Source organism: Scyliorhinus canicula, chromosome 6 (assembly GCF_902713615.1).
Source record: "Scyliorhinus canicula chromosome 6, sScyCan1.1, whole genome shotgun sequence".
Classification (NCBI taxonomy): domain Eukaryota; kingdom Metazoa; phylum Chordata; class Chondrichthyes; order Carcharhiniformes; family Scyliorhinidae; genus Scyliorhinus; species Scyliorhinus canicula.
This window is the reverse complement of record NC_052151.1, coordinates 224,361,866-224,506,044: the sequence shown is the minus strand read 5'-3', so window position 1 is coordinate 224,506,044 and position 144,179 is coordinate 224,361,866. Positions and strand designations below refer to the sequence as shown.

Below are 144,179 nucleotides of genomic sequence, written 5' to 3'. Positions count from 1 at the left end.
CCCGAGAGTGAGACGGTACCACCAAGACCAGCATCCTTGACTGAGGGAGGAAGCTTCCTGTTGAACAGCAGCCCAGCCTGCTCTCCTGGGACTTGGCGAGAGTGAGCAGTCAGAAATGCTTCTAAATTGGGCATGTTCATTTGTTTGTACCCTGGCTGTGAGAGCGTGCCAGCCGCTTTAACATTCAGCAGCAACCTAGTGACGTGGCTCCAGAATCTGTTCCTCTCTGTGCGATTAAGAATAAAGAGGGTTGGCGGCAGTTTATGAGGGTGATCAGCATCCCTCTGGCTTCTTACCCAAATGCACTGAACTGAGCTCTGCCCCTCCTACACCCAGTAAGGAGTAGCAGTGGGTCCATTCCTAATTTCCACCTCCAGTACTCCCCTTTCTCTGGCATCCACTACCTCGTTCACCTTGGACAGGGAACGGTGGAGATTTGGAAGCTGTGTTCCTCACCTTGCAAAGGAACCCATTCCCAACATTTGTGTTCTGTTCATTCTGCATTGCCGTTGTGAGGTCCCTTCCCCTCTACTGCCTCTGTCTCACCCTCTCTCTGCCTATTTCCCCCGCTTTTTCCTTATTTCTCTATCTCCGTTTGCCTTCTCTCACTCTCTGTCCATCTCTGACTTTACCTCCTGTCTCTCTCGCTTTGTGTGTTTCTCACTCTCTCTCTCCGTGTATCTCTCTGTCTGTCTCTCCCCTTTCCTCTTCTGTTCTCTCTTTGGCTCTCTCACTCACTCTCTCTCCGTCTCCTTGTTAATATTTGAATGGTGAATTCCAAGTGAGTTTTGGTGGCAGTCTGGCTCAGCGTCGATTTTCCCTAAAGCTCCCGGTGGGGCTGAGGGAAATGGGGATCATGGAGCTGGAACTCAGTCGAGCACAGCGACTCGGGGCCCCACTGCCTGTGTGGGAGTGGACAGTCATCTCCGTCAGAGCAGGCGGTGGGGGAACCCAGAACCAGGGGGCACTGAACCTTAACCACTGCCCCCAAACCCGTTCAGCACCCCGGCACTTGGCCACACAACCTTGTGGGGGCACAAACTGGCAAACGCTGAAAAGAATTTGAGCCTCCAAATGCGCAACCTCTGCAGGAATCATTTGAGTACATTCAACACACGATCAACCAGGCTTTTTAAAAATAAAATCTAGAAGTGGATTAAAACATGCTGGTTGCAGTTTGAATGGGTCCCAGAAGGTGCTTTGAGAGCGAGCTGTGTTTTCCATGGTCTGGTCTACTGAAAGACTCTGTAAATGAGACTCAATAAAGATGAGAGATCTTGTTCAATAGAATTGCCAGCTATTCAATTTCTGTGCAAGATTATAACACACCTAACTGTTCATTGTGCCTACAAATATCCTTCGAGTCCTGTGGATAACGGGGGCCAGGATATGGTGGCCTGCAAATACTGACACACTCCCCGGGGAACCCCTGTAAATACTGACACACTCCCCGGGGACCCCCTGTAAATACTGACACACTCCCCGGGGACCCACTGTAAATACTGACACACTCCCCGGGGACCCCTGTAAATACTGACACACTCCCCGGGGACCCCCTGTAAATACTGACACACTCCCCGGGGACCCCCTGTAAATACTGACACACTCCCCGGGGACCCCCTGTAAAAACTGACACACTCCCCGGGGACTCCCTGTAAATACTGACCCACTCCCCGGGACACCCTGTAAATACTGACACTCCCCGGGGACCCCCCTGTAAATACTGACCCACTCCCCGGGACACCCTGTAAATACTGACACACTCCCCGGGGACCCCCTGTAAATACTGACACACTCCGCGGGGACCCCCTGTAAATACTGACACTCCCCGGGGACCCCCCTGTAAATACTGACACACTCCCCGGGGACCCCCTGTAAATACTGACACACTCCCCGGGGACCCCCTGTAAATACTGACACACTCCCCGGGGACCCCGTGTAAATACTGACACACTCCCGGGGACCCCCTGTAAAAACTGACACACTCCCCGGGGACTCCCTGTAAATACTGACCCACTCCCCGGGACACCCTGTAAATACTGACACACTCCGCGGGGACCCCCTGTAAATACTGACCCACTCCCCTGGGACCCCCTGTAAATACTGACACACTCCCCGGGGACCCCCTGTAAATACTGACACACTCCCCGGGGACTCCCTGTAAATACTGACACACTCCCCGGGGATCTCCCCGTAAATACTGACACACTCCCCGGGGTCCCCCTGTAAATACTGACACACTCCCCGGGGACCCCCTGTAAATACTGACACACTCCCCGGGGACCCCCTGTAAATACTGACACACTCCCCGGGGACTCCCTGTAAATACTGACCCACTCCCCGCGACACCCTATAAATACTGACACACTCCCCGGGGATCCACTGACACACTCCCCGGGGACCCACTGTAAATACTGACACACTCCCCGGGGATCCGTGTAAATACTGACACACTCCCCGGGGATCCCTGTAAATACTGGCACACTTACCGGGACCCCCTGTAAATACTGACACACTCCCCAGGGACTGCCCGGTAAATACTGACACACTCCCCGGGGACACCCTGTATATACTGACACACTCCCCGGGACCCCCCTGTAAATACTGACACACTCCCCGGGGACACCCTGTAAATACTGACACACACCCCGGGGACCCCCTGTATATACTGACACACTCCCCGGGGACACCCTGTAAATACTGACACACTCCCCGGGGACCCCCTGTAAATACTGACACACTCCCCCGGGACCCCCTGTAAATACTGACACACTCTCCGGGGACTCTCTGTAAATACTGACACTCTCCCCCCCGGGGACACCCTGTAAATACTGACACACTCCCCGGGGACCCCCTGTAAATACTGACACACTCACCGGGGATCCCCTGTAAATACTGACACACTCCCCGGGGACCCCCCTGTAAATACTGACACACTCCCCGGGACACCCTGTAAATACTGACACACTCCCCGGGACCCCCTGTAAATACTGACACACTCCCCGGGACACCCTGTAAATACTGACACACTCCGCGGGGACCCCCTGTAAATACTGACCCACTCCCCCGGGACCCCCTGTAATCCACTGACACACTCCCCGGGGACCCCCTGTAAATACTGACACACTCCCCGGGACACCCTGTAAATACTGACACACTCCGCGGGGACCCCCTGTAAATACTGACACACTCCCCGGGGACCCCCTGTAAATACTGACACACTCCCCGGGGACCCCCTGTAAATACTGACACACTCCCCGGGGACCCCCCTGTAAATACTGACACACTCCCCGGGGACCCCCTGTGAATACTGACACACTCCCCGGGGACCCCCTGTAAATACTGACGCACTCCCCGGGGTCCCCCTGTAAATACTGACACACTCCCCGGGGTCCCCCTGTAAATACTGACACAGTCCCCGGGGACCCCCTGTAAATACTGACACACTCCCCGGGTACCCCCTGTAAATACTGACACACTCCCCGGGGACCCCCTGTAAATACTGACACACACCCCGGGGACCCCCTGTAAATACTGACACACTCCCCGGGGACCCCCTGTAAATACTGACACACTCCCCGGGGACCCCCCTGTAAATACTGACACACTCCCCGGGGACCCCCTGTAAATACTGACACACTCCCCGGGGATCCGTGTAAATACTGACACACTCCCCGGGGACCCACTGTAAATACTGACACACTCCCCGGGGATCCGTGTAAATACTGACACACTCCCCGGGGATCCCTGTAAATACTGGCACACTCCCCGGGACCCCCTGTAAATACTGACACACTCCCCAGGGACCCCCTGTATATACTGACACACTCCCCGGGACCCCCCTGTAAATACTGACACACTCCCCGTGGACACCCTGTAAATACTGACACACTCCCCGGTGACCCCCTGTAAATACTGACATACTCCAGGGGACCCCCTGTAAATACTGACACACTCCCCGGGGAATCCCTGTAAATACTCACACTCCCCGGGGACCCCCTGTAAATACTGACACACTCCCCGGGGACCCCCTGTAAATACTGACACACTCCCCGGGGACCCACTGTAAATACTGACACACTCACCGGGGACCCCCCTGTAAATACTGACACGCTCCCCGGGGATCCCCTGTAAATACTGACACACTCCCCGGGGACCCCCTGTAAATACTGACACACTCACCGGGGACCCCCCCTGTAAATACTGACACACTCCGCGGGGACCCCCTGTAAATACTGACCCACTCCCCGGGACACCCTGTAAATACTGACACACTCCCCGGGGACCCCCTGTAAATACTGACACACTCCCCGGGGACTCCCTGTAAATACTGACCCACTCCCCGCGACACCCTATAAATACTGACACACTCCCCGGGGATCCACTGACACACTCCCCGGGGACCCACTGTAAATACTGACACACTCCCCGGGGATCCGTGTAAATACTGACACACTCCCCGGGGATCCCTGTAAATACTGGCACACTTACCGGGACCCCCTGTAAATACTGACACACTCCCCAGGGACTGCCCGGTAAATACTGACACACTCCCCGGGGACCCCCTGTATATACTGACACACTCCCCGGGACCCCCCTGTAAATACTGACACACTCCCCGGGGACACCCTGTAAATACTGACACACACCCCGGGGACCCCCTGTATATACTGACACACTCCCCGGGGACACCCTGTAAATACTGACACACTCCCCGGGGACCCCCTGTAAATACTGACACACTCCCCCGGGACCCCCTGTAAATACTGACACACTCTCCGGGGACTCTCTGTAAATACTGACACTCTCCCCCCCGGGGACACCCTGTAAATACTGACACACTCCCCGGGGACCCCCTGTAAATACTGACACACTCACCGGGGATCCCCTGTAAATACTGACACACTCCCCGGGGACCCCCCTGTAAATACTGACACACTCCCCGGGACACCCTGTAAATACTGACACACTCCCCGGGACCCCCTGTAAATACTGACACACTCCCCGGGACACCCTGTAAATACTGACACACTCCGCGGGGACCCCCTGTAAATACTGACCCACTCCCCCGGGACCCCCTGTAATCCACTGACACACTCCCCGGGGACCCCCTGTAAATACTGACACACTCCCCGGGACACCCTGTAAATACTGACACACTCCGCGGGGACCCCCTGTAAATACTGACACACTCCCCGGGGACCCCCTGTAAATACTGACACACTCCCCGGGGACCCCCTGTAAATACTGACACACTCCCCGGGGACCCCCCTGTAAATACTGACACACTCCCCGGGGACCCCCTGTGAATACTGACACACTCCCCGGGGACCCCCTGTAAATACTGACGCACTCCCCGGGGTCCCCCTGTAAATACTGACACACTCCCCGGGGTCCCCCTGTAAATACTGACACAGTCCCCGGGGACCCCCTGTAAATACTGACACACTCCCCGGGTACCCCCTGTAAATACTGACACACTCCCCGGGGACCCCCTGTAAATACTGACACACACCCCGGGGACCCCCTGTAAATACTGACACACTCCCCGGGGACCCCCTGTAAATACTGACACACTCCCCGGGGACCCCCCTGTAAATACTGACACACTCCCCGGGGACCCCCTGTAAATACTGACACACTCCCCGGGGATCCGTGTAAATACTGACACACTCCCCGGGGACCCACTGTAAATACTGACACACTCCCCGGGGATCCGTGTAAATACTGACACACTCCCCGGGGATCCCTGTAAATACTGGCACACTCCCCGGGACCCCCTGTAAATACTGACACACTCCCCAGGGACCCCCTGTATATACTGACACACTCCCCGGGACCCCCCTGTAAATACTGACACACTCCCCGTGGACACCCTGTAAATACTGACACACTCCCCGGTGACCCCCTGTAAATACTGACATACTCCAGGGGACCCCCTGTAAATACTGACACACTCCCCGGGGAATCCCTGTAAATACTCACACTCCCCGGGGACCCCCTGTAAATACTGACACACTCCCCGGGGACCCCCTGTAAATACTGACACACTCCCCGGGGACCCACTGTAAATACTGACACACTCACCGGGGACCCCCCTGTAAATACTGACACGCTCCCCGGGGATCCCCTGTAAATACTGACACACTCCCCGGGGACCCCCTGTAAATACTGACACACTCACCGGGGACCCCCCTGTAAATACTGACACACTCCGCGGGGACCCCCTGTAAATACTGACCCACTCCCCGGGACACCCTGTGAATACTGACACACTCCCCGGGGATCCCCTGTAAATACTGACACACTGCCCGGGTACCCCATGTAAATACTGACACACTCCCCGGGGACCCCCTGTAAATACTGACACACTCACCGGGGACCCCCCTGTAAATACTGACACACTCTCCGGGGACTCTCTGTAAATACTGACACATCCCCTGGGGTCCCCCTGTAAATGCTGACACACTCCCACGAGACCCTCTGTAAATACTGACACACTCCCCGGGGACCCCCTGTAAATACTGACACACTCCCACGAGACCCTCTGTAAATACTGACACACTCCCCGGGGACCCCCTGTAAATACTGACACACTCCCACGAGACCCTCTGTAAATCCATTCCGTGGAGTCCCTCAGTTCCGTGGCGGATTATGGGAGGGAAAATGTCTGCATTTGGGATTCGGAAAGTGTAATGTACTTTGGTGATGTAGACGAGCCAGCGTCTCGGCTCATGGTCAGAGCCAATGGCCACAGCTAACGTCAGTGGTTCAGAGTAGTGAGGGTCAAGGGTTGAGGATCGGTGCAGGGATGCCTTTTTTTGGATCAGCAGCTAAAGTGTTTTATCAATTGCGAGTACCCAATTGTTTTTTTCCCAAAGAAGGGGCAATTTAGTGTGGCCAATCTACCTAACTGCACATCTTTGGGTTGTGGGGGTGAGACCCACCCAGACACTGGGAGAATGTGCAAACTCCACACGGACAGTGACCCAGAGCCGGGATCGAACCTGGGACATCGGCGCCGCGAGGCAGCAATGCTAACCACTGCGCCACCGGACAGCCCAAACAGGCAAAGTTATAGTCAGGAGGTTGACGCAGGTGGGCACGTATTGCAGCCGCACAGGGGGGGGTTAGGGGGTACAAACTTGACCGCATTGATGCCAACTGGCTTGGCAGTCAGAGTTGGTTCGTCAAGGCGGAGCGATGAGGGGTGAATGGGTAAGGCGACAGTGGTTGGCGTTTGGAGTCATTATCTGCGGCTCAGGCTGCTGGATTGGCCCATTATGCTGCCAAACCACATGTTGACCAAAGAAGAATGGCCTTCCTGGACGCCATCTTGATGAGTTCTGACCTTCCCTCTCCCCCCCCCCCCCCACCCCACGTCTTGCTCGTGCGCAAGGCCAAACTTCCCCTCCCCCGCCTTCTTAGTGCGCAGGCGCCAAACCTCCCCTCCCACTTCTTAGTGCGCATGCGCCAAACCTCCCTCTCGCCGCCTACTTACGGCGCAGGCGCCACCTTCCCGTTCTCCGCCTTCCTGGTACGCAGGCGCCATACTTCCCCACCCCGGGCCTTCCTCGTGCGCAGCCGCCACCCTCCGCCTTCCTAACGCGCAGCGCCGCCGCCCTCCCCCACCTTCCTTGTGCGCAGGCTCTTCCCTCCCCGGCCCGCGAGGATGGGCTTCGGCCGTTTGGAAGGCGAGCGCGAGGCAATCACGTGCTCCAACGGTCGGCCCAGGCAACATTGCGCAAGCGCACGGCGGCGCGTGTGGGGGAGGGGAGAAGGAGGAAGGTAATGGGAGCCCCACTCGACCTCTGACCTTTCCCCCCCACCCCCAAAGTTGGCCAATGCCAACATGGACATGGAGAGCTTTGGTCACAGCAACCCTCTAACCCCCCCCCCCCACCCAAACCTCCCCTTTCCTGGAGTCAAAGACCACGCCCAGGGGGCCGCTCTGCGGTCAATCACCTCGGGTGGCCATTTTGACTGCCCCAAGCAACCCCTTTGTGCCACCACGACCGACCGTGACCCCCCGCCAATTGGGAATCACCCACCCTCTCCGGCGGTCAACATCAGGTGGATTGCCCGGCATCCCCCCCCACCCCAACCACTGAGGCAAAGGTCCGGCCTTTGGGTCAAGGAGGATGTGGGTCAATCAACCCCCACTTCTTTGCAGCGATTTTGACATCCCTGAGTTCTCCCTTGATTGGAAGGAAGAATCACCCCTCCCTCCCCCAGAGGTCCACTGGTCAAAGATGTGACCGCTCCCCGTCCACTGACCTGCCCGTGGAGGTCAACGGTCAAGTGCGGTCAAGGACGACATCAAGGACCCTCTCCAGTCAACCCAAATCCAAGCTCTCTCGTTCTATCCACTGCAGCCAAGTGGGTGAACAGGTTGAAGTGGGCCAGTTCACACTTCATATTGGCCCACGCCAACGAATATGTCTTCCGTCATGAACAACATCAAGGATTTTTGGTCATCCCAATTTCTTGGAGGCGGTTTTGACAGCGCTGACGTAACCCTTCAACCATAGACTGCATTCCAAGCGGGGTTAGAGTTCAAAATGTGATTTCTCACACATCACCCCCAAATAAGAGCCCGATGGACACGTCTTGGGCGATGGATGATGTCAAGGGCCGTTGTTGGTCAACACCGATTCTGGGCAACTACTTTGGCTGCTCTCACCAACCCCAAATCCCACCTAGGAGCCTGAGGAAGGCGACAACTTCCACGTCAATTGGCAGGACCAAGTGTGTGGAATGAATTTGGAAAAACAAAGCAAGGATCAGAGCATCAGAAGGAGGGAAAGACGGTGGGAAGGTGTGAGAAAACAAATTAGAGGGAAGACAGTGCCAAATACAGAAAGTTCTGCAGAATGGGGGAAGAAACGAGCTGAGGGATGAAAGAACTGGGAAAAGGATGGAAGGATCAGAGGAAGGAGTAGGGAGGGTGAGAGAAGATCAGAGCCGACACGAAGATTGGTTGGCAGAACAGTCTGAGATCAGATAACGGCATCTAATTTATTAGCAGGAACCAGGGTCAATACTGAGGGAGTGCTGCACTGTCAGAGGGTCAGTACTGAGGAAGTGCCGCACTGTCAGAGGGTCAGTACTGAGGGAGTGCCGCACTGACAGAGGGTCAGTACTGAGGGAGTGCCGCACTGTCAGAGGGTCAGTACTGAGGGAGTGCCGCACTGTCAGAGGGTCAGTACTGAGGGAGTGCCGCACTGTCAGAGGGTCAGTACTGAGGGAGTGCCGCACTGTCAGAGGGTCAGTACTGAGGGAGTGCTGCACTGCCAGAGGGTCAGTACTGAGGGAGTGCTGCACTGTCAGAGGGTCAGTACTGAGGAAGTGCCGCACTGTCAGAGGGTCAGTACTGAGGGAGTGCTGCACTGTCAGAGGGTCACGACTGAGGGAGTGCTGCATTGTCAGAGGGTCAGTACTGAGGGAGTGCTGCACTGTCAGAGGGTCAGTACTGAGGGAGTGCTGCACTGTCAGAGGGTCAGTACTGAGGGAGTGCTGCACTGTCAGAGAGTCAGTACTGAGGGAGTGCCGCACTGTCAGAGGGTCAGTACTGAGGGAGTGCCGCACTGTCAGAGGGTCAGTACTGAGGGAGCGCTGCACTGTCAGAGGGTCAGTACTGAGGGAGCCCCACACTGTCAGAGGGTCAGTACTGAGGGAGTGCCGCACTGTCAGAGGGTCAGTACTGAGGGAGTGCCGCACTGTCAGAGGGTCAGTACTGAGGGGGTGCCGCACTGTCAGAGGGTCAGTACTGAGGGAGTGCTGCACTGTCAGAGGGTCAGTACTGAGGGACGGCTGCACTGTCAGAGGGTCAGTACTGAAGGAGTGCTGCACTGTCAGAGGGTCAGTACTGAGGGAGTGCTGCACTGTCAGAGGGTCAGTGCTGAGGGAGAGCTGCACTGTCAGAGGGTCAGTACTGAGGGAGTGCCGCACTGTCAGAGGGTCAGTACTGAGGGAGTGCTGCACTGTCAGAGGGTCAGTACTGAGGGAGTGCAGCACTGTCAGAGGGTCAGTACTGGGGGAGTGCTTCACTGTCAGAGGGTCAGTACTGAGTGAGTGCTGCACTGTCAGAGGGTCAGTACTGAGGGAGCGCCGCACTGTCAGAGGGTCAGTACTGAGGGAGTGCTGCACTGTCAGAGGGTCAGTACTGAGGGAGTGCTGCACTGTCAGAGGGTCGGTACTGAGGGAGTGCTGCACTGTCAGAGGGTCAGTGCTGAGGGAGTGCCGCACTGTCAGAGGGTCAGTACTGAGGGAGTGCTGCACTGTCAGAGGGTCAGTACTGAGGGAGTGCGGCACTGTCAGCGGGTCAGTACTGAGGGAGTGCGGCACTGTCAGCGGGTCAGTACTGAGGGAGTGCCGCACTGTTGTGCGTGATATAATTTGGATGAGGTACCACACCCTGACCCTTCCTGCAAAAGATCCAACGACAGAACTGGAAGACGACCGTGGGCAGTTCAGCTGGCCCCCCTGCCCAATATTTATTCCTTCACCAACATCACCGAAAAACAGATCATACTGATTATCCCGTTGATGTTTGTGGGGGTTTGCTCTGGCAGCTAGATTTTTTGAATTCCAACAGTGCCCACACTTGTTTCATTGACTGACAAGATTGCCAACGCTGATATTGAAACTATCCTCCTTTATTTTGTTCTTTGTTTCCCCATTCTTTTACTTTATCGTTGCTCTTACTCTTTCGCTCTGTTGCTCTCTGTCTTTCTTTGTCTCCCTCTGTCTCTCTCAGTCTCTGTCGCACTCTCTTGCTCCCTCTTTCTCTCCGTTACCGAGACAGATGCTTTCAGAATGTGATTTGCTTTGATTGTAATTTGACTGGAATTCATTTGATTGCTCTGGTTGCTTATTTGCAGTAACAGCAAATGGAGGAATCAGATCCCAAAGAGAAGCCGGCCTTGCAAGTTGAACATCAACCGCCGATCATTTTTGTGTTCGAGAATTCATTTGAGACCTTCATATTTAAAGAACTGAAATCTTTTGGCGTAAGAATTGATGTGCATATTTCTCGAGCGTTGTCTGTCACATTTCCCTTCTTGTTTGAAATTTTTATAAAGACATGTGTATTGAAAGAGAGACAGGGGGAGACATTGGCATCCTCCAGTTCTCCCTAGTCTCTCTAGTGAACATCATTGCCCACCTTTGGGCCAATTTAACATCCACAGATTGCTGGGGAATCACGAGTAATGGGAAAGGTCAGTTCAAACCCTTCAAGAGCCTGTAGCACAGGAAAAGGAGGAGGCCCCATTCAGCCCCTTCTCCAGCCTGTTACACAGGAACAGGAGGAGGCGCCATTCAGCCCCTTCTCCAGCCTGTTACACAGGAACAGGAGGAGGCCCCATTCAGCCCCTTCTCCAGCCTGTTACACAGGAACAGGAGGAGGCCCCATTCAGCCCCTTCTCCAGCCTGTTACACAGGAACAGGAGGAGGCCCCATTCGGCCCCTTCTCCAGCCTGTTACACAGGAACAGGAGGCCCATTCAGCCCCTTCTCCAGCCTGTTACACAGGAACAGGAGGCCCCATTCAGCCCCTTCTCCAGCCTGTTACACAGGGACAGGAGGAGGCCCCATTCAGCCCCTTCTCCAGCCTGTTACACAGGAACAGGAGGCCCCATTCAGCCATTTCTCCAGCCTGTTACATAGGAACAGGAGGCGACCCCATTCGGCCCCTTCTCCAGCCTGTTACACTGGAAGAGGAGGAGGCCCCATTCAGCCCCTTGTCCCGTCTGTTACACAGGAACAGGAGGCCCCATTCAGCCCCTTCTCCAGCCTGTTACACAGGAACAGGAGGAGGCCCCATTCAGCCCCTTCTCCAGCCTGTAACACAGGAACAGGAGGAGGCCCCATTCAGCCCCTTCTCCAGCCTGTAACACAGGAACAGAAGGGGGTCAGTACTGATGGAGTGCGCACTGTCAGAGGGTCAGTACTGAGGGAGTGCTGCACTGTCAGAGGGTCAGTACTGAGGGAGTGCCGCACTGTCAGAGGGTCAGTACTGATGGAGTGCGCACTGTCAGAGGGTCAGTACTGAGGGAGTGCTGCACTGTCAGAGGGTCAGTACTGAGGGAGTGCTGCACTGTCAGAGGGTCAGTACTGAGGGAGTGCTGCACTGTCAGGGTCAGTACTGAGGGAGTGCTGCACTGTCAGAGGGTCAGTACTGAGGGAGTGCTGCACTGTCAGAGGGTCAGTACTGAGGGAGTGCCGCACTGTCAGAGGGTCAGTACTGAGGGAGTGCAGCACTGTCAGAGGGTCAGTACTGAGGGAGTGCTGCACTGTCAGAGGGTCAGTACTGAGGACATGCCGCACTGTCAGAGGGTCAGTACTGAGGGAGTGCCGCACTGTCAGAGGGTCAGTACTGAGGGAGTGCTGCACTGTCAGAGGGTCAGGACTGAGGGAGTGCTGCACTGTCAGAGGGTCAGTACTGAGGGAGTGCTGCACTGTCAGAGGGTCAGTACTGAGGGAGTGCCGCACTGTCAGAGGGTCAGTACTGAGGGAGTGCCGCACAGTCAGCGGGTCAGTACTGAGGGAGTGCTGCACTGTCAGAGGGTCAGTACTGAGGGAGTGCTGCACTGTCAGAGGGTCAGTACTGAGGGAGTGCTGCACTGTCAGAGGGTCAGTACTGAGGGAGTGCTGCACTGTTAGAGGGTCAGTACTGAGGGAGTGCTGCACTGTCAGAGGGTTAGTACTGAGTGAGTGCTGCACTGTCAGAGGGTCAGTACTGAGGGAGTGCTGCACTGTCAGAGGGTCAGTACTGAGGGAGTGCTGCACTGTCAGAGGGTCAGTACTGAGGGAGTGCTGCACTGTTAGAGGGTCAGTACTGAGGGAGTGCCGCACTGTCAGAGGGTCAGTACTGATGGAGTGCGCACTGTCAGAGGGTCAGTACTGAGGGAGTGCTGCACTGTCAGAGGGTCAGTACTGAGGGAGTGCTGCACTGTCAGAGGGTCAGTACTGAGGGAGTGCTGCACTGTCAGGGTCAGTACTGAGGGAGTGCTGCACTGTCAGAGGGTCAGTACTGAGGGACTGCTGCACTGTCAGAGGGTCAGTACTGAGGGAGTGCTGCACTGTCAGAGGGTCAGTACTGAGGGAGTGCTGCACTGTCAGAGGGTCAGTACTGAGGGAGTGCCGCACTGTCAGAGGGTCAGTACTGAGGGAGTGCAGCACTGTCAGAGGGTCAGTACTGAGGGAGTGCTGCACTGTCAGAGGGTCAGTACTGAGGACATGCCGCACTGTCAGAGGGTCAGTACTGAGGGAGTGCCGCACTGTCAGAGGGTCAGTACTGAGGGAGTGCTGCACTGTCAGAGGGTCAGGACTGAGGGAGTGCTGCACTGTCAGAGGGTCAGTACTGAGGGAGTGCTGCACTGTCAGAGGGTCAGTACTGAGGGAGTGCCGCACTGTCAGAGGGTCAGTACTGAGGGAGTGCCGCACAGTCAGCGGGTCAGTACTGAGGGAGTGCTGCACTGTCAGAGGGTCAGTACTGAGGGAGTGCTGCACTGTCAGAGGGTCAGTACTGAGGGAGTGCTGCACTGTCAGAGGGTCAGTACTGAGGGAGTGCTGCACTGTTAGAGGGTCAGTACTGAGGGAGTGCTGCACTGTCAGAGGGTTAGTACTGAGTGAGTGCTGCACTGTCAGAGGGTCAGTACTGAGGGAGTGCCGCACTGTTGGACGGTCAGTACTGAGGGAGTGTCGCACTGTCAGAGGGTCAGTACTGAGGGAGTGCCGCACTGTCAGAGGGTCAGTACTGAGGGAGTGCCGCACTGTCAGATGGTCAGTACTGAGGGAGTGCCGCACTGTTGGACGGTCAGTACTGAGGGAGTGTCGCACTGTCAGAGGGTCAGTACTTAGGGAGTGCTGCACTGTCAGAGGGTCAGTACTGAGGGAGTGCTGCACTGTCAGAGGGTCAGTACTGAGGGAGTGCCGCACTGTCAGAGGGTCAGTACTGAGGACATGCCGCACTGTTGGACGGTCAGTACTGAGGGAGTGTCGCACTGTCAGAGGGTCAGTACTGAGGGAGTGCTGCACTGTCAGAGGGTCAGTACTGAGGACATGCTGCACTGTCAGAGGGTCAGTACTGAGGGAGTGCTGCACTGTCAGAGGGTCAGTACTGAGGGAGTGCCGCAGTGTCAGAGGGTCAGTACTGAGGACATGCTGCACTGTCAGAGGGTCAGTACTGAGGGAGTGCCGCTCTGTGGGAGGGTCAGTACTGAGGGAGTGCCGCACTGTCAGAGGGTCAGTACTGAGGGAGTGCCGCACTGTGGGAGGGTCAGTACTGAGGGAGTGCCGCACTGTCAGAGGGTCAGTACTGAGGGAGTGCTGCACTGTCAGAGTGTCAGTACTGAGGGAGTGCCGCTCTGTCAGAGGGTCAGTACTGAGGGAGTGCCGCTCTGTCAGAGGGTCAGTACTGAGGACATGCCGCACTGTTGGGACACAACATCTGCTGCTACTTGGGAGCCCCCTGCTGACACTAATAGCAGCCGCCTATGCCCCTAATATCCCGACACACTCCTCTCAGTGCCTCCCATCACTCTCACTGCTCATCCCCCATCATCCGAGACCCCCTGAAAAGCTGCGATTTTCCCAGAGATATTGGTTCACTGCCTTCGGACCTCCTGCGTGCCTGGGGGTGAAACCTTGCTGGATAATCTCTGCCGTGGAGCAGCTGGGGTGGTTTTGCAATGTTAAATGGTGCACAGTTGTTGCTGCCTCGCTAATCTCTGTCCGACTGTCCTTCCAGGTGACGCAGATCGTCTGCGGAGCGGTACAGGTGACGTTTGGGATCCCGATGATGTACCCCTCGATCTTCTCGTTTGCACAGTCCCTCGGAGTGATGTGGTGGACAGGAGCAATGGTCTGTTGTCATCCGCCCAGATGTGGGCCACCTGCAGTTCGTTTGTTGTTAGAGAGCTTTCCAGTATTTTTTTCCCCGCCATCAACTTCACATCCCGGGTGACTGCCTCCATCGCGCTCCTCCGACCCGCTCTCCAAAGCTGCAGCTTCATCCAAAGCTCAGGTTCCCCAAATCCCCGACGTTGACCGAATTTCACTGATTCTCAGTGGGGTAGCAGCTCAGTGAGAACACTCTCATCCCTGTGCTCAAACCCCTCCATGCCTCATCCTTGTTTCCTTCTTCACTACCTCAGTAATGTTCTCCAGTCCCTACAGCCCTCCCTATCTCTGTAACCTCCAACCCCCACAACCCTCCCTAACTCTGTAACCTCCTCCAGCCCCTACAACCCTCCCTATCTGTAACCTCCTATAGACCCCACAACCCTCCCTATCTCTGTAACCTCCTCCAGTCCCTACAATCCTCCCTATCTCTGTAACCTCCTCCAGCCCCTACAACCCTCCCTATCTCTGTAACCTCCTCCAGCCCCTACAACCCTCCCTATCTCTGTAACCTCCTCCAGTCCCTACAACCCTCCCTATCTCTGTAACACCCTCCAGCCCCTACAACCCTCCCTATCTCTATAACCTCCTCCAGCCCCTACACACCTCCCTATCTCTGTAACCTCCAACCCCCACAACCCTCCCTAACTCTGTAACCTCCTCCAGCCCCTACACCCCTCCCTATCTGTGTAACCTCCTCCAGCCCCTACAACCCTCCCGATCTCTGTAACCTCCTCCAGCCCCCACAACCCTCCCTATCTCTGTAACCTACTCCAGCCCCCACAACCCTCCCAATCTCTGTAACCTCCTCCAGTCCCTACACCCCTCCCTATCTCTGTAACCTCCTCCAGCCCCTACAACCCTCCCTATCTCTGTAACCTCCTCCAGCCCCTATAACACTTCCTCGTGTCGCGTCTTTTCGTCCGACATCACTTCGTCCACGTCTTTTGGTCCAATTATCCAATTACCAATAAACTCCGTAGAAAACCATTTAATTGATAAAATGTAAGTACAATACAGCAAGTAAATCTAAAAGTTTACTATGAGAATTTAATTGATAAAATGCAAGTACAATACAGCAAAAGTTGAAAAATGCAGTTAAAAAATCTAAAAGTTTACTAATTACTTAAAATTCCCGAGAGATATCACATCACTTAGAAAATACAGTTGGAAAATGTATTTAAAAATTCTTAAAATTACTTAAAATTGATGTAAATTGTATGCAACATTCCTCAAGAAATCAATTTTTGTTGTAGAATCATATTCAACGACCAATCTTTTGAGGCGTTCAGTTATTTTCTTATACCGCGTACATGAAGTCAACTGATCTCCCCGAAGAATTTGAGTCTTTTTGCCTATTATGAACCCTTCCTCTTCCTTCAGAGTTTTGATTAACCTCCAAATATTCAAATGAGCTCCACCCGCCGAACGCTTTATGGCAGATTGAAACCCCTCAGCAGCATTATTTGTTCTCGGTAGATCTTGTAGAACACGCTGATTAACATTCCATACAGCTGTCGGGAATGTAGGTGTTTCTCTCCTTCGTCTGGCACCACGTCCTCTCACAATGCCTATGTAAGTCAAGTCGAAGTAAACGATGAATTCAGCAGGTATTTCTTCATCGTCTATCAAATCTTCATAAGCCTCTTCGACATCTTCAACGGGGAGGAAAGCTAATGCTGAAAAACATCGAATTTTAAGACAGAATTCAGAGTCTGTATTGTATTTTTCTTTGAGGCCTAAATCGGTAATTTTTCGAAACACAGATTGGCTCAAATTAAACAAACATGCCACGACAGATGAATTAAGGAATGATTAATTAATTGCCTTGTGAACTGCAACTTCGAAATCTGCCATGATATCAATCGGATCTGCATTAGGTTGCATAATTTTCAATTGGTCAAAAAATAATTTGTATGTCTGCTTTCTTTTATTCGGCAGTAATGCAAAGACCCGTGGAAAACTGCTACCTTTAACTTGTACATGAATGCAGAACAGTTGAAACCACTCTTGTGGCACAATCTTGAATGTCCCATCGCATGCCCAATGACGATATGATGCTAAATCCTGAAGAGCACTTTCTGATGCGAATACTAGTAAGCGCTGTTGATCCTCGGCGCTCGAATCGTATCTCAGAAACTGTTCGCCATTGTCAAGTTTACAATATTGGTCAGGTATTTCAAAACCGTGTCTAGCCGCTGGATTAGCGGGAAATCCAGAATTTTTTTGTCGGCACCTTTGAATAGTCCTTGAGACGACGGGCAACCTTGGGAGTTGAGAGCAGGTATTTTCTGATAGCTGCGTAAACTTGGCCGCTAGTATGCTACGCGAACTTGCTGCTATGTTTTCCACTGCTTCATGCTTTATTTCTGCAACTGCTTTTCTAGCATTTAACGAATCAACATCAGCTGGATGAAGGTGCTCATTAGAAAAATAAATAATTTTCGGCTCATTGTTTCCCGTTACCGTGTGAATCCGCACTGAACACAGCCTTCTTTTCTCACATCTCCAGTATTCTTTTCCTAGGTTTGGACTGCTTGAATGAAAATCGTAGATATAGTTATTTCCATCAGCTACCTTCCTTTTGCTCTTCGGCGACACAATGAACTTTGCCATTTCGGGATGGGCGAATTAAGAAAGAGAACGATAATATCTATCCTTTAACGAGGCTCGTTAAAGGAAAGAGAACGATAATAACTATCCTTTAAACGAGGCTCGTTAAAGGAAAGAGAACGATAATAAAAATCCTTTATTACATATTATACCTTGCTATGTGCATTAGAGAAGATTTCTATTTACAAAAAGTCAAGTTACAAAAAGTCTTTGACAAAAAAAATCATCGGGAAAAAAACGTAACAGGTCACAAAAAGTCTTTGACAAAAAAAATCATCGGACAAAAAGACGTAGGACCAAAAGACGTGGACGAAGTGTCGTTGGACGAAAAGACATAGCACCACACTTCATATCTCTGTAACCTCCTCCAGCCCCCTACACCCCTCCCTATCTCTGTAACCTCCTTCAGCTCCTACAACCCTCCCTATCTCTGTAACCTCGTCCAGTTCCTAAAACCCTCCCTATCTCTGTAACCTCCAGCCCCTACCCTCCCTATCTCTGTAACCTCCTCCAGTCCCTACAACCCTCCCTATCTCTGTAACCTCCTCCAGCCCCTACAACCCTCCCTATCTCTGTAACCTCCTCCAGCCCCTACAACCCTCCCTATCTCTGTAACCTCCTCCGGCCCTACAACCCTCCCTATCTCTGTAACCTCCTCCAGCCCCTAAAGTCCTCCCTCTCTGTGTCTCACTCCAGCCAGCTCTGCTGCCTGCCCAGCAGTTTTAACTCTTTGCCCTTCCACATGAGTTCTCACTACTGCGGAAATCCCTCCAAAGTAATTGTTTCCATAAGAGCGTGATCTGTTTGGTCTATTTTCCTTTTTTAAAAAAAAAATAAATTTAGAGTACTCAATTCATTTTTTTCCAATTAAGGGGCAATTTAGCCTGGCCAATCCACCGCCCCGCACATCTTTGGTTTGTGGGGGTGAAACCCACGCAAACACGGGGAGAATACGCAAACTCCACACGGACGGTGACCCAGAGCCGGGATCGAACCTGGGACCTCGGCGTCGCGAGGCAGCAGTGCTAACCACTGCGCCATTGTGCTGCCCCTTTGGGTCTACTTTTAATGTTCTTATTCACCGATCAAAATTATTTTGTTTACTTCTTTTGAATTTTATATATTTCTGATCTTTTTTTTTCGTTGATTTCTAAACTTTTGTCTCAGCTTCTGCCACTCGTTCAAATGTACTTCATGTGATTTTCCTCACCTCATCACGATTGCTAGATACCTGCTCTGATAGTGACACAAACACTTTACTCGCTCTACCCAGCAACTTTGTCTGAACCACATGGTCTTTGGCCAATTCGATCGTTTCACCGCTTTCTCAAACGAGCTGAAAAAGCCTTCGACGTCTTTCTCATCAAATCGTGGCAGAAGTTTGAATATATTTAATAAGATCCCGACTCAGCTTTTGACTGGGAAATATTTCTTCTTCCTCTCGACCGTCCTCAGCTTCTGCCTTTAGCACCAACCTTCTAAGTTGATGTTCTCTTTGCAGTGCCAGTTTCTGAAGTTCAAATCTCTCCCTCCCTTTTCTCTTTCTTCCTCTGGTAATTTTTCTCTGTCTGTCTCGTTTCCTCCTTTCCATTTCCTTTTGAAAAGCCCTTCTCTTTCCTTTTGTTTGCCCTTCATTTCCCATTTCCGTCCTCTCTTTTCCTTTACTTCCACCATTGCCAATCTCTCCTTTTCCTTTGCTTCTATTTCCAATTCCTCCGCTTCTATTTGCAATTGGATATGAGCTAATTCAAATGATTCAGGCTGCGGCTCTGGTAAATTTCAAGATTGAGCGATGCCTTGCATTATTTCCCTCACCTCCGTTTATCAGGTTAACGGTAGTTTCTCCGCCAAACTCAATAGTTTTTCCTTCGTCTCCCCTTTGTAAACCATCCTGAATAATCGCTTCCACACCCCGGCATTGTTTTGTAACGGGAAGAGCCATCTCCAGTGACCCCCGTTTAAATTTCAAAACTTGGGGGAAAAAAGGCAATTGTTCCACACACACGCATTGTCTTTAAGTTCAATAACCCCAAGCGAAACCAGGAATTGTACTTAAGATCCCGTAGCAAAGGCCCCCAATTTTATTACGACCCCTGACCAGACCCCCAACTGTGGCTGGGATCTTGGGCCGAAACCTCAATATTTAGTTGATTTTGAGACTTTGGATTTTAAAACAAAACTTTATTACGAATGCAATATTCAACTTTGTAACTTCACATCTGAAAATGACAGCTTACCATTCCCACTTAAACACTACTACCCAATTTCCCATAAAGCAACAAGAAAATAAACATTCAGTTCTCAATCTATCTTGCGCCATAGAGTAATACTTGAGTTATAAAACAGACATGGCTCGTGTTAGAACCCCTTCAGACTCTGGCTGAATATCTTCAAAAAGCTAGTTCACCTAGCGTGCCCCTGCCTAAAATTTTATTGCTCTTTTCTAACTATTCTACTGTGAGAGAATTGTGTACTCACTGTCAGACTGTTCAGATTTTGCTTCTTCGCTCTTCAAAGCCTTCTCCAAAACTACCTCTCCGAAGCTTTCTCACAATGTCTTTCTGCATCCTTTGGCTCCAGCCAGCAATGGCTACATCTCCCAAAGCAGAAAAAAACAACCCTCCCTATCTCTGTAACCTCCTCCAGCCCCGACAACCCTCCCTATCTTTGTAACCTCCTCCAGCCCCTACAACCCTCTCTATGTAACCTCCTCCAGCCCCTAAAACTCTCCCTATCTATGTAACCTCCTCCAGCCCCTAAAACCCTCCCTATCTCTGTAACCTCCTCCAGCCCCTACAACCCTCCTTATCTCTGTAACCTCCTCCAGCCCCCTACAACCCTCCCTATCTCTGTAACCTCCTCCAGCCCCTACAACCCTCCTTATCTCTGTAACCTCCTCCAGCCCCCTACAACCCTCCCTATCTCTGTATCCTCCTCCAGTCCCTACAACCCTCTCTATCTCTGTAACCTCCTCCAGCCCCTACACCCCTCCCTATCTCTGTAACCTCCTCCAGTCGCTACAACCCTCCCTATCTCTGTAATCTCCTCCAGTCCCTACAACCCTCCCAGTCTCTGTAACCTCCTCGAGCCCCTACAACCCACCCTATCTCTGTAACCTCCTCCAGCCCCTACAACCCTCCCTATCTCTGTAACCTCCTCCAGCCCCTACAACCCTCCCTATCACTGTAACCTCCTGCAGTCCCTACACACCTCCCTACCTCTGTAACCTCCTCCAACCCCTACACCCCTCCCTATCTCTGTAACCTCCTCCAGCCCCTCGAACGCTCCCTATCTCTGCAACCTCCTCCGGCCCCTACACCCCTCCCTATCTCTGTAACCTCTCCCAGCCCCTACAACCCTCCCTATCTCTGTAACCTCCTCCAGCCCCTAGAACCCTCCCTATCTCTGTAACCTCCTCCAGTCCATACACCCCTCCCTATCTCTGTAACCTCCTCCAGCTCCTACACCCCTCCCTATCTCTGGAACCTCCTCCAGCCCCTCGAACGATCCCTATCTCTGCAACCTCCTCCAGCCCCCAATCACCATCCCTATCTCAGTAACCTCTTCCAGCCCGTACAAACCTCCCTATCTCTATAACCTCCTCGAGCCCCCTACAACCCTCCCTATCTCTGTAACCTCTTCCAGCCCGTACAACCCTCCCTATCTCTGTAACCTCCTCCAGTCCCGACAACCCTCCCTATCTCTGTACCCTCCTCCAGCCACTGCAACCCTCCCTCTCTGTAACCTCCTCCAGCCCCTACAACCCTCCCTATCTCTGTACCCTCCTCCAGCCCCTGCAAACCCTCCCTCTCTGTAACCTCCTACAGCCCCTACAACCCTCCCTCTCTGTAACCTCCTCCAGCCCCCTACAACCCTCCCTATCTCTGTACCCTCCTCCAGCCCCTGCAACCCTCCCTCTCTGTAACCTCCTCCAGCCCCTACAACCCTCCCTATCTCTGTAACCTCCTCCAGCCCCTACAACCCTCCCTCTCTGTAACCTCCTCCAGCCCCTGCAACCCTCCCTATCTCTGTAACCTCCTCCAGCCCCTACAACCCTCCCTCTCTGTAACCTCCTCCAGCCCCTGCAACCCGCCCTATCTCTGTAACCTCCTCCAGCCCCTACAACCCTCCCTATCTCTGTAACCTCCTCCAGCCCCTACAACCCTCCCTATCTCTGTAACCTCCTCCAGCCCCTACAACCCTCCCTATCTCTGTAACCTCCTCCAGCCCCTACAACCCTCCCTATCTCTGTAACCTCCTCCGGCCCCTACAACCCTCCCTATCTCTGTAACCTCCTCCAGCCCCTAAAGTCCTCCCTCTCTGTGTCTCACTCCAGCCAGCTCTGCTGCCTGCCCAGCAGTTTTAACTCTTTGCCCTTCCACATGAGTTCTCACTACTGCGGAAATCCCTCCAAAGTAATTGTTTCCATAAGAGCGTGATCTGTTTGGTCTATTTTCCTTTTTTAAAAAAAAAATAAATTTAGAGTACTCAATTCATTTTTTCCAATTAAGGGGCAATTTAGCCTGGCCAATCCACCGCCCCGCACATCTTTGGGTTGTGGGGGTGAGACCCACGCAGTCACGGGGAGAATGTGCAAACTCCACACGGACGATGACCCAGAGCCGGGATCGAACCTGGGACCTCGGCGTCGCGAGGCAGCAGTGCTAACCACTGCGCCATTGTGCTGCCCCTTTGGGTCTACTTTTAATGTTCTTATTCACCGATCAAAATTATTTTGTTTACTTCTTTTGAATTTTATATATTTCTGATCTTTTTTTTTCCGTTGATTTCTAAACTTTTGTCTCAGCTTCTGCCACTCGTTCAAATGTACTTCATGTGATTTTCCTCACCTCATCACGATTGCTAGATACCTGCTCTGATAGTGACACAAACACTTTACTCGCTCTACCCAGCAAATTTGTCTGAACCACATGGTCTTTGGCCAATTCGATCGTTTCACCGCTTTCTCAAACGAGCTGAAAAAGCCTTCCACGTCTTTCTCATCAAATCGTGGCAGAAGTTTGAATATATTTAATAAGATCCCGACTCAGCTTTTGACTGGGAAATATTTCTTCTTCCTCTCGACCGTCCTCAGCTTCTGCCTTTAGCACCAACCTTCTAAGTTGATGTTCTCTTTGCAGTGCCAGTTTCTGAAGTTCAAATCTCTCCCTCCCTTTTCTCTTTCTTCCTCTGGTAATTTTTCTCTTGTCTGTCTCGTTTCCTCCTTTCCATTTCCTTTTGAAAAGCCCTCTCTTTCCTATTGTTTGCCCTTCATTTCCCATTTCTGTCCTCTCTTTTCCTTTACTTCCGCCATTGCCAATCTCTCCTTTTCCTTTGCTTCTATTTCCAATTCCTCCACTTCTATTTGCAATTGGATACGAGCTAATTCAAATGATTCAGGCTGCGGCTCTGGTAAATTTCAAGATTGAGCGATGCCTTGCATTATTTCCCTCACCCCCGTTTATCAGGTTAAAGGCAGTTTCTCTGCCAAACTCAATAGTTTTGCCTTCGTCTCCCCTTTGTAAACCATCCCGAATAATCGCTTCCACACCCCGGCATTGTTTTGTAACGGGAAGAGCCATCTCCAGTCACCCCCTTTTAAATTTCAAAACTTGGGGGAAAAAAGGCAATTGTTCCACACACACGCATTGTCTTTAAGTTCAATAACCCCAAGCGAAACCAGGAATTGTACTTAAGTTCCCGTAGCAAAGGCCCCCAATTTTATTACGACCCCTGACCAGACCCCCAACTGTGGCTGGGATCTTGGGCCGAAACCTCAATATTTAGTTGATTTTGAGACTTTGGATTTTAAAACAAAACTTTATTACGAATGCAATATTCAACTTTTTAACTTCACATCTGAAAATGACAGCTTACCATTCCCACTTAAACACTACTACCCAATTTCCCATAAAGCAACAAGAAAATAAACATTCAGTTCTCAATCTATCTTGCGCCATAGAGTAATACTTGAGTTATAAAACAGACATGGCTCGTGTTAGAACCCCTTCAGACTCTGGCTGAATATCTTCAAAAAGCTAGTTCACCTAGCGTGCCCCTGCCTAAAATTTTATTGCTCTTTTCTAACTATTCTACTGTGAGAGAATTGTGTACTCACTGTCAGACTGTTCAGATTTTGCTTCTTCGCTCTTCAAAGCCTTCTCCAAAACTACCTCTCCGAAGCTTTCTCACAATGTCTTTCTGCATCCTTTGGCTCCAGCCAGCAATGGCTACATCTCCCAAAGCAGAAAAAAACAACCCTCCCTATCTCTGTAACCTCCTCCAGCCCCGACAACCCTCCCTATCTCTGTAACCTCCTCCAGCCCCGACAACCCTCCCTATCTTTGTAACCTCCTCCAGCCCCTACAACCCTCTCTATCTCTGTAACCTCCTCCAGCCCCTAAAACCCTCCCTATCTATGTAACCTCCTCCAGCCCCTAAAACCCTCCCTATCTCTGTAACCTCCTCCAGCCCCTACAACCCTCCTTATCTCTGTAACCTCCTCCAGCCCCCTACAACCCTCCCTATCTCTGTAACCTCCTCCAGACCCTACAACCCTCCCTATCTCTGTAACCTCCTCCAGCCCCTACAACCCTCCTTATCTCTGTAACCTCCTCCAGCCCCCTACAACCCTCCCTATCTCTGTATCCTCCTCCAGTCCCTACAACCCTCCCTATCTCTGTAACCTCCTCCAGCCCCTACACCCCTCCCTATCTCTGTAACCTCCTCCAGTCGCTACAACCCTCCCTATCTCTGTAATCTCCTCCAGCCCCTACAACCCTCCCAGTCTCTGTAACCTCCTCGAGCCCCTACAACCCACCCTATCTCTGTAACCTCCTCCAGCCCCTACAACCCTCCCTATCTCTGTAACCTCTCCCAGCCCCTACAACCCTCCCTATCACTGTAACCTCCTGCAGTCCCTACACACCTCCCTACCTCTGTAACCTCCTCCAACCCCTACACCCCTCCCTATCTCTGTAACCTCCTCCAGCCCCTCGAACGCTCCCTATCTCTGCAACCTCCTCCGGCCCCTACACCCCTCCCTATCTCTGTAACCTCTCCCAGCCCCTACAACCCTCCCTATCTCTGTAACCTCCTCCAGCCCCTACAACCCTCCCTATCTCTGTAACCTCCTCCAGTCCGTACACCCCTCCCTATCTCTGTAACCTCCTCCAGCTCCTACACCCCTCCCTATCTCTGGAACCTCCTCCAGCCCCTCGAACGATCCCTATCTCTGTAACCTCCTCCAGCCCCTACACCCCTCCCTATCTTTGTAACATCCTCTAGCCCCCACACCCCTCCCTATCTCTGTAACTTCCTCCAGCCCCAACAACCCTCCCTATCTCTGTAACCTCCTCCAACCCTTCCAACCCTCCCTATCTCTGTACCCTCCTCCAGGCCCTACACCCCTCCCTATCTCTGTACCCTCCTCCAGCCCCTACAACCCTCCCTATCTCTGTAACCTCTTCCAGCCCCTACAACCCTCCCTATCTCTGCAACCTCCTCCAGCCCCCTATCACCATCCCTATCTCAGTAACCTCTTCCAGCCCGTACAAACCTCCCTATCTCTATAACCTCCTCGAGCCCCCTACAACCCTCCCTATCTCTGTAACCTCTTCCAGCCCGTACAACCCTCCCTATCTCTGTAACCTCCTCCAGTCCCGAAAACCCTCCCTATCTCTGTACCCTCCTCCAGCCACTGCAACCCTCCCTCTCTGTAACCTCCTCCAGCCCCTACAACCCTCCCTATCTCTGTACCCTCCTCCAGCCCCTGCAACCCTCCCTCTCTGTAACCTCCTCCAGCCCCTACAACCCTCCCTCTCTGTAACCTCCTCCAGCCCCCTACAACCCTCCCTATCTCTGTACCCTCCTCCAGCCCCTGCAACCCTCCCTCTCTGTAACCTCCTCCAGCCCCTACAACCCTCCCTATCTCTGTAACCTCCTCCAGCCCCTACAACCCTCCCTCTCTGTAACCTCCTCCAGCCCCTGCAACCCTCCCTATCTCTGTAACCTCCTCCAGCCCCTACAACCCTCCCTCTCTGTAACCTCCTCCAGCCCCTGCAACCCGCCCTATCTCTGTAACCTCCTCCAGCCCCTACAACCCTCCCTATCTCTGTAACCTCCTCCAGCCCCTACAACCCTCCCTATCTCTGTAACCTCCTCCAGTCCCTACACCCCTCCCTATCTCTGTAACCTCCTCCAGCTCCTACACCCCTCCCTATCTCTGTAACCTCCTCCAGCCCCTCGAACGCTCCCTATCTCTGTAACCTCCTCCAGCCCCTACAACCCTCCCTATCTCTGTAACATCCTCCAGCCCCTACACCCCTCCCTATCTCTATACCCTCCTCCAGCCCCTGCAACCCTCCCTATCTCTGTAACCTCCTCCAGTCCCTACAACCCTCCCTATGTACCCTCTTCCAGCCCCTACAACCCTCCCTATCTCTGTACCCTCCTCCAGCCCCTGCAACCCTCCCTATCTCTGTAACCTCCTCCAGACCCTACAACCCTCCCTATGAACCCTCTTCCAGCCCCTACAACCCTTCCTGTCTCTGTAACTCCTCCAGCCCCTACAACCCTCCCTATCTCTGTAACCTCCTCCAGCCCCTACAACCCTCCCTATCTCTGTAACCTCCTCCAGCCCCTACAACCCTCCCTATCTCTGGAACCTCCTCCAGCCCCTCGAACGATCCCTATCTCTGTAACCTCCTCCAGCCCCTACACCCCTCCCTATCTTTGTAACATCCTCTAGCCCCTACACCCCTCCCTATCTCTGTAACTTCCTCCAGCCCCTACAACCCTCTCTATCTCTGTAACCTCCTCCAACCCTCCCTATCTATGTAACCTCCTCCAGGCCCTACACCACTCCCTATCTCTGTAACCTCCTCCAGCCCCTACAACCCTCCCTATCTCTGTACCCTCCTCCAGCCCCAACAACCCTCCCTATCTCTGTAACCTCTTCCAGCCCCTACAACCCTCCCTATCTCTGTAACCTCCAGCCCCCTATAACCCTCCCTATCTCAGTAACCTCTTCCAGCTCGTACAACCCTCCCTATCTCTATAACCTCCTCGAGCCCCCTACAACCCTCCCTATCTCTGTAACCTCCTCCAGTCCCGACAACCCTCCCTATCTCTGTAACCTCCTCCAGTCCCTGCAACCCTCCCTCTCTGTAACCTCCTCCAGCCCCTACAACCCTCCCTATCTCTGTAACCTCCTCCAGCCCCTACAACCCTCCCTATCTCTGTAACCTCCTCCAGCCCCTGCAACCCTCCCTCTCTGTAACCTCCTCCAGCCCCTACAACCCTCCCTCTCTGTAACCTCCTCCAGCCCCCCTACAACCCTCCCTATCTCTGTACCCTCCTCCAGCCCCTGCAACCTTCCCTCTCTGTAACCTCCTCCAGCCCCTACAACCCTCCCTCTCTGTAACCTCCTCCAGCCCCTGCAACCCGCCCTATCTCTGTAACCTCCTCTCGCCCCTACAACCCTCCCTATCTCTGTAACCTCCTCCAGTCCCCTACAACCCTCCCTATCTCTGTAACCTCCTATCAAACTCTGGCATCTCTGCATTCCTCTAATGCCTGTTTCGTCTGCCTGTGGCACCTCCCTCTCTCCTCTGTAATGTTTCTCCGCAAACCTCCATTTCGCCACCATCTGTAATGTCTCTTTATGTTGCTTGTGGTTAAGTTATGTCTGGAATGATTCCACTGAAACAGATTGGGATAGAAAGGGGCTATATTACACAGGATACGCGCAAATATTGTCCTTCCTACTTAGTGTCAGCCCCCTGTTGATGCGATCTTGGCTATTCCCTAACTGTATTTCTCTTTTGGTGATTTGACAGTGCTTTCTGACAGGAGTCATGAACATGCTCCTTCACAACACACCAAACAAAAACCTGGTAAGTATCTGACAGTGCGCAAACGCTGACACGGCACACCTTTCAAACTTCACTCCACAGACCCATTAAAACGAAGGCACTTGCCTCTCATTGCCATCCAGCTGTAGATATAGTACGGCCACATGTTCGGGATGGGTCTCTTTAGAGTAATACCGAGGGAGAGCCGCACTGTCAGAGGGTCAGTACTGAGACAGTGCTCCACTGTCAGAAGGTCAGCACTGAGGGAGTGCTGCACTGTCAGAGGGTCAGTACTGAGGGAGTGCTGCACTGTCAGAGGGTCAGTACTGAGGGAGCCCCGCACTGTCAGAGGGTCAGTACTGAGGGAGTGCCGCACTGTCTGAGAGTCAGTACTGAGGGAGTGCTGCACTGTCAGAGGGTCAGTACTGAGGGAGTGCTGCACTGTCAGAGGGTCAGTACTGAGGGAGTGCTGCACTGTCAGAGGCTCAGTACTGAAGGAGTGCTGCACGGTCAGAGGGTCAGTACAGAGGGACTGCTGCACTGTCAGAGGGTCAGTACTGAGGGAGTGCCGCGCTGTCAGAGGGTCAGTACTGAGGGAGGGCCGCACTGTCAGAGGGTCAGTACTGAGGGAGTGCTGCACTGTCAGAGGGTCAGTACTGAGGGAGTGCCGCACTGTCAGAGGGTCAGTACTGAGGGAGCTGCACTGTCAGAGGGTCAGTACTGAGGGAGTGCTGCCCGGTCAGAGGGTCAGTACTGAGGGAGTGCTGCCCAGTCAGAGGGTCAGTACTGAGGGAGTGCTGCACTGTCAGAGGGTCAGTACTGAGGGAGTGCCGCACTGTCAGAGGGTCAGTACTGAGGGAGTGCTGCACTGTCAGAGGGTCAGTACTGAGGGAGTGCCGCACTGTCAGAGGGTCAGTACTGAGGGAGCGCCGCACTGTCAGAGGGTCAGTACTGAGGGAGTGCTGCACTGTCAGAGGGTCAGTACTGAGGGAGTGCTGCACTGTCAGAAGGTGAGCACTGAGGGAGTGCTGCACTGTCAGAGGGTCAGTACTGAGGGAGTGCTGCACTGTCAGAGGGTCAGTACTGAGGGAGTGCCGCACTGTCAGAGGGTCAGTACTGAGGGAGTGCTGTACTGTCAGTGGGTCAGTACTGAGGGAGTGCTGCACTGTCAGAGGGTCAGTACTGAGGGAGTGCCGCACTGTCAGAGGGTCAGTACTGAGGGAGTGCTGCACTGTCAGTGGGTCAGTACTGAGGGAGTGCTGCACTGTCGGAGGGTCAGTACTGAGGGAGTGCTACACTGTCAGTGGGTCAGTACTGAGGGAGTGCTGCACTGTCAGTGGGTCAGTACTGAGGGAGTGCTGCACTGTCAGATGGTCAGTACTGAGAAGTGCCGCACTGTCAGATGGTCAGTACTGAGGGAGTCCTGCACTGTCAGAGGGTCAGTACTGAAGGAGTACCGCACTGTCAGATGGTCAGTACTGAGGGAGTGCCGCACTGTCAGAGGGTCAGTACTGAGGGAGTGCTGCACTGTCAGAGTGTCAGTACTGAGGGAGTGCCGCACTGTCAGAGGGTCAGTACTGAGGGAGTGCCGCACTGTCAGAGGGTCAGTACTGAGGGAGTGCTGCACTGTCAGAGAGTCAGTACTGAGGGTGTGCTGCACTGTCAGAGGGTCAGTACTGAGGGAGTGCTGCACTGTCAGAGGGTCAGTACTGAGGGAGTGCCGCACTGTCAGAGGGTCAGTACTGAGGGAGTGCTGCACTGTCAGAGAGTCAGTACTGAGGGAGTGCCGCACTGTCAGAGGGTCAGTACTGAGGGAGTGCTACACTGTCAGAGAGTCAGTACTGAGGGAGTGCTGCACTGTCAGTGGGTCAGTACTGAGGGAGTGCTGCACTTTCAGATGGTCAGTACTGAGAAGTGCCGCACTGTCAGATGGTCAGTACTGAGGGAGTCCTGCACTGTCAGAGGGTCAGTACTGAAGGAGTACCGCACTGTCAGATGGTCAGTACTGAGGGAGTGCCGCACTGTCAGAGGGTCAGTACTGAGGGAGTGCTGCACTGTCAGAGTGTCAGTACTGAGGGAGTGCCGCACTGTCAGAGGGTCAGTACTGAGGGAGTGCCGCACTGTCAGAGGGTCAGTACTGAGGGAGTGCTGTACTGTCAGAGAGTCAGTACTGAGGGTGTGCTGCACTGTCAGAGGGTCAGTACTGAGGGAGTGCCGCACTGTCAGAGGGTCAGTACTGAGGGAGTGCTGCACTGTCAGAGAGTCAGTACTGAGGGAGTCCTGCACTGTCAGAGGGTCAGTACTGAGGGAGTGCCGCACTGTCAGAGGGTCAGTACTGAGGGAGTGCTGCACTGTCAGAGGCTCAGTACTGAAGGAGTGCTGCACGGTCAGAGGGTCAGTACAGAGGGACTGCTGCACTGTCAGAGGGTCAGTACTGAGGGAGTGCCGCGCTGTCAGAGGGTCAGTACTGAGGGAGGGCCGCACTGTCAGAGGGTCAGTACTGAGGGAGTGCTGCACTGTCAGAGGGTCAGTACTGAGGGAGTGCCGCACTGTCAGAGGGTCAGTACTGAGGGAGCTGCACTGTCAGAGGGTCAGTACTGAGGGTGTGCTGCACTGTCAGAGGGTCAGTACTGAGGGAGTGCCGCACTGTCAGAGGGTCAGTACTGAGGGAGTGCTGCACTGTCAGAGAGTCAGTACTGAGGGAGTCCTGCACTGTCAGAGGGTCAGTACTGAGGGAGTGCTGCACTGTCAGAGGGTCAGTACTGAGGGAGTGCTGCACTGTCAGAGGCTCAGTACTGAAGGAGTGCTGCACGGTCAGAGGGTCAGTACATGAGGGACTGCTGCACTGTCAGAGGGTCAGTACTGAGGGAGTGCCGCACTGTCAGAGGGTCAGTACTGAGGGAGGGCCGCACTGTCAGAGGGTCAGTACTGAGGGAGTGCTGCACTGTCAGAGGGTCAGTACTGAGGGAGTGCCGCACTGTCAGAGGGTCAGTACTGAGGGAGCTGCACTGTCAGAGGGTCAGTACTGAGGGAGTGCTGCCCGGTCAGAGGGTCAGTACTGAGGGAGTGCTGCACTGTCAGAGGGTCAGTACTGAGGGAGTGCCGCACTGTCAGAGGGTCAGTACTGAGGGAGTGCCGCACTGTCAGAGGGTCAGTACTGAGGGAGTGCCTGCACTGTCAGAGGGTCAGTACTGAGGGAGTGCCGCACTGTCAGAGGGTCAGTACTGAGGGAGCGCCGCACTGTCAGAGGGTCAGTACTGAGGGAGTGCTGCACTGTCAGAGGGTCAGTACTGAGGGAGTGCTGCACTGTCAGAAGGTGAGCACTGAGGGAGTGCTGCACTGTCAGAGGGTCAGTACTGAGGGAGTGCTGCACTGTCAGAGGGTCAGTACTGAGGGAGTGCCGCACTGTCAGAGGGTCAGTCCTGAGGGAGTGCTGTACTGTCAGTGGGTCAGTACTGAGGGAGTGCTGCACTGTCAGAGGGTCAGTACTGAGGGAGTGCCGCACTGTCAGAGGGTCAGTACTGAGGGAGTGCTGCACTGTCAGTGGGTCAGTACTGAGGGAGTGCTGCACTGTCGGAGGGTCAGTACTGAGGGAGTGCTACACTGTCAGTGGGTCAGTACTGAGGGAGTGCTGCACTGTCAGTGGGTCAGTACTGAGGGAGTGCTGCACTGTCAGATGGTCAGTACTGAGAAGTGCCGCACTGTCAGATGGTCAGTACTGAGGGAGTGCCGCACTGTCAGAGGGTCAGTACTGAGGGAGTGCCGCACTGTCAGAGGGTCAGTACTGAGGGAGTGCTGCACTGTCAGAGAGTCAGTACTGAGGGTGTGCTGCACTGTCAGAGGGTCAGTACTGAGGGAGTGCTGCACTGTCAGAGGGTCAGTACTGAGGGAGTGCCGCACTGTCAGAGGGTCAGTACTGAGGGAGTGCTGCACTGTCAGAGAGTCAGTACTGAGGGAGTGCCTGCACTGTCAGAGGGTCAGTACTGAGGGAGTGCTACACTGTCAGAGAGTCAGTACTGAGGGAGTGCTGCACTGTCAGTGGGTCAGTACTGAGGGAGTGCTGCACTTTCAGATGGTCAGTACTGAGAAGTGCCGCACTGTCAGATGGTCAGTACTGAGGGAGTCCTGCACTGTCAGAGGGTCAGTACTGAAGGAGTACCGCACTGTCAGATGGTCAGTACTGAGGGAGTGCCGCACTGTCAGAGGGTCAGTACTGAGGGAGTGCTGCACTGTCAGAGTGTCAGTACTGAGGGAGTGCCGCACTGTCAGAGGGTCAGTACTGAGGGAGTGCCGCACTGTCAGAGGGTCAGTACTGAGGGAGTGCTGTACTGTCAGAGAGTCAGTACTGAGGGTGTGCTGCACTGTCAGAGGGTCAGTACTGAGGGAGTGCCGCACTGTCAGAGGGTCAGTACTGAGGGAGTGCTGCACTGTCAGAGAGTCAGTACTGAGGGAGTCCTGCACTGTCAGAGGGTCAGTACTGAGGGAGTGCCGCACTGTCAGAGGGTCAGTACTGAGGGAGTGCCGCACTGTCAGAGGGTCAGTACTGAGGAGTACCGCACTGTCAGATGGTCAGTACTGAGGGAGTGCCGCACTGTCAGAGGGTCAGTACTGAGGGAGTCCTGCACTGTCAGAGGGTCAGTACTGAAGGAGTACCGCACTGTCAGATGGTCAGTACTGAGGGAGTGCCGCACTGTCAGAGGGTCAGTACTGAGGGAGTGCCGCACTGTCAGAGGGTCAGTACTGAGGGAGTGCCGCACTGTCAGAGGGTCAGTACTGAGGGAGTGCTGCACTGTCAGAGGGTCAGTACTGAGGGAGTGCTGCACTGTCAGAGGGTCAGTACTGAGGGAGTGCTGCATTGTCAGATGGTCAGTACTGAGAAGTGCCGCACTGTCAGAGGGTCAGTACTGAAGGAGTACCGCACTGTCAGATGGTCAGTACTGATGGAGTGCCGCACTGTCAGAGGGTCAGTACTGAGGGAGTGCTGCACTGTCAGAGTGTCAGTACTGAGGGAGTGCCGCACTGTTAGAGGGTCAGTACTGAGGGAGTGCCGCACTGTCAGAGGGTCAGTACTGAGGGAGTGCTGCACTGTGAGTCAGTACTGAGGGAGTGCTGCGCTGTCAGAGGGTCAGTACTGAGGGAGTACTGCACTGTCAGAGGGTCAGTACTGAGGGAGTGCTGCACTGTCAGAGGGTCAGTACTGAGGGAGTGCTGCACTGTCAGAGGGTCAGTACTGAGGGAGTGCTGCACTGTCAGAGGGTCAGTACTGAGGGAGTGCTGCACTGTCAGAGAGTCAGTACTGAGGGAGTGCCGCACTGTCAGAGGGTCAGTACTGAGGGAGTGCTGCACTGTCAGGTCAGTACTGAGGGAGTGCTGCACTGTCAGAGGGTCAGTACTGAGGGAGTGCTGCACTGTCAGATGGTCAGTACTGAGAAGTGCCGCACTGTCAGATGGTCAGTACTGAGGGAGTCCTGCACTGTCAGAGGGTCAGTACTGAAGGAGTACCGCACTGTCAGATGGTCAGTACTGAGGGAATGCCGCACTGTCAGAGGGTCAGTACTGAGGGAGTGCTGCACTGTCAGAGTGTCAGTACTGAGGGAGTGCCGCACTGTCAGAGGGTCAGTACTGAGGGAGTGCCGCACTGTCAGAGGGTCAGTACTGAGGGAGTGCTGCACTGTCAGAGAGTCAGTACTGAGGGTGTGCTGCACTATCAGAGGGTCAGTACTGAGGGAGTGCTGCACTGTCAGAGGGTCAGTACTGAGGGAGTGCCGCACTGTCAGAGGGTCAGTACTGAGGGAGTGCTGCACTGTCAGAGGGTCAGTACTGAGGGAGTGCCGCACTGTCAGAGGGTCAGTACTGAGGGAGTGCTGCACTGTCAGAGGGTCAGTACTGAGGGAGTGCTGCACTGTCAGAGGGTCAGTACTGAGGGAGTGCCGCACTGTCAGAGGGTCAGTACTGAGGGAGTGCTGCACTGTCAGAGGGTCAGTACTGAGGGTGTGCTGCACTGTCAGAGGGTCAGTACTGAGGGAGTGCCGCACTGTCAGAGGGTCAGTACTGAGGGAGTGCCGCACTGTCAGAGGGTCAGTACTGAGGGAGTGCCTGCACTGTCAGAGGGTCAGTACTGAGGGAGTGCCGCACTGTCAGAGGGTCAGTACTGAGGGAGTGCTGCACTGTCAGAGGGTCAGTACTGAGGGAGTGCCGCACTGTCAGAGGGTCAGTACTGAGGGAGTGCTGCACTGTCAGAGGGTCAGTACTGAGGGAGTGCCGCACTGTCAGAGGGTCAGTACTGAGGGAGTGCCGCACTGTCAGAGGGTCAGTACTGAGGGAGTGCTGCACTGTCAGAGGGTCAGTACTGAGGGAGTGCCGCACTGTGGGAGGGTCAGTACTGAGGGAGTGCCGCACTGTCAGAGGGTCAGTACTGAGGGAGTGCTGCGCTGTCAGAGGGTCAATACTGAGGGAGTGCCGCACTGTCAGAGGGTCAGTACTGAGGGAGTGCTGCGCTGTCAGAGGGTCAATACTGAGGGAGTGCAGCACTGTCAGAGGGTCAGTGGTGTGGGGGTGCTGCACAGAGATAGGGAGAGTTGTTGGGGCTGGAGGAGGTTACAGATGAGTGTGGGCTGTGGAGGGATGTGAAGAAGATGTGGGTATTTTAAAAGGTAGATTTTGGTAAAGCAGGGCCCACTCTGGATTGGGAGCACTGGGCTCCGGTCTGGGTGATGAACAGGATTTGCTAAGAGCCACATGAATCGAAAGCTTGGATGACACGTTACCCATTTGTTAACTATCTTGTGCACTTTTCAACTGCTGGTTTGGTTGTTCTCGCTGGACATTGTGACCAATTCACCTTGTGTTCTCCCCTCTCAGGTGCGGCTGACTTTGTTGGTGAATGGCCTGAATATCTTCATCACCGGAGTCAGCCTTGCGCTTTACATCGTCTCGATGCTTTTCTTACCCCCGGAAGACACCATTTACCAGATGGTAAGGCATCTCGAGAGTGTGAGAAGTCGATGAACCCAGGTCCTCTTCCCCCATGCTTTTGTGCCCTCTCCTCTGCCCGTCACTTCCACGGAGCATTAGCCTGCTTAAAAAAAGGGGATTTGTGTGAGCATCAAAATGATACGGCAGAGGTTGTCACTTAACAAAACCTCAACTAATATTAGCGTTTCATAACTGCTGTTCAGTTGGGTGTGTCTGTTGGTGTGCAGACCATCTCCATTTACAGAACAAGCTGAAATCGGGATCACAGGGATTTATTCTTGGGTGTTGTCGGCCTTCCCATTCCTGGTTGCCCTTGGGAAGGTAGTGAGGAGCCAACCAGCTTCAATCCGTGAAGAGTTACCGGGTTTTAACCCAATGAAGGAGTACCTGCAGCAATTCTTTTCAAACTTTTTTGATCGGGACGCATGCGCAGCACGCCCGCGTTTTTAAAGCTGCTCGCAGCCGCCATTTTTAAAAACCTGCTGCTGCGGCGTTCCGCCTGAATTCACCCATTTTGAAAAATGCCTGGCCTCCACCATCTGTTGGACATGAAGTTAAGGTTTAATTCCCCACAGCCACGTCTCTGCTGTGTCTCTGTCCAGTACTGGAGAGTTCAATATTGGGAACACTAACCACTGCTTATACCCCTGTGGTGAATGAGAGTCACACGGTGTTAAAAGTTACCAATGTCACTCTGTTCCCATACGTATCGATATTGTAAGTGCAGTTGCACTACCTGACCACCAGGGGGAGTAGCTCTGGGAGTACTCGAGAGTTTGTACTGGGCTCCCCCTTGGCTCCGCCCAGAACTCCTCCCCCTGGAGCTGCTGTATAAAGATCCGTGTCACAGAGCCAGCCAGCCAGTTCATCGAAAGTTCAACGGCGAACAGGCTGGCTCTGTTGTAAGTATATTAAAACCGCTATTCTAATCCTACAAGCACGTGTCCGTAGAATTGATGGCATCAACCCCTCCCCATTCAATAGCCGAACCCTCATGCGTGCCCTTATTGCTCTCAGATCAGCATTTCCAACGCAATCTTGGCTAGCCTCCAACATTCTTGCCCTGTGTAAGCCTGAAGTCACACAAAACTCTGCTGCCCCCTGTCTCGACTTCCAGCAAATCCATTCATGGGAACAGGAGCAGGCCGTTCAGCCCGTCATTCAACTCCGCCATTCAACGCGGTCACGGCTGATCGGCCAGGTCAGTGGGAGGGAGTCAAGCAAAAAGCAAATAGGGAGGGAAACAAAGCCAACGTATCCCTGTAAACGGGAAGGGGTAGAACGAGAAAGTCCAGAGAACCATGGATTTCCAGGGATATACAAAATCGGAGAGTCTTATGCCAGATGCAAGGGGGCTCAAAACAGGGGTTGCCCGCGAGTCTCAAAAGTGCAGGGGGGTGTCATGTGAGAGTACGTTTAAGAAATGGGCTCTTAAAAAATGCACCTTTACGAAATGGGTGTTTATCAGTGATGTCCGTGTGTGGGTGGAGCTGGGCTGTCTGTCAGCTTTTTACTTTCATTTTAAGCTGTTTGCTACAGGGTATGTTTTAGTTTTGTTTTCAGTGTTGGAGCTGAAGCCAGACAAAGCAGGTGTACAGCTGATCTCTCTGCCATCAAAAGACTATCTCTTGACCATTTGGTGAACTCAGAACTATAAATGTTCTCAGTAGTGAATGTAAATCTGATGTGCTTCTGTTAAAAAGTGTTCCTTCTGTCTTCTGGGTGTTGTTTGGGAAGTTATTAAGGATTACTTAATAGATTAGTTCTGGTCGCCGCATTATAGGAAGGATGTGGAAGAATTGGAAAGGGTACAGAGGAGATTTACCAGGATGTTGTCTGGTATGGAGGGAAGATCATATGAGGAAAGGCTGAGGGACTTGAGGCTGTTTTCGTTAGAGAGAAGAAGGTTAAGAGGGGACTTAATTGAGGCATACAAGATGATCAGAGGATTAGATAGGGTGGACAGTGAGAGCCTTTTTCCTCGGATGGTGATGTCCAGCACGAGGGGGCATAGCTTTAAATTGAGGGGAGATAGATACAGGACAGATGTCAGAGGTAGGTTCTTTACTCAGAGAGTAGTAAGGGCGTGGAATGCCCTGCCTGCAACAGTAGTGGACTCGCCAACACCAAACGCTTTCAAATAGTCATTGGATAGGCATATGGAGGATAAGAGAATAGTGTAGATGGGCTTTAGAGGGGTTTCACAGGTCGGCGCAACATCGTGGGCCGAAGGGCCTGTACTGCGCTGTAATGGTCTATGTTCTATTACTTAGTGTTGTATTCTTTGGGGGTTGTATTTGAATTGATGGTCGCGAAGACATTCACTATATGTTTTTAAAAAGTTGACTTGAGTTCATAGAATAAACATTGTTTTGCTTTAAAAAAATACTTTTCCATTTCTGCTGTGCCACACCTGTAGAGTGGACCGTGTGCTCCCCATACCACAATCTAGTAAAAGTTGTGGGTCGGGTGAACTTCATGATACACTTTGTGGTTCTCTAAACGCTGGCCCATAACAGGGGGTACTTAAAAAGTAAATTGGGAGAGTGGAGAGGGAGCATGAAAAAACATTGGTGGGCAAAATCAAGGAGAATCCAAAGGTGTTTTATCAGTATATTAACGACAAGAGGGTATACAAGGAAAAGAATAGAGACCAAAGAGGCAACCAAAGAGACCAGAGGACAGAATCTCAGAGTGAGGGGAGATTCTGAGAGGATGTTTCCCCGTGTGGGAGAGTCTGGGACCAGAGGACAGAATCTCAGCGAGGGGAGATTCTGAGAGGATGTTTCCCCGTGTGGGAGAGTCTGGGAGCAGAGGGCAGAATCTCAGAGTGAGGGGAGATTCTGAGAGGATGTTTCCCCGTGTGGGAGAGTCTGGGAGCAGAGGGCAGAATCTCAGAGTGAGGGGAGATTCTGAGAGGATGTTTCCCCGTGTGGGAGAGTCTGGGAGCAGAGGGCAGAATCTCAGAGTGAGGGGAGATTCTGAGAGGATGTTTCCCCGTGTGGGAGAGTCTGGGAGCTGAGGACAGAATCTCAGAGTGAGGAGAGATTCTGAGAGGATGTTTCCCCGTGTGGGAGAGTCTGGGCCCAGAGGGCAGAATCTCAGAGTGAGGGGAGATTCTGAGAGGATGTTTCCCCGTGTGGGAGAGTCTGGGCCCAGAGGGCAGAATCTCAGAGTGAGGGGAGATTCTGAGAGGATGTTTCCCCGTGTGGGAGAGTCTGGGAGCAGAGGGCAGAATCTCAGAGTGAGGGGTCGCCCATTTCACACGGAGATGAGGAGGAATTTCTTCTCTCAGAGGGGAGTGAGTGTGGAATTCTTCACCGCAGAGAGCTGTAGAGGCCGGGCCGTTCAGTATATTCAAGGCCGATAGAGAGACAGATTGTCAGTGAGGGGGGTCGAGCGTCACGGGGGACCAAGAAGTTACGTGAAACCTGCATTAAACACAGGTTCGGCCTCAACTGGGGCATTGGGTTCAATCCTGGGCACCCAGGAGGGGGGCCCACGGTGCCTGGCCCGCGATCGGGACCCACCGATCTGCGGACGGGCCTGTGCCGTGGGGGCACTCTTTCCCTCCGCGCCGGCCTCTGTAAGGCTCCACCATGGCCGGCGCGGAGGTGAAACCCCCCCTGCTCATGTGCAGGAAACACGCCGGCCGTTCTGCACGTGTGCCAGAACACGCCGGCGGTTCTGCGCATGCGCCAACTCGTGCCGGCTGGCAGAGGCCCTTCGGCGCCGGTTGGCGCAGCGTCAAGCTTGCCAGCGCCGGCCGAGCCCCCGGATGTCCGGGTGAATCCCCGGCCCGAGAGATTGGAGAAGATGTGACAGCTATCCTCGCAGAAGTGAAGGTTGAGTGGAGGTTTGACACCGAGGTGTTCAACATCGTGAGGAGGCTGGACAGACAGATAGGGAGAAACGATTCCCATTGACGTCGGACTCAGACCCCAATTCAAGGCAATTGGCAAAAAAACCCGACAACGCGAGGAGAACCCTTTTTTCCGCAGCCAGCGTTTGTGATCCGGATTGCCCGGCCTGTGAGCCGGTGGAGGAAGATTCGACAGTGGCTTTCCGAAGGGAAGTGAATCATCGGCTGGAATTCTCCGGTTGTCTTGATTCGTGTTTCCTGTCGGCGTGTTCTGCGGCAGAGCGGAATCCTGCCTCCAGCGAACAGTGAGTCCTGCGGGAAACAGGAGAATTCAGCCTGTTATCGGCAAAGTGAAGCGTGGTACTAGCAGAGTGCAGGCCTCAATACGAGGGGCTGTAACCATTCTGCGATGCTGTACCCCGGTGCCCAGAATAGACAACCCCGCTCCTCCTGGGGCCGAACCAGTGTTGTGAACGAGGCGTTTGATTTTAACTCTCTGTTTTTCTTCTGCAGAAAGCGACAGTGGCGTTAACAGTCTTGCTGATGCTTTTTGCTCTGGTTTCAATGGTCACAGCGCTCGCAATTTTTGTTCTCTACTGCAAGCATATTCTTCGGACCTGACTCCCCCACAGCCGTCTGGTAAGAACACTGGCAGGGCAAAAGAAAGGACAGTTAAAACACACCAGCCCACCCTGTCAGTTGTGGGCATCACTGGCAAGGCCATTTATTGCCCATCCCAATGTGGTGGTATGATTAGCATAGCTGCCTGCCATTGGTGCAGAACACCGGCTTACCATTGGCCCTGGTCGGTCATGTGCCTCTCGACCGGTTGGTTGAGACCAGTCATGTGACGGCTCCCCGATTGGTCGAGAGGCTGCGTGGCGGGGTATAAATACCCAGTACTCCCGGCGGTCATCCTTCTACTGTAATCGACCGCAGGGCTTAACATCTAGTATATTAAAGCCATACTTTTGTTCAGCAACTCGTCTCGCGTTCAATTGATGGTACATCACCCTGATTGCCGTGGAGATGGTGAGGTAGCTGTTCATGCAGTCACCAAACAAACATTCAACATGAATGGACAAATCATTAATTCACACTCTCACACACACTCACCACATTCACACACACACACACACACACATATACCCCCACACACTCACAAACTCACACTCTCACACACACTCACCACATTCACACACACACACACACATATACCCCCACACACTCACAAACTCACACTCTCTCACACACACTCACCACATTCACACACACACACACACACATATACCCCCACACACTCACAAACTCACACTCTCACACACACTCACCACATTCACACACACACACACACATATACCCCCACACACTCACAAACTCACACTCTCTCACACACACTCACCACATTCACACACACACAGACATATACCCCCACACACTCGCAAACTCACACTCTCCCACACATACTCACCGGATTCACACACACACACATACCCCCACACACTCACAAACTCACACTCTCCCACACACAGTCACCGGATTCAAACACACACATATACCCCCACACACTCACAAACCCACACTCTCTCACACACACTCACCACATTCACACACACACACACATATACCCCCACACACTCACAAACTCACACTCTCTCACACACACTCACCACATTCACACACACACACACATATACCCCCACACACTCACAAACTCACACTCTCTCACACACACTCACCACATTCACACACACACACACACACATATACCCCCACACACTCACAAACTCACACTCTCTCACACACACTCACCACATTCACACACACACACATATACCCCCACACACTCGCAAACTCACACTCTCTCACACACACTCACCACATTCACACACACACATATACCCCCACACACTCGCAAACTCACACTCTCTCACACACACTCACCACATTCACACACACACACATATACCCCCACACACTCACAAACTCACACTCTCTCACACACACTCACCACATTCACACACACACACATATACCCCCACACACTCACAAACTCACACTCTCTCACACACACTCACCACATTCACACACACACACATATACCCCCACACACTCACAAACTCACACTCTCTCACACACACTCACCACATTCACACACACACACATATACCCCCACACACTCACAAACTCACACTCTCCCACACACACTCACCACATTCACACACACACACATATACCCCCACACACTCACAAACTCACACTCTCTCACACACACTCACCACATTCACACACACACACACATATACCCCCACACACTCACAAACTCACACTCTCCCACACACACTCACCACATTCACACACACACACACACACATATACCCCCACACACTCACAAACTCACACTCTCTCACACACACTCACCACATTCACACACACACACATATACCCCCACACACTCACAAACTCACACTCTCTCACACACACTCACCACATTCACACACACACACATATACCCCCACACACTCACAAACTCACACTCTCTCACACACACTCACCACATTCACACACACACACATATACCCCCACACACTCACAAACTCACACTCTCTCACACACACTCACCACATTCACACACACACACATACCCCCACACACTCACAAACTCACACTCCCACACACAGTCACCGGATTCACACACACACACTCTCACACCAACCCTCACACACACACTTGGGCACACTCACACATACACTGATACTCACACCAATACAAACACACACATCCACTCAAACCCATTCACCTACACACAGAAGCACTCCCACAAACTAATGCACACAATCATTCACTGACACACACAATGAACACATATCCACCTACTGATCTGCTACTTACATTCACAGGCACTCACCAATCACCCAGTCACACAGACATCCACTCTCACACACACACAAACTCCCACACACGTGGACACACACCCACACTCACCTATACAGACTAATACTGACACACACACTTCACACATGCATACACCGACTCACGCACACACTTGCACACCCACCTCCCCATACTGTCTCACACAAACGCACATATATCAACCCACCAACACACACACACTCATACACACTCACACACACACTCATACACACACACTCACACACACACTCATACACACACACTCAATCACACACAATCACTCACACACACACACTCACACACACTCATACACACACACACACACTCATACACACACACTCACACACACACATACACACACAATCACACACACACACACTCACACACACACACACACACTCACACACAATCACACACACACTCACACACTCATACACACTCACACACACACTCATACACACACACTCACACAATCACACACACACACTCACACACACACTCATACTCACACACAATCACACACACACACTCATACACACACACTCACTCACACACAGAAACACTCTCACACACAGATACACACACACACACTCTCGCACACACACACACTCTCACAGATACACACTCTCTCACAGACACACACATTCACACACATACACACACACACGGGGACACACACACTCTCACACACACACACACAGACACACACTCACACACACAGACACACACTCACACACACAGACACACATACACACACACACACTCGCTTTCTCTCACACACACACTCACACACACACACACTCAGACACACACACACACACACATATAGACACACACACTCACACTCTCACACACACACTCACACACAGACACACTCTCACACGGGGACACACAGGCGGACACACACACACACTCTCACACACACAGGCACACACACAGACATACACACACAAACTCTCATAGACACACACAGACACACACACATACTCTCTCAAACACACTCTCTCAAACACACTCACACACATTCACACACATTCACACACACATTCTCACACACGCGCACTCATACACACTCACGCTCTCACATACATACTCTCACACATATTCACATACACACTCACACACACACTCACAGACACACATACTCTCACACACACCCACTCATACACACACACACACACTCGCACACTCACACACACTCTCACACACACTCACTCTCACACACGCAGACACACACAGTCTCAAACACACACACACGCACGCTCTCACACACACACTTTCACGCTCACACACACACACGCTCACACTCACACAGACACACACTCTCTCACACACACTCTCTCACACACACTCTCTCACACACACACAGACACACACACAGACACACAAGTGCACACACAACCTCAACAATGTTGCAGTTAATAAACGGTGAGGACAGGATACTTTACCCCCAGCAGTGACTCCACTGACAAAGGGGTTTGTTTATATTAAAACAAACTTTATTCTTTACAAAGGACCAACTACATTAATATCACAGAAAATAGCGTCCAATTAACAGTTAAACAATTCTTTACAATAAGAGAATACTTCTCCAGCCTGTTACACAGGAACAGGAGGAGGCCCCATTCAGCCCCTTCTCCAGCCTGTTATACAGGAACAGGTGGAGGCCCCATTCAGCCCCTTCTCCAGCCTGTTACACAGGAACAGGAGGCCCCATTCAGCCCCTTCTCCAGCCTGTTACACAGGAACAGGAGGCCCCATTCAGCCCCTTCTCCAGCCTGTTACACAGGAACAGGAGGCCCCATTCAGCCCCTTCTCCAGCCTGTTACACAGGAACAGGAGGCCCCATTCAGCCCCTTCTCCAGCCTGTTACACAGGAACAGGAGGGGGCCCCATTCAGCCCCTTCTCCAGCCTGTTACACTGGAACAGGAGGAGGCCCCATTCAGCCCCTTCTCCAGCCTGTTACACAGGAACAGGGGGGGTGCCCCATTCAGCCCCTTCTCCAGCCTGTTACACAGGAACAGGAGGAGGCCCCATTCAGCCCCTTCTCCAGCCTGTTACACAGGAACAGGCCATTCAGCCCCTTGTCCAGCCTGTTACACAGGAACAGGAGGAGGCCCCATTCAGCCCCTTCTCCAGCCTGTTACACAGGAACAGGAGGAGGCCCCATTCAGCCCCTTCTCCAGCCTGTTACACAGGAACAGGAGGAGGCCCCATTCAGCCCCTTCTCCAGCCTGTTACACAGGAACAGGAGGAAGCCCCATTCAGCCCCTTCTCCAGCCTGTTACACAGGAACAGGAGGAGGCCCCATTCAGCCCCTTCTCCAGCCTGTTACCCAGGAACAGGAGGCCTCATTCAGCCCCTTCTCCAGCCTGTTACACAGGAACAGGAGGCCCCATTCAGCCCCTTCTCCAGCCTGTTACACAGGAACAGGAGGAGGCCCCATTCAGCCCCTTCTCCAGCCTGTTACACAGGAACAGGAGGAGGTCTATTCAGGTTAATTCCGTGTCTACCTGACCCAGACACTGCCTGAACTGTGGAATAGGTCCAGTCCTTTCTCTTATTCTTTCAGGTTTCATAGCTCACAGCATTTTCCTTTTCCAAGCAGCACAGAATGGCCAGTGCCTTGTGCAAGGCCATTCATGCCATTGTCTCCATGGCGACTCTCGACAACAGCAGCTCATCTAGTCCCACTGCACAAAGCCTCTCCACATTGCCCAGCAATGTTGGTTTTTTTCCCCCAGAATATGCCTTTGCTCTTGGAATCCCTGGAGCCTTGGTAACCTACAGGAAAAGGTCCTCCACGGGGCAGGAAAAATGTTCCACAATTCCCAGCACTGGTCACACAGCTCCAGATGTAGTTTAACCCGGGCTTTATCCAACTATAACTAGGCCTCATCCACTTACGTTCGAGCCCCCTGCTTTGAAATGTGAATATTCTATGTCTTTATGATTAGGTTTTGTATCTGACCACTTTATTGAGCACGACAGGCATTAATTCCTTTCATTTATTTACAGATTAATATTTCTGGTGAAGATATTGCTTCAAATACAAACATCGAAGACCGTGCTTTACCGAGATGTTGCGTCGCGGTGAACGTTTAAAATTTGTGTCCTTGTTTCCATTTCCCACCTTGAACCTCACTCTCTCTATCCCTATCTCTGTAACCTCCTCTAGCCCCTACAACCCTCCCTATCTCTGTAACCTCCTCTAGCCCCTACAACCCTCCCTATTTCTGTAACCTCCTCCAGCCCCTACAACCCTCCCTATCGCTGTAACCTCCTCCAGCCTACAACCCCTCCCTATTTCTGTAACCTCCTCTAGCCCCTACAACCCTCCCTATCTCTGTAACCTCCTCCAGCCCCTACAACCCTCCCTATCTCTGTAACCTCCTCCAGCTCCTACAACCCTCCCTATCTCTGTAACCTCCTCTAGCCCCTACAACCCTCCCTATCTCTGTAACCTCCTACAGCCCCAACATCCCTCCCTATCTCTGTAACCTCCTCCAGCCACTACAACCCTCCCTATCTCTGTAACCTCCTCCAGCCCCTACAACCCTCCCTATCTCTGTAACCTCCTCCAGCCCCTACACCCCTCCCTATCTCTGTAATCTCCTCCAGCCCCTACAACCCTCCCTATCTCTGTAACCTCCTCCAGCCCCTACAACCCTCCCTATCTCTGTAACCTCCTCCAGCTCCTACAACCCTCCCTATCTCTGTAACCTCCTCCAGCCCCTACAACCCTCCCTATCTCTGTAACCTCCTCCAGCCCCGACACCCCTCCCTATCTCTGTAACCTCCTCCAGCACCTACACCCCTCCCTATCTCTGTAACCTCCTCCAGCCCCTACAACCCTCCCTATCTCTGTAACCTCCTCCAGTCCCTACAACTCTCCCTATCTCTGTAATCTCCTCCAGCCCCTACAACACTCCGTATCTCTGTAACCTCCTCTAGCCCCTACATCCCTCCCTATCTCTGTAACCTCCTCTAGCCCCTACAACCCTCCCGATCTCTGTAACCTCCTCTAGCCCCTACAACTCTCCCTTTCTCTGTAACCTCCTCCAGCCCCTACACCCCTCCCTATCTCTGTAACCTCCTCCAGTCCCTACAACCCTCCCTATCTCTGTAACCTTCTCCAGCCCCTACAACTCTCCCTATCTCTGTAATCTCCTCCAGCCCCTACAACACTCTGTATCTCTGTAACCTCCTCTAGCCCCTACATCCCTCCCTATCTCTGTAACCTCCTCCAGCCCCTACAACACTCTGTGTCTCTGTAACCTCCTCTAGCCCCTACATCCCTCCCTATCTCTGTAACCTCCTCTAGCCCCTACAACCCTCCCTTTCTCTGTAACCTCCTCCAGCCCCTACACCCCTCCCTATCTCTGTAACGTCCTCCAGTCCCTGCAACCCTCCCTATCTCTGTAACCTCCTCCAGCCCCTACAACCCTCACTATCTCTGTAACCTCCTCCAGCCCCTACACAGCTCCCTATCTCTGTAACCTCCTCCAGCCCCTACAACCCTCCCTATCTCTGTAATCTCCTCCAGTCCCTACAACCCTCCCTATCTCTGTAACCTCCTCCAGTCCCTACAACCCTCCCTATGTCTGTAACCTCCTCCAGCCCCTATAACCCTCCCTATCTCTGTAACCGCCTCCAGCCCCTACAACCCTCCCTATCACTGTAACATCCTCCAGCCCCTACAACCCTCCCTATCTCTGTAACCTCTTCCAGCCCCTACAACCCTCCCTATCTCTGTAACCTCCTCCAGCCCCTACAACCCTCCCTATCTCTGTAACCTCCTCCAGCCCCTACAACCCTCCCTATCTCTGTAACCTCCTCTAGCCCCGACGACCTTCCCTATTTCTGTAACCTCCTCCAGTCCCTAAACCCCTCCCTATCTCTGTAACCTCCTCCAGTCCCTACAACCCTCCCTACCTATGTAACCTCCTCCAGCCCCTACAACCCTCTCTATCTCTGTAACCTCCTCCAGCCCCTACAACCCTCCCTAGCTCTGTAACCTTCTCCAGCCTCTATACACCCTATCTCTGTAACCTCCTCCAGTCCCTACAACCCTCCCTATCTCTGTAACCTCCTCCATCCCCCTACACCCCTCCCTATCTCTGTAACCTCCTCAAGCCCCTACAACCCTCCCTATCTCTGTAACTTCCTCCATCCCTACAACCCTCCCTATATCTGTAACCTCCTCCATCCCCCTACAACCCTCCCTATCTCTGTAACCTCCTCCAGCCCCTACAACCCTCCCTATCTCTGTAACCTCCTCCAGTCCCTACAACCCTCCCTATCTCTGTAACCTCCTCCAGTCCCTACACCCCTCCCTATCTCTGAAACCTCCTCCATCCCCTACAACCCTCCCTATCTCTGTAACCTCCTCCATCCCTACAACCCTCCCTATCTCTGTAACCTCCTCCAGCCCCGACAACCCTCCCTATCTCTGTAACCTCCTCCAGTCCCCACAACCCTCCCTATCTCTGTAACCTCCTCCAGCCCCTACAACCCTCCCTATCTCTGTAACCTGCTCCAGTCCCCACAACCCTCCCTATCTCTGTAACCTCCCCCAGCCCCTACAACCCTCCCTATCTCTGTAACCTCCTCCAGCCCCGACAACCCTCCCTATCTCTGTAACCTCCTCCAGCCCCTAGAGCCCTCCCTATCTCTGTAACCTCCTCCAGCCCCTACAACCCTCTCTATCTCTGTAACCACCGAAAACTCACTGAGATCTTTGAGCTTCTCTCATTCCGAAGTCTTGAACCTGCCCTGATTTTAAACGCTTCACTATTGGTGGATTTGCGAGCTGGGTTTCTAAGCTCCGGAATTCACTCCCTAAATCTCTCTGCCTCCTTCTCTTTCTCCCTCTCTCTTTCTCAGTGAAAAACTGTCTTTTTGTTCCTCAAGTTGTTCCTCACCCTGTCCAAGTTTGGCTCGCTGTCACATGTTGCCTGATTTACGCTATGTGACTCACATTGAGAAGATTTTAGCTGGGTTGACGTTGCCGTATTAATGCAACTATTGTTTTCAAACAGGTTTAAAATATCTCTGCATGTTAAGCGGGGTGATTATTTGTCCTGCGTCTGAGAGAGGATACTCTCTGTATTTAAATATTAAACTTGTATAAGTGGAGATTAAAAATCTGTGATCTTGCGTTTTCGAAGGCGGGAGGTTATGTCAGGAAATGGGTGAAGAATCCATCCCTAAATTTCAACCGTCCATCATTGGTGGCCATTTTAGCCTCCTCCATCATTGGCGGCCATTTTAGCCTCCTCCATCATTGGCGGCCATGTTAGCCTCCTCCATCATTGGCGGCCATGTTAGCCTCCTCCATCATTGGCGGCCATGTTAGCCTCCTCCATCATTGGCGGCCATGTTAGCCTCCTCCATCATTGGCGGCCATGTTAGCCTCCTCCATCATTGGCGGCCATGTTAGCCTCCTCCATCATTGAACGCAATCAAGGTTTACCTTGACTCCAAAACCCCTCATAATTCTGGCTCGCAAAAATCTAACACAGAAACTCCGATTCTAAATGTGCTATCTAGTCCTTTTTTGGCTGTGAAGCTGGAGCCACATGTAGGCCAGGCGAGGAAAGTCGGGGTTTGGGGGTGTGGAAACAGCGAGGGGGAAGTCAGTCGGGAGATTGAAAACAGCACAAGATGAGAGGCAGTCGGGAGATTGAAAACAGTTTATTCCTAAGGTTAAAAATAGTACAGAAACTGTACTTTTCTATGTTAAAAATATGCAAAATGCACCAAAAAATAAATAAAATAATTGAATTAAATGATTATTTAAAACATATTAATGAACAGAGAAAGACAACAAAGAAAAGTACAGCACAGGAACAGGCCCTTCGGCCCTCCAAGCCTGTGCCGACCATGCTGCCCGTCTAAACTAAAATCTTCTACACTTCCGGGGTCCGTATCCCTCTATTCCCATCCTATTCATGTATTTGTCAAGGTGCCCCTTAAATGTCACTATCGTCCCTGCTTCCACCACCTCCTCCGGCAGCCAGTTCCAGGCACCCTCTACCCTCTGCGTAAAATACTTACCTCGTACATCTCCTCTAAACCTTGCCCCTCGCACCTTAAACCTATGCCCCCTAGTAATTGACCCCTCTACCCTGGGGAAAAGCCTCTGACTATCCACTCTGTCTATGTCCCTCATAATTTTGTAGACCTCTATCAGGTCGCCCCTCAACCTCCGTCGTTCCAGTGAGAACAAACCGAGTTTACTCAACCGCTCCTCATAGCTAATGCCCTCTATACCAGGCACCATCCTGGTAAATCTCTTCTGCACCCTCTCTAAAGCCTCCACATCCTTCTGGTAGTGTGCCGACCAGAATTGAACACTATACTCCAAGTGTGGCCTAACTAAGGTTCTATACAGCTGCAACATGACTTGCCAATTTCTATACTCAGTGCCCCGGCCAGCGGGAAAAGAGAATCCCTATGGTCAGCGAATTCCAGCCTATAACCTTGGAGGTTCTGTCATTCAGTGCCAAGCTCCTCAAGCTCTCTAAGCAGAACCTCTTTCCTCGTTCTACCGCGGTAGTTGAGACCTACATGGACCACAACGATGGGATTGACCCCCTCGCTCTGAAAGAGCCTCTGCAGCCTGATCTTTCCGAACCCTAGCACCAGCCATGCAACATAGCCATCTGGACTCTCGCTCTTTTCTGTCGAGAACAGTATCAATCCCCCTCACCCTATTGTAATCAATAGAAGACAAATAAACAATTTTTATTTGCACCTGAGAAGTTTTAACTTAAATTTCTACTGAGTTCCAGTAATCGCAAAATGCTGCTGAAACCGCATGGTAGATCTATCAGCTACTGTGCTGCCCATTGTTGGAGGCAAGAAATAACATGGGGAAGAAGACACTGCTGGGAGTGGTCTACAGGTCTCCAAACAGTAGTTATACTGTAGGGTGGAGAATAAATGAGAAGATAATGTAAAAAAGGCAGTACATTAATCATGGGTAACTTTAATCTTCATCTTCATTGGGTAAATCAAAGTGGCACAAGGAAGGAATCATAATATTCGGAAGTTTCATGGAACGATAAGTGTGGGTCCAACCAGGGATCAGGATATATTTGGGTCTGGTAATGTGTAATGAGGCAGGGTGAATAAGCAAACTCAGAATAAAAGATCCCAGAGGAAACAGTGATCACAACGTGGAAGAATTTGACATTCAATTTGAGAGTGAGAAACATGAGTCAGAAACGACTGTGTTAAACTTAAATAAGGGTAATTCTAAAGCAGTGGCGTGGACGGCGAAAGGACTCTAGCAGAAAACACAGTTCATCAGCAATGACACATGTTTGTGAAAAATGAAAATAGTTTATGACTCACAATAAAGCTATATTCCAGTGAGGAAGAAGGATGCTAGAAAAGGGATGAATCAACCATGCTTGACCAAGGCAGTTAAGGATTGTATTAAACTGAAAGAAAAAACAGACAATGTGGCAAATGTTAATGGTAAGCTAGAGAATCCAGAAAGGTTAAAAAAACCAACAAAAGATGACCAGAAAATGAAGATAAATGAGGGTAAACCAGTAAGTCATGTAAAAATGGATAGTAAGAGTTTCTTTAAATATATAAGATGTAAACTTAGAGAATGAGACTGGGGAAACAGTAATGGGAAACCAGGAGTTAAATGACTTCATGGTGGAAGTAACAACATTCCAAAGATACAAAATAATTAAGGATATAAATAGAATAAATAGCCAGACAAAAAAGTACAAAGGGAACTAATGGGGCTAAAGGCCGATAAGCCACAGAATCAGAGAATCATAGAATTTACAGTGCAGAAGGCTATTCAGCCCATCGAGTCTGCACCAGCCATTGGAAAGAACAGCTCACTTCACCCCACACCCTATCCACATAACCCTGTAAGCCCACCTAATCTTTCTTGGACACTAAGGGACAATTTAGCAAGGCCAATCCACCTAACCTGCACATCTTTGGACTTGTGGGAGGAAATCGGAGCACCCGGAGGAAGCCCAGCAGACACGGGGAGGATGTGCAGACTCCGCACAGACAGTGATCCAAGCTGGGAATCGAACCTGGAGCTGTGAAGCAACAGTGCTAATCACTGTGCTACCGTGCCACCCCTGGACCTGATGATTTGCATCCAAAGTGGACATGGAAATGGTGGATTCCGTGGAAATAATCTTCCAATAATTCCTAAATTCGGATAAGTCCCAGAGGTTTGAAAAACTGTCTTTCAAAAAAGGGAAGGAGGCAAAAAGAGGCGACCATGGGCCACTTTGCTTATTGTCTGGCATTGCGAAAATGTTAGAGTTCATACTAAAGGATGGAGTAGCGGAACATTGAGAAATACATAATATAATCAAGCACAGTCAGTAGGACTTCATGGTTGTTCGTCAATACACGTTCCTCACAGTACTCTGGTCGATCATTTCTTATCAAACCGGGCCTTCAACTCAAGGTTCACATTCAGGCCTCTATCGTTCTGCAGAGACACTATCTTTCACATCAAATCTTGCTTTCCGCTCTTGGTTTGACCTCAGGCCTTTGCAATCTGACACGAATGGTACCCAGAGCCTGCTGCAGGCAGTGTCCGTCCTCGCAGCGGCCTTGCGTCAAGGCTGCGTTCGATCTTTCCTGGAAGGGAGCGGGTTAGGTTCCTCCAACCAGGCTGCAGAATGAAAATTGAAACCAAAATGGAACTCAGTAAAACATTCCAGTGGGATCAGATCCCATCGCCACCTGTTACCGGGCGTGGCACAGCCTTTTGGGCCAATTCATGGGCACCAGACAAGATCGATCAAACCGAGTCCCGACCAATCCCTGTTATTGGTGCCGGTCAGCCTGCAGCTCCAGTTTGAACCAGCACAGACCAGCACCGTGATCTCGCCTGCTGCTGAAATCTGTGCCTGAATTAAAGGCATAGGCCACGGATTGCTACTGTTGGAATTAAAGATACGGGTTGCCTTAAAGATGCAGGTCCATAAATCATCCTTGGATCAAAAATGTTGTGGCAAAAAACAAAAGGGAAAATAAGGGAAGAAACAGACCCTGACAAAACTTTAAAAAGAGTTTGGTTTTATGGACCAGTTGGTAATCTAGCAGCTCGAACACTTTGTTCCTCCACGAGCATTCGAACAATCACAGGGGTTGAATTTTTAAAAATTTTTTAATTCTTCTAAAACCACCAACTCTGACATTTTCAGGATCTTTAAAGCCTGCATCCAATAATCAAAATAGTTTTCTAATTAAAGATGTGTTTTCCCCAAGCCGTTTGCTTGTGTTTCGAAATTCCTGCCTGTCTGCCTCAGGAGCGAGCTAACTCGTGCACTATTCTGGGCGTGAACCAGGTGAGCTCATTTTAAAATGCGTGCTCATCTTAACACCGCAATCACCTGTCTCCCAGGAGCCACCGGCTGCACGGGGGCAAGGCCTAAACCAGTCGCTGATTAGTACTGGCCTCCACAAGCAGGGACCAGTCATGATGGCCACTCGGGGGCGGTCTCGGAGGACATTGGAATGCCCCATGTGGTCGGGGGCAGGCCAGGGCAATATCCGGACACCTGAACACCCTGGCAGTGCCAGCGTGGCATTGCCAGAGGTCCTGGTTGGCACTGCCTGGGTGTCAGGATGGCAGTGCTAGGGTACAAAAGCACGGCCAGGGATCAGGGCCTGAGAGGATATATAGATACGAAGCACTATTTATTTCTTTTAACAACCCACTTTTGGTACATTTGCACAAAATAAAATCGAAAAGCTTTTCTGTGTACTTTCGAATGTCCTCGAGACACTGGAGTGAAGCAAAAACTTGAAAACAATAGTGACTCCAGTATTTACAAGTTCAAAGTCATTTACAACAAAAGGCCTTTTTAAAAGTAATTTTCACAAATGCTTCAACGACTTCCGACGGCTAAAATTCTTCTCTCTAATCAGTCAAACGGATCACATTCTGAAGGGAATCCTTATCTGGGTTTAGCCCCTTACTTATTTTCATTGGTCCAAATTCTCAGCTGAGATCGCCTTGATTCGTTCAGGAAAGTGTCAGTCGATTGGTCAATTAAACATTAATCAATGACTCCAAATTAATTAACTTTCCCACGATTCTTGTTCCACGTTCAAACTCGCTACGTCACGTTGGGTCGCAGTTACGAGATTTCAAACTCGTTGAATGTACTCTTAAATCGCTTACTTGCAGCACATCATTCGTAACATTTGAGACAGTCATGGACAGTATTCAAAAGTTTAGCCAATTTTATAACTCACTCATATTTCTACAAATTTTCAAGAATTATTTATTTTCCAGTATATAGAACTTTCCTGAACGAATCAAGGCGATCTCAGCTGAGAATTTGGACCAATGAAAATAAGTAAGGGGCTAAACCCAGAACAGTACAGGCCCTTCGGCCCACGATGTTGTGCCGACCACTTATCCTAATCTGAGATATATTTAGCTAATATTTTAATTGAAATGAAAAAAATGAAAATGAAAATCGCTTATTGTCACGAGTAGGCTTCAATGAAGTTACTGTGAAAAGCCCCTAGTCGCCACATTCCGGCACCTGTCCGGGGAGGCTGGTATGGGAATCGAACCGTGCTGCTGGCCTGCTTTAAAAGCCAGCGATTTAGCCGAGTGAGCTAAACCAGCCCCTAGCTAAACCAGCCCTGGTCCCCCTTCTGTAATTGTTGAATCCAACAGGCATGATCGATTGACCCTTAGTGTCCAAAGATGTGCAGCTTAGGTACATTTGCCATGATACATTGTCCCTTAGTGTCTAAAGATACGGCAGGTTAGGTGGATTGGCCGTGTTAAATTGTCCCTTAGTGTCCAAAGATGTGCAGGTTAGGTGGATTGGCCGTGTTAAATTGTCCCTTAGTGTCCAAAGATGTACAGGTTAGGTGGATTGGCCGTGTTAAATTGTCCCTTAGTGTCCAAAGATGTGCAGGTTAGATGGATTGGCTGTGTTAAATTGTCCCTTAGCGTCCAAAGATGTACAGGTTGGGTGGATTGGCCGTGTTAAATTGTCCCTTAGTGTCCAAAGGTGTACAGGTTAGGTGGATTGGCCGTGTTAAATTGTCCCTTAGTGTCCAAAGATGTGCAGGTTAGGTGGATTGGCCGTGTTAAATTGTCCCTTAGTGTTCAAAGATGTACAGGTTGGGTGGATTGGCCGTGTTAAATTGTCCCTTAGTGTCCAAAGATGTACAGGTTAGGTGGATTGGCCGTGTTAAATTGTCCCTTAGTGTTCAAAGATGTACAGGTTGGGTGGATTGGCCGTGTTAAATTGTCCCTTAGTGTCCAAAGATGTACAGGTTAGGTGGATTGGCCGTGTTAAATTCTCCCTTACTGTCCAAAGATGTGCGGGTTAGGTGGATTGGCCGTGTTAAATTGTCCCTTAGTGTCTGAAGATGTGCAGGTTAGGTGGATTGGCCGTGTTAAATTGTCCCTTAGTGTCCGAAGATGTGCAGGTTAGGTGGATTGGCCATGTTAAATTGTCCCTTAGTGTCTGAAGATGTGCAGGTTAGGTGAATTGGCCGTGTTAAATTGTCCCTTAGTGTCCAAAGATGTGCAGGTTAGGTGGATTGGCCGTGTTAAATTGTCCCTTAGTGTCCAAAGATATGCAGGTTAGGGGGATTGGCCGTGTTAAATTGTCCCTTAGTGTCCAAAGATGTGCAGGTTAGGGGGATTGGCCGTGTTAAATTGTCCCTTAGTGTCCAAAGATGTGCAGGTTAGGTGGATTGGCCGTGTTAAATTGTCCCTTAGTGTACGAAGATGTGCAGGTTAGGTGGATTTGCCGTGTTAAATTGTCCCTGCGGGTCCAGTGATGTGCAGGTTAAGTGGATTAGCCGTGTTGTGTCCAGTGTTGTGCAGGTTAGATGGGGTTTATGGGGATAGGGCGGGGGAGTGTCCCTCGGTAGGTTGCTTATTCAGAGGGTCAGTGCAGACTCAATGGACAGAATGGCCTCCTCCTGCACTGCCTGATGCAAACATGGGGGGCACGGTAGCACAGTGGTTAGCACTGCTGCCTCACAGCTTCAGGGTCCCGGGTTCTATTCCCGGCTTGGGGTCACTGTCTGTGCGGAGTCTGCACGTTCTCCCCGTGTCTGCGTGGGTTCCCTCCGGGTGCTCCGGTTTCCTCCCGAAAGACGTGTTGTTGGGTGAATTGGACATTCTGAATTCCCCCTCTGTGACCCGAACAGGCGCCGGAATGTGGCGACTAGGGGCTTTTCACAGTAACTCCATTGCAGTGTTAATGTAAGGCTATGTGTGACAATAAGGATTATTATTATTGTCAACATGTGCCCTTTGGCCTCTCCTCCCCCCTTTGATTCCCGCCTTCTGCGCGCGCAGCCCGCATGCGTCTTCTCCCCACCCCCACCCGAGAACCAGGCTCTTCCTCCGTCACCTGGCCCTGCCGCCGCCCGCGTGCCCGGCTCTCCCGTCACCTGGCCCCGCCCCCCGTCACCTAACCCCGCCCCCCGACCGCGTGCCCGGCTTCCCGTCACCTGACCCCGCCCCCGCTCGCGTGCCCGTCTCCTCCTCCGTTAGCTGGCTCTTCCTCCGTCACCTGGCCCCGCCCCCGTATCCGGCCCGTCCTCCGTCTTCTGGCCCCGCTCGCGTGCCCGGCTCCTCCTCCGTCACCTGGCCCCGCCCCCGACCGCGTGTCCGGCTCCTCCGTCACCTGGCCCCGCCCCCGGATCCTCCTCCGTCATCTTATCCCGCGCCCGGCTCCTCCTCCGTCACCTGGTCCCGGCCCCCCGCCCGCATGCCCGGCTCCTCCGTCACCTGGCCACGCCCCCGTGCCCGGCTTCTCCGTCACCTGGCCCCGCCCCCGCCCGCGTGCCGACCGTTTCGACTGAGAGGCGCGAGGGAGGGCGGGGCAGCGGGGTTTCCCAGGGCAGCGGGCAGGGCGGAGGTGAGGGAGAAGGAATGAGGGAGAAGGGGGAAATGAGGGAAGGAGGGAGCAGGGGAAATGGGAATGAGGGATGAGGATGAAGGGGGAATGAGGAGGGAGAAAGAATGAGGAGGGGGAGGGTGGGGAGGGGGAGGGAGGGGAGGGGGAGGGAGGGGGAGGGAGGGGAGGGGGAGGGAGGGGAGGGGGAGGGAGGGGGAGGGAAGGAGGAGGGGGATGAGGGAGGGAAGGAGGAGGGGGATGAGGGAGGGAAGGAGGAGGGGGATGAGGGAGGGAAGGAGGAGGGGATGAGGGAGGGAAGGAGGAGGGGGATGAGGAAGGGAAGGAGGAGGGGGATGAGGGAGGGAAGGAGGAGGGGGATGGAGGGAGGGAAGGAGAAGGAGGGAGGGAAGGAGAAGGAGGGAGGGAAGGAGGAGGGGGATGAGGGAGGGAGGGAGGGGGAGGGAGGGGGAGGGAGGGGGAGGGAAGGAGGAGAGGGAGGGGGAGGGAAGGAGGAGGGGGATGAGGGAGGGAAGGAGGAGGGGGATGAGGGAGGGAAGGAGGAGGGGGATGAGGGAGGGAAGGAGGAGGGGGATGAGGGAGGGAAGGAGGAGGGGGATGGAGGGAGGGAAGGAGAAGGAGGGAGGGAAGGAGAAGGAGGGAGGGAAGGAGGAGGGGGATGAGGGAGGAGGGGAGGGAGGGAGGGAAGGAGGAGGGGGATGAGGGAGGGGAGGAGGAGGGGGATGAGGGAGGAGGAGGGGGATGAGGGAGGGAAGGAGGAGGGGGGATGAGGGAGGGAAGGAGGAGGGGGAATGAGGGAGGGAAGGAGGAGGGAGGGATGAGGGAAGGAAGGAGGAGGGGGGATGAGGGAGGGAAGGAGGAGGGTGAATGAGGGAGGGAAGGAGGAGGGGGATGAGGGAGGGGAGAGGGGATGAGGGAGGGGAGGGGGAATGAGGGAGGGAAGGAAGGAGGGGGAATGAGGGAGGGAAGGAAGGGGGGGATGAGGGAGGGAAGGAAGGGGGGGAATGAGGGAGGGAAGGAAGGAGGAGGGGGAATGAGGGAGGGAAGGAGGGGGATGAGGGAGGGAAAGAGGAGGGGGATGAGGGAGGGAGGGAAGGAGGGGGGATGAGGGAGGGAAGGAGGAGGGGGATGAGGGAGGGAAGGAGGAGGGGATGAGGGAGGGAAGGAGGAGGGGGATGAGGAAGGGAAGGAGGAGGGGGATGAGGGAGGGAAGGAGGAGGGGGATGGAGGGAGGGAAGGAGAAGGAGGGAGGGAAGGAGAAGGAGGGAGGGAAGGAGGAGGGGGATGAGGGAGGGAGGGAGGGGGAGGGAGGGGGAGGGAAGGAGGAGAGGGAGGGGGAGGGAAGGAGGAGGGGGATGAGGGAGGGAAGGAGGAGGGGGATGAGGGAGGGAAGGAGGAGGGGGATGAGGAAGGGAAGGAGGAGGGGGATGAGGGAGGGAAGGAGGAGGGGGATGGAGGGAGGGAAGGAGAAGGAGGGAGGGAAGGAGAAGGAGGGAGGGAAGGAGGAGGGGGATGAGGGAGGAGGGGAGGGAGGGAGGGAAGGAGGAGGGGGATGAGGGAGGGGAGGAGGAGGGGGATGAGGGAGGAGGAGGGGGATGAGGGAGGGAAGGAGGAGGGGGGATGAGGGAGGGAAGGAGGAGGGGGAATGAGGGAGGGAAGGAGGAGGGAGGGATGAGGGAAGGAAGGAGGAGGGGGGATGAGGGAGGGAAGGAGGAGGGTGAATGAGGGAGGGAAGGAGGAGGGGGATGAGGGAGGGGAGAGGGGATGAGGGAGGGGAGGGGGAATGAGGGAGGGAAGGAAGGAGGGGGAATGAGGGAGGGAAGGAAGGGGGGGGATGAGGGAGGGAAGGAAGGGGGGGGAATGAGGGAGGGAAGGAAGGAGGAGGGGGAATGAGGGAGGGAAGGAGGGGGATGAGGGAGGGAAAGAGGAGGGGGATGAGGGAGGGAGGGAAGGAGGGGGGATGAGGGAGGGAAGGAGGAGGGGGATGAGAGAGGGAAGGAGGAGGGGGATGAAGGAGGGGGATGAGGGAGGGAAGGAAGAGGGGTTGAGGGAGGGAAGGAAGAGGGGTTGAGGGAGGGAAGGAGGGGGAATGAGGGAAGAAAGGAGGAGGGGGAATGAGGGAGGGAAGGAGGAGGGGGAATGAGGGAAGGAAGGAGGAGGGGGAATGAGGGAGGGAAGGAGGAGGGGGGTGAGGGAGAGGAGGAGGGGGGGTGAGGGAGGGAAGGAGGAGGGGGGGTGAGGGAGGGAAGGAGGAGGGGGAATGAGGGAGGGAAGGAGGAGGGGGAATGAGGGAGGGAAGGAAGAAAGGGAATGAGGGAGGGAAGGAGGAGGGGGAATGAGGGAAGGAAGGAGGAGGGGGAATGAGGGAAGGAAGGAGGAGGGGGATTGAGGGAGGGAAGGAATGAGGAGGAGGACTGAACGAGGGAAGGAGGGGGGATTGAGGGAGGGAAGGAGGAGTGGGAATGGGAGGAGGGTGAATGAGGGAGGGAAGGAGGAGGGGGAATGGGGGAAGGGGGAGGTAGAGGGGAAAGGAGGAAATGAGGGAGAGGGAAGGGACAGAAGGAGCAGTGAGGGTGGAGAAGGTGAATGAGGGAGGGAAAGATGAGGGGAATGAGGGAGTTGAGAAAGGGAAAGAGCAGGGGAATGAGGAGGGAGAATGGGGAGGTGGGGGGAATGAGGTGAGACGGTGGAGGGGGAATGAGGTGGGATATGGAAGGAGGAGGAATGAAGGGGGAAGGAGGAGGGACAGGGAAGGGAAAATGAGGGAGGGGAAGTAGGAGGGGGCATGAGGAAGGAAGGAGGAGGAGGGGCAGCGGGAAGGAGGGGGGAATGTGGAGGGGAATGGGGATGTGGAATAGGGAGGAGATGGGGGATGGAGAATAGGGAGGAGGGGTATGGGACAGAGGGGGAAGGGATGGGGAATAGGGAGGAGGGCGGAATGGGGAGGAGGGGGAATGGGAAGGAGAGGAATGGGGAGGAGGGGGGAATGGGGAGGGGGGAACAGGGAGGAGGGGGAATGGGGAGGAGGGGGAACGGAGAGGGAGAAGGAATGAGGAGGGGAGGGAGAAGGAATGAGGAGGGGAGGGAGGAGGGGGAGAAGGACAAATGGGGAGGACAAATGAGGAGGTGAAGGTAGAAGAGGGAATGAGGAGGGAGGGAGAAGGGAATGAGGAGGGGGAGGAAAAAGGGAAATGAGAAGGGGGAAAGAGGCGGAAGTGGGGGGAGAAGGGAAGGGGAATGTGTTGCCCCGGGAAACCTCAACATCGACTGTGGACCCTATGAAGTCTCATGGCTTCAGGTCAAACATGGGCAAGGATACTTCCTGCTGATACCGGCCACCATGAGCTGACAAATCAGTACTCCTCCACGTTGAACACCACTGATGTTAGCAAGGGTGCAAAATATGCTCTGGGTGGGGGAACGTCAATGTCCATCACCGAGAGTGGCTTGGTAATACCACTGCAGACCGAGCTGGCCGGGTCCTAAAGGACATGACAACTGTTACTTAATGGGCTAAGAGACGTTCCAATTAGTTGTCTCATTTATGTTAAGTATCCAATAATTGACACTGATTATGCAAAGGGACTTCAGGTGGATTTTGTGTCAGGTGATGTGATGTTAGCGTTTTGTGCCGAGTCTGTTGAAGTAAATAAAAGGTGTTTGTGGAAAAGGAGCAGAAACTTTGACTTTGTATACAACAGCAGCTAAACGTCTGACAAATGGGAGCAGAGGATGGTTGCTGTGCAAATGTGAAGGGTTGAAAGATACAACTTTTCCAGACCAAACCAAGGAGTGAGAGAGAAGAAAAAACAACAAAGATATATGGCTGAACCTAGGATAAAGATGGCTGGATATGATTACCCCCCCCCCCCCCCTCCCCTCCCCTCCCCTATTTTCTGAAGGGATCATATGACCAATGGAGAAGTCAGTACTTATGTGGACTAAGGTAACTGCCTTGGGAAAGAGATATGGCATTGGCTCTTTCCCTACCTTATGACAGCAAAATCCAGAGCAAAGTGTTTTCTGAGCTGGAATTGGAAGAGTTAGACTCAGAAGAAGATCTGGAGACTCTATTACGTTATAAGGATAGGCATCGCAAGTTTGAAGCAGATGTTGAACAGAGGGGAAATATTAAAAATTAAATGGGTCGACAGGAGCTATCAATTGTCAGACTGTTTTACAAAAAGAGGCGCGAGTTCACAGAAACGTTTGGATATTGTTAATGAAGGGCACCTGTTTCTGTGACTTTTTCTTCCAAAAATGAAAAAAAATGGGGGAAATTGTGTGTGTGTTTTTGAGGTTCTTGTAATTTTGTTTTCACCTAATTATTTTTTTTCTCCAAGGAAGGGAGACTGTTAAGTAATGGGTTAAGAGACATTGCAATTAGTTGTCTCACGTATGTTAAGTATCCAATAATTGACACTGATTATGCAAAGGGCTTCAGGTGGCTTTTGTGTCAGGTGATGTGATGTTAGAGTTTTGTACCGAGTCTATTGGACTAAATTAAAGGTGTTTGTGGAAAAGGAGCAGAACCTTTGACTCTCTATACAACAGCAGCTAAACGTATAACAGCAACTAGACTGGGTCTGCGACAGGTGGTGAGGGAACCAACAAGTGGGAAAAACATACTTGACCTCATCCTCACCAACCTGCCTGCTGCAGATGCATCTGTCCGTGATAGTATCGGTAGGAGTGACCACCGCATGGTCCTCGTGGAGGCAAACTCCCGTCTTCACATTGAGGATACCCTCCATCGTGTTGTGTGGCACTACCACCGTGTGAAACGGGATAGGCATTGAACAGACCGAGCAACTCAAGACTGGGATTGCGTGAGGTGCTGTGGGCCATCAGCAGCAGCAGAATTGTATTCAACCACACTCTAACCTCATGGCCCGGCATACCCCCCACTCTACCATTACAACTAAGCCAGCTGGCTCTTTGAAGAGTGCAGGAGTGCATGCCAGGAACAACAGACGTACCTAAACAATGAGGTGCCAGCCTGGTGAAGCTAAACCTAAGGAGTACTTGTGTGCCGAGCAGCAAGTAATAAAGCAAAGCAATTCCACAACGAATGCATCAGATCTGAGCTCTGCCACTTCCAACTGTGAATGGTGGTGGACAGTTTAACAACTCACTGGAAGAGGAGGCTCCACAAATATCTCCGTCCTCAATGATGGAGGAGCCCAGCACATCAGTGCAAAAGACAAGGCTGAGGCAACAATCTGCAGCAAGAAATGCCGAGTGGATGATCCATCTTGGTCTCCTCCTGTGGTCCCCAACATCACAGATGTCAGTCTTTAGCCACTATGATTCACTCCACGTGATATCAAGAAACGGCTGAAGGCACTGGATAGTGCAAAGGCTATGGGACCTGACACTATCCTGGAAATGTTGTGGAGCTGCCGGCGTTGGACTGGGGTGAGCACAGTAAGAAGTCTTACAACACCAGGTTAAAGTCCAACAGGTTTGTTTCAAACACTAGCTTTCAGAACACTGCTCCTTCCTCAGAAGCCAACGGATAACCTCACGATGCTCCACTTCTCCAACTTCCACCCTAAACACATTAAAAAAACCATCCCCTATGGACAAGCCCTCCCTCTACACAGGATCTGCTCAGCCGAGGAAGAGCGTAACAGACACCTACAGACGCTGAAAGATGCTCTCGTACGAACGGGATATGGCGCTCGACTCATCGATCGACAGTTCCAACACGCCGCAGCAAAAAAACCGCACCAACCTCCTCAGAAGACAAACACGGGACACAACCGACAGAGTACCCTTCGTCGTCCAGTACTTCCCTGGAGCGGAGAAACTACAACATCTTCTTCGCAGCCTTCAACATGTCATCGATGAAGATGAACATCACACCCCCACTACTTGCCTTCAAACAACCGCGCAACTTCAAACAAACCATTGTTTGCAGCAAACTACCCAGCCTTCAGAACAGCGACCCCGACACCACACAACCCTGCCAGGACAATCTCTGCAAGACGTGCCAGATCATCGACATGGATACCACCGTTACACGTGAGAACACCACCCACCAGGTACGTGGTACATACTTGCGAAACTCTGCCAATGTTGTCTACCTCATATGCAGCAGGAAAGGATGTCCCGAAGCATGGTCCATTGGCGAGACCATGCAGACGCTGCGACAATGAATGAACGGGCATCGTGCGACAATCACCAGGCAGGAATATTCCCTTCCAGTCGGGGAACACTTCAGCAGTCAAGGGCATACAGCCTCTGATCTCCGGGTAAGCGTTCTCCAAGGCGGCCTTCAGGACGCGCGACAACGCAAATTGCCGAGCAGAAACCTATAGCCAAGTTCCGCACACATGAGTACTGCCTCAACCGGGACCTGGGATTCATGTCGCATTACATTCACCCCCCCCCCACCCCCCACCATCTGGCCTGGGCTTGTGAAATCCTACCAACTGTCCTGGCATGAGACAATTCACACCTCTTTAACCTGGGGTTACCCCTCTTTCTGGATCTGTAAAGACCTAATTACCTGCAAATGCTCGCATTCAAAGCATTGTCTGGCATCTTTGACTTTGTCTCTATAAATGTTTGTGGAACCCACCTCTTCATTCACCTGAGGAAGGAGCTGCGCTCCGAAAGCTAGTGTTTGAAACAAACCTGTTGGACTTTAACCTGGTGTTGTAAGTAAAATTTCTTACTATCCTGGCAATAGTACTGAATTGTGCTCCAGAACTTGTCGCACCCCGATCCAAGCTGTTCCAGTACAACATTACCATCTACCTGGCAATGTGGAACATTGCCCTGTATACAAGAATCAGGATAAATCCAACCCAGACAGTTACCGCCTTATCAGTCTACTCTCCATCATCAGTAAAGTGATGAAAGGGGTCTTCTACAGTGCGATCAAGCAGCACTTACTCAGCAATAACCTGCTCACCGTGTGGGTTCCGCCAGGGTCACTCAGCTCCTGACCTCATTACAACCATAGCAGTTGACTGAGTATGGCGACAAGGAGCCCTAGTAAAACTGCAGGCAGTGGGAATTGGGGAAAACGTTCCGCTGGTTGGAGTCATACCTGGCACAAAGGAAGATAGTTATGGTTGGAGGTCAATCTCCTCAGTTCCAGGATATCACTGCAGGAGTTCCTCAGGGCAGTGTCCATCTTCAGCCGATTCATCAATGACCTCCCCTCCATCATAACTGGGGATGCACAATGTTAGCACCATTCGCGACTCCTCAGACAATGAAGCAGTCCATGTCCAAATGCAGCAAGACCTGGACAATATCCAGGCTCGGGCTGGAAAGTGGCAAATAACATTTGTGCCACACAAGTGCCAAGCAATGAGCATCTACAAGAGAGGATCTAACTATCACCCCTTGACGTTCAATGGCATTCCCATCGCTGAATCCCCCACATCCTGGGGGTTACCATTGATCAGAAACTGAACTGGACCCAGCCACATTAATACTGTGGCTACCAGGGAAGGTCAGAGCCTGGGAATCCTGCGGAGAGTAACTCACCTCCTGACCCCCCCCCCCCCCCCCAAAGCCTGTCCACCATCTACAAGGCACAAGTCAGGAGTGAGATGGAATACTCTCCACTTGCCTGGATGACTGCAGCTCCAACAACACTCAAGAAGCTCAACACCATCCAGGACAAAGCAGCCCCGCTTGATTGCTCCCCTTCCACAAACATTCACTCCCTCCCCCACCGACGCACAGTGGCAGCCGTGTGTCCCATCTACAAGATGCACTGCAGCAACTCACCAAGGCTCCTTAGGCAGCACCTTCCAAACCCACGACCACCACCATCTAGAAGGACAAGGACAGCAGATACCTGGGAACCCCACCACCTGGAGGTTCCCCTCCAAGTCACTCACCACCCTGACTGGGAAATATATCGGCCGCTCCTTCACTGTCGCCGGGGCAACAGCCTGGAACTCCCTCTCTAACAGCACAGTGGGTGTACCTACACCTCAGGTACTGCAGCAGTTCAAGAAAGCAGCTCACCACCACCTCCTGAAGGGCAACTAGGGACGGGCAATAAATGCTAGCCTAGCCAGTGACACCAACATCCTGTATATTGAATTTACACGAAGGGGGAAGATGGGAAATGGAGGGGGAGAGAAGGGTGTACGAGAGGCTGAGGGTGAGATCGAGGATAAGGGCAATTTGGCAGGATGGAGGAGGGAAAAGCCTGGGTAATAATTTTAAGAGCTTTGGAGAAAATGCTGGAGTGTGTGGTCTCAGTTGAATAGCTCTAACCAAGTATCTTATCTCTCGTATCTAATACATTTCTCTGCCCAGTGACAGGAACACAGCTAATGCACTAATTTTCTGGCGATTTCTTTCTAGTCTGGCTTGAAGCCCAGAATCAAGATGTTGCAGGACAGTCAGGTGAGATGTAAGCTTTAATAGTGGTGCTATATAAAGATCAGTGCTCAGGGAGTGCTGCACTGTCAGAGGGTCAGTACTGAGGGAGTGCCGCACTGTCAGAGGGTCAGTACTGAGGGAGTGCCGCACTGTCAGAGGGTCAGTACTGAGGGAGTGCCGCACTGTCAGAGTGTCAGTACTGAGGGAGTGCTGCACTGTCAGAGGGTCAGTACTCAGGGAGTGCTGCACTGTCAGAGGGTCAGTACTGAGGGAGTGCCGCACTGTCAGAAGGTCAGTACTGAGGGAGTGCTGCACTGTCAGAGGGTCAGTACTGAGGGAGTGCCGCACTGTCAGAGGGTCAGTACTGAGGGAGTGCTGCACTGTCAGAGGGTCAGTACTCAGGGAGTGCTGCACTGTCAGTGGGTCAGTACTGAGGGAGTGCTGCACTGTCAGAGGGTCAGTACTGAGGGAGTGCTGCACTGTCAGAGGGTCAGTACTGAGGGAGTGCTGCACTGTCAGAGGGTCAGTACTGAGGGAGTGCTGCACTATCAGAGGGTCAGTACTAAGGGAGTGCTGCACTGTCAGAGGGTCAGTACTGAGGGTGTGCTGCACTGTCAGAGTGTCAGTACTGAGGGAGTGCTGCACTGTCAGAGGGTCAGTACTGAGGGAGTGCTGCACTGTCAGAGGGTCAGTACTGAGGGTGTGCTGCACTGTCAGAGGGTCAGTACTGAGGGAGTGCCGCACTGTCAGAGGGTCAGTACTGAGGGAGTACCACACTGTCAGAGGGTCAGTACTGAGGGAGTGCTGCACTGTCAGAGGGTCAGTACTGAGGGAGTGCCGCACTGTCAGAGTCAGTACTGAGGGAGTGCTGCACTGTCAGAGGGTCAGTACTGAGGGAGTGCTGCACTGTCAGAGTGTCAGTACTGAGGGAGATTGAGAAAGAGGACAGAAGACAAAAGGGGATGTAAATGGGTGATTTAAGGCTCGGACGAACTGATAGTGGCACACAAAGAGATTAGAATGTGTAAACGGCAGAACAAAGGTAAACTGTCAAAGAGCAATTGGGGACAGGTGGCCCAAGTGGGATGGAGTGGGGGTGGAGGGAAATTGTGAGGGAAAAACAGATCGATGGAAGAAATGAAAATGAATTGATAGAAATATGAGTGGGATGACTGTGGAGGAGAGAGTTCACTGTCTGAGCTTGTTGAACTCGATATCAAGTCCGGAAAGCTGTAACATACCTAATCGAATGATGAGGTGCTGTTCCTCCATTCTGTGCTGGGCTTCACATATGCTGAGCAGAATGGTGAGTTAAAATGGCAAGCCTTTCCTCTCCCCCCACTTGGGCCATCTGTTCCTAGTTGTCCTTTGACATAGTTTATCTTTGTTCTGTCATTCACACATTCTAATATCTTCATGTGTCTCTATCAGCTCCCTTCTTGGCCTTAATCACCCCATTCACTTTCATTTTGTCTTGTCTTTATAAAACCCTGGTTAGACCACAATTGGAATATTGTGTCCAGTTCTGGTCGCCTCATTATAGGAAGGATGTGGATGCTTTGGAGAGGGTACAGAGGAGATTTACCAGGATGCTGCCTGGACTGGAGGGCATGTCTTATGAAGAAAGGTTGATGGAATGAGAGAGCTAGGGCTTTTCTCACTGGAGCGAAGAAGGCAGAGAGGTGACTTGATAGAGGTGTACAAGGTGATGAGAGGATGGATAGAGTGGATAGCCAGAGACTTTTCCCCAGGGTGGAAATGGCTGTCACGAGGGGGCATCATTTTAAGGTGATTGGAGGAAGGTATAGGGGAGATGTCAGAGGTAGGTTCTTTACACAGAGAGTGGTGGGTGTGTGTAATCACTGCCAGCAGAGGTGGTGGAGTCAGAGTCATTGGGGACATTTAAGCGACTCATGGACAGGCACATGGTCAGCAGTAAATTGAAGGGGTGTAGGTTAGGTTGACCTTAGATTAGGATAAATGGTCGGCACAACATTGGGCCTGTACTGTGCTGTACTGTTTATGTTCTATGTTATGTTCTGCTGAGATTGTCCAGTATTTTCTGTTTTCGCTTCAGATTCCAGCATCCGCAGTAATGAACTTTTAACTGGTGAATCTAGTAATGGTCAATCGTAGGTGAAGAGGTAGATTGAGAATCTGAATTGTATCTGAATCACTGCTCATATCGATTGTACAGTAACATCTCTCATGCTCAAATGTTATTCTGCTTGCTTTCCAGGCGGATGCAAGGATCAGTGCTGCACCGAAGGTGAGGTGAAAACAGCTTCACTAAATCGAATCAAACTCTCTCTCGTAACTCCAGCTGTTCTGGAACTGGTGTGGTTATTTTGTAATACAACCAGACAATGCTGGAAGAGCTCGGGTCTGGCAGCATCTGTGGAGAGGGAAACAAAGACGTTTTCATTCCGTACGACTCTTGACAGTTCTGAAGAGAGAGGGTTAATGCTTTGCGTCCGTATGACTCTTTTCCAGAGCTGTCAAGAGCCCCAGGTTCGATGCCCCGCTGGGTCATTGTCTGTGCGGAGTCTGCACGTTCTCCCCGTATCTGCCTGGGTTTCCTCCGGGTGCTCTGGTTTCCTCCCACAAGTCCCGAAAGACGTGCTGTTAGGTGAATTGGACATTCTGAATTCTCCCTCTGTGACCCAAACAGGCGCCGGAGTGCGGCGATGAGGGGATTTTCACAGTAACTTCATTGCAGTGACTTGTGACAATAAAGATTATAGATCTCACCAGAGGTTTCTTGGTTCATATGTTGATGCAGCCAGTGCATCATGTCTGGTTTCATCATTTTGTTCCAGTTCCCAGTTTGTTTCGAAGTCTGGCAAAACTGGAAACATAGGAACCGCTTCCCAGTGAACGCTCAACGCAGCAATACTTTCTGCCCTGTTATCTGTAACGTAAGTCATAACGCAAACTAATATGGTCTTGGTGCCTGCGAACAACTCTTGTGTGTTACAGTCACAGTCCCACTTTGTTTCAGAATTATTCCTGGTAACAACCTCTGGCTACTTCCAAAATTCCGAATGTAAACCTGATGATCCGGTTTGAACTGCCTCACTTTGGCATAGTCATGTCCCTCATTTTGGTTCTCTCTCCTCTCCTGCTCACCTTTGCTCTGAGATCTGGGCCAAGCAAATCCAGATGAGATTTTGTGTAATCAGTTTTAAGGACAGGAACGATTGGAGCTGCCCAACTGAATAGGACTCCATAATTCCAAGCCTTTGTAGCCATTCCAACTCTCCCACTTTACTTCTCATGGCAGAAGGCATTGTCGACTTGGTAGATCCCTTCACTAATTATGGACGCCCTCTAAATTTTGCATTTCTAGGATATTTACGGTCAACAACTGTGTTCCATGTATTTCAGCTCTCCCCTATAATTCCTCGTTTCCCTCACCCAATCATTTTGTGTCCTTTGTTTTCTTCACCTCTGACCTGAGCCTGAAATTTTCTGTGAAGTAGCAACGAGAGATCTCCTTCTCAAAGAATATCTCTGTATTGCAAATATTCCTCTGTGTCAATGGGACTTAAGGTGGATTGAGAGCTGAGATGGTTGTTATATTGATGTATTAAGTCGGAATAAAATAGCAATTAAGTGTATTATATTCACTGTATTGAGTTGTATGGTTTAAGGGGAAACTGTAAGCTATTTTCTTGTGTGATGTTAAAGATTTTAATACTGTGTTAGTAATAAAGTCTGTTTTAATATACCATATTATCTCCCATTAGATCTCCTTGAGGTAGAATCACTAAAACCTCCTTTTTCTCTCCTTCCCTTTCAAAGTACCTTTTAGGCATATTCACGTGACACACTCGGTGAGTTTTCCTTCCATCTGGCGTTCTTACCAAATAATTCACCTCACTCAATTTCTTTTCAATCTTATAAGATCCACAAAACCTTGCTTTTAAAGGTTCACCTACCACTGGTAACAATAATAAAACTGTAACTTCACTGACAAAACTCCGAACTTTTGCTTTCTTGTCCATTATCTGTTTCATCACATGCTGTGCAACTTTTAAATGTTGTCCAGCCAATTCACCTACTCTACCTAATCTTTCACTAAAATTTGACACGTAATCCAATAATGTAAGTTTCGACTGCTCACTCACCAATTTCCCCTTAATCAATTTAAGTGGTCCTCTTACCTCGTGACCAAATATTAGTTCAAAAGGACTAAATTTGGTTGACTCATTAGGTGCATCCCTAATTGCAAACAATACGAATGGAATTCCTTTATCCCAATCCTCTGGATAATCTTGACAATAAACCCTCAACATTGTCTTTAATGTCTGATGTCACCGTTCTAACTCACCTAGCGATTCTGCATGGTACGCAGTTGATTTAAATTGTTTTACTCCTAAGAAATCTATAATCTTGAATAACCTCAAGGTAAAATTTGATCCTTGATCCGATTGTATTTCTGTGGGTAGTGCATATCAGGAAGAACTTTTAAGTAACTCCTGCACAATCATTTTAGCTGTAATATTGCATACTGGAATGGCCTCTGGAAACCTAGTGGACACATCCATTATAGTCAAAAGATATTGATTCCCACTTTTTGTTTTAGGAAGCGATCCTAAGCAATCGATCCGGACCCTTGTAAAAGGTTCCTCAAATGCTGGAATGGGTATTAAGGGCGCTGGTTTTATCACTGCGTGAGGTTTCCCTATCACTTGACATGTGTGACAAGATCGACAAAATTTAACTACATCTTTATGTAGTCCAGGCCAATAAAAGTAGTTCTGGATTTTAGCTTGAGTTTTCCTTATTCCCAAATGACCTCCCACTAGTACCTCATGTGCAACTCACAACACCTCCTTTCTATACCCTACTGGCAATACTACTTGATGAACTTCTGCCCACTTTTCACCCACCTGGTCAGTACTGAGGGAGTGCTGCACTGTCAGAGGGTCAGTACTGAGGGAGTGCCGCACTGTCAGAGGGTCAGTACTGAGGGAGTGCCGCACTGTCAGAGGGTCAGTACTGAGGGAGTGCCGCACTGTCAGAGGGTCAGTACTGAGGGAGTGCCGCACTGTCAGAGGGTCAGTACTGAGGGAGTGCCGCACTGTCAGAGGATCAGTACTGGGGGAGAGCCGCACTGTCAGAGGGTCAGTACTGAGGGAGTGCCGCACTGTCAGAGGGTCAGTACTGAGGGAGTGCCGCACTGTCAGAGGGTCAGTACTGAGGGAGTGCCGCACTGTCAGAGGGTCAGTACTGAGGGAGTGCTGCACTGTCAGAGGGTCAGTACTGAGAGAGTGCTGCACTGTCAGAGGGTCAGTACTGAGGGAGTGCTGCACTGTCAGAGAGTCAGTACTGAGGGAGTGCTGCACTGTCAGAGAGTCAGTACTGAGGGAGTGCTGCACTGTCAGAGGGTCAGTACTGAGGGAATGCCGCACTGTCAGAGGGTCAGTACTGAGGGAGTGCTGCTCTGTCAGAGGGTCAGTACTGAGGGAGTGCCGCACTGTCAGAGGGTCAGTACTGAGGGAGTGCCGCACTGTCAGAGGGTCAGTACGGAGGGAGTGCTGCACTGTCAGAGGGTCAGTACTGAGGGAGTGCCGCACTGTCAAAGGTCAGTACTGAGGGAGCACCGCACTGTCAGAGGGTCAGTACTGAGGGAGTGCCGTACTGTCAGAGGGTCAGTACTGAGGGAGCACCGCACTGTCAGAGGGTCAGTACTGAGGGACTGCTGCACTGTCAGAGGGTCAGTACTGAGGGAGATTGAGAAAGAGGACAGAAGACAAAAGGGGATGTAAATGGGGTGATTTAAGGCTCGGAAGGAACTAATAGTGGCACACAGTGATTAGAATGTGTGAATGGCAGAACAAAGGTAAACTGTGTCAAAGAGCAATTGGGGACAGGTGGCCCAAGTGGGATGGATTGGGGGTAGAGGGAAATTGTGAGGGAAAAACAGATCGATGGAAGAAATGAAAATGAATTGATAGAAATATGAGTGGGATGACGGTGGAGGAGAGAGTTCACTGTCTGAGCTTGTTGAACTCGATATTAAGTCCGGAAAGCTGTAACGTACCTAATCGAATGATGAGGTGCTGTTCCTCCATTTTGTGCTGGGCTTCACATATGCTGAGCAGAACGGTGAGTTAAAATGGCAAGCCTTTCCTCTCCCCCCACTTGGGCCATCTGTTCCTAGTTGTCCTTTGACATAGTTTACCTTTGTTCTGTCATTCACACATTCTAATATCTTCATGTGTCTCTATCAGCTCCCTTCTTGGCCTTAATCACCCCATTCACTTTCATTTTGTCTTTCTGTCCATGACGTCTCTGTCAATCTCCACCTATCTCTGGCCCCTAATCGAACCCCACTACTCTATGCCCCGACTCCCAAAATCTGGCACTATTACAAAGAGTTATCCACACTCAAATGAGCTCCCTTCTCTCTCCACAGATGCTGCCACACTTGGCAGGATTCTTGGAAGTGTGGAGGAACAGAGGGATCTTGGGTTCGACGTACATAGATCCCTCAACGTTTCCATCCAGGTTGATAGGGTTGTTAAGAAGGCGTATGGTGTGTTGGCTTTCATTAACAGGGGGATTGAGGTTAAGAGCCGCGAGGTTTTGCTGCAGCTTTATAAAACCCTCGTTAGACCACACTTGGAATATTGTGTCCAGTTCTGGTCGCCTCGTTATAGGAAGGATGTGGATGCTTTGGAGAGGGTACAGAGGAGATTTACCAGGATGCTGCCTGGACTGGAGGGCATGTCTTATGAAGAAAGGTTGAGGGAATGAGAGAGCTAGGGCTTTTCTCACTGGAGCGAAGAAGGCAGAGAGGTGACTTGATAGAGGTGCACAAGGTGATGAGAGGCATGGATAGAGTGGATAGCCAGAGACTTTTCCCCAGGGTGGAAATGGCTGACACGGGGGCATCATTTTAAGGTGATTGGAGGAAGGTATAGGGGAGATGTCGGAGGTAGGTTCTTTACACAGAGAGTGGTGGGTGTGTGGAATGCACTGCCAGCAGAGGTGGTGGAGTCAGAGTCATTGGGGACATTTAAGCGACTCATGGACAGGCACACGGTCAGCAGTAAATTGAAGGGGTGTAGGTTAGGTTGACCTTAGATTAGGATAAATGGTCGGCACAACATTGTGGGCCGAAGGGCCTGTACTGTGCTGTACTGTTTATGTTCTATGTTATGTTCTGCTGAGATTGTCCAGTATTTTCTGTTTTCGCTTCAGATTCCAGCATCCGCAGTAATGAACTTTTAACTGGTGAATCTAGTAATGGTCAATCGTAGGTGAAGAGGTAGATTGAGAATCTGAATTGTGTTTGAATCACTGCTCATATCGATTGTACAGTAACATCTCTCATGCTCAAATGTTATTCTGCTTGCTTTCCAGGCGGATGCAAGGATCAGTGCTGCACCGAAGGTGAGGTGAAAACAGCTTCACTAAATCGAATCAAACTCTCTCTCGTAACTCCAGCTGTTCTGGAACTGGTGTGGTTATTTTGTAATACAACCAGACAATGCTGGAAGAGCTCGGGTCTGGCAGCATCTGTGGAGAGGGAAACAAAGACGTTTTCATTCCGTACGACTCTTGACAGTTCTGAAGAAAGAGGGTTAATGCTTTGCGTCCGCATGACTCTTTTCCAGGGCTGTCAAGAGCCCCAGGTTCGATGCCCCGCCGGGTCACTGTCTGTGCGGAGTCTGCACGTTCTCCCCGTGTCTGCGTGCGTTTCCTCCGGGTGCTCCGGGTTCCTCCCACAAGTCCCGAAAGACGTGCTGTTAGGTGAATCGGACATTCTGAATTCTCCCTCTGTGACCCAAACAGGCGCCGGAGTGTGGCGATGAGGGGATTTTCACAGTAACTTCATTGCAGTGACTTGTGACACTAAAGATTATAGATCTCACCAGAGGTTTCTTGATTCAGATGTTGATGCAGCCAGTGCATCATGTCTGGTTTCCTCATTTTGTTCCAGTTCCCAGTTTGTTTCGAAGTCTGGCAAAACTGGAAACATAGGAACCACTTCCCAGTGAACGCTCAATGCAGCAATACTTTCTGCCCTGTTATCTGTAACGTAAGTCATAACGCAAACTAATATGGTCTTGGTGCCTGCGAACAACTCTTGTGTGTTACAGTCACAGTCCCACTTTGTTTCAGAATTATTCCTGGTAACAATCTCTGGCTACTTCCAAAATTCCGAATGTAAACCTGATAATCGGGTTTGAACTGCCTCACTTTGGCATAGTCATGTCCCTCGTTTTGGTTCTCTCTCCTCTCCTGCTCACCTTTACTCTGAGATCTGGGCCAAGCAAATCCAGATGAGATTTTGTGTCATCAGTTTTAAGGACAGGAACGATTGGAGCTGCCCAACTGAATAGGACTCCATAATTCCAAGCCTTTGTAGCCATTCCAACTCTCCCACTTTCCTTCTCATGGCAGAAGGCATTGTCGACTTGGAGATCCCTTCACTAATTATGGACGTGGAGGCTCCCGTGTCTACCTCCATTTTGCTTTTCTTTGTAAAATCAGTCTCTGCTCCTACCTCATTAAAGTGAAACATGTTGCAAGTACACTCCTCTGTCTGCTCCGAGCTTTCCACGTTGTGTGCAACTGTTTGAGGCCTCCTCAAATTTAAATTTTCTGACTCCGCCCTTGCCTGGGCTTTCACACGCCTGCATTTCTTCGCAGAATGCCCCTTCCTGTTGCATCAGTGATAAATAGCATTCAGAAACCTGATTTACACTGTGTAACCGTCCACATCAGAACCCTCCACTGCTTTCACCTTTCTTCTTGCTGTCCTTGGTGGATTGCGCCCACCTCGACACTACCATTAGTCTGCTGAATATGTCTTGCAATATTGTTAACTGAGCACTTTCTACTCTCCTCATCAGGTACAATGGGTATTCCCAATACTATTCCTCTAGCTCCATTGGTCGGTCCTGTACAATCCTGATTAAAATTCCCTAATTACTCATTGTTAATACATGATGGTACTATTCACTGTTTTACTTCCAAGTTTCTATCATCCAATTTCCTGTTTGATTTTGGTTTCTGTGCTCTACCTTCTGGATTTGATCTCTGATCTGATTTAATGATGTTGCATGATCTTAATAAGAACATAAGAACTAGGAGCAGGAGTAGGCCATCTGGCCCCTCGGGCCTGCTCCGCCATTCAATGAGATCATGGCTGATCTTTTGTGGACTCAGCTCCACTTTCCGGCCCGAACACCATAACCCTTAATCCCTTTATTCTTCAAAAAACTATCTATCTTTACCTTAAAAACATGTAATGAAGGAGCCTCAACTGCTTCACTGGGCAAGGAATTCCATAGATTCACAACCCTTTAGGTGATGAAGTACCTCCTAAACTCAGTCCTAAATCTACTTCCCCTTATTTTTAGGCTATGCCCCCTAGTTCTGCTTTCACCCGCCAGTGGAAACAACCTGCCCGCATCTATCCTATCTATTCCCTTCATAATTTTTAATGTTTCGATAAGATCCCACCTCATCCTTCTAAATTCCAACGAGTACAGTCCCAGTCTACTCAACCTCTCCTCGTAATCCAACCCCTTCAGCTCTGGGATTAACCTCGTGAATCTCCTCTGCACACCCTCCAGTGCCAGTACGTCCTTTCTCAAGAAAGGAGACCAAAACTGAACACAATACTCCAGGTGTGGCCTCACTAACACCTTATACAATTTCAGCATAACCTCCCTAGTCTTAAACTCCATCCCTCTAGCAATGAAGGACAAAATTCCATTTGCCTTTTTAATCGCCTGTTGTACCTGTAAACCAACTTTCTGTGACTCATGCACTAGCACACCCAGGTCTCTCTGCACAGCAGCATGCTTTAATATTTTATTGTTTAAATAATAATCCTGTTTGCTGTTATTCCTACCAAAATGGTTAACCTCACATTTGTCAACATTGTATTCCATTTGCCAGACCCTAGCCCATTCACTTAACCTATCCAAATCCCTCTGCAGACTTTCAGTATCCTCTGCACTTTTCGCTTTACCACTCATCTTAGTGTCATCTGCAAACTTGGACACATTGCCTTTGGTCCCCAACTCTAAATCATCAATGTAAATTGTGAACAATTGTGGGCCCAACACGGATCCCTGAGGGACACCACTAGCTACTGATTGCCAACCAGAGATACACCCATTAATCCCCACTCTTTGCTTTCTATTAATTAACCAATCCTCTATCCATGCTACTACTTTACCCTTAATGCCATGCATCTTTATCTTATGCAGCAGCCTTTTGTGTGGCACCTTGTCAAAAGCTTTCTGGAAATCCAGATATACCACATCCATCGGCTCCCCGTTATCTACTGCACTGGTAATGTCCTCAAAAATACTCATTTAACTGTAATATTGCATACTGGAATGGCCTCTGGAAACCTAGTGGACACATCCATTATAGTCAAAAGATATTGATTTCCACTTTTGGTTTTAGGAAGCGATCCTAAGCAATCAATCAGGACCCTTGTAAAAGGTTCCTCAAATGCTGGAATGGGTATTAAGGGCGCTGTTTTTATCACTGCGTAAGGTTTCCCTATCACTTGACATGTGTGACAAGATCGACAAAATTTAACTACATCTTTATGTAGTCCAGGCCAATAAAAATGGTTCTGGATTTTAGCTTGAGTTTTCCTTATTCCCAAATGACCTCCCACTGGTACCTCATGTGCTACTCGCAACACCTCCTTTCTATACCCTACCGGCAATACTACTTGGTCAAAAATCGTTTCTGATAATTGCACTTCAACTTCATCTTCACTCTTTGATTTCTCCTCTTGTCTTAACTTGTGACTTTGCGACCGGGTTACTACATAATCCGGAAAAATCCCAGGATATTCTCCCTTCAACAATTCAGTTGTTTGATTTTCCACTGGCTTATCAACCACAGTAGGCATCACTCCCACCTCCGATCCAGCTATATCATTACCCAAGATAAACTGTATTTCTGGACAAGATAGTTTATCTATTACTCCTACTACCACTTCACCACTCTTCACTGGACTTTCCAACCTTACCTTATATAATGGAACACTACTCCTCTCACCCTGAATTCCACATATTACCACTTTTTCTGACAATATTCCTCCCAAATTATATAACTCACCATATCTTACCATTAAAGATTGACTAGCTCCCGTATCTCTTAAAATTTTGACTTCTTTACCTACTCCCCCTTGTACACATGAGTTAACTTTACCCACACAAGTAAATTCTTTAAAGACATCTGGCACCTTCTTATCAATCACCGCTTGATCAGGCTGTAGAATCTTTTGCACCTCCTTCGCTTCACTTGGGCTTTCCTTTACCACTTTCACAAACCCCACTGCCTTATCCTGTTTTACCACATCAGCCTTCCCAGTGCTTTTCTTCAACCATCAACACTGTGACTTTACATGGCCTAGTTTATTACAGTGAAAACATTTGAAAATATTCATTTCTTTTCCACTCTCCTGAATTTCCTTTTTAACCTGCGGTCCACTATCCTCATTATCTCCCATCAGATCTCCTTTACCTTTACCACCGGAGTATTTCCCCTTTCCCCAGTTTCTAATCCTCACAGACTGAAACTGATATTGAATACCAAACTTTGATTTCTGAACTAATTCATAATCATCTGCCACTTCTGCTGCTAATCTTGCAGTTTTAACCGTCTGCTCTTCGACATGAGTTCTCACCACAAGAGGAATTGGATTTTTAAACTCCTCAAAATTATAATTTCTCTAAGAGCTTGATATGTTTGGTCTATTTCCAAAGCCCCTATCAGCCTATCATAATTACTCTGTTTGAGCCTTTCAAACTCCATGTATGTTTGACCAGGTTTCTTCCTTAAATTTCTAAACCTTTGTTGGCTTCAGGCACGAGTTCATATGCACCGAAGATGGATTTTTTCACCTCCTCATACGTCACAGATATCTCCTCCGGTAGTGATGCAAACACTTCACAAGCTCTACCTACAAACTTTGTTTGAATCAGTAATACCCACATGTCCTGTGGCCAATTCATTTGTTTAGCTACCTTCTCAAATGAAATGAAAAAGGCTTCTTCATCCTTCTCTTCAAACCTTGGCAATGCGTGGACATATTTAAATAGATTCCCACCAAACCTTCAACTATGCCGCTCTTTCTCACTATCCTCAGACTGTATGTTTCCCTTTACCTCTGCCTTTTCTAACTGACTTTCACATTTCATGGCCAGTTTCTGAAGTTCAAAATCTCTTTTTTTCTCTTCCCCTGATCTGAACCTCACTTTCTCTCGCATTTTGTTCTGCTGGGGTTATTCGTTATTCTTCCCTTTCCTCTCTCTCCCTTTCTTTTCCCTGATCCGTCCCTCCCTTTTTCTCACATTTTGTATTCAAGCTGCTTTAATTCTTTTTCATGTTCAAGCTGCTTAATCTGTAATTGAATTCTTGCCATTTCCAATGATTCTGACTGTGTCTCAGGCAATTTTAAATGCTCAACCACCACCGCAGTTACCTCTTTTTATGTATTTTGTCAGGTAATGTTAACTGCAATGTTTTTGCCAAATCTAAAAGCCTTTCTTTTAGTCTCTGTTTGTAAGGTAGTGCGCGTGAACGGCTGAGCCTCTTAAAAAGGCATTGTTCACAACACACTTCCTATTTAAACTTGAATACAACAACTGAAAAGCAACCACAATATGCTCCCCCCTCGTTGTCTTTAAATTCACAAGTCAACTCAATCACGAAAGATAGACTTTTATCCCGGACGAGCCCCCAATTTTGTTATGGGCCAGGTTTAGAAACTTCAAAGTGTATTATGGAGTCCACCTGACCTCCAACCTTTATGTTGAATTTAGCTAGGATAAGCACAAGAGATTGCCTTTCAGGTGTTATTCAACAGAGTTCCTCGGCGCTTTTAATCAAAAAAACATGCTTTATTCTAAGAATATAGTTAACATTTGTATAAACACACGCAGCAAAAATTTTTATCAATTAAAAACATAAAGACCCCACACAACTACAGTAATCTATGTATAACACCTAATGAATTCCCCCTTAACTGTTCCAATTCAGAAACAATATCCCATAAAACAAAAACCCCTTTGTACCAAAACAGCAGGTTGCTATAATCAATGGATTTCTTCCTTGGAGCAACTCTTTAAAATGAAAATAGACAGGCCAAAATACTTCTGTTCTCTGAGTCCCAGCTAACTTCAAATTCCGTTGAGTTTCGTTGAAAAGAAGGAACTTCATATAAATAAAGTGATGATTTTTGAATCCTCAATAGATACAGGGGAGGTACTGGCAAACTGGAGAAATGCAAACGTGGTCCCATTATTTAAAGAGGAATTGAAGGAAATGGCAGACAATTATTGGCCAGTTAGTTTTACATCGGTGGTGGTGGGCAAATAGTAGGATCAATACTGAGAGACAGGATTAACTCACATAGTAAGGCATGGACTATGCAGGGATGGTCAGCATGGATTTGTTCAAGGAAGGTCTTGCCTCGCAAATTTAATTGAATTATTTGAGGAAGTGACCAGAGGGTTGATGAAGGTAGTGCAGTGGATGTGGTGCACCTGGATTTTAGCAAGGCGTTCGACAAGATCCCCCATTGCAGATTGGTTTAAAAAAAGTAAAAGCCCGTGGGATACATGGCAGTGTTGCAAACTGGATAAAAAGTTGACTTTGTAACAGGAAACAAAGGGTAACGGTTCTTGGTGAATGGGAAGTTATTTCAAGTGGTGTTCCACAGGGCTCGGTATTGGGACCCTGACTGTTTGTGTTCTATATTAACGATTTGGACGTGTACATGGAGTGCACGATTGGGAAACTTGCAGATGGCACAAAGATTGGCGGAGTGATGGACGGTTTAGAGAACAGCAATAATCTCCAAACCGATATAGAGATGGGTTGGTGGAGTGGCGGGGCGGGGGTTGTAAAGTGGAAGATCGATTTTAACACAGGGAAGTGTAAGGCCATGCATTTTGGGAGGTGAAACCGTCATGAGATTGTCGCTTTAAGAAATGTTTGGCTGCTCATGTTACTGCAGTGATGTCAGAGTGTGGGTGGAGCTGAGCTCTGGGTCTGTTTTTTAGTTTCACTTTGAGAAAAGCTTGGGGATGTCTCTGTCTGTTTGGTTCCGTTTTGCAGTGTGTTTCAGCTGAAGCCAGACAGAGCAGGTGTACTGCTGTTCTCTCTGCCATCAAAAGACTATCTCTGAAACATTTGGTGAATTCAGAATTATAAATGTTTTCAGTAGTGAATGTAAACCTGATGTGCTTCTGTTTAAAGGTTTGTTAAGTCTTCTGGATGTTAAAAGGAAAGCTTAAAGGATTACTTAGTGTTGTATTCTTTGGGGGTTGTATTTGAATTAATGGTTGCTAAGATGTTCACTGTATGTTTTAAAAAGGTTAACTTGAGTTCATAGAATATACATTGTTTTGCTTTAAAAAATACTTTTCCATTTCTGTTGTACCACACCTGTAGAGTGGGCCGTGTGCTCCCCATACCACAATCTATTTAAAGTTGTGGGTCAGGTGAACTCCATGATACACTTTGGGGTTCTCTAAACCCTGGCCCAGAACAAAACAATTATAGGGAGTCTGCTTTAAATGGGACAAAAACGGAAAGCTGCAGATCTGAGAGCATCTGTGGAGAGAGAAGGTTTTGCCCGGATGATTCTTCATATTGTTTCAGATTCCAGCATCTGCAGTCATTTGCTTTTAACGCAGTTAATGTGGATATCCTAAGGGGGTGAGGGGTGGGGGGTCGAGGAAGTGGGAGATCTACACAGGTCCCTAAAGGCAGCAGTTCAAGTAGACAAGGTTGTAAATAAGGCACGTGGAATGTTCTCCTTCGTTGGCAGAGGTATAGAATATAAAAGTGAAGATATAATGTTAGAATTGTGTGAAACAACTGGAGTATTGTGTGCAGTCCTGGTCACCGCATTACAGGAAGGATGTTATTGCTCTGGAGAGAATGCAGAGGAGGTTTACAGGAATGTTGCCAGGGCTAGAAAAGTGTCGCTCCGAGGAGACATTGGATAGGTTGGAGTTATTTTCCTTGGCACTAAGACGGCTGACGGGTGATTTGATTGCGGTGTACAAAATTATGAGGGGAAGAGATAGGGTGGACAGGATAAAATTGTTTCCCTTGGTGAAGAATTCTAGAACCAGCGGGGGCCATAGAGTCAAGATAGAAAGGGTGGCATGGTGGCACAGTGGTTAGCACTGCTGCCTCACAGTGCCATGGAACCGGCCTCTGGTCACTGTCTGCGGAGTCTGCACGTTCTCCCCGTGTCTGCGTGGGTTTCCTCCGGGTGCTCCGGTTTCCTCCCACAGTCCAAACATGTGCAGGTTAGGTGGATTGGCCGTGTTAAATTGTCCTTTAGTGTCCTAAGATGTGCAGGCTCAGTGGATTGGCCGTGTTACATTGTCCCTTAGTGTCCAAAGATGTGCAGGCTCAGTGGATTGGCCATAATAAATTGCCCCTTATTGTCCAAAGATGTACAGGTTAGGTGAATTGGCCGTGGTAAATTGTCCCATAGTGTCCAAAGATGTGCAGGTTAGGTGGATTGGCCATGTTAAATTGTCCCTTAGTGTCCAAAGATGTACAGGTTAGGTGGATTGGCCCTGTTAAATTGTCCCTTAGTGTCCAAAGATGTGCAGGTTAGGTGGATTGGCCGTGTTAAATTGTCCCTTAGTGTCCAAAGATGTACAGGTTGGGTGGATTAGCCATGTTAAATTGTCCCTTAGTGTCCAAAGATGTACAGGTTAGGTGGATTGGCCGTGTTAAATTGTCCCTTAGTGTCCAAAGATGTGCAGGTTAGGTGGATTGGCCGTGTTAAATTGTCCCTTAGTGTCCAAAGATGTACAGGTTAGGTGGATTGGTCGTGTTAAATTGTCCCTTAGTCTCCAAAGATGTACAGGTTGGGTGGATTAGCCGTGTTAAATTGTCCCTTAGTGTCCAAAGATGTGCAGGTTAGGTGGATTGGCCGTGTTAAATTGTCCATTAGTGTCCAAAGATGTACAGGTTAGGTGGATTGGTCGTGTTGAATTGTCCCTTAGTGTCCAAAGATGTGCAGGTTGGGTGGATTGGCCGTGTTAAATTGCCCCTTAGAGTCCAAAGAATAGAGTGGCGTTACAGAATTACAGGGATAGGCTGGGGGAATGGGCCTAGCGGGAGTGCTCTTTCGGAGTGTTGGTGCACTCCATGGGGCAAATGGCCTCCTTCTGTACTGTAGGGATTGTATGATTCGAAGTGGCAGAGGGTGTAGAGGGAACATGAGGAAGAATCTTTTTACAGAGAGGATAGCGAGTGTCCGGAATTCACCAACCAGGTTGGTGGTGGAGGGAGAGACTCTAAACTTTTAATAAGTTACTGGATCAGCTCCTTATGTGCTGTAATATACAGGGCTATGGGTGGTGTCATGTGAGAGTGCCTTTAAGAAATGGGTGTTTATAAATGGGTGTGTATATAAGTATCTGTAGTGAGAGTACCTTTAAGAAATGGGTGTTTATTACTGCAGTGATGTCAGAGAGGGGGTGGAGCTGGGCTGTCTGTCAGCTTTTTACTTTCGTTTTAGGCTGTTTGCTGCAGGGTGTGTTTTAGTTCCCTTTCCAGAGCTGGAGAGCTGCAGTCACAGCCAGAAGGTGTATGAATCTCTCTCTGCAATCTAAAGACTGTAAATCGATCCTGGTGATTTAAAACTAAGAACAGTAGTGACTTTAACCTGATGTGCTTCTGTTTAAAGGTGTTTTAAGTCTTCTGGGTGTTAAAAGGAAAGCTTAAAAGAATTACTTAGTGTTGTATTCTATGGGGGTTGTATTTGAATTAATGGTTGTTAAGATGTTCACTGTATGTTTCATAAAGGTTAACTTGAGTTCATAGAATAAACATTGTTTTGCTTTAAAAAATACTTTTCCATTTCTGCTGCTGTACCACACCTGTAGGGTGGGCCGTGTGCTCCCCATACCACAATCTAGTAAAAGTAGTGGGTCAGGTGAACGCCATGATACACTTTGGTGTTGTCTAAACCCTGGCCCATAACAGTGGGGTGCAGGAAGGTGGGATTAGAAAGGGCACGTGGGTGTCCTCGGTCTGGCATGGACAAGATGGGCTGAATGGCCTGCCTCTGTGCTGGAACATTTCCATGGTTCTTTGGGCCCCTGGAATGAGAAAGTTGTCCCCTGATAAGGACATAGAAGATACGGAGTAGGCCATTGAATCGGCCATTCGGCCCCAAAATGTCTGCTCCGCCGTTTAACCAGAATGGGGACTGTACCTTTCAGGCGTCTGCACCTGAACCGTGCTGGGACTCGTGTTCTAGCGAAGCGCAGAAGTAGAGGAGGTATTAAACTAAAATAGTGGGGGCAAAGGGTCAAATGTCAAAATCGGTGAGACAGCAAAGGTGAGGAAAAAGATGAAAATAGTAATACGGGAATGAGGGTCAGAGATTGGCAGGAAGGGACAGAGAGAGAGGGGGGTTGTGTGGGGGTGAGTGGGTGGGAGGGGCGCGGGTGGGGGTGGCCTAACAGTAACTACATGTTGACTTGAATCTATTCATCACTGTGACAGATTAGATTGGCAGTACCAGCCTTTATGAGGAGTGAACGCAACTAACCTATTTATGTTCTGACAATTTTCCCCCCAGTCTGGTTCAGATTCCCATCGTTCGCATCATCAAGCGCAACAGGTAAGGTGGCGCCGTGCTTATTTAATCAGAATACTCTCTCCCTCACATCACTGCTTGTTATCACAAAGCTGTTTCAGATCATACCGTGTTTCCCTCCTTTACAACAGTCAGTGGACATTGAAGGAGATTCACAGCCCAGAAAAGCCTTGACTATGTCCTGAGCTGGTGATTGGTCCGATTGTCATGTTAGCCATGGTTGAGTGACCAGCCTTTCACTCATCTCTGAGTCTGGAGTGTGCGGGTTTGAGACTAAAATCCACAGACATCTGCTTCCTAAGACAAGACAGGCACTTCGGCAACTACTACTAAGGGGGCTGCACTGTCAGAGGGTCAGTACTGAGGGAGTGCTGCACTGTCAGAGGGTCAGTACTGAGGGAGTGCTGCACTGTCAGAGGGTCAGTACTGAGGGAGTGCCGCACTGTCAGAGGGTCAGTACTGAGGGAGTGCCGCACTGTCAGAGGGTCAGTACTGAGGGAGTGCCGCACTGTCAGAGGGTCAGTACTGAGGGAGTGCCGCACTGTCAGAGGGTCAGTACTGAGGGAGTGCCGCACTGTCAGAGGGTCAGTACTGAGGAAGTGCTGCACTGTCAGAGGGTCAGTACTGAGGGAGTGCCGCACTGTCAGAGGGTCAGTACTGAGGGGGTGCTGCACTGTCAGAGGGTCAGTACTGAGGGAGTGCCGCACTGACAGCGGGTCAGTACTGAGGGAGTGCTGCTCTGTCAGAGGGTCAGTACTGAGGGAGTGCCGCACTGTCAGAGGGTCAGTACTGAGGGAGTGCTGCTCTGTCAGAGGGTCAGTACTGAGGCAGTGCCGCACTGTCAGAGGGTCAGTACTGAGGGAGTGCTGCACTGTCAGAGGGTCAGTACTGAGGGAGTGCTGCACTGTCAGAGGATCAGTACTGAGGGAGTGCTGCACTGTCATAGGGTCAGTGTTGAGGGAGTGCTGCACTGTCAGATGGTCAGTACTGAGGGAGTGCCGCACTGTCAGAGGGTCAGCACTTAGGGGGTGCTGCACTGTCAGAGGGTCAGCACTGAGGGAGTGCTGCACTGTCAGAGGGTCAGTACTGAGGGAGTGCCGCACTGTCAGAGGGTCTGTACTGAGGGAGTGCTGCACTGTCATAGGGTCAGTGTTGAGGGAGTGCTGCACTGTCAGATGGTCAGTACTGAGGGAGTGCCGCACTGTCAGAGGGTCAGTCCTGAGGGAGTGCTGCACTGTCAGAGGGTCAGCACTGAGGGAGTGCTGCACTGTCAGAGGGTCAGTACTGAGGGAGTTCTGCACTGTCAGAGGGTCAGTACTGAGGGAGTGCTAACTGTCAGAGGGTCAGTACTGAGGGAGTGCCGCACTGTCAGAGGATCAGTACTGAGGGAGCTCCGCACTGTCAGAGGGTCAGTACTGAGGGAGTGCCGCACGGGCAGAGTGTCAGTACTGAGAGAGTGCTGCACTGTCAGATGGTCAGTACTGAGGGAGCGCCGCACTGTCGGAGGGTCAGTACTGAGGGAGTGCTGCACTGTCAGAGGGTCAGTACTGAGGGAGTGCTGCACTATAAGAGGGTCAGTACTGAGGGAGTGCTGCATTGTCAGAGAGTCAGTACTAAGGGAGTGCCGCACTGTCAAAGGGTCAGTACTGAGAGAGTGCTACAGTGTCAGAGGGTCAGTACTGAGGGAGTGCTGCACTGTCAGAGGGTCAGTACTGAAGGAGAGCAGCACTGTCAGAGAGTCAGTACTGAGGGAGTGCCGCACTGTCAGCGGGTCAGTACTGAGGGAGTGCTGCACTGTCAGAGGGTCAGTACTGAGGGAGTGCTGCACTGTCAGAGGGTCAGTACTGAGGGAGTGCTGCACTGTCAGAGGGTCAGTACTGAGTGAGTGCCGCACTGTCAGAGGGTCAGTACTGAGGGAGTGCTGCATTGTCAGAGGGTCAGTACTGAGGGAGTGCTGCACTGTCAGAGGGTCAGTACCGAGGGAGTGCCGCACTGTCAGAGGGTCAGTACTGAGGGAGTGCTGCACTGTCAGAGGGTCAGTACTGAGGGAAGGCTGCACTGTCAGAGAGTCAGTACTGAGGGAGTGCCGCACTGTCAGCGGGTCAGTACTGAGGGAGTGCCGCACTGTCAGAGGGTCAGTACTGAGGGAGTGCTGCACTGTCAGAGGGTCAGTACTGAGGGAGTGCTGCACTGTCAGAGGGTCAGTACTGAGGGAGTGCTGCACTGTCAGAGGGTCAGTACTGAGGGAGTGCCGCACTGTCAGAGGGTCAGTACTGAGGGAGTGCTGCACTGTCAGAGAGTCAGTACTGAGGGAGTGCCGCACTGTCAGAGGGTCAGTACTGAGGGAGTGCCGCACTGTCAGAGGGTCAGTTCTGAGGGAGTGCTGCACTGTCAGAGGGTCAGTGTTGAGGGAGTGCTGCACTGTCAGAGGGTCAGTACTGAGGGAGTGCCGCACTGTCAGAGGGTCAGTACTGAGGGAGTGCCGCACTGTCAGAGGGTCAGTACTGAGGGAGTGCTGCACTGTCAGAGGGTCAGTACTGAGGGAGTGCCGCACTGTCAGAGGGTCAGTACTGAGGGAGTGCTGCACTGTCAGAGGGTCAGCACTGAGGGAGTGCTGCACTGTCAGAGGGTCAGTACTGAGGGAGTTCTGCACTGTCAGAGGGTCAGTACTGAGGGAGTGCTAACTGTCAGAGGGTCAGTACTGAGGGAGTGCCGCACTGTCAGAGGATCAGTACTGAGGGAGCTCCGCACTGTCAGAGGGTCAGTACTGAGGGAGTGCCGCACGGGCAGAGGGTCAGTACTGAGAGAGTGCTGCATTGTCAGATGGTCAGTACTGAGGGAGCGCCGCACTGTCGGAGGGTCAGTACTGAGGGAGTGCTGCACTGTCAGAGGGTCAGTACTGAGGGAGTGCTGCACTATAAGAGGGTCAGTACTGAGGGAGTGCTGCATTGTCAGAGAGTCAGTACTAAGGGAGTGCCGCACTGTCAAAGGGTCAGTACTGAGAGAGTGCTACAGTGTCAGAGGGTCAGTACTGAGGGAGTGCTGCACTGTCAGAGGGTCAGTACTGAAGGAGAGCAGCACTGTCAGAGAGTCAGTACTGAGGGAGTGCCGCACTGTCAGCGGGTCAGTACTGAGGGAGTGCTGCACTGTCAGAGGGTCAGTACTGAGGGAGTGCTGCACTGTCAGAGGGTCAGTACTGAGGGAGTGCTGCACTGTCAGAGGGTCAGTACTGAGTGAGTGCTGCACTGTCAGAGGGTCAGGACTGAGGGAATGCCGCACTGTCAGAGGGTCAGTACTGAGGGAGTGCTGCATTGTCAGAGGGTCAGTACTGAGGGAGTGCTGCACTGTCAGAGGGTCAGTACCGAGGGAGTGCCGCACTGTCAGAGGGTCAGTACTGAGGGAGTGCTGCACTGTCAGAGGGTCAGTACTGAGGGAAGGCTGCACTGTCAGAGAGTCAGTACTGAGGGAGTGCCGCACTGTCAGCGGGTCAGTACTGAGGGAGTGCCGCACTGTCAGAGGGTCAGTACTGAGGGAGTGCTGCACTGTCAGAGGGTCAGTACTGAGGGAGTGCTGCACTGTCAGAGGGTCAGTACTGAGGGAGTGCTGCACTGTCAGAGGGTCAGTACTGAGGGAGTGCCGCACTGTCAGAGGGTCAGTACTGAGGGAGTGCTGCACTGTCAGAGAGTCAGTACTGAGGGAGTGCCGCACTGTCAGAGGGTCAGTACTGAGGGAGTGCCGCACTGTCAGAGGGTCAGTACTGAGGGAGTGTTGCACTGTCAGAGGGTCAGTACTGAGGGAGTGCCGCACTGTCAGAGGGTCAGTACTGAGGGAGTGCTGCACTGTCAGAGGGTCAGTACTGAGGGAGTGTTGCACTGTCAGAGGGTCAGTACTGAGGGAGTGCCGCACTGTCAGAGGGTCAGTACTGAGGGAGTGCTGCACTGTCAGAGGGTCAGTACTGAGGGAGTGCTGCACTGTCAGAGGGTCAGTACTGAGGGAGTGCCGCACTGTCAGAGGGTCAGTACTAAGGGAGTGCCGCACTGTCAAAGGGTCAGTACTGAGAGAGTGCTACAGTGTCAGAGGGTCAGTACTGAGGGAGTGCTGCACTGTCAGAGAGTCAGTACTGAGGGAGTGCCGCACTGTCAGCGGGTCAGTACTGAGGGAGTGCTGCACTGTCAGAGGGTCAGTCCTGAGGGAGTGCCGCACTGTCAGAGGGTCAGTACTGAGGGAGTGCCGCACTGTCAGAGGGTCAGTATTGAGGGAGTGCCGCACTGTCAGAGGGTCAGTACTGAGGGAGTGCTGCACTGTCAGAGGGTCAGTACTGAGGGAGTGCCGCACTGTCAGAGGGTCAGTACTGAGGGAGTGCTGCACTGTCAGAGGGTCAGCACTGAGGGAGTGCTGCACTGTCAGAGGGTCAGTACTGAGGGAGTTCTGCACTGTCAGAGGGTCAGTACTGAGGGAGTGCTAACTGTCAGAGGGTCAGTACTGAGGGAGTGCCGCACTGTCAGAGGATCAGTACTGAGGGAGCTCCGCACTGTCAGAGGGTCAGTACTGAGGGAGTGCCGCACGGGCAGAGGGTCAGTACTGAGAGAGTGCTGCATTGTCAGATGGTCAGTACTGAGGGAGCGCCGCACTGTCGGAGGGTCAGTACTGAGGGAGTGCTGCACTGTCAGAGGGTCAGTACTGAGGGAGTGCTGCACTATAAGAGGGTCAGTACTGAGGGAGTGCTGCATTGTCAGAGAGTCAGTACTAAGGGAGTGCCGCACTGTCAAAGGGTCAGTACTGAGAGAGTGCTACAGTGTCAGAGGGTCAGTACTGAGGGAGTGCTGCACTGTCAGAGGGTCAGTACTGAAGGAGAGCAGCACTGTCAGAGAGTCAGTACTGAGGGAGTGCCGCACTGTCAGCGGGTCAGTACTGAGGGAGTGCTGCACTGTCAGAGGGTCAGTACTGAGGGAGTGCTGCACTGTCAGAGGGTCAGTACTGAGGGAGTGCTGCACTGTCAGAGGGTCAGTACTGAGTGAGTGCTGCACTGTCAGAGGGTCAGGACTGAGGGAATGCCGCACTGTCAGAGGGTCAGTACTGAGGGAGTGCTGCATTGTCAGAGGGTCAGTACTGAGGGAGTGCTGCACTGTCAGAGGGTCAGTACCGAGGGAGTGCCGCACTGTCAGAGGGTCAGTACTGAGGGAGTGCTGCACTGTCAGAGGGTCAGTACTGAGGGAAGGCTGCACTGTCAGAGAGTCAGTACTGAGGGAGTGCCGCACTGTCAGCGGGTCAGTACTGAGGGAGTGCCGCACTGTCAGAGGGTCAGTACTGAGGGAGTGCTGCACTGTCAGAGGGTCAGTACTGAGGGAGTGCTGCACTGTCAGAGGGTCAGTACTGAGGGAGTGCTGCACTGTCAGAGGGTCAGTACTGAGGGAGTGCCGCACTGTCAGAGGGTCAGTACTGAGGGAGTGCTGCACTGTCAGAGAGTCAGTACTGAGGGAGTGCCGCACTGTCAGAGGGTCAGTACTGAGGGTGTGCCGCACTGTCAGAGGGTCAGTACTGAGGGAGTGTTGCACTGTCAGAGGGTCAGTACTGAGGGAGTGCCGCACTGTCAGAGGGTCAGTACTGAGGGAGTGCTGCACTGTCAGAGGGTCAGTACTGAGGGAGTGTTGCACTGTCAGAGGGTCAGTACTGAGGGAGTGCCGCACTGTCAGAGGGTCAGTACTGAGGGAGTGCTGCACTGTCAGAGGGTCAGTACTGAGGGAGTGCTGCACTGTCAGAGGGTCAGTACTGAGGGAGTGCCGCACTGTCAGAGGGTCAGTACTAAGGGAGTGCCGCACTGTCAAAGGGTCAGTACTGAGAGAGTGCTACAGTGTCAGAGGGTCAGTACTGAGGGAGTGCTGCACTGTCAGAGAGTCAGTACTGAGGGAGTGCCGCACTGTCAGCGGGTCAGTACTGAGGGAGTGCTGCACTGTCAGAGGGTCAGTCCTGAGGGAGTGCCGCACTGTCAGAGGGTCAGTACTGAGGGAGTGCCGCACTGTCAGAGGGTCAGTATTGAGGGAGTGCCGCACTGTCAGAGGGTCAGTACTGAGGGTGCTGCACTGTCAGAGGGTCAGTACTGAGGGAGTGCTGCACTGTCAGAGGGTCAGTACTGAGGGAGTGCTGCACTGTCAGAGGGTCAGTACTGAGGGAGTGCCGCACTGTCAGAGGATCAGTACTGAGGGAGTGCCGCACTGTCAGAGGGTCAGTACTGAGGGAGTGCTGCACTGTCAGAGGGTCAGTACTGAGGGAGTGCTGCACTGTCAGAGGGTCAGTACTGAGGGAGTGTTGCACTGTCAGAGTGTCAGAGTGTGTGTTTGGGGAACGATGCTGTGTGTGTGGCTCTGGAACGATGCTCTGTGTGTGTCTGTGGAACGATGCTGTGTGTGTGGCTGTGGAACGATGCTGTGTGTGTGGCTGTGGAACGATGCTGTGTGTGTGGCTGTGGAACGATGCTGTGTGTGGCTGTGGAACGATGCTGTGTGTGTGGCTGTGGAACGATGCTGTGTGTGTGGCTGTGGAACGATGCTGTGTGTGTGGCTGTGGAACGATGCTGTGTGTGGCTGTGGAACGATGCTGTGTGTGGCTGTGGAACGATGCTGTGTGTGTGGCTGTGGAACGATGCTGTGTGTGTGGCTGTGGAACGATGCTGTGTGTGGCTGTGGAACGATGCTGTGTGTGTCTGTGGAACGATGCTGTGTGTGTGGCTGTGGAACGATGCTGTGTGTGTGGCTGTGGAACGATGCTGTGTGTGGCTGTGGAACGATGCTGTGTGTGTCTGTGGAACGATGCTGTGTGTGTCTGTGGAACGATGCTGTGTGTGGCTGTGGAACGATGCTGTGTGTGTGGCTGTGGGACGATGCTGTGTGTGTGGCTGTGGAACGATGCTGTGTGTGTGGCTGTGGGACGATGCTGTGTGTGTGGCTGTGGGACGATGCTGTGTGTGTGGCTGGGGAACGATGCTGTGTGTGTGGCTGTGGGACGATGCTGTGTGTGTGGCTGGGGAACGATGCTGTGTGTGGCTGTGGGACGATGCTGTGTGTGTGGCTGTGGAACGATGCTGTGTGTGTGGCTGTGGGACGATGCTGTGTGTGTGGCTGGGGAACGATGCTGTGTGTGTGGCTGTGGAACGATGCTGTGTGTGGCTGTGGAACGATGCTGTGTGTGGCTGTGGAACGATGCTGTGTGTGTGGCTGTGGAACAATGCTGTGTGTGTGGCTGGGGAACGATGCTGTGTGTGGCTGTGGAACGATGCTGTGTGTGTGGCTGTGGAACGATGCTGTGTGTGTGGCTGGGGAACGATGCTGTGTGTGGCTGTGGAATGATGCTGTGTGTGGCTGTGGAACGATGCTGTGTGTGGCTGTGGGACGATGCTGTGTGTGGCTGGGGAACGATGCTGTGTGTGGCTGTGGAACGATGCTGTGTGTGTGGCTGTGGAACGATGCTGTGTGTGTGTCTGTGGGACGATGCTGTGTGTGTGGCTGGGGAACGATGCTGTGTGTGTGGCTGTGGGACGATGCTGTGTGTGGCTGTGGAACGATGCTGTGTGTGGCTGTGGAACGATGCTGTGTGTGTGGCTGTGGAACGATGCTGTGTGTGGCTGTGGAACGATGCTGTGTGTGTGGCTGTGGAACGATGCTGTGTGTGTGGCTGTGGAACGATGCTGTGTGTGGCTGTGGAATGATGCTGTGTGTGGCTGTGGAACGATGCTGTGTGTGTGTCTGGGGAACGATGCTGTTTGTGTGGCTGTGGAACGATGCTGTGTGTGTGGCTGGGGAACGATGCTGTGTGTGGCTGTGGAACGATGCTGTGTGTCCCTGTGGGACGATGCTGTGTGTGGCTGTGGAACGATGCTGTGTGTGTGGCTGTGGAACGATGCTGTGTGTGGCTGAGAAACGATGCTGTGTGTCCCTGTGGGACGATGCTGTGTGTGTGGCTGTGGAACGATGCTGTGTGTGTGGCTGTGGGATGATGCTGTGTGTGGCTGTGGAACGATGCTGTGTGTGTGGCTGTGGAACGATGCTGTGTGTGGCTGTGGAACGATGCTGTGTGTGTGGCTGGGGAACGATGCTGTGTGTGGCTGTGGAACGATGCTGTGTGCGTGGCTGTGGAACGATGCTGTGTGTGTGGCTGTGGAACGATGCTGTGTGCGTGTCTGGGGAACGATGCTGTGTGTGTGGCTGTGGAACGATGCTGTGTGTGTGGCTGTGGAACGATGCTGTGTGTGTGGCTGTGGAACGATGCTGTGTGTGTCTGTGGAACGATGCTGTGTGCGTGGCTGTGGAACGATGCTGTGTGTGTGGCTGTGGAACGATGCTGTGTGTGTGGCTGTGGAACGATGCTGTGTGTGTGGCTGTGGAACGATGCTGTGTGTGTCTGTGGAACGATGCTGTGTGCGTGGCTGTGGAACGATGCTGTGTGTGTGGCTGGGGAACGATGCTGTGTGTGTGGCTGTGGAACGATGCTGTGTGTGTGGCTGTGGAACGATGCTGTGTGTGTGGCTGGGGAACGATGCTGTGTGTGTGGCTGTGGAACGATGCTGTGTGTGTCTGTGGAACGATGCTGTGTGCGTGGCTGTGGAACGATGCTGTGTGTCTGGCTGTGGAACGATGCTGTGTGCGTGTCTGGGGAACGATGCTGTGTGTGTGGCTGTGGAACGATGCTGTGTGTGTGGCTGTGGAACGATGCTGTGTGTGGCTGTGGAACGATGCTGTGTGTGTGGCTGGGGAAGGATGCTGTGTGTGGCTGGGGAACGATGCTGTGTGTGGCTGTGGAACGATGCTGTGTGTGGCTGTGGAACGATGCTGTGTGTGGCTGTGGAACGATGCTGTGTGTGTGGCTGGGGAAGGATGCTGTGTGTGTGTCTGTGGAACGATGCTGTGTGTGTGGCTGTGGAACGATGCTGTGTGTGTGTCTGGGGAACGATGCTGTGTGTGTGGCTGTGGAACGATGCTGTGTGTGTGGGTGGAGAACGATGCTGTGTGTGGCTGTGGAACGATGCTGTGTGTCCCTGTGGGACGATGCTGTGTGTGGCTGTGGAACGATGCTGTGTGTGTGGCTGTGGAACGATGCTGTGTGTAGCTGTGGAACGATGCTGTGTGTGTGGCTGTGGAACGATGCTGTGTGTGTGTCTGTGGAACGATGCTGTGTGTGTGGCTGTGGAACGATGCTCTGTGTGTGGCTGTGGAACGATGCTGTGTGTGTGGCTGTGGAACGATGCTGTGTGTCCCTGTGGGACGATGCTGTGTGTGTGGCTGTGGAACGATGCTGTGTGTGTGGCTGTGGAACGATGCTGTGTGGGGCTGTGGAACGATGCTGTGTGGGGCTGTTGAACGATGCTGTGTGTGTGTCTGTGGAACGATGCTGTGTGTGTCTGTGGAACGATGCTGTGTGTGTCTGTGGAACGATGCTGTGTGTGGCTGTGGAACGATGCTGTGTGTGTGGCTGTGGAACGATGCTGTGTGTGTGGCTGTGGAACGATGCTGTGTGTGTGGCTGTGGAACGATGCTGTGTGTGTGGCTGTGGAACGATGCTGTGTGTGTGGCTGGGGAACGATGCTGTGTGTGGCTGTGGAACGATGCTGTGTGTGGCTGTGGAACGATGCTGTGTGTCCCTGTGGAACGATGCTGTGTGTGTGTCTGTGGAACGATGCTGTGTGTGTGTCTGGGGAACGATGCTGTGTGTGTGGCTGTGGAACGATGCTGTGTGTGGCTGTGGAACGATGCTGTGTGGCTGTGGAACGATGCTGTGTGTGTGGCTGTGGAACGATGCTGTGTGTGTGGCTGGGGAACGATGCTGTGTGTGGCTGTGGAACGATGCTGTGTGTGGCTGTGGAACGATGCTGTGTGTGGCTGTGGAACGATGCTGTGTGTGTGGCTAGGGAACGATGCTGTGTGTGGCTGGGGAACGATGCTGTGTGTGGCTGTGGAACGATGCTGTGTGTGTGGCTGTGGAACGATGCTGTGTGTGGCTGGGGAACGATGCTGTGTGTGTGTCTGGGGAACGATGCTGTGTGTGTGTCTGGGGAACGATGCTGTGTGTGTGGCTGTGGAACGATGCTGTGTGTGGCTGTGGAACGATGCTGTGTGGCTGTGGAACGATGCTGTGTGTGTGGCTGGGGAACGATGCTGTGTGTGGCTGGGGAACGATGCTGTGTGTGTGTCTGTGGAACGATGCTGTGTGCGTGGCTGTGGAACGATGCTGTGTGTGTGGCTGTGGAACGATGCTGTGTGTGTGGCTGTGGAACGATGCTGTGTGTGTGGCTGTGGAACGATGCTGTGTGTGTCTGTGGAACGATGCTGTGTGCGTGGCTGTGGAACGATGCTGTGTGTGTGGCTGGGGAACGATGCTGTGTGTGTGGCTGTGGAACGATGCTGTGTGTGTGGCTGTGGAACGATGCTGTGTGTGTGGCTGGGGAACGATGCTGTGTGTGTGGCTGTGGAACGATGCTGTGTGTGTCTGTGGAACGATGCTGTGTGCGTGGCTGTGGAACGATGCTGTGTGTCTGGCTGTGGAACGATGCTGTGTGCGTGTCTGGGGAACGATGCTGTGTGTGTGGCTGTGGAACGATGCTGTGTGTGTGGCTGTGGAACGATGCTGTGTGTGGCTGTGGAACGATGCTGTGTGTGTGGCTGGGGAAGGATGCTGTGTGTGGCTGGGGAACGATGCTGTGTGTGGCTGTGGAACGATGCTGTGTGTGGCTGTGGAACGATGCTGTGTGTGGCTGTGGAACGATGCTGTGTGTGTGGCTGGGGAAGGATGCTGTGTGTGTGTCTGTGGAACGATGCTGTGTGTGTGGCTGTGGAACGATGCTGTGTGTGTGTCTGGGGAACGATGCTGTGTGTGTGGCTGTGGAACGATGCTGTGTGTGTGGCTGGGGAACGATGCTGTGTGTGGCTGTGGAACGATGCTGTGTGTCCCTGTGGGACGATGCTGTGTGTGGCTGTGGAACGATGCTGTGTGTGTGGCTGTGGAACGATGCTGTGTGTGGCTGTGGAACGATGCTGTGTGTGTGGCTGTGGAACGATGCTGTGTGTGTGTCTGTGGAACGATGCTGTGTGTGTGGCTGTGGAACGATGCTCTGTGTGTGGCTGTGGAACGATGCTGTGTGTGTGGCTGTGGAACGATGCTGTGTGTCCCTGTGGGACGATGCTGTGTGTGTGGCTGTGGAACGATGCTGTGTGTGTGGCTGTGGAACGATGCTGTGTGGGGCTGTGGAACGATGCTGTGTGGGGCTGTGGAACGATGCTGTGTGTGTGTCTGTGGAACGATGCTGTGTGTGTCTGTGGAACGATGCTGTGTGTGTCTGTGGAACGATGCTGTGTGTGGCTGTGGAACGATGCTGTGTGTGTGGCTGTGGAACGATGCTGTGTGTGTGGCTGTGGAACGATGCTGTGTGTGTGGCTGTGGAACGATGCTGTGTGTGTGGCTGTGGAACGATGCTGTGTGTGTGGCTGGGGAACGATGCTGTGTGTGGCTGTGGAACGATGCTGTGTGTGGCTGTGGAACGATGCTGTGTGTCCCTGTGGAACGATGCTGTGTGTGTGTCTGTGGAACGATGCTGTGTGTGTGTCTGGGGAACGATGCTGTGTGTGTGGCTGTGGAACGATGCTGTGTGTGGCTGTGGAACGATGCTGTGTGTGGCTGTGGAACGATGCTGTGTGTGTGGCTGTGGAACGATGCTGTGTGTGTGGCTGTGGAACGATGCTGTGTGTTTGGGGAACGATGCTGTGTGTGGCTGTGGAACGATGCTGTGTGGCTGTGGAACGATGCTGTGTGTGTGGCTGTGGAACGATGCTGTGTGTGTGGCTGGGGAACGATGCTGTGTGTGGCTGTGGAACGATGCTGTGTGTGGCTGTGGAACGATGCTGTGTGTGGCTGTGGAACGATGCTGTGTGTGTGGCTGGGGAACGATGCTGTGTGTGGCTGGGGAACGATGCTGTGTGTGGCTGTGGAACGATGCTGTGTGTGTGGCTGTGGAACGATGCTGTGTGTGGCTGGGGAACGATGCTGTGTGTGTGTCTGGGGAACGATGCTGTGTGTGTGTCTGGGGAACGATGCTGTGTGTGTGGCTGTGGAACGATGCTGTGTGTGGCTGTGGAACGATGCTGTGTGGCTGTGGAACGATGCTGTGTGTGTGTCTGTGGAACGATGCTGTGTGTGTGGCTGTGGAACGATGCTGTGTGTGTGGCTGGGGAACGATGCTGTGTGTGGCTGTGGAACGATGCTGTGTGTGGCTGTGGAACGATGCTGTGTGTGGCTGTGGAACGATGCTGTGTGTGTGGCTGGGGAACGATGCTGTGTGTGGCTGTGGAACGATGCTGTGTGTGTGTCTGGGGAACGATGCTGTGTGTGTGGCTGTGGAACGATGCTGTGTGTGGCTGTGGAACGATGCTGTGTGTGGCTGTGGAACGATGCTGTGTGTGTGGCTGTGGAACGATGCTGTGTGTGGCTGTGGAACGATGCTGTGTGTGTCTGGGGAACGATGCTGTGTGTGTCTGGGGAACGATGCTGTGTGTGTCTGGGGAACGATGCTGTGTGTGTGGCTGTGGAACGATGCTGTGTGTGTGGCTGTGGAACGATGCTGTGTGTGGCTGTGGAACGATGCTGTGTGTGGCTGTGGGACGATGCTGTGTGTGTCTGGGGAACGATGCTGTGTGTGTGGCTGTGGAACGATGCTGTGTGTGGCTGTGGAACGATGCTGTGTGTGTGGCTGGGGAACGATGCTGTGTGTGGCTGGGGAACGATGCTGTGTGTGTGGCTGGGTAACGATGCTGTGTGTGTGGCTGGGGAACGATGCTGTGTGTGGCTGGGGAACGATGCTGTGTGTGGCTGGGGAACGATGCTGTGTGTGGCTGGGGAACGATGCTGTGTGTGTGGCTGGGGAACGATGCTGTGTGTGGCTAGGGAACGATCGTGTGTGTGGCTGTGGAACGATGCTGTGTGTGGCTGTGGAACGATGCTGTGTGTGTGTCTGGGGAACGATGCTGTGTGTGTCTGGGGAATGATGCTGTGCGTGTGTCTGGGGAACGATGCTGTGTGTGTCTGGGGAACGATGCTGTGTGTGTCTGGGGAACGATGCTGTGTGTGGCTGTGGAACGATGCTGTGTGTGGCTGGGGAACGATGCTGTGTGTGTGGCTGTGGAACGATGCTGTGTGTGTGGCTGTGGAATGATGCTGTGTGTGGCTGTGGAACGATGCTGTGTGTGGCTGTGGAACGATGCTGTGTGTGGCTGTGGAACGATGCTGTGTGTGTCTGTGGAACGATGCTGTGTGTGTGTCTGGGGAACGATGCTGTGTGTGGCTGTGGAACGATGCTGTGTGTGTGGCTGTGGAACGATGCTGTGTGTGTGGCTGTGGAACGATGCTGTGTGTGGCTGGGGAACGATGCTGTGTGTGTGGCTGTGGAACGATGCTGTGTGTGGCTGTGGAACGATGCTGTGTGTGGCTGTGGGACGATGCTGTGTGTGTGGCTGTGGAACGATGCTGTGTGTGTGTCTGTGGAACGATGCTGTGTGTGGCTGTGGAACGATGCTGTGTGTGTGGCTGTGGAACGATGCTGTGTGTGTGGCTGTGGAACGATGCTGTGTGTGTGGCTGTGGAACGATGCTGTGTGTGGCTGTGGAACGATGCTGTGTGTGTGGCTGTGGAACGATGCTGTGTGTGTGGCTGTGGAACGATGCTGTGTGTGTGTCTGTGGAACGATGCTGTGTGTGGCTGTGGAACGATGCTGTGTGTGGCTGGGGAACGATGCTGTGTGTGTGGCTGTGGAACGATGCTGTGTGTGTGGCTGGGGAACGATGCTGTGTGTGGCTGGGGAACGATGCTGTGTGTGTGGCTGGGTAACGATGCTGTGTGTGTGGCTGGGGAACGATGCTGTGTGTGGCTGGGGAACGATGCTGTGTGTGGCTGGGGAACGATGCTGTGTGTGGCTGGGGAACGATGCTGTGTGTGTGGCTGGGGAACGATGCTGTGTGTGGCTAGGGAACGATCGTGTGTGTGGCTGTGGAACGATGCTGTGTGTGGCTGTGGAACGATGCTGTGTGTGTGTCTGTTGAACGATGCTGTGTGTGTGTCTGTGGAACGATGCTGTGTGTGGCTGTGGAACGATGCTGTGTGTGTCTGGGGAACGATGCTGTGTGTGTCTGGGGAACGATGCTGTGTGTGGCTGTGGAACGATGCTGTGTGTGGCTGGGGAACGATGCTGTGTGTGTGGCTGTGGAACGATGCTGTGTGTGTGGCTGTGGAATGATGCTGTGTGTGGCTGTGGAACGATGCTGTGTGTGGCTGTGGAACGATGCTGTGTGTGGCTGTGGAACGATGCTGTGTGTGTCTGTGGAACGATGCTGTGTGTGTGTCTGGGGAACGATACTGTGTGTGGCTGTGGAACGATGCTGTGTGTGTCTGTGGAACGATGCTGTGTGTGTGGCTGTGGAACGATGCTGTGTGTGGCTGTGGAACGATGCTGTGTGTGGCTGTGGAACGATGCTGTGTGTGGCTGTGGAACGATGCTGTGTGTGGCTGTGGGACGATGCTGTGTGTGGCTGTGGAACAATGCTGTGTGTGTGGCTGTGGAACGATGCTGTGTGTGGCTGTGGAACGATGCTGTGTGTGTGGCTGTGGAACGATGCTGTGTGTGTGGCTGTGGAACGATGCTGTGTGTGTGGCTGTGGAACGATGCTGTGTGTGTGTCTGTGGAACGATGCTGTGTGTGGCTGTGGAACGATGCTGTGTGTGGCTGGGGAACGATGCTGTGTGTGTGGCTGTGGAACGATGCTGTGTGTGGCTGGGGAACGATGCTGTGTGTGTGGCTGTGGAACGATGCTGTGTGTGTGGCTGGGGAACGATGCTGTGTGTGGCTGGGGAACGATGCTGTGTGTGTGGCTGGGGAACGATGCTGTGTGTGGCTGTGGAACGATGCTGTGTGTGGCTGGGGAACGATGCTGTGTGTGTGGCTGGGGAACGATGCTGTGTGTGGCTGTGGAACGATGCTGTGTGTGGCTGTGGAACGATGCTGTGTGTGGCTGTGGGACGATGCTGTGTGTGGCTGTGGAACGATGCTGTGTGTGTCTGGGGAACGATGCTGTGTGTTTGGGGAACGATGCTGTGTGTGTGTCTGTGGAACGATGCTGTGTGTGGCTGTGGAACGATGCTGTGTGTGTCTGGGGAACGATGCTGTGTGTTTGGGGAACGATGCTGTGTGTGGCTGTGGAACGATGCTGTGTGTGTGGCTGGGGAACGATGCTGTGTGTGTGGCTGGGGAACGATGCTGTGTGTGTGACTGTGGAACGATGCTGTGTGTGTGGCTGGGGAAGGATGCTGTGTGTGTGGCTGTGGAATGATGCTGTGTGTGGCTGGGGAATGATGCTGTGTGTGGCTGTGGGACGATGCTGTGTGTGTGGCTGGGGAACGATGCTGTGTGTGTGGCTGTGGAACGATGCTGTGTGTGTGTCTGTGGAACGATGCTGTGTGTGTGGCTGTGGAACGATGCTGTGTGTGTGTCTGTGGAACGATGCTGTGTGTGTGGCTGTGGAACGATGCTGTGTGTGTCTGTGGAACGATGCTGTGTGTGGCTGTGGGACGTTGCTGTGTGTGTGGCTGGGGAACGATGCTGTGTGTGGCTGGGGAACGATGCTGTGTGTGTGGCTGGGGAACGATGCTGTGTGTGTGGCTGTGGAACGATGCTGTGTGTGTGGCTGGGGAACGATGCTGTGTGTGTCTGTGGAACGATGCTGTGTGTCCCTGTGGGACGATGCTGTGTGTGGCTGTGGAACGATGCTGTGTGTGTGGCTGTGGAACGATGCTGTGTGTGGCTGTGGAACGATGCTGTGTGTGTGGCTGTGGAACGATGCTGTGTGTGTGTCTGTGGAACGATGCTGTGTGTGTGGCTGTGGAACGATGCTCTGTGTGTGGCTGTGGAACGATGCTGTGTGTGTGGCTGTGGAACGATGCTGTGTGTCCCTGTGGGACGATGCTGTGTGTGTGGCTGTGGAACGATGCTGTGTGTGTGGCTGTGGAACGATGCTGTGTGGGGCTGTGGAACGATGCTGTGTGGGGCTGTGGAACGATGCTGTGTGTGTGTCTGTGGAACGATGCTGTGTGTGTCTGTGGAACGATGCTGTGTGTGTCTGTGGAACGATGCTGTGTGTGTGTCTGTGGGACGATGCTGTGTGTGTGGCTGTGGGACGATGCTGTGTGTGGCTGTGGAACGATGCTGTGTGTGGCTGTGGAACGATGCTGTGTGTGGCTGTGGAACGATGCTGTGTGTGTGGCTGTGGAACGATGCTGTGTGTGTGGCTGTGGAACGATGCTGTGTGTGTGGCTGTGGAACGATGCTGTGTGTGTGGCTGTGGAACGATGCTGTGTGTGTGGCTGGGGAACGATGCTGTGTGTGGCTGTGGAACGATGCTGTGTGTGGCTGTGGAACGATGCTGTGTGTCCCTGTGGAACGATGCTGTGTGTGTGTCTGTGGAACGATGCTGTGTGTGTGTCTGGGGAACGATGCTGTGTGTGTGGCTGTGGAACGATGCTGTGTGTGGCTGTGGAACGATGCTGTGTGGCTGTGGAACGATGCTGTGTGTGTGGCTGTGGAACGATGCTGTGTGTGTGGCTGGGGAACGATGCTGTGTGTGGCTGTGGAACGATGCTGTGTGTGGCTGTGGAACGATGCTGTGTGTGGCTGTGGAACGATGCTGTGTGTGTGGCTGGGGAACGATGCTGTGTGTGGCTGGGGAACGATGCTGTGTGTGGCTGTGGAACGATGCTGTGTGTGTGGCTGTGGAACGATGCTGTGTGTGGCTGGGGAACGATGCTGTGTGTGTGTCTGGGGAACGATGCTGTGTGTGTGTCTGGGGAACGATGCTGTGTGTGTGGCTGTGGAACGATGCTGTGTGTGGCTGTGGAACGATGCTGTGTGGCTGTGGAACGATGCTGTGTGTGTGTCTGTGGAACGATGCTGTGTGTGTGGCTGTGGAACGATGCTGTGTGTGTGTCTGGGGAACGATGCTGTGTGTGTGGCTGTGGAACGATGCTGTGTGTGGCTGTGGAACGATGCTGTGTGTGGCTGTGGAACGATGCTGTGTGTGTGGCTGTGGAACGATGCTGTGTGTGGCTTTGGAACGATTCTGTGTGTGTCTGGGGAACGATGCTGTGTGTGTCTGGGGAACGATGCTGTGTGTGTCTGGGGAACGATGCTGTGTGTGTGGCTGTGGAACGATGCTGTGTGTGTGGCTGTGGAACGATGCTGTGTGTGGCTGTGGAACGATGCTGTGTGTGGCTGTGGGACGATGCTGTGTGTGTCTGGGGAACGATGCTGTGTGTGTGGCTGTGGAACGATGCTGTGTGTGGCTGTGGAACGATGCTGTGTGTGTGGCTGGGGAACGATGCTGTGTGTGTGGCTGGGTAACGATGCTGTGTGTGTGGCTGGGGAACGATGCTGTGTGTGGCTGGGGAACGATGCTGTGTGTGGCTGGGGAACGATGCTGTGTGTGGCTGGGGAACGATGCTGTGTGTGTGGCTGGGGAACGATGCTGTGTGTGGCTAGGGAACGATCGTGTGTGTGGCTGTGGAACGATGCTGTGTGTGGCTGTGGAACGATGCTGTGTGTGTGTCTGGGGAACGATGCTGTGTGTGTCTGGGGAATGATGCTGTGTGTGTCTGGGGAACGATGCTGTGTGTGGCTGTGGAACGATGCTGTGTGTGGCTGGGGAACGATGCTGTGTGTGGCTGTGGAACGATGCTGTGTGTGTGGCTGTGGAACGATGCTGTGTGTGTTTGGGGAACGATGCTGTGTGTGGCTGTGGAACGATGCTGTGTGTGGCTGTGGGACGATGCTGTGTGTGGCTGTGGAACAATGCTGTGTGTGTGGCTGTGGAACGATGCTGTGTGTGGCTGTGGAACGATGCTGTGTGTGTGGCTGTGGAACGATGCTGTGTGTGTGGCTGTGGAACGATGCTGTGTGTGGCTGTGGAACGATGCTGTGTGTGTGGCTGTGGAACGATGCTGTGTGTGTGGCTGTGGAACGATGCTGTGTGTGTGTCTGTGGAACGATGCTGTGTGTGGCTGTGGAACGATGCTGTGTGTGGCTGGGGAACGATGCTGTGTGTGTGGCTGTGGAACGATGCTGTGTGTGGCTGGGGAACGATGCTGTGTGTGTGGCTGTGGAACGATGCTGTGTGTGTGGCTGGGGAACGATGCTGTGTGTGGCTGGGGAACGATGCTGTGTGTGTGGCTGGGGAACGATGCTGTGTGTGGCTGTGGAACGATGCTGTGTGTGGCTGGGGAACGATGCTGTGTGTGTGGCTGGGGAACGATGCTGTGTGTGGCTGTGGAACGATGCTGTGTGTGGCTGTGGAACGATGCTGTGTGTGGCTGTGGGACGATGCTGTGTGTGGCTGTGGAACGATGCTGTGTGTGTCTGGGGAACGATGCTGTGTGTTTGGGGAACGATGCTGTGTGTGTGTCTGTGGAACGATGCTGTGTGTGGCTGTGGAACGATGCTGTGTGTGTCTGGGGAACGATGCTGTGTGTTTGGGGAACGATGCTGTGTGTGGCTGTGGAACGATGCTGTGTGTGTGGCTGGGGAACGATGCTGTGTGTGTGGCTGGGGAACGATGCTGTGTGTGTGACTGTGGAACGATGCTGTGTGTGTGGCTGGGGAAGGATGCTGTGTGTGTGGCTGTGGAATGATGCTGTGTGTGGCTGGGGAATGATGCTGTGTGTGGCTGTGGGACGATGCTGTGTGTGTGGCTGGGGAACGATGCTGTGTGTGTGGCTGTGGAACGATGCTGTGTGTGTGTCTGTGGAACGATGCTGTGTGTGTGGCTGTGGAACGATGCTGTGTGTGTGTCTGTGGAACGATGCTGTGTGTGTGGCTGTGGAACGATGCTGTGTGTGTCTGTGGAACGATGCTGTGTGTGGCTGTGGGACGTTGCTGTGTGTGTGGCTGGGGAACGATGCTGTGTGTGGCTGGGGAACGATGCTGTGTGTGTGGCTGGGGAACGATGCTGTGTGTGTGGCTGTGGAACGATGCTGTGTGTGTGGCTGGGGAACGATGCTGTGTGTGTCTGTGGAACGATGCTGTGTGTCCCTGTGGGACGATGCTGTGTGTGGCTGTGGAACGATGCTGTGTGTGTGGCTGTGGAACGATGCTGTGTGTGGCTGTGGAACGATGCTGTGTGTGTGGCTGTGGAACGATGCTGTGTGTGTGTCTGTGGAACGATGCTGTGTGTGTGGCTGTGGAACGATGCTCTGTGTGTGGCTGTGGAACGATGCTGTGTGTGGCTGTGGAACGATGCTGTGTGTCCCTGTGGGACGATGCTGTGTGTGTGGCTGTGGAACGATGCTGTGTGTGTGGCTGTGGAACGATGCTGTGTGGGGCTGTGGAACGATGCTGTGTGGGGCTGTGGAACGATGCTGTGTGTGTGTCTGTGGAACGATGCTGTGTGTGTCTGTGGAACGATGCTGTGTGTGTCTGTGGAACGATGCTGTGTGTGTGTCTGTGGGACGATGCTGTGTGTGTGGCTGTGGGACGATGCTGTGTGTGGCTGTGGAACGATGCTGTGTGTGGCTGTGGAACGATGCTGTGTGTGGCTGTGGAACGATGCTGTGTGTGTGGCTGTGGAACGATGCTGTGTGTGTGGCTGTGGAACGATGCTGTGTGTGTGGCTGGGGAACGATGCTGTGTGTGGCTGTGGAACGATGCTGTGTGTGGCTGTGGAACGATGCTGTGTGTCCCTGTGGAACGATGCTGTGTGTGTGTCTGTGGAACGATGCTGTGTGTGTGTCTGGGGAACGATGCTGTGTGTGTGGCTGTGGAACGATGCTGTGTGTGGCTGTGGAACGATGCTGTGTGGCTGTGGAACGATGCTGTGTGTGTGGCTGTGGAACGATGCTGTGTGTGTGGCTGGGGAACGATGCTGTGTGTGGCTGTGGAACGATGCTGTGTGTGGCTGTGGAACGATGCTGTGTGTGGCTGTGGAACGATGCTGTGTGTGTGGCTGGGGAACGATGCTGTGTGTGGCTGGGGAACGATTCTGTGTGTGGCTGTGGAACGATGCTGTGTGTGTGGCTGTGGAACGATGCTGTGTGTGGCTGGGGAACGATGCTGTGTGTGTGTCTGGGGAACGATGCTGTGTGTGTGTCTGGGGAACGATGCTGTGTGTGTGGCTGTGGAACGATGCTGTGTGTGGCTGTGGAACGATGCTGTGTGGCTGTGGAACGATGCTGTGTGTGTGTCTGTGGAACGATGCTGTGTGTGTGGCTGTGGAACGATGCTGTGTGTGTGTCTGGGGAACGATGCTGTGTGTGTGGCTGTGGAACGATGCTGTGTGTGGCTGTGGAACGATGCTGTGTGTGGCTGTGGAACGATGCTGTGTGTGTGGCTGTGGAACGATGCTGTGTGTGGCTTTGGAACGATTCTGTGTGTGTCTGGGGAACGATGCTGTGTGTGTCTGGGGAACGATGCTGTGTGTGTCTGGGGAACGATGCTGTGTGTGTGGCTGTGGAACGATGCTGTGTGTGTGGCTGTGGAACGATGCTGTGTGTGGCTGTGGAACGATGCTGTGTGTGGCTGTGGGACGATGCTGTGTGTGTCTGGGGAACGATGCTGTGTGTGTGGCTGTGGAACGATGCTGTGTGTGGCTGTGGAACGATGCTGTGTGTGTGGCTGGGGAACGATGCTGTGTGTGTGGCTGGGTAACGATGCTGTGTGTGTGGCTGGGGAACGATGCTGTGTGTGGCTGGGGAACGATGCTGTGTGTGGCTGGGGAACGATGCTGTGTGTGGCTGGGGAACGATGCTGTGTGTGTGGCTGGGGAACGATGCTGTGTGTGGCTAGGGAACGATCGTGTGTGTGGCTGTGGAACGATGCTGTGTGTGGCTGTGGAACGATGCTGTGTGTGTGTCTGGGGAACGATGCTGTGTGTGTCTGGGGAATGATGCTGTGTGTGTCTGGGGAACGATGCTGTGTGTGGCTGTGGAACGATGCTGTGTGTGGCTGGGGAACGATGCTGTGTGTGGCTGTGGAACGATGCTGTGTGTGTGGCTGTGGAACGATGCTGTGTGTGTTTGGGGAACGATGCTGTGTGTGGCTGGGGAACGATGCTGTGTGTGGCTGTGGAACGATGCTGTGTGTGGCTGTGGAACGATGCTGTGTGTGGCTGTGGAACGATGCTGTGTGTGTGGCTGTGGAATGATGCTGTGTGTGGCTGTGGAACGATGCTGTGTGTGGCTGTGGAACGATGCTGTGTGTGGCTGTGGAACGATGCTGTGTGTGTCTGTGGAACGATGCTGTGTGTGTGTCTGGGGAACGATGCTGTGTGTGGCTGTGGAACGATGCTGTGTGTGTCTGTGGAACGATGCTGTGTGTGTGGCTGTGGAACGATGCTGTGTGCGTGTCTGGGGAACGATGCTGTGTGTGTGGCTGTGGAACGATGCTGTGTGTGTGGCTGGGGAACGATGCTGTGTGTGGCTGTGGGACGATGCTGTGTGTGGCTGGGGAACGATGCTGTGTGTGGCTGTGGAACGATGCTGTGTGTGTGGCTGTGGAACGATGCTGTGTGTGTGGCTGGGGAACGATGCTGTGTGTGTGGCTGTGGAACGATGCTGTGTGTGGCTGTGGAACGATGCTGTGTGTGTCTGTGGAACGATGCTGTGTGTGGCTGTGGGACGATGCTGTGTGTGGCTGTGGGACGATGCTGTGTGTGTGGCTGTGGAACGATGCTGTGTGTGTCTGTGGAACGATGCTGTGTGTGTGGCTGTGGAACGATGCTGTGTGTGGCTGTGGAACGATGCTGTGTGTGGCTGTGGAATGATGCTGTGTGTGTGGCTGTGGAACGATGCTGTGTGTGTGGCTGTGGAACGATGCTGTGTGTGTGGCTGTGGAACGATGCTGTGTGTGTGGCTGTGGAACGATGCTGTGTGTGTGGCTGTGGAACGCTGCTGTGTGTGTGGCTGGGGAACGATGCTGTGTGTGTGTCTGTGGAACGATGCTGTGTGTGGCTGTGGAACGATGCTGTGTGTGGCTGTGGAATGATGCTGTGTGTGGCTGTGGGACGATGCTGTGTGTGTGTCTGTGGAACGATGCTGTGTGTGGCTGGGGAACGATGCTGTGTGTGTGGCTGTGGAACGATGCTGTGTGTGGCTGTGGAACGATGCTGTGTGTGTGGCTGTGGAACGATGCTGTGTGTGGCTGTGGAACGATGCTGTGTGTGTGGCTGTGGAACGATGCTGTGTGTGTGGCTGTGGAACGATGCTGTGTGTGTGGCTGTGGAACGATGCTGTGTGGCTGTGGAACGATGCTGTGTGTGTGGCTGTGGAACGATGCTGTGTGTGTGGCTGTGGAACGATGCTGTGTGTGTGGCTGTGGAACGATGCTGTGTGTGTGGCTGTGGAACGATGCTGTGTGTGTGGCTGTGGAACGATGCTGTGTGTGGCTGTGGAACGATGCTGTGTGTGTGGCTGTGGAACGATGCTGTGTGTGGCTGTGGAACGATGCTGTGTGTGTGGCTGTGGAACGATGCTGTGTGTGTGGCTGTGGAACGATGCTGTGTGTGGCTGTGGAACGATGCTGTGTGTGTGGCTGTGGAACGATGCTGTGTGTGGCTGTGGGACGATGCTGTGTGTGTGGCTGTGGAACGATGCTGTGTGTGGCTGTGGAACGATGCTGTGTGTGTGGCTGGGGAACGATGCTGTGTGTGTGGCTGTGGAACGATGCTGTGTGTGTGGCTGTGGAACGATGCTGTGTGTGTGGCTGGGGAACGATGCTGTGTGTGGCTGTGGAACGATGCTGTGTGTGTCTGTGGAACGATGCTGTGTGTGTGGCTGTGGAACGATGCTGTGTGTGTGGCTGGGGAACGATGCTGTGTGTGTCTGTGGAACGATGCTGTGTGTGTGTCTGTGGAACGATGCTGTGTGTGTCTGGGGAACGATGCTGTGTGTGGCTGTGGAACGATGCTGTGTGTGGCTGTGGAACGATGCTGTGTGTGTGGCTGGGGAACGATGCTGTGTGTGGCTGTGGAATGATGCTGTGTGTGTGGCTGTGGAACGATGCTGTGTGTGTGTCTGTGGAACGATGCTGTGTGTGTGGCTGTGGAACGATGCTGTGTGTGGCTGTGGAACGATGCTGTGTGTGTGGCTGTGGAACGATGCTGTGTGTGTGGCTGTGGAACGATGCTGTGTGTGTGGCTGTGGAACGATGCTGTGTGTGTGCCTGTGGAACGATGCTGTGTGTGGCTGTGGAACGATGCTGTGTGTGGCTGTGGAACGATGCTGTGTGTGTGTCTGTGGAACGATGCTGTGTGTGTGGCTGTGGAACGATGCTGTGTGTGTGGCTGTGGAACGATGCTGTGTGTGTGGCTGGGGAACGATGCTGTGTGTTGCTGTGGAACGATGTTGTGTGTGTGTCTGGGGAACGATGCTGTGTGTGGCTGTGGAACGATGCTGTGTGTTGCTGTGGAACGATGCTGTGTGTGTGGCTGTGGAACGATGCTGTGTGTGGCTGTGGAACGATGCTGTGTGTGGCTGTGGAACGATGCTGTGTGTGGCTGTGGAACGATGCTGTGTGTGTGGCTGTGGAACGATGCTGTGTGTGTGGCTGTGGAACGATGCTGTGTGTGTGTCTGGGGAACGATGCTGTGTGTGTGTCTGTGGAACGATGCTGTGTGTGTGTCTGTGGAACGATGCTGTGTGTGTGGCTGGGGAACGATGCTGTGTGTGTGGCTGTGGGACGATGCTGTGTGTGTCTGTGGAACGATGCTGTGTGTGGCTGTGGAACGATGCTGTGTGTGTGTGGCTGTGGAACGATGCTGTGTGTGTGTCTGGGGAACAATGCTGTGTGTGGCTGTGGAACGATGCTGTGTGTGGCTGTGGAACGATGCTGTGTGTGTGTCTGTGGAACGATGCTGTGTGTGTGTCTGGGGAACGATGCTGTGTGTGTGGCTGTGGAACGATGCTGTGTGTGTGTCTGGGGAACGATGCTGTGTGTGTGGCTGTGGAACGATGCTGTGTGTGGCTGTGGAACGATGCTGTGTGTGTGTCTGTGGAACGATGCTGTGTGTGTGTCTGGGGAACGATGCTGTGTGTGTGGCTGTGGAACGATGCTGTGTGTGGCTGTGGAACGATGCTGTGTGTGTGTCTGGGGAACAATGCTGTGTGTGGCTGTGGAACGATGCTGTGTGTGTGGCTGTGGAACGATGCTGTGTGTGTGGCTGTGGAATGATGCTGTGTGTGTGCCTGTGGAACGATGCTGTGTGTGTGGCTGTGGAACGATGCTGTGTGTGGCTGTGGAATGATGCTGTGTGTGGCTGTGGAACGATGCTGTGTGTGGCTGTGGAACGATGCTGTGTGTGTGGCTGTGGAACGATGCTGTGTGTGTGGCTGTGGAACGATGCTGTGTGTGTGGCTGTGGAACGATGCTGTGTGTGTGGCTGTGGAACGATGCTGTGTGTGGCTGTGGAACGATGCTGTGTGTGGCTGTGGAACGATGCTGTGTGTGTGGCTGTGGAACGATGCTGTGTGTGTGGCTGTGGAACGATGCTGTGTGTGTGGCTGTGGAACGATGCTGTGTGTGTGGCTGTGGAACGATGCTGTGTGTGTGGCTGGGGAACGATGCTGTGTGTGGCTGTGGGACGATGCTGTGTGTGCCTGTGGGACGATGCTGTGTGTGGCTGTGGAACGATGCTGTGTGTGTGGCTGTGGAACGATGCTGTGTGTGTGGCTGGGGAACGATGCTGTGTGTGCCTGTGGGACGATGCTGTGTGTGTGCCTCTTGAAAGCTGCTGCTTGGCTCTGTGCAGTTGAAATGTGCGATATGACTATAAATACTTTCTTCTTGTTTCAGTCATCCAATTATGCAGATGTTATGTACGTTGACAAAATCGTGGAAGAGGGTTCCTGTCTCAAGACTGTCAGCTTGTTTGTCAGCAGGGAACTGAAAATATTTGGTGTAAGCCAATCCTTTACTCACCCCCCAGGTTCCAACGTTGTGAAGCACATGATGTACTTGCGTGTGTTTGTAATATCTCTTGCAACATCCAGGTCAGGATGAACATCTTACTGTTTGCAAGAACAATCAACTGGCATTCATAAAATTCCCGGCAGTGCCGAAGACGGCCTCTCGGCCCTGCGGGTCGCCACCGACCCTCCCCAGCCACATCTTTGGAAACTAAGGGGACACAATTGATCACGGCCAATCCACCTAACCTGCACTTCTTTAGACTGTGGGAGGAAACCGGAGCACCCGGAGAAAACCCACACAGGCACGGGGAGAACGTGCAGACTCCGCACAGTTACCCAAGGCTGGAATTGAACCCGGGTCCCTGGCGCTGCAAGTCAGCAGTGCAAACCACTTTGCCACCCTGCCGCCCCTGTTGTTCAAAATGCCCCAGTGCGCACTGTGCATCAGGCAACTATGACACACTGAGAGTTTAGGTGAGCTGACTCACAGGTAGGTATGAAGGTGCTCATTCAAGACAGATAGTGAAAAATGTTCCCCCTCGCTCCAAACTCCCCAAACAAGCAAGTTGCACAGAAGATGGCGCCTTCGAATTACCACGGCTGTGTGGCTCTGTACACTAAAGAGACTGCACAATGAAAAAAATCACAAGCACTGTTGAGACATGAATTAGAGATCTGTTCGTGTTGAGGTTAACGGAGGGTCTTGCAATGATGCGAGGCCTTCAAAGCTGAAGCCACGGTTACCTGTGGGGAAGGAATGACAATCAGGGATGCATCGGATCCAATTTGGAGGAGTGTAGAGATCGTGGACGGGTTTCTCAAGCTTCAGGAGGTTACAGAGATAGGGAGGGTTGTAGGGACTGGAGGAGGTTACAGCGATGGGGAGGGTTGTCGGGGCTGGAGGAGGTTACAGAGATAGGGAGGGGTGTCGGGGCTGGAGGAGGTTACAGAGATAGGGAGGGTTGTAGGGGCTGGAGGTTACAGAGATAGGGAGGGTTGTAGGGGCTGGAGCAGGTTACAGAGATAGGGAGGGTTGTAGGGGCTGGAGGTTACAGAGATAGGGAGGGTTGTAGGGGCTGGAGGAGGTTACAGAGATAGGGAGGGTTGTAGGGACTGGAGGAGGTTACAGCGATGGGGAGTGTTGTCGGGGCTGGAGGAGGTTACAGAGATAGGGAGGGGTGTCGGGGCTGGAGGAGGTTACAGAGATAGGGAGGGTTGTAGGGGCTGGAGCAGGTTACAGAGATAGGGAGGGTTGTAGGGGCTGGAGGTTACAGAGATAGGGAGGGTTGTAGGGGCTGGAGGAGGTTACAGAGATAGGGAGGGTAGTAGGGGCTGGAGTAGGTTACAGATAGGGAGGGTTGTCGGGGCTGGAGGAGGTTACAGAGATAGGGAGCGTTGTAAGGGCTGGAGTTGAGAGACATAGGGAGGGTTGTAGAGACTGGAGGAGTTTTGAGACATTGGGAGGATTTTAGGGGCTGGAGTTCAGAGACATAGGGAGGGTTGTAGGGATTGGAGGAGTTTTGAGAGATAGGGAGGGTTGCAGGGGATAGAGGAGGTTACAGATATAGGGAGGGTTGTAGGGGCTGGAGGAGGTTCCAGAGATAGGGAGAGTTGTAGGGGTTAGAGGAGGTTACAGAGATAGGGAGGGTTATAGGGGCTTGAGGAGGTTACAGATAGGGAGGATCGTCGGGGCTGGAGGAGGTTACAGAGATAGGGACGGTTGTAAGGGCTGGTGGAGTTCACAGAGATAGGGAGGGTTGTAGGGGCTGGAGGAGGTTACAGGGATAGGGTGGCTTGTCGGGACTGGAGGAGTTTTGAGAGATAGGGAGGGTTGTAGGGGCTGGAGTAGGTTGCAGAGATAGGGAGGGTTGTTGGGACTGGAGGAGTTTAGAAATAGGGAGGGTTGTAGGGACTGGAGCAGGTTACAGAGATAGGAAGGGTTGTAGGGACTGGAGGCGGTTACAGGGATAGGAAGGGTTGGAGGTGCTGGAGGAGGTTTCAGGGATAGGGAGGGGTGTAGGAGCTGGAGGAGGTTACAGAGATAGGGAGGGTTGTAGGTGCTGGAGGAGGTTACAGAGATAGGGAGGGGTGTAGGAGCTGGAGGAGGTTACAGCGATGAGGGGTGTAGGGGCTGGAGGAGGTTACAGAGATAGGGAGGGTTGTAGGGGCTGGAGGAGGTTACAGAGATAGGGAGGTTTGTAGGGGCTGGAGGAGGTTACAGAGATAGGGAGTGGTGTAAGGGCTGTAGGAGGTTACAGAGATAGGGAGGGTTGTAGGGACTGGAGGAGGTTACAGAGATAGGGAGAGTTGTAAGGACCGGAGGATGTTACAGAGATAGGGAGGGTTGCCGAGGCTGGGGGAGGTTATAGAGATAGGGTTGTAGGGGTTTGAGGAGGTTACAGAGATGGGGGTGGGTTGTCGGGGCTGGAGGAGGTTACAGGGATAGGGTGGCTTGTCGGGACTGGAGGAGTTTTGAGAGATAGGGAGGGTTGTAGGGGCTGGAGTAGGTTGCAGAGATAGGGAGGGTTGTTGGGACTGGAGGAGTTTAGAAATAGGGAGGGTTGTAGGGACTGGAGCAGGTTACAGAGATAGGAAGGGTTGTAGGGACTGGAGGCGGTTACAGGGATAGGGAGGGTTGGAGGTGCTGGAGGAGGTTTCAGGGATAGAGAGGTTTGTAGGGGCTGGAGGAGGTTACAGAGATAGGGAGTGGTGTAAGGGCTGTAGGAGGTTACAGAGATAGGGAGGGTTGTAGGGACTGGAGGAGGTTACAGAGATAGGGAGAGTTGTAAGGACCGGAGGATGTTACAGAGATAGGGAGGGTTGCCGAGGCTGGGGGAGGTTATAGAGATAGGGTTGTAGGGGTTTGAGGAGGTTACAGAGATGGGGGTGGGTTGTCGGGGGTGGAGGAGGTTACAGAGATAGGGAGGTTTGTAGGGACTGGAGGAGGTTACCGAGATAGGGAGGGGTGTAAGGGCTGTAGGTGGTTACAGAGATAGGGAGAGTTGTAGGGACTGGAGGCGGTTACAGAGATAGGGAGGGTTGCAGAGGCTGGGGGAGGATATAGAGATATGGTTGTAGGGGATTGAGGAGGTTACAGAGATGGGGGAGGGTTGTAGGAGCTGGAGGATGTTACAGAGATAGGGGGGGTTATCGGTGCTGGAGGAGGTTACAGAGATAGGGTTTGAGGGCCTGAAGGAGGTTACAGAGATAGAGAGGGTTGTAGGTGCTGGAGGAGGGTACAGAGATAAGGAGTGTTGTAGTGGCTGGAGGAGGTTACAGAGATAGGGAGGGTTGGAGGCACTGGAGGAGGTTACAGGGATAGAGAGGGTTGGAGGGGCTGTAGGTTACAGAGATAGGGAGTGTTGTAGGGACTTGTGGAGGTTACAGAGATAGGGAGGGTTGTAGGGAGTGGAGGAGGTGACAGAGATAGGGAGGGGTGTAGGCGCTGGAGGAGGTTACAGAGATAGGGGGGGTTGCCGGGACTGGAGGAGGTTACAGAGATAGGGAGAGTTGTAGGGGCTCGAGGAGGTTACAGAGATAGGGAGGGTCGTAGGGGCTGCAGGAGGTTACAGAGATAGGGAGGGTTGTAGGGGCTAGACGAGGTTACAGAGATAGGGAGGATTGTAGGGGCTGGAGGAGGTTAGAGAGAGACAGGGAGGGTTGTGGGGGCTGGTGTTCAGAGACAGGGAGGGTTGTGGGGACTGGAGGAGGTTACAGAGATAGGGAGTGGTGTAGGGGCTGGACGAGGTTACAGAGACAGGGAGGGTAGTGGGGGCTGGAGTTCAGAGATAGGGAAGGGTGTAGGGGCTGGAGTTCAGAGACAGGGAGGGTTGTAGGGGCTGGAGGAGGTTACAGAGATAGCGAGGGTTGTAGGGACTGGAGGAGGTTACAGAGATAGGGAGGGTTGGAGGGGCTGGAGGAGGGTACAGAGATAGGGAGGGTTGTTGGGGCTGGAGGAGGTTACAGAGATAGGGAGGGTTAGAAATTTTAGAACAGTACAGCACAGAACAGGCCCTTCGGCCCTCAATGTTGTGCCGAGCCATGATCACCTTACTCAAACCCACGTATCCACCCTATACCCGTAACCCAACAACCCCCCCCCCCCTTAACCTTACTTCTATTAGGACACTACGGGCAATTTAGCATGGCCAATCCACCTAACCCGCACATCTTTGGACTGTGGGAGGAAACCGGAGCACCCGGAGGAAACCCACGCACACAGGGGGAGGACGTGCAGACTCCACACAGACAGTGACCCAGCCGGGAATCGAACCTGGGACACTGGAGCTGTGAATCATTTATGCTAACCACCATGCTACCCTGCTGCCCCTATTGTAGGGGCTGGAGGAGGTTGCAGTGATAGGAAGGGTTGTAGGGACTGGAGGCGGTTACAGAGATAGTGAGGGTTGTAGGGGCTGGAGGAGGTTACAGAGATAGGGAGGGTTGTTGGGGATTGAGGTTACAGAGATAAGGAGAGTTGTAGGAGATGGAGGAGGTTACAGAGATAGGGAGGGTTGCAGGAGCTGAGGAGGGTTACAGAGATAGGGAGGCTGTAGGGACTGGAGGAGGGTACAGAGATAGGGAGGGTTGTAGGCACTGGAGGAGGTTACAGAGGTCGGGATTGCTGCAGGGGCTGGAGGAAGTTACAGAGATAGGGAGGGTTGTTGGAGCTGGAGGAGGTTACAGAGATATGGAGGTTTGTAGGGACTGGAGGAGGGTACATAGGGTGGGTTGTTGGACTGGAGGAGGTTACAGAGATAGGGATGGTTGTAGGTGCTGGAGGAGGTTACAGAGATAAGGAGCGTTGTAGTGGCTGGAGGAGTTTATAGAGGTAGGGAGGGGTGTAGGGGTGGAGAATGTTACAGAGATAGGAAGGGTTGTAGGGGTGGAGGAGGTTACAGAGATAGGGAGGGTTGTAGTGACTGGAGGAGGTTACAGAGATAGGGAGGGTTGTTGGGGCTGGAGGAGGTAACAGAGATAGGGCGGGTTGCCAGTTCTGGAGGAGGTTACAGGGATAGGGAGGGGTGTAGGGGCTGGAGAACGTTACAGAGATAGGGAGGGTTGTTGGGACTGGAGCAGGTTACAGAGATATTGTTGTGGGGCTGGAATACGTTACAGAGATAGGGAGGGATGTAGGGGCAGGGGTAGGTTACAGAGATAAGGGGTGTTTGGAGGAGTTGGAGGTTAAAGAGATAGGGAGGGATGTAGGGGATGGAGGAGGTTACAGAGATAGGGAGGGTTGTAGGAACTGAAGGACATTACAGAGATAGGGAGGGTTGTAGGTGCTGGAGGAGGTTACAGAGATAGGGAGGGGTGTAGGGGCTGGAGGAGGTTACAGAGATAGGTTGGGGTGAAGGAGGTTACAGAGATAGGGAGGGGTGTTGGGCTGGAGGATGTTACAGAGATAGGGAGGGTTGTAGGGGCTGGAGGAGGTTACAGAGATAGGGAGGTGTAGGGGCTGGAGGAGGTTACAGAGATAGGGAGGGTTGTAGGGGCTGGAGGAGGTTACAGAGATAGGGAGGGGTGTAGGGGCTGGAGGAGGTTACACAGATAGGGAGAGTTGTGGGGACTGGAGGAGGTTACAGAGATAGGGAGGGGTGTAGGGTCTTGAGGAGGTTACAGAGATAGGTAGGGGTGGAGGAGGTTACAGAGATAGGGAGGGGTGGAGGAGGTTACAGAGATAGGGAGGGGTGGAGGAGGTTACAGAGATAGGGAGGGGGAGTACAGGGATTTGAAAACAGGAATGAGATTTTTCATATTTTGATGTTTCTGGAGTTGGAACAAATGCAGGGCAGTGAGTGCACAGCTGGAATAGACAGCCTGGTGGGAAACCGGAGCCAGGCTGGACAGTTTAGTTTCAGCAGTATACCTGGGAATGGTGCAATTGTAACTCTCATTTTCTGTCCACAGACTTCACCACTTGTCAATATTTGCATTAAACACACACAATAATGCCAAAAATAGAACGTTAATTTAATTAAATTGAGTAGACACATCTTTCTGAGGGAGTGCCGCACTGTCAGAGGGTCAGTACTGAGGGAGTGCTGCACTGTCAGAGGGTCAGTACTGAGGGAATGCTGCACTGTCAGAGGGTCAGTACTGAGGGAGTGCCGCACTGTCAGAGGGTCAGTACTGAGGGAGTGTTGCACTGTCAGAGGGTCAGTACTGAGGGAGTGCTGCACTGTCAGAGGGTCAGTACTGAGGGAGTGCCGCACTGTCAGAGGGTCAGTACTGAGGGAGTGCCGCACTGTCAGAGGGTCAGTACTGAGGGAGTGCCGCACTGCCAGAGGGTCAGTACTGAGGGAGTGCCGCACTGTCAGAGGGTCAGTACTGAGGGAGTTCTGCACTGTCAGAGGGTCAGTACTGAGGGAGTGCCGCACTGTCAGAGGGACAGTACTGAGGGAGTGCTGCACTGTCAGAGGGGCAGTGCTGAGGGAGTGCTGCACTGTCAGAGGGTCAGTACTGAGGGAATGCTGCACTGTCAGAGGGCCAGTACTGAGGGAGTGCTGCACTGTCAGAGGGTCAGTACTGAGGGAGTGCTGCACTGTCAGAGGATCAGTACTGAGGGAGTGCTGCGCTGAAAGAGGGTCAGTTCTGAGGGAGTGCTGCACTGTCAGGGGGTCAGTACTGAGGGAGTGCCGCACTGTCAGAGAGTCAGTACTGAGGGAGTGCTGCATTCTCAGAGGGTCAGTCCTGAGGGAGTGCTGCACTGTCAGAGGGGCAGTACTGAGGGAGTGCTGCACTGTCAGAAGGTCAGTACTGAGGGAGTGCCGCACTGTCAGAGGGTCAGTACTGAGGGAGTGCTGCACTGTCTGAGTGTCAGTACTGAGGGAGTGCTGCACTGTCAGAGGGTCAGTACTGAGGGAGTGCTGCACTGTCTGAGTGTCAGTACTGAGGGAGTGCTGCACTGTCAGGGGGTCAGTACTGAGGGAGTGCCGCACTGTCAGAGAGTCAGTACTGAGGGAGTGCTGCATTCTCAGAGGGTCAGTCCTGAGGGAGTGCTGCACTGTCAGAGGGGCAGTACTGAGGGAGTGCTGCACTGTCAGAGGGTCAGTACTGAGGGAGTGCCGCACTGTCAGAGTCAGTACTGAGGGAGTGCCGCACTGTCAGAGGGTCAGTACTGAGGGAGTGATGCACTGTCAGAGGGTCAGTACTGAGGGAGTGCTGCACTGTCAGAGGGTCAGTACTGAGGGAGTGCCGCACTGTCAGAGGGTCAGTACTGAGGGAGTGCCGCACTGTCAGAGGGTCAGTACTGAGGGAGTGCTGCACTGTCAGAGGGTCAGTACTGAGGGAGTGCCGCACTGTCATTTGGTCAGTACTGAGGGAGTGCTGCACTGTCAGAGGGTCAGTACTGAGGGAGTGCCGCACTGTCAGAGGGTCAGTAGTGAGGGTGTGCCGCACTGTCAGAGGATCAGTACTGAGGGAGTGCTGCACTGTCAGAGGTTCAGTACTGAGGGAGTGCCGCACTGTCAGATGGTCAGTACTGAGGGAGTGCTGCACTGTCAGAGGGTCAGTACTGAGGGAGTGCCGCACTGTCAGAGGGTCAGTACTGAGGGAGTGCTGCACTGTCAGAGGGTCAGTACTGAGGGAGTGCCGCACTGTCAGAGGATCAGTACTGAGGGAGTGCCGCACTGTCAGAGGGTCAGTACTGAGGGAGTGCTGCACTGTCAGAGGGTCAGTACTGAGGGAGTGCTGCACTGTCAGAGGGTCAGTACTGAGGGAGTGCCGCACTGTCAGAGGGTCAGTACTGAGGGACTGCTGCACTGTCAGAAGGTCAGTACTGAGGGAGTGCCGCACTGTCAGAGGGTCAGTACTGAGGGAGTGCTGCACTGTCTGAGTGTCAGTACTGAGGGAGTGCTGCACTGTCAGAGGGTCAGTACTGAGGGAGTGCTGCACTGTCTGTGTCAGTACTGAGGGAGTGCTGCACTGTCAGGGGGTCAGTACTGAGGGAGTGCCGCACTGTCAGAGAGTCAGTACTGAGGGAGTGCTGCATTCTCAGAGGGTCAGTCCTGAGGGAGTGCTGCACTGTCAGAGGGGCAGTACTGAGGGAGTGCTGCACTGTCAGAGGGTCAGTACAAAGGGAGTGCTGCACTGTCAGAGGGTCAGTACTGAGGGAGTGCTGCACTGTCAGAGGGTCAGTACTGAGGGAGAGCTGCACTGTCAGAGGGTCAGTACTGAGGGAGTGCTGCACTGTCAGGGGGTCAGTACTGAGGGAGTGCCGCACTGTCAGAGAGTCAGTACTGAGGGAGTGCTGCATTATCAGAGGGGCAGTACTGAGGGAGTGCCGCACTGTCAGAGGGTCAGTACTGAGGGGGTTCCGCACTGTCAGAGGGTCAGTACTGAGGGAGCACTGCACTGTCAGTGGGTCAGTACTGAGGGAGTGCTGCACTGTCAGAGGGTCAGTACTGAGGGAGTGCCGCACTGTCAGAGTCAGTACTGAGGGAGTGCCGCACTGTCAGAGGGTCAGTACTGAGGGAGTGATGCACTGTCAGAGGGTCAGTACTGAGGGTGCTGCACTGTCAGAGGGTCAGTACTGAGGGAGTGCCGCACTGTCAGAGGGTCAGTACTGAGGGAGTGCCGCACTGTCAGAGGGTCAGTACTGAGGGAGTGCTGCACTGTCAGAGGGTCAGTACTGAGGGAGTGCCGCACTGTCAGTTGGTCAGTACTGAGGGAGTGCTGCACTGTCAGAGGGTTAGTACTGAGGGAGTGCCGCACTGTCAGAGGGTCAGTAGTGAGGGTGTGCCGCACTGTCAGAGGATCAGTACTGAGGGAGTGCTGCACTGTCAGAGGGTCAGTACTGAGGGAGTGCCGCACTGTCAGAGGGTCAGTACTGAGGGAGTGCTGCACTGTCAGAGGGTCAGTACTGAGGGAGTGCCGCACTGTCAGAGGGTCAGTACTGAGGGAGTGCCGCACTGTCAGAGGGTCAGTACTGAGGGAGTGCCGCACTGTCAGAGGGTCAGTACTGAGGGAGTGCTGCACTGTCAGAGGGTCAGTACTGAGGGAGTGCCGCACTGTCAGAGGGTCAGTACTGAGGGAGTGCTGCACTGTCAGAGGGTCAGTACTGAGGGAGTGCTGCACTTTCAGAGGGTCAGTACTGAGGGAGTGCCGCACTGTCAGAGGGTCAGTACTGAGGGAGTGCCGCACTGTCAGAGGGTCAGTACTGAGGGAGTGCCGCACTGTCAGAGGGTCAGTACTGAGGGAGTGCCGCTCTGTCAGAGGGTCAGTCCTGAGGGAGTGCCGCACTGTCAGAGGGTCAGTACTGAGGGAGTGCTGCACTGTCAGAGGGTCAGTACTGAGGGAGTGCTGCACTGTCAGAGGGTCAGTACTGAGGGAGTGCTGCACTGTCAGAGGGTCAGTACTGAGGGAGTGCCGCACTGTCAGAGGGTCAGTACTGAGGGAGTGCTGCACTGTCAGAGGGTCAGTACTGAGGGAGTGCTGCACTGTCAGAGGGTCAGTACTGAGGGAGTGCCGCACTGTCAGAGGGTCAGTACTGAGGGAGTGCCGCACTGTCAGAGGGTCAGTACTGAGGGAGTGCTGCACTGTCAGAGGGTCAGTACTGAGGGAGTGCTGCGCCCTTGAAATGTCTCTCTTGCAAACACTGTCTGATATTGCCATCTTTCTTACCTGTGCGATTGCCTCACTGCCAATTTAAGCAGTTTATTTCTATGGAACATAATTCTTGTGCTTCTCCTATTGCAGATCACCGAGATAATGATTGGAATAATTCATGTGTTGTTCGGTTCGTCCCTGATATTTGTTGAAAGCTACGTCTTTGCTGTTTTAATCGGGGTCCCCTGGTGGACAGGAATTTGGGTACGTTAAATTTGATAAAGGAAGCCAGTGGTAGGAATGAATATAGTTGTTTTACTTCGAATAATAAGCTGCACACAACAATAACTATCTCCAATCACATTCCCCTTTGGGACAACCAGGATGCCTGTTCTTCTCCGGCCAGATTTCCTGGTCGATTTAACCAGCCCCAGTGGGTGGACCTTCAACATTCAACTTGGTAAGCACGTACACGAGCCTCACCCGAAATACCGGTTTCCCTGTGGGTTTCGTGGGGGTTATGGCACCCCCCCCCTCAGTCTGAAAGTTCCTCCTCTGTCGTCATCTGATGAGGCTTTCAGCGTCGTATCGCCCGAGGCTGAGCTTCGCTGGTACGTGGTTAGCACTGCTGCCTCTCAGCCTCAGGATCCGGGTTCAATTCTGGCCTCAGGTGACTGTGCGGAGTCTGCACGTTCTCCCCGTGTCTGCGTGGGTTTCCTCCGGGTGCTCCGGTTTCCTCCCACAGTCCAAAGATGTGCAGGTTCAGTGGATTGGCCATGCTAAATTGTCCCTTCATGTCCATAGTATGTAGGTGGGATTGCGGGATAGTGGACCAAGGTAGGGTGCTCTTTTAGAGGGTCGGTGCAGACTCAATGGGCCAAATGGCCTCCTTCTGCACTGTAGGGATTCTATGATTCTGCCTGCAGTGGGTCTGGGTCAGACGGTGTGTTACTATTGGTTGATCTCCTTTTTCTGGCAGACCACCGGATGGCTATTTCCGGAACCTGGGCCCGGGACACGACATTGTCCGTCTGCACGGAAACCTCTGAGTCCATATCCGAGGCAGAGTCATCGTCCTCCTACTGCTCCAGTTGATGGGCTACAGTGTGAATGAGTTCCCTGGCTGCTGGGTGATTCCTGGCAAGGCCTCTCATTGAGCATCGTGTAGCACAGGCTCCTGCTTCTTCAGGTGGTCAACATGGTTGTTTTGGATTTTCCTCTTTATCCTGGAATTCATCGGGAACGGGTCCTGTCCTCACAATTCTGCGATATCTCTAAAGTTGTGGGCGTCGACCATGTCTCCTGTTTGGAACGTCTGCCCTGGCACCTGTTGTGGGCCGAGGGTTTTAGAGAACCCCAAAGTGTATCATGGAGTTCACCTGACCCACAACCTTTAATAGATTGTGGTTTGGGGAGCACACGGCCCACTCTACAGGTGTGGTACAGCAGAAATGGAAAAGTAGTTTTTAAAGCAAAACAATGTTTATTCTATGAACTCAAGTTAACCTTTATGAAACATACAGTGAACACCTTAGCAACCATCAATTCAAATACAACCCCCATAGAATACAACACTAAATAATCCTTTAAGCTTTCCTTTTAACATCCATAAGACTTAAAACACCTTTTACCAGAAGCACATCAGGTTTAAGTCACTACTGTTATTAGTTTTAAATCACCAGGATCGATTTACAGTCTTTAGATTAGAGAGAGAGAGTCATATACCTTCTGGCTGTGACTGCAGCTATCCAGCTCTGAAAACGAAACAAAAACACACCCTGCAGCAAACAGCCTAAAACAAAAGTAAAAAGCTGACAGACAGCCCAGCTCCACCCCCTCTCTGACATCACTGCAGTAGTAAACACCCATTTCTTAAAGGTACTCTCACTACAGATATTTATATACACACCCATTTATAAACACCCATTTCTTAAAGGGACTCTCACGTGACACACCTGACGGTAATGGTACCTTTTCTGAATTTAATTGCTGAACTTCCTCTCTCCCACCCAGGTTCAGGAAAGTCAGGCTCAACTGGGTCCCCCGCCTGTGGCCCATCAGCAGTTCTGCTGGTGCCACCCCCTTGTTGTCACGTGCGGCGACGTCCTGTAGTTAAAAAGGAATCTTGCCAGTCGCGTATCTATGGCGACCGCGGTCATCTTCTTTGTGCCTCTTTCAAATGTTTGAACTGGCCTTTCAGCCAGGCTGTTAGACGAGGGATGGTACGGGTGGTTCTGATGTACCAGATTCCGTTCAACTGAGTGAATGCGTTGTCAGCCATTAGGACTTCAGGGGCTTTGTGAGTGCTGAACGAGCACCGCGGGTTCTTGTAGTCAAGGTCTTTTTTATAAACGTCGAGCTATTTCGAATGGACCTCCACGATGATGAGCAACATGGACCCCATTAAAGGTCCGGTGAATTCAGCATGCAGTCTCACCCAGAATGTGGAATTCACTCCTGTGGCGAGGGGCTGATATAAAGTATGCCAGAGAAAAGGCGATGGAAAGACAACATTGAAGGGCTGATGTGAGACAGATAGATTGGAAGGGGAGGCTCAAAGGAAATTACTGCGGAGGCTGGAATCTGAAACTGAAACAGGAATAGCTGGACCATCTCAGCGGGTCTGACTGCATCTGTGGAGAGACGAGGGAGCTGACGTTTCCAGTCAGGGTGCATTTATGTCAAAGTTGGAGAACTGGAAATAGGGCCAAATTATACTGTAATGAGGGGGGGGGGGGGGGGGGGGGGGGGGGGGGGGTGGAGCGGTGAGGCTGGACGTGCGACAACGCAGAATCGCCGAGCAGAAACTGATAGCCAAGTTCCGCTCACATGAGTAAGGCCTCAACCGGGACCTGGAATTCATGTCGCATTACATTCATCCACCCCCCACCATCTGGCCTGGGCTTGCGAAATCCTACCTGTCCTGGCTTGAGACAATTCACACCTCTTTAACCTGGGGTTACCCCTCTGCTCCGTTTGGACCCGTAAAGACTCAATTACCTGCAAGGACTCGCATTCAAAGTATCGTCTTGCATCTTTGACTTTGTCTATATATGCTGTGGTTGTGTAACCTCCCTCTTCATTCACCTGAGGAAGGAGCAGCGCTCCGAAAGCTAGTGATTCCAAACAAACCTGTTGGATTTTAACCTGGTGATAGAATCGAACCTTTTTCATATAGGTAAAAAGGGTTCAAGTTGAATAAATGATTTAAAGAAACCATTACATTTCATATTATACAATGGCTGACTGCTTGAAAATCTGACAAATACTGCAAATGTTTGCAGTATCAATTTGAAAGAAAAGTTTTGTATTCAAGAATTTATAGTTGGCTCATGGCCATTGCATTTTCGAGCTGACATTGTGAATGCGTCTCTAATTCACTTGTCTCTCAGTCCGGAAGAAACGATCTCGAACATGTTCGTACTTCAGAATATTCTTTATTACGATCGGGGCCGCTCTGTAGGTATTCCGGGGAACCACCTCGGAGAGAGCCAAAGTATTGCTCAAAACATCCTTTTTTATATGTATTATTAGGGGCTGTCCCTTACATTCACTTGAGCTTGCCCCCATTATAAAGCATAAATCTGTTATTGCCGTAGTTCCAATACATGATTTTACAGACTTTGAGGTTGGCGCATGAGTATGTAGCAGTCTTAGCTTAAACAGCAGGTGGTAGCCATAGTTGCAAGCGGCTCCCACATTTCATATTCTGTCATCCGGCCATGCTCCTTGTTTCTCAAGGCTATTCTGCTTATAGTCATGAGTCCCTTATCTCAACAAGTTCATTCTCCTTCAATACAACCTTCTACACTTGGGATTTTCCACTAACATATCCCATTCATTCTGGCTCTTAAGCTTTGCTTCACATCCTCAACTTGGAACAGAATCAGATATGAAGGTGCTGTGGCTGGCTCGGTCAAATTGAACCATGAAAACGTACATCAAAAGTCCTTTGTCTTAAGGAAGGAACTAGATGACATCCAGGAGCGTGTTCAGGATAACCGCATACCATTACAAGATAACTATAGAAAATTGCCCAACAAAAGAATGTGCTGGAGCAGCTTCTTGAGATTACTAAAATGATGTTTCGACTAAATGACAGACAATTGTGTCATTAAATTAGAAGAATTATAGAAGATGGACCAATCAAAGCTTTGAAGGGGCCAGACTTCATAGATAATAACATAATAATTTCAATAAAAAGTTAGGTATCGAGATGATAAGTCAGTGCTTTTTGCTGGTGAAATGAAATGAATGAAAATCGCTTATTGTCACAAGTAGGCTTCAAATAAAGTTACTGTGAAAAGCCCCGAGTCGCCACATTCCGGTGCCTGTTCGGGAAGGCTGTTACGGGAATCGAACCGTGCTGCTGGCCTGCCTTGGTATGATTTCAAAGCCAGCTATTTAGCCCTGTGCTAAACCAGCCCCAATGCTATGCTATCTGCTCGTGCTAAATTGTTATTCTAATTTAAACTGCGCAGTTTCTATTTACTGTGCACATTTGATTTGAATTCTTAATGTATCTTGTATTCAACCTATCTGTAATTGCGAGCGACAATCAGTTCAATAAAGCTTCCTGCAGGGCTGAGTTGAAAACGTTTTAATAATCTGTAAGAAAGCCAATCGTCAATAGACACATCAAATTGAAAAGGCTAATTGATATTAAACCCCAATTTAAGTTCAGTCTCAAGGTCTGTTCAATTAGTATATGTGCGGCGACATAGAAATATACCAACGAAAAGAGCAGAATTTAACACCAGTTGTGTCAACGAGGGGCAGGGAACAGATGGGGGGGAGGGGGAGGTCGCGATGGTGAGGGGGAAACCAGTTCAATGGGAAATGGAAATAAATTGACAGAAAGGAAAATGGGGTGAAGGTGGAGGAAGTGACCTCACAGTCTGAAGATGTTGAACTCAATGTTAAGTCCGGAAGGCTGTAACGTGACCAATCGGAAGATGAGGTGATGTTCCTCCAGTTTTTTACATAGAATTTACAGTGCAGAAGGAGGCCATTCGGCCCATCGAGCCTGCACCGGCTCTTGGAAAGAGCACCCTACCCAAGGTCAACACCTCCACCCTATCCCCATAGCCCAGTAACCCCACCCAACACTAAGGGCAATTTTGGACACTAAGGGCAATTTAGCATGGCCAATCCACCTAACCTGCACATCTTTGGACTGTGGGAGGAAACCGGAGTACCCGGAGGAAACCCACGCACACACGGGGAGGATGTGCAGACTCCACACAGACAGTGACCCAGCCGGGAATCGAACCTTGGACCCTGGAGCTGTGAAGCGATTGTGCTATCCACAATGCTACCGTGCTGCCCCTAAGTTTGAGTTGGGTTTTCACTGGAACACTGCAGCAGGCCGAGGGCGGACATGTGGACGTGAGAGCAGGTGAAGTGTTTGCAGAATGCACAGAACTGTTGCACTAAATGACCTGATTCCCTGCTGTATGTTCAATGTAAACCGTAATCTTACATATCTGTGTGAAGGTCATCTTTTACAATGGAATATATTAATATCATCTTTAAATTTACTAATGTACCCTCACACATTACTCACACAATGTACTTCTTTCTTCCTAGTATATCATTTCAGGATCACTGGTGGTTGACATTATAAACACATCAAATAACCACCTTGTAAGTATTTTGAACCTTTATTTCCAGACACCTGGCCCTCACTGTTATTTGTTTTCCGAGTGCGATCGTGGAGAAGGTGGCATTTGTGAATTTTCTCAGTAATGGTTTACAAGATCAGGTATCTAGCTGGAAGCCTGCTGGGGAGGGGGGTTAGAGGAGTCAGCCGTGTTGTTGTGGGGTAGGTGTCACAGACTGTATACAACTCCGCCGCAGCTTAGCCAGGGTGGAGGGTGGCGTAGGATGGCGCAAGGCACCGTTGGTAGCTCCTTTTCTCAGGAAGGAAGACACCAGCCTCAGATGGGATTCGCGGATTTTGGGACCGCAGAGTAACGCCTGTTTAAATTCTTTACAGAAACAAGTGATATTACTGATGCACATCATCAGCAGCATCGCAGCATTGATTGGCACAGCAGCTTACTTTGTTTCCCTGTACCTGATGCCGCCCCTGGGCACCAATTTCTTTTACGTGAGTATCTCTTCCATTGTGGGCAAAGGAGCAGCAGAGACGGGAGCAAAGGACTTGCCTCAGGTTGGGACAGAGAAAGTGCACAGGATTGAAGGGGCAGGACATGGAGAGAGGATGCGGTACTCCGGATGAAGGGAGAGAGAAAGAGAGGGCCCAGGATTTGGGTGCAGTGCCCTAATCAGGTAGAGATTGCCTGGGAGAGGAGGAGAGAGGGAGAGAGAGGGAGGCAGTGCTCGGAGGAGAGAGAGAGGAAAATATTTTATTGAGGCATTTATTTTATAGCTTTTAACAGAATAAACAACCAAAAACATAACCCAGCCAACATTCGGGAGGGCATAGCAGAAATTCATCCCAAGGAGGAGGAAACACACTGAGGGGAGGACAAGGCATCCATGGTTGACGAGGGACGTCAAGGACAGCATAAAGGCTAAAGAGAAAGCATACAAAGTGGCGAGGATTAGTGGGAAGCCAGAGGATTGGGAAGCCTTTAAAAGTGAGCAGAGGACAACTAAAAAAGTAATAAGGGGGAGAAGATGAAGTGTGAGTGCAAGCTAGCTAGTAATATAAAGGAAGATAGGAAGAGTTTTTTTCAATATATAAAAGGTAAGAGAGGCAAAAATAGACATTGGACCACTGGAAAATGCGGCTGGAGAAGTAATAATAGGAAACAAAGAAATGGCAGAGGAACTGAATAGTTACTTTGCATCAGTCTTCACGGTGGAAGACACCAGTGGGATGCCAGAGCTCCAGGAGAATCAGGGGGCAGAGGTGAGTGCAGTGACCATCACTAAGGAGAAGGTTCTGAGGAAACGGAAAGGTCTGAAGGTGGATAAGTCACCTGGACCGGATGGACTACACCCTAGGGTTCTAAAAGAGATAGCTGAGGAGATTGTGGAGGCATCAGTGATGATCTTTCAGGAATCACTGGAGGCAGGAAGGGTCCCAGAGGACTGGAAAGTGGCTAATGTAACACCACTGGTTTTAGAAGGGAGGGAGGCAGAAGACGGGAAATTATAGGCTGGTTAGCCTGACTTCGGTCATTGGTAAGATTTTAGAATCCGTTATTAAAGATGAGATTGGGGCAGCACGTGGCACAGTGGTTAGCATTGCTGCCTACGGCGCTGAGGACCCGGGTTCGAATCCGGCCCTGGGTCACTGTCCGTGTGGAGTTTGCACATTCTCCCCGTGTCTGCGTGGGTTTCACCCCGACAACCCAAAGATGTGCAGGTTAGGCGACTTGGCCACGCTAAATTGCCCCTTAATTGGAAAAAATTATTGGGTACTCTAAATTTAAAAAAAAAGAAAAAAAAATTAAAGATGAGATTGCGGAGTACTTGGAAGTGCATGGTAAAATAGGACTGAGTCAGCACGGCTTTGTCAAAGGGAAGGTCATGTCTGACAAATCTGTTAGAGTTCTTTGAGGAAGTAACAAGTCAGACAAAGGAGAAGCAGTGGATGTGTTCTATTTAGATTTCCAGAAGGCCTTTGCCAAGGTGCCGCATCGGAGACTGTTAAATAAGTTAAGATCCCATGGTGTTCAGAGTAAGATCCTGGCATGGATAGAGGATTTGCTGACTGGCAGAAAGCTGAGAGTGGGGATAAAGGGGCCTTTTTCAGGATGGCAGCCGGTGACTAGTGGTGTGCCTCAGGGGTCTGTGCTGGGACCACAGCTTTTCACAATATACATTAATGATCTGGAAGAAGGAACTGACGGCACTGTTGCTAAGTTTGCAGGTAATACCTGTAGAGGGACAGGTAGTATTGAGGAAGCAGGGGGGCTGCAGAAGGACTTGGACAGGCTAGGAGAGTGGGCAATGAAATGGCAGATGGAATACAATGTGGAAAAGTGTGAGCCTATGCACTTTGGAAAGAGGAATTTATGGATAGACTATTTTCTAAATGGGGAAATGCTGAGGAAATCAGAAGCACAAAGGGACTTGGGAGTCCTTGTTCACGACTCTTAAGGTTAATGTGCAGGTTCAGTTGGCAGTTAGGAAGGCAAATGCAATGTTAGCATTCATGTCGAGAGGGCTAGAATACAAGAGCAGGGATGTACTTCTGAGGCTGTATAAGGCTCTGGTCAGACCCCATTTGGAGTATTATGAGCAGTTTTGGGCCCCTTATCTAAGGAAGGATGTACTGGGGCCTTGGAAAGGGTCCAGAGGAGGTTCACAAGAATGATCCCTGGAATGAAGAGCTTGTTGTATGAGGAATGGTTGAGGACTCTGGGTCTGTACTCGTTGGAGTTTAGAAGGATGAGGGGATATTATTGAAACATACAGGATACAGCGAGGCCTGGATAGAGTGGACGTGGAGAGGATGTTTCCACTTGTAGGAACTAGAACCAGAGGATTCACCATCTCAGACTAAAGGAACAATCCTTTAAAACAGAGATGAGGAGGGATTTCTTCAGCCAGAGGGTGGTGAATCTGTGGAACTCTATGCCGCAGAAGGTTGTGGAGGCCAAATCATTGTGTCTTTAAGACAGAGATAGATAGGTTCTTGATTAATACGGGATCAGGGGTTATATGGAGAAGGCAGGAGAATGGGGATGAGAAAAACATCAGCCGTGATTGAATGGCGGAGCAGACACGATGGGCCGAGTGGCCTAATTCTGCTCCTCTGTCTTATGGTCTAACATGGCTTGCATAAACAACATCCCAACGACAACTTCCACCAACCTCCGCCGACCTAACCAAACTCCCCTGCCTCCCCTTTTTTAAACCCCCCCCCCCCACTGCTGACAGCTTCGACCTTTCCAAAGAAGTCGATAATCAGCTGCTACCTGCAGGCAAACCCTAGCATCGGGCCCCTCAGGGCGAACTTAATCTTCTCGAGCTGGAGAAACCCAACCATGCCACTCACCTACACCCCCGACTCTGGGGGCTCCGAGACCCTCTATGATAGCAAGATCTATCTCTGGGCAGCACGGTAGCACAGTGGTTAGCACTGTGGCTTTGCAGCTCCAAGATCCCAGGTTTCATTCCCCGCTTGGACCAGTGTCTGTGCTGAGTCTGCACGTTCTCCCCGTGTCCGCGTGGGTTTCCTCCGGGTGCTCCGGTTTTCTCCCACAGTCCAAAGATGTGCAGGTTAGGTGGATTGGCCGTGTTAAATTGCCCTTAGTGTCCAAAAAGGTTAGGTTGGGTTACTGGGATATGGGGATAGGGTGGAGGTGTGGGCTTGGGTAGGGGGCTCTTTCCAAGGGTGGGTGCAGATTCAATGCGCCGAATGGCCTCCTTCTGCACTGTAAATTCTATGATGTCAGGGAGGCAAAGGGCAAGACATCGGCCTCTCTCGTCCGGATCTTCTAACACACCAAAAATCGCCACCTCTGGACTCGGGACCCCCCTCACTTGTCAGACCAGTGACATGACGTCAGCAAATCCCTGCCAGAATCCCCTCAGCCTCGGACATGACTAAAACATGTGGACATGATTGGCGGGCCCACCCACACAGCGCCCACATCGATCCTCCACCCCTTCAAAAACCCTGCTGATCCGAGCCACAGACATGGGCGCCCTGTGGACCCCCTTAAACTGGATCAGGCTGAGCCTGGCACACAATGAGGACGCATTACCCTACACCCTCAGGCTCTTTGCCTGTGAGCAATGATGGCTACTCGGCTCCCCGCCGGGGGGGGGGGGGGGGGGGGGGGGGGGGGGGGGGGAGGCAATGGTGAAGTGATATTGTCACTGAACTAGGAATCCAGAGACCCAGGAGAATTCTCTGGGTTCGAATCCCACCGGGGGGGATGGTGGAATTTAAAATCAATAAATAAAAGTCTAACGATGATCATGAAGCCATTGTCGATTGTTGTCAAAACCCATCTGGTTCACTCATGTGGGAAATCTGCCCTCCTTACCCGGCCTGGCCTACATGTGACTCCAGACCCACAGCGATGTGATTGACACCGAAATACCCTCAGGAATGGGCAATAAATGTGGGCCCAGCCAGCGACGCCCACATCCTGTCAACAAATAAAGAAAAAAACAATTGGCTCACTTGGTGAGGAGGCCACTGAATGACGGCCGTTAGATATGGGGCGACTCCCGTTAAGCCCAGTGAGTGGCGATAATTGGTTTCTCAGCACGCTACGGTGAGATCTCGATCTCGCCTACGGGAGCGGGCCGGTTACATCGCAAACTGCCGCCTGGCACGGTTCCCGTTTCCGGCCTCTCACTAATCACCGGCCTGGTATTGCTCGAACGAGAGCGCAGCGAGGAAAGAGAAGCGCGGCCAAAGTCTTTGCCCAATAACTACAGTCACCAGGTTTGTAAATTTAAATCTAATTAATTTTTATTAATGACAAACACCAGAATTAAATGAGTGGAAAATACAACTGGTTAACTATCTAATTGCTAACTCTCCCCCCTCCCCCCCTAACTTTAACTTGCCCACCCTCCACACACCCACATAGGATAGGCAACACAAGGGGAAAGAGCCGTGTCTTAAAAAAGAATAATCCGAAAAGTAAAAGGATAAAATATTCTGGGAGCGATGTACTGGCCGTGTTGCGCTCTCGCCCGAGCAGAACGTGGCCAGTCGGCCTCTCGCAGGCTCCTCGGCGGCCCCCACACTTCGCAGGATCTACCTGGCAAGCCGGTCAACCTCTCTGGAAAAACTCCTTGGGCAGGAACACCGGGAGGTGCTGGAATAGAAATCAAAATCCCGGCAAGATACTCACCTGAACCAATTGTACCCGGCCCGTCAGGGATTGTGGGACAGCGTTCCCATCTTGGCAGGTCTGATTGGCATATTTGAACCTCCTGAGTTTCCCCCTGTCCCTGGATCCCGAAATACCAAAAAGTACTTCCTGCTAACTGGAATGGTAACCCCCTAAACCCCGCTCCTTGCCCCAGTGCCCCAACCACAAAGCCTTCGCTCTTTCCTATATTTATCCTGTAGCCAGAAAAGACCCTGAAACGCTGTAAAATTCCCAGAATGTTTTCCATTGATGCCTCCACATCCCTAGCATATAATGGCAAATTGCTGGCGTGTAGTGAGGCATTTTGCTCCGCCCTCTAACTATTCCTTCAAAGTCCTCAATGCCATTGTTTACTGGTTCAATTGCCAACGCAAATAACAAAGGGGACATCGGACATCCCTGCCTCGTGCCCTGGTACAGACAAAAGGGTTCCAAGGTCACACTGGTTGTGCAAACACTGGCAAATGAGGCCGGATACAACAGTCATGCACACAGTACGAAGCCCGGTCAAATTTTTTCACTGCCGCTCGACCTAGTCAAATACCTTCTCTGTATCAAGTGAAACAATGTTCTCCGGAACCAGATCCTCCCCAGGCGTAGGAACCACGTTCAACAACTGTCTTATGTTTGCCGTCAACCCTCACCACTTCATAATAATCTTTATTATTGTCACAAGTCTGCTTACATTAACACTGCAATGACGTTACTGTGAAAAGCCCCTAGTCACCACATTCCGGCACCTGTTCGGGTACACAGAGGGAGAATTCAGAATGTCCAATTCATCTAACAGCACGTCTTTCAGGACAGGGATGAAACCGGAGGAAACCCACGCAGACACGGGGAGAACGTGCAGACTCCACACAGTGACCCAAAACGGGAATCGAACCTGGGACCCTGGCGCTGCGATGCAACAGTGCTAACCACTGTGCTACCGTGCCGCCATTTCAAATCCCATTTGGTCTTCTCCCAGGGCTCCAATCTTAATGCCAGCACCTCAACTAGAAGCTGCGTCTACGTTTAACAGGGAAATAGGAGCAGAAAAATGGATGCCTTCCCTAGCAACTGTGGCAAGGCAGCTCTCGCGAGGGAATCTGTGAACATCCTCAACAACAGAGATCCCAGCTGATCTACTGGGAACCCATCGAGCCCTACTGCCTTCCCCGACTGCATCAATTTCAGCACCTCCACTGGAGCTATTAATTCCTCCCGCAATCCTCCCCCACCTTGGGAAACTCCCAACTCCCCAAAGGCTGCATCATACCTCTCTCATCCCAAGGTGGTTCGAACACGTATAACTCCTAGAAGGCCCGAAATGCCCCATTCACCTTCTCCTGAGCTGAAACTAGCCTCCCACCCCAGCCCTACTCTGGACAATCTCCCTCTCTGCCTCCTGTTTCCACAGTTGAAATGCCAGGGCTGACTTGCCTTCTCTCGTTGAGAATGTTGAACAATTGCACCCTGACTGGCGTCAGTTGACCGTGTGTTCTCGCAGGTATAAACTCAGCTTGAATCTTGCACTTCGAATCTTCCAGTTCAGCTCTGATGTGAATATTTTCCTGTGAGGGATTTGGGGTAAGGGTTTTCGCCAGGGAGGGTGGTGATGGTCTAGAATACACTGCCCGAAGGATAGTAGAGGCAGGAAACCTCATAGCCTTTAAAAATAATATGGATAAGCACTTGAAACATCATAACATTCAAGTCTGTGGGCCAAGTGTTGGAAAATGAGATTAGTTTAGATTTCATATAGTTTTGTTGGTCTGTACTGTATGATTCTATGTGCTTCATTTACCTTTGGTGTGTGCCTTGTGGTTTACTTGAATATTGTCTCCCTCTCTCTGGGCTTTTTCCGTTTCCCTGCTCTCCGTTGGCGCATTTATTAGTTGCCAATCCAATCCAATTTAGACTTGCTTCAGCTAAGATGAATGGCCATTGCGTTCCCATCTATGATCTGAGACTCCACATCTTCCTTTGTGACATTGCATTTGGCTGTCCGACTAACTTGTCCTCTTGGTGTGAGTATCGTCCCATCATGTACTAGATTAATACCAGGAATGGGCGGGGGTGTCTTGTGAGGAGAGTTTGGACGGGCTGGGCTGGTAGCCGCTGGAGTTTATCCCAGTCACAGGCCACTGGATCCAAACCTTTCAGAGGCTGAGGGGTGTTGACAGGGTGGATGTGGAGAGGATGTTTCCTCGTGTGGGGGAATCTAGACCGAGGGGAGGGGGTCACTGTTTAACAATAAGGGTTCGCCCATTCCAAACGGAGATGGGGAGGAATGTTGCCTCTCAGAGGCTGGTGACTCTCCGGAACTCTCTTCCTCAAAAGGCAGCGGGAGCAGAATCTGGGAATAATTTTAAGGCAGAGATGGAGAGATTCCTGATTAACGAGGGGGGTGAAAGGTCATTGTGAGGTCGGCAGGAATGTGCGGTCACAATCAGATCAGGCACGACCTTATCGAATGGGGGAGCAGGCTCGATGGGCAGAGTGTCCTCCTATTCCGAATTGATATGTTCACGCACAGTCTCAATCTTACTCTTGAGGGTTTAATTTTTGGATCATGTTGAACTGCTTCGCCCAGGTCTGTGATGGTCGTTATGCTGCACGATGCACCCGTGTCTATCTGACACTTCTTAGGGGGGGGATGCTCCGCCCGCCACATTTCAGCCTCACCACGCCGGCAGAATTCTCCGTTACGCTAGTCGGTCAATGTGGTTCCCCAAGCCGTCAGGAAACTCCCGGGCTGCCGGCAAACCGGAGCATCCCAACGGCGGAGAATCCCGGCCCTAGTTTGCTCGATATTCTCCTTCAGGCATCATTGCAAGAGTCATTTGTCACCGATGGACTTGACTGAACCAACCTGTTGTATCAAGTACAGTTCTTCAGACTCGTCCGCCAATATCACTGCAGTAGCCATCTCTCTAGGTTTGATTCGCTTCTTTCTAGTCAAACACTGGCGTCGAAAATAATTCAGCTACTTGCAGTTAAAAGCCCGATTTCTCCAGGCTGGGCCGTTGTTTTTTCCTGTGCATGCGAGGAGTTACATCCTGCCCTTTATGTGCACTTGCTCTGGGATTTTGTCGTGAAGGTCACTTTTCAATTTGACTGGCGAGGGGATCAGCAAAGTTGCTGCAGCCATTTTACTTGCACAGTAATCTCCTTGCAGCCTGTCCTTTTCCTGCAGCTCATTACTTTTCCTTTGACCTATTTTCAGCTGCTTTTTTTTTTCAGATTTAAACCTTTGTGTTCCTTGGTTCTCAGTATCTTCTGTGCATCATTTCTCGGGATCAAAAATCTATTTTTTAGTCACTTTCTGACACCGTGGGTGGGGTACTCCCGTCGCACGAGCCCAGAATTCCCCAATTCTGATCCGAGATAATCAGAACTGTGCTGCCCTGGGTGGGAGCAGAAGATTTACCCCCCCTGATTCAGGTATAGTGTTTATCAGTGTCTGTCTCTGTGAGAGGTTTCATTCAATTGAAGAGAAATGGCAGCCATCAGTGAGTGCCTCATGGCGGAGTTACTGTAGCCACCGAAGTTGGCCATTCCCTCAATACAAAAGGGAGGAACGCAAAGCTTGCTGGGTAAAATGGACAATGTTTGCAGCACAAGCAGGCTGCACCAAGCCAATGTGGATTCTGTCTGCTAAGAGAGCAGACAGCACCGAAACGAACATTCCGCATACTAATGAGGCAATCTCCGGGATAGTTAACATGGTAATGGAACAATCCCAGGGACAATGGACACAAATAGGGAAGTGATTGCAACATTGTATGGGAAACCAGACACCCCGGCACCAGCGGGGTTCGAAGACAAAGCACCTGAAGGCCCGCCCAGTAGCCGAGGGACAGCCTCAGTATTGGGGGGATTCAAACAAATCGATTGGGAAGAGACCCAATCGATTCCCAGCAGATAGAGGGTCCGCCCAAAAGGGCGCAAAGCCCTGGGACCTATAAAAGACAGGTCCCAAACTTAGTTTGTTCTTCTTAACCAGCCCTCCTCTCTGGACCAGCATCTCGACCAGCTTTTACCGAAGAAGACCTTGACCGAGAGAGAAGAGAGGTTTGGGACAGCAGCCACCAGCAAGTAAGTGTCTCACAACGATCGCTACCAGAGATAGACACTCCTGACCCCTTTTTAACCCGTACCAACCTGAAGTCTGCGGACCAGAGCAGAGCAAGAGGCCTTGTCCCCTGATCCGGCAGTTCCCTTTAAGATAAGTATTGGTTTATTTAGCAGCAGGAATAGTTTAGTCATCTTAGCGTGTGCATGGGTAGTATTATAATTGTATTATAATAAACTCAGTTGTTTGAACTTACTAATTGGTGTATGGTTTTATTGCTTTGAACTTGACCTTGAAACTTGTGGCGGTATCTTAACGATACCTGGCGACTCCAGAGCTAAGTAACGAAACAGAGCCAAATTGAGTGTTAAGCACACTCACCCAGAACGAGCAACATTACATGACTATGGCAAGGTAGTTAGCACATTTTTCAAAACACCGACAGTCATAGACAGATGTTGCTCAGGTGGGTGAGAAAGAGAGCCAGCAACTTGTCAGGAGTGGGTTTTGATGGGGAGAGAGAGTACTTGTGAGGGAGGGAGTGTCGGACGTTTACAAATCTATTGTTGAGGTGGGATTGTTGGCCATTGAAGGGACAGGGTGACAAGCGAATGGTTGAGGTATCTCACTTTGTCTTTTACAGATAGGGGCCTTGGTCATGGTCTTCTTCCTCATGGTGCTGAGCTGTCTAGAATTTATCATCGCCTCCATGGTCCTGTTCCTTCACTGCACGCTCGTTGTACGTGAGATTTACGGTAAGACGGAGCCAGTAATATTGGAGGTTACTGAAATGGCGCACTATGTTACACCCAGGCTGTCTCCGCAGTTCAAATGCCTCAGCAGCCTGATGGACACAGAGCATGGATCAGGAATCATTTCTCCGCACATTGGGCTGTAAATCTTGGGAATTCTCTACCCCAGAGAATTATGGAAGTATATTCCTTACTGGTTGGGAAGCTTTTGGATATTGAGCTAATTCAAAGATAAGGGAATGGGATTGGAAGACACAGATTACGCATAATCTCATTATTTGGCAGAGCAGGCTCAAAGGGCGAAAGGCCTTCTCCTGCTTGTCCCAACTATTTCTGTAGCTCCAGCTCCTACACCCACTCCCTATCGCTGGAACCTTCTCCAGCCCCTACAACCCTTCCTATCTCTGTAGCCTCCTCCAGCCCCTACACCCCTCCCTATCTCTGTAACCACCTCCAACCCTCCCTATCTCTGTAACCTCCTCCAACCCCTACAACCCTCCCTATCTCTGTAACCTCCTCCAGTCCCTACAACCCTCCCTATCTCTGTAACCTCCTCCAGCCCTTACACCCCTCCCTATCTCTGTAACCTCCTCCAGCCCCTACACCCCTCCCTATCTCTGTAACCTCCTCCAGCCCTCCCTATCTCTGTAACCTCCTCCAGCCCTTACACCCCTCCCTATCTCTGTAACCTCCTCCAGCCCCTACACCCCTCCCTATCTCTGTAACCTCCTCCAGCCCTCCCTATCTCTGTAACCTCCTCCAGCCCCTACACCCTTCCCTATCTCTGTAACCTCCTCCAGCCCCTACACCCCTCCCTATCTCTGTAACCTCCTCCAGCCCCTACACCCCTCCCTATCTCTGTAACCTCCTCCAGTCCCTACAACGCTCCCTATCTCTGTAACCTCCTCCAGCCCCTACACCCCTCCCTATCTCTGTAACCTCCTCCAGCCCCGACAACCCTCCCTATCTCTGTAACCTCCTCCAGCCCCTACACCCCTCCCTATCTCTGTAACCTCCTCCAGCCCCTACAACCCTCCCTATCTCTGTAACCTGCTCCAGTCCCTACAACCCTCCCCATCTCTGTAACCTCCTCCAGCCCATACAACCCTCCCTATCTCTATAACCTCCTCCAGCCCCCTACAAACCTCCCTATCTCTGTAACCTCTTCCAGTCCCTACAACCATCCCTATCTCTGTAACCTCCAGCCCCTACAACCCTCCGTATCTCTGTAACCTCCTCCAGTCCCTACAACCCTCCCTATCTCTGTAATCTCCTCCAGTCCCGACAACCCTACCTATCTGTCCCTATCTCTGTAACCTCCTCCAGCCCCTACAACCCTCCCTATCTGTAACCTCCTCCAGCGCCTACAACCCTCCCTATCTGTAACCTCCTCCAGCCCCTACAACCCTCCCTATCTCTGTAACCTCCTCCAGCCCCTACAACCCTCCCTATCTGTAACCTCCTCCAGCCCCTACAACCCTCCCTATCTCTGTATCCTCCTCCAGCTCCTACAACCCTCCCTATCTCTGTAACCTCCTCCAGCCACTACACCCCTCCCTATCTCTGTAACCTCCTCCAGCCCCTACAACCCTCCCTATCTCTGTAACCTCCTCCAGCCCCTACAACCCTCCCTATCTCTGTAACCTCCTCCAGCCCCTCCAACCCTCCCTATCTCTGTAACCTCCTCCAGCCACTACACCCCTCCCTATCTCTGTAACCTCCTCCAGCCCCTACAACCCTCCCTATCTCTGTAACCTCCTCCAGCCCCTACAACCCTCCCTATCTCTGTAACCTCCTCCAGCCCCTACAACCCTCACTATCTCTGTAACCTCCTCCAGCCCCTACAACCCTCCCTATCTCTGTAACCTCCTCCAGCCCCTACAACTCTCCCTATCTCTGTAACCTCCTCCAGCCCCTACAACCCTCCCTATCCCTGTAACTCCTGCAGCCCCTACAACCCTCCCTGTCTCTGTAACCTCCTCCTGTCCCGACAACCCTCCCCATCTCTGTAACCTCCTCCAGCACCTACAACCCTCCCTATCTCCGTAATCTCCTCCAGCCCCGACATCCCTACCTATCTCTGTCCACATCTCTGTAACCTCCTCCAGCCCCTACAACTCTCCCTATTTCACTAAACTCCACCAGCTCCTACACCCCTCGCTATCTGTGTAACCTCCTCCAGGCCCCAGAACCCTCCCTATCTCTGTAACCTCTTCCAGCCCCTACAACACTCCCTATCTCTGTAACCTCCTCCAGCCCCAACCACTCTCCCTGTGTAAACTCCTCCAGCTCTTGCAATCCTCCCCCTCTGTAACCTCCTCCAGCCCCTACAACTCTCCCTATCTATGTAACCTCCTCCAGCCCGTACAACCCTCCCTATCTCTGTAACCTCCTCCAGCTCCTGTAACCCTCCATAACTCTGAAACCCCCTCCAGCCCCTACAACCCTCCCTATCTCTGTAACCTCCTCCAGTCCCTTCAAACCTGCCTATCTCTGTAAACACCTACAGCCTCTACAACCCTCCCTTTCTCTGTACTCTCCTCCAGCAACTACAACCTTCCCTTTCTCAGTAACCTCCTCTAGCCCCTACAACTCTCCCTATTTCACTAAACTCCACCAGCTCCTACACCCCTCCCTATCTGTGTAACCTCATCCAGTCACAATAACCCTCCCTATCTCTGTAACCTCCAGCTCCTACAACCCTCCCTATCTCTGTAACATCCTCCAGCCCCAACAACCCTCCCTATCTCTGTAACCTCCTCCAGCCCCTACAACTCTCCCTAGCTCTGTAACTCCTCCAGCCCCGACAACCCTTGATGTCTCTGTAACCTCCTCCAGCTCTTACAACCCTCCCCATCTCTGTAATCTCCTCCAGCGCCTACAACCCTCCCTATCTGTAACCTCCTACAGCCTCTACAACCCTCCCTTTCTCTGTAACCTCCTCCAGCCCAGCCAACCCTCCCTATCTCTGTCACCTCCTCCAGCCCCTTCAACCCTCCCTATCTCTGTAACCCCCTCCAGGCCCTACAACCCTCCCTATCTCTGCAACCTACTCCAGCTTCTACAACCCTCCCTATCTCTGTAACTCCTCCAGCCCCTACAACCCTCCCTATCTCTGCAACCTCTCCAACCCCTACAACCCTCCCGATCTCTATAACCTCCTCCAGCCCCCTACAACCCTCCCTATCTGTAACCTGCTCCAGTCCCTACAACCCTCCCTTTCTCTGTAACCTCCTCCAGCCCAGCCAACCCTCCTTATCTCTGTCACCTCCTCCAGCCCCTTCAACCCTCCCTATCTCTGTAACCCCCTCCAGGCCCTACAACCCTCCCTATCTCTGCAACCTACTCCAGCTTCTACAACCCTCCCTATCTCTGTAACTCCTCCAGCCCCTACAACCCTCCCTATCTCTGCAACCTCTCCAACCCCTACAACCCTCCCGATCTCTATAACCTCCTCCAGCCCCCTACAACCCTCCCTATCTCTGCAACCTCCTCCAGTCCCTACACCCCCTCCCTATCTCTGTAACCTCCTCCAGCCCCTACAACCCTCCCTATCTCTGTAACCTCCTCCAGCCCCTACAACCCTCCCTATCTCTATAACCTCCATCCCCTACACCCCCTCCGTATCTCTGTAACCTCCAGCCCCGACACCCCCTCCCTATCTCTGTAACCTCCTCCAGCCCCTACACCCCTCCCTATCTCTGTAACCTCCTCCAGTCCCTACAACGCTCCCTATCTCTGTAACCTCCTCCAGCCCCTACACCCCTCCCTATCTCTGTAACCTCCTCCAGCCCCGACAACCCTCCCTATCTCTGTAACCTCCTCCAGCCCCTACACCCCTCCCTATCTCTGTAACCTCCTCCAGCCCCTACAACCCTCCCTATCTCTGTAACCTGCTCCAGTCCCTACAACCCTCCCCATCTCTGTAACCTCCTCCAGCCCCTACAACCCTCCCTATCTCTGTAACCTCCTCCAGCCCCCTCCAAATCTCTGTAACCTCCTCCAGCCCCTACAAGCCTCTCTCTCTCTCTGTAACTCCTCCATCCTGCACAATCATCCAGAGCTCTGAGCTTGTCCCATTCTGGCCTCTTGCACAATCCCAATTGGAACAGCAGCTGTTTGAACCCCTGAGCTCTTGAATTCCCTCCTGAAGTCTCTCCACCTTTTTCTCTCTCTCTTTAGGACATTTTGTGAAATCCATCTGTTTGACCAAGCTTTGCTCACCCTTCTAATATGTCCTGAAGTGATTCAGGTTGCAGTGCGAAACATCTTGGTATAGTTTTACCAAGTTAAAGTTATTGATTGGCAAGCATTGTCCTGTGTTTCACAGGCTGAACTGCGAACTGTGGATATGGGAAGTTGCAAATCCGACAATGGTATCTGGTGAAGGGAGAGGAGGTTTGGGTGAAACTGTGCTGTGGCCTACTTGTTAAGTAAAACTGTAAGCAATGTCTGTATTGATTCTTTTAGCGGCAAGTATCCACCGGAATCTAGCAAGACCACATTTAAGAGAGACAGACTCCAGATAATTGGCACTCTCAGCAAGGCCTTAACTTTACTCTAACAGATCTGAATGGGAGTCAGTAATCTTCATCATCTCTCCACATGGCCTCTACGATTGAAGAGAACAAGAAGAGCCCTGTTGTCTCTGTGCAGGAGGAAATCTCTCACTAAGTTCCTTGCTTGTACTTGGTTTCCAGTTGCATCAAAGGGCCTGTCCTCTTTATTTTTTCTAACGCGGAAAGAAGACAGCAGTTGTAATAGTCGTTTTTGAGCTTTTATCAGGAGGGAGGCTTCTGTTCCTAATCTAAGCAAAAGAATGTTGACTTTTACATGTAAATCAATAAAATAAATGTTATCCACAGAAGGAGAAACACTGTCCAAACTTTTTCATAGCCTCAAATTGGGAGTAGCTTTCAGTAGGGACACAGACTTCCTTGTCACTTTACTATTGCCAGTATTCATCCTCAGGGGATTTGTCAGGGTTGATGCTGAGAGGATGCTTCCTCTTGTGGGAGAGTCTAGGACCAGAGAGCAGAATATCAGAGTAAGGGGTCGCCCATTTCACACACAGATGAGGAATTTAGTGGGCAGCACGGTAGCATAGTTGCTTCACAGCTCCAGGGTCCCAGGTTCGATTCCCGGCTTGGGTTACTGTCATGCGGGTCTGCACGTTCTCCCTGTGTTCGTCCGGGTGCTCTGGTTTCTTCCCACATTCCAAAGATGTGCAGGTTAGGTGGATTGGCTATGCTAAATTTCCCTTAGTGTCCAAAAAAAGTTAAGTGGGGCTACGGGGATAGGGTGGAGGTATGAGCTTAAGTAGGGTGCTCTTTTCCAAGGGCTGTGCAGACTCAATGGGCCGAATGGCCTTCTGCACTATAAAAAATTCTATAAATCTGTGGAATTCTTTACCGCAGAGAGCTGTAGAGGCTGGGTCATTAAGTTCAAGGCCGAGGCAGACAGAGTTTGAGGGGGTTGAGGGTTATGGGGATAAGGTGGGAATATGGAGTTGAGGATTATCACATCAGATCAGTCACAATCTCATTGAACGGCCGCCTTCTGCTGCTACATCTTGTATATGTGCTTGTTTCACTGGTGGGGTGGGAGATAGGATGGGGCAACCAGGAGAATGCCTCAGCTTAAATATTTATAGGTGGTGGTGTAATATGTACAGGATGAGCTATTTGGTAGAAACATACAGCACAGCTGGCCATTCGCTTTTCATTCACTCCCATTCTCTCTCCGCTTACAGCAGTCTATCATATGGAAGGGGATCATTTGATAGTCATGTATGTGCTAGTTTTTTCATGTGTCCAAACTCTTTCACCTGCCACTGGAAACAGTTTCTATATATTTATTCGAGAGAAAACCCTGCATGATTTTTGAACACCTCGATTAAATCTCCCTCCTTCACCTAAACCAATGTCATCTTCTCCACCTTAACTCAAGTCCCTGTCTCACTCCAGGAACTGTCCACTCCAGGGTTTCTGGAGTGGAAGAGCTTGGTATGAGGATAACAAGGTGAAAAAGGGTAATGCCTGCATGGGACAAGAGGAGTCACTGCCCAGCTTCTCATTCCAATAAACGACAGCTTGGGATTTGTAATCCAGCCGAGAATCTTCAACACGAGGATCCACAGGAATGTCAATTTTTAAATGCCACTGAATAAATGATTCCCCCGATACAGAAAATGATCAGCATTGATGTGGCAGGAATGTTCTATGTGGAGATTCGGAGGGTAGGTAGTTGTACTGCAAACACACCGGATGTTAAATAACGGATTGTGGTGGTTTTGGAACGTGTTCCCTGTGTCCCCCCTCCGGCTCACATGGCTGGACAGACCAGAACATGGCGAGTCAGTCTCAGAATAAAGGGTCACTCAATTGTGAATCTTTGGAATTATCGATCCCGGTACACTGTATTCAAGACAGAGTTTGGAAGGCAGCATTTCATGTCAATGAGCTGCTTGGCAAACTCTGAATTTTATATTTCTCTCAGATGCTCGGCAGTATTTTCTTATGGAGGTGAAGATAGTGCTCTGGAGGAGGTGTGGAAAAAGTAGAATCATCTTCAGTTGCAATGGGTTTCTGCATGCGTTAAATATTTATTATGTCAACATTATGTAATTAGCATTGATAATTATTACAAACCATACACAAGAGGGCTGGAGATCAGCTGGACACTCGAGTGGAAGAAACAGATCAATTGTTGTATGTGTTTTGTGGGTAGCCGTACCTTCCCGGACCACCAGGATAAATGCATGGTGTAACGATCGCACCAATATCTCCACAAACTGATGTTTCCCACCCTCCAATACACCAACCACTCCTGATGGGGGAAATGAACTGTCAGCTCCGACTGCCTCACTACAAATTCTGATGATCCACTGTAAAATCACAAAGTGTCAGCACACCAGTGATTTTCTCTCTCTCAAACCTCATTTGTAGGAACAATGCCGACAGAGCCCTAAGTTATAAATGAACTATTTCTGCTCGGGCACACAGCAGTGGACAACAAAGGCGCCAACACCAGTGTCTCTGCAGTGGAGGAGAAGGAAGGGGGCGCGATACCTACACATCCTCATCAGGATCAGATATCTGCAGCAATTGGGTTAGACTTTGCAATGCACTGCAATTTTCCCCAGTGTCTTTGGTTCTGAGGGAAGCTGAGAATGACCTACTGTCACATTGAGGCCAGGAGAGAGGAGCAGGTACTGGAGGTGGTATGCAGTAGCTCCCATAGCTCTGCATCAACATGATTTGCAGTCCCATGGGGAAAGGTGGATCAGCCAGTGACACATTACTCCGAGGCTTGTTTTGAACCGACTGCGAACAGGGAAGACTTTATTCCAGAGCCAGAAGAAGCTGAGCTAATGACGAAGGTCGTGTGATGGAGTGGGACTCTTGTATGTGACATGATTTTCTCAGCCTTCTGGGTTTGGAGAAGGAGCTTCCTGACTTGACTGCTGCCAGTCCCTGACCTGTGGTTCCAGTCCATTCAACAATCTACTCAAACACACCACTGATTTCCGCTAACGCAGGACAAAGGAGTTTCAGCTCTGTTCCAGTTATATTGCCAGCAGAGAGAGATGGACATGGCTGTCCAGACCCAGATCAAAGCAGCGGTGGTGGCTGCTTCTTGTCGCTGTCAGACTCCGGCCTGTCTGTTACTTTCCATAAACCAGTTTGGAGCTCTGCCTCTGTAAAAGAATTGGAAACAGAATGGCTATTACTAAGAAGAGTGGTAAAGCAAAAAGTGCAGAGGATACTGGAAGTCTGCAGAGGGATTTGGATAGGTTAAGTGAATGGGCGAGGGTCTGGCAGATGGAATACAATGTTGACAAATGTGAGGTTATCCATTTTGACAAAAGGGATTATTATTTAAATGATAAAATATTAAAGCATGCCGCTGTGCAGAGAGACCTGGGTGTGCTAGTGCATGAGTCACAGAAAGTTGGTTTACAAGTGCAACAGGTGATTAAGAAGGCAAATGGAAATTTGTCCTTCATTGCTAGAGGGATGGAGTTTAAGACTAGGGAGGTTATGCTGCAATTGTATAAGGTGTTAGTGAGGCCACACCTGGAGTATTGTGTTCAGTTTTGGTCTCCTTACCTGAGAAAGGACGTACTGGCGCTGGAGGGTGTGCAGAGGAGATTCACGAGGTTAATCCCAGAGCTGAAGGGGTTGGATTATGAGGAGAGGTTGAGTAGACTGGGATTGTTATCGTTGGAATTTAGAAGGGGCCTCTACGATTCGCCGCCTCCACTGGGGTGAATTCCCGATGGGAGTGAGAGGTAGGATATAGTGAGGCCCGACCGTGGGCTGCCGGTCCTGAATCTGGCTCGGGATGGGGAGGGTGGTGGTGATGGGGGTGATGGGCCATCGGGCCGGCGTGACCCCCCACCCCGAGACAGAGGCTGTGTCCCAGGCATCGACCCCAATTGCCACGGCCGCAAGGCAGCCACCTTGCTGGGGCGCCCCACTGACCACCCACCTTGACCCCTGCTTCTGCAGAGTACCACCGACCATATGGGTGCCCCCACTGCACCCCCACCCCCGACCTGGCAGCAGGGCCAGAGGCTCCCAGGGTGCCAAGCCCAATGGGGCAAGGGGTCAGGGAGACATGCGGGGCAGGGTCTGGGGTGTAGCCCGGTGGACCTGGTTGGGCAGGGTGGCACGCAGCCTTTCACTACCTGCAAACACTGTAACAATGTACTTTGGTATGCAACCAGAACTGGTGACCTGTCTCCTAGGCACTGCAGCCCTGGAGGATCCACTGTGGCTGTACGAGTTGGGGTTGCTGGAGAAAGAAGCTGTAGCAGCAGAACAGCGAGGCCGAAGAGGAGGCATTGCATGAGGTGTCTCATGTACTGGCAACGCCTGTCATTCAAGGACCTGCCGGACCGGGCTTGCCTAAGACTCCGGCTGAGCAGGTTGATAGTGCAACACATCTGCTGGATCATGGTGCATCTGGCACTGTGTGGAAATGGGGAAAGGACACCCGCTCCCGATGGCCATCAAGGTGAGGGTCACCCGAAACGTTTATGCCATGGGCTCCTTCCAGTCGTCGAGTGGGGACCTGACTGTATCTTGCAGAGCTCGATGCACAGCTGCATCCGCTCCAACAAGGAGGCTCTATAGCACCCAGTCAGTACAATACATCCATTTCAATGTGGACCAAACTCACCAGGATTCCTGGAGAGTGGGGTTTACAGCCATCGCCGAGATACCCCGGGTTCAGTGGGTGATCAATGCCATGCATTTCCCCTACAAGCACCTGCAGATGACAGGCCTCTCTTCACAAATTGAAAGGGTTCCACTCAACATGTAGCTGGTGTGTGACCATCAGATGTGCATCATGCACGTGTGTGCCCAATACCCAGGCAGTGTGCACGACTCCTTCATCATTGCACACTCAGTTTCTGGCATCTTCGAGGCGCACCCCTGGCGGGGGGGGGGGGGGTTTGACTCCTGGGTGTTAGAAGCTATCCACGGCGATCGTGACTGTTGATGCCAAACCGAGCAGAGACCGCTACAACACCCATACAGCGACCAAGGGTGTGATCGAGTGGTGCTTTGACAGTTCAGATACCTGGGCTGCTCTGGAGGGGCCTTCCAGTATCATTTGACAACAAGTGACTCCTGCCCACAGTTACACTTTCCACTGTCCACCTGGGTGATCCCTACATGCATAGTGGCCATTCCATTACGCGGCCCATCGAATCCCTGAGGACTCCTCCAACAGCACCTTCAGGTGAAGGGTGCTGGTCGACTACCCCGACTCTGTGGGACCAATCGATGGGACCGTCCGTTCAAAAAGCCCAAAACCCGTCTGGACGGCAGCTAGTCCCTGGGGTCGGCCTGCCCTCCGACTGTCGGCCCTCTCGGGAGTTCCTACCTCCACCTGCTGTACCAGGCCAACAGTGTGGTGCACATCAGATAGTGTCCCAGGGGCCTCTTCACTAAAGTGCCCAACTGAGGTGAGTGTCTGGGATGGTGGAGGGTGCTGGCGACGCTGTGACGGGGAATCTGTGTCATCCCCGGACCCGGGCTCTGAGATGTCCTGGGATTTGGGTTGATGGATGCTGTCTGTGTCGGGATCGTCCTTGTCGCTGGTTGGGGTTGTGGCGGTGGCTGGAGTCGGGGGTGGGGGACACTAGAAGGCCCGCCCCTTCACCAGCAGCTCCTGCAAGACACAAGACAAGACGCATGATTAGACTGCGGGCTGAGGTCCCCACACCGAGGCCCCCCTCCAGCCCCATGTGTTGCTGCCACTGTCTCCACACCCTCAGAGCCGTCACCACTACCAGGCTTGTGGAGTACCTGAGGCACCGTCCACAGTGCCCCAAACTAGTGTCCTGACATGAGGCTGCCTCCATCCTCTCCCACACCGACTCTGCCTACTACCCACTTCCTGACCATCGCTGTGTTTGCCGTCCAGTAGAAATTCAGTCATTCATGAAGTTTGGGAAAGGCCCCGCTCCAGCATCACCTTTATCTGCCCACACAAACCCTGAAATCATCGCGTTCACCCTCCTGAAAACGCCTTGGGAATAAAAATCAGGCAGCTCTGGAACACAAACAAGAACCTCGGGAGGACCGTCATCTTCACCGCCTGAACCCTTCCCGCCAATGACAGCGGGAGCAGATCCTGCCTCCTAAAATCCCCCTTCACCTGCTCCGCCAACCCAGCCAGATTCAGTTTATACAGCGACTCTCACCCCCACCCCAATCCGACCTGAATACCCAAACACCAAAAGATCTCCCCCAACACTCTAAACGGCAACTCCCCCAGTCTCCTCTCCTGCCCCCTCGCCTGGGTCGGGAAAACCTTGCTCCTCCACATATTCAATTCATATCCCGAGAACCGGCCGAATTCCTCCACAATCCTCATAATCCCCCCAATACCACCCAGCGGGTCGAAATATACCGCAGCAAATCATCCGCATCTAGCGAGACCCTACGCTCCACCCCCCCCCCCCCCCCCCCCCCCCCCCCGTACTAACCCCTGCCAGTCCCTTGATGCTCTCAGCGCCATCGGCAGTGGCTCTATCGCCGAGGCAAAGAGCAATGGGAGAGTGGACATCCCTGCCTCGTCCCCCCCCGGTGCAGCCTGAAATATTCCGAGCTCACCCGGTTTGTCCACACACTCGCCACCGGTGCCTGGTACAGCAGCTGGAACCAGTCCAGTAAGCCCTGCCCTAACTGAAACCGCCCCAGCACCTCCCACAGATACTCCCACTCCACCCCATCAAAGGCCTTCTCCGCGTGACCACCACATCCCGTCCCTCAGGGGATATCACATTCAGTAATCTCCTAATGTTGGCCGACAGATACTTCCCCTTCATGCACCCGTCTGGGCCGCCCCTATCACCCCCGGCACACAGTCCTCGATCCTCGAGGCCAAGATCTTGGCCAATAACTTGGCGTCCACTTTTAATAGCGAGATCAGCCTATGGGACCTACACTGCTCTGGATCCTTGTCCTTTTTTAAAGTCAAAGAGATAGAGACCTGCGATAACATCGGGGTGGGGGGAGAACTCCCCACTTCCTCGCCCCGTTAAATGCCCTCACCAGCAGAGGCCCCAGGACCCCTGAAAGATTTTTGTAAAACTCCACTGGGAACCCATCTGGGCGCGCCTTGCCCGCCTGCATCGCCTCCAGCCCCTCCATTACTGGGCAGCACGGTAGCATGGTGGTTAGCATAAATGCTTCACAGCTCCAGGGTCCCAGGTTCGATTCCCAGCTGGGTCACTGACTGTGTGGAGTCTGCACATCCTCCCCGTGTGTGCGTGGGTTTCCTCCGGGTGCTCCGGTTTCCTCCCACAGTCCAAAGATGTGCGGGTTAGGTGGAGTGGCCATGCTAAATTGCCCGTAGTGTAAGGTTAATGGGGGGATTGTTGGGTTACGGGTATAGGGTGGATACGTGGGTTTGAGTAGGGTGATCATTGCTCGGCACATTGAGGGCCGAAGGGCCTGTTCTGTGCTGTACTGTTCTATGTTCTACTTCTACCAGCACAATGGGGGCTCCCAGCCCCTCCACCAGATCCTCCTCCACCCTCGGGAACTCCACCCTCCCCAAAAACCACCTCATCCCCTCCACCCCGGCTGGGGGTTCTGACTTATACAGCCTCCTGTACAAATCTCCACAATACCCCATCCCCCCACCTGTTTCCCCCCCCCCCCCCCCCCACTGTCCTTCACTTTCACGATCTCCCTCGTTGCCTCATGTTTCAATTGATGCGCCAACATCCTACTCGCCTTTTTCCCATATTCATAGACCGCCCCCTTCGCCCTCCTCAACTGCCCTACCACCTTCCCCGTAGATAATAACCCAAACTCCAGCTGCAGTTTCCGCCGTTCCCTCAACAACCCCGCCTCCGGGGCCTCCGAATACCTCCTGTCCACCTGCAAAATCTCCTCCGCTAACCTCGCCATCTCTGCCCGCTCTGCGTGCCCGTATCAAAATAAACTCCCCCTCTACCGCCTTCAATGCCTCCCACAGAGAGTGGCCAATACCTCACCCGTGTCGTTCAGCTCCACATATCCCTGAATGGCCACCCTCACCCACTCACAAACCTCCTCATCTGCCAACAGCCCCACATCCAGCCTCCACTGCGGGCGCTGGCTCCCACCCCGGTTTACCCGCACGTCTACCCAATGCGGCGCATGGTCCGATACTACAATTGCCGAGTAACTGAACCAGCCACCCTCACCAATAAAGTTGTACCCATCATGAAAAAGTTGATTTGGGAGTACACCCTGTTCACATGCCAGAAAGAAAATGAAAATTCCTTTGCCCTTGGCTTATCAAATCTCCAGATTCCCCCCCCCCCCCCCCCCCCATCTGCTCCATCAACCCCCTCAGCCACTGCTGATACTCTCCCTGACCTCAGACTCAACTGATCCAATCCAGAACCGTATTGAAGTCTCCCCCCCCCCACCCCCCCCTTTATCAACCGGTGCAAGTCCAGGTTCGGGATCTTCCCCAAACCCCGCCTCATGA

The 144,179-nt window shown here is 52.0% G+C and overlaps 1 protein-coding gene across 1 annotated transcript; it reads left to right on the top strand.

The window, feature by feature from the left end:
* Positions 1-64,409: 64,409 nt before the first annotated feature.
* LOC119968059 (high affinity immunoglobulin epsilon receptor subunit beta-like) lies at positions 64,410-136,027 on the top strand. Its single transcript, XM_038801158.1, has 12 exons — positions 64,410-64,431; positions 65,467-65,521; positions 65,629-65,658; positions 66,172-66,307; positions 70,764-70,793; positions 81,007-81,048; positions 105,881-105,985; positions 115,696-115,809; positions 121,135-121,191; positions 121,544-121,657; positions 131,066-131,177; positions 135,645-136,027. The coding sequence occupies exons 1-12, from the start codon at positions 64,410-64,412 to the stop codon at positions 135,701-135,703; spliced, it is 876 nt and encodes a 291-aa protein (XP_038657086.1). The 3' UTR covers positions 135,704-136,027.
* Positions 136,028-144,179: the final 8,152 nt, after the last annotated feature.

Excerpts from the sequence above, each read along its gene's own strand:
- LOC119968059 (XM_038801158.1), top strand. The coding sequence starts at position 64,410 with ATGTGTAAACGGCAGAACAAAG. Across the intron at positions 65,522-65,628 it reads GAATCTAGTAATGGTCAATC|GCGGATGCAAGGATCAGTGC; the intron begins GTAGGTGAAGAG and ends CTTGCTTTCCAG. Across the intron at positions 65,659-66,171 it reads GGATCAGTGCTGCACCGAAG|CCAGTGCATCATGTCTGGTT; the intron begins GTGAGGTGAAAA and ends ATGTTGATGCAG.